The sequence below is a fragment of the Muscardinus avellanarius genome, assembly GCF_963383645.1.
Source record: "Muscardinus avellanarius genome assembly, chromosome: 8".
In the NCBI taxonomy this organism is placed as follows: Eukaryota; Metazoa; Chordata; class Mammalia; order Rodentia; family Gliridae; genus Muscardinus; species Muscardinus avellanarius.
Genome location: NC_137794.1, coordinates 53,300,202 through 53,444,380, shown reverse-complemented (window position 1 = coordinate 53,444,380; position 144,179 = coordinate 53,300,202). Strand labels below are relative to the sequence as shown.

At 38.9% G+C, this 144,179-nt stretch overlaps 1 protein-coding gene across 2 annotated transcripts; it reads left to right on the top strand.

The window, feature by feature from the left end:
• Nucleotides 1–47,505: 47,505 nt before the first annotated feature.
• Nucleotides 47,506–108,950, top strand: FBXL4 (F-box and leucine rich repeat protein 4; the record flags this gene model as incomplete). Of its 2 annotated transcripts, XM_080700380.1 has the most annotated exons (7): nucleotides 47,506–48,017; nucleotides 55,224–55,569; nucleotides 65,654–65,898; nucleotides 73,586–73,799; nucleotides 99,447–99,518; nucleotides 103,025–103,337; nucleotides 108,787–108,950. In XM_080700380.1, the coding sequence occupies 7 exons, from the start codon at nucleotides 47,506–47,508 to the stop codon at nucleotides 108,948–108,950; spliced, it is 1,866 nt and encodes a 621-aa protein (XP_080556506.1). The 2 variants fall into 2 exon arrangements, with proteins under 2 accessions (XP_080556506.1, XP_080556507.1); XM_080700381.1 differs by lacking the exon at nucleotides 99,447–99,518.
• Nucleotides 108,951–144,179: the final 35,229 nt, after the last annotated feature.

The following is a 144,179-nucleotide window of genomic DNA, read 5'->3' as shown; positions in this document are numbered from 1 at the left end:
GGAGCTTTTGGCTTAGGTAGGAGGGCATATGGAAGGCCCAAGTAAAAGCAGTTTGGTTTTTTTTTTTTTTTTTTTTTTTTTTTTTTTTAGTAGATGGCTGCTAATTTCACTTCCCATATGGATTGAAAAGCCAGATTCTTGGTGGAAAACTTCCTGAAGGTATTCTTCAGACCAATGACCTTTGTTTTGGCTTCAGCTATCAAATTTGCAGTCTTTCATTGGCGGGGAGATTCCATGCGCAAATGTGTCTTATCAAACCTGGCCTAGACCAGTCATGTTTCTCATGCCTTCCTTAGTCCAAACCCGACTTTTGGTCTGTGGGTTTAGCTGGTCCTTGAAGAAATAACCATCTTTGACAAAAGGTATTCGCTGAAGAAACTGCTTCTTCTCAAATGGTAATGTCTGTCTATTGCCACTGATGAAGTATGATCTGATATCACTCTTCTACTTTGTTCCCCACAAGTACTCGTCACGTCCAGCTATGAGCATGTCTTCATGCAGTTGACTGTGCGTGATGGAATTCTTCCCTCTGAAAGCTTCATCATCTTTGGAGAGGATTATGGGCAGTGGAATAATTTGCTTTTTTTAGACTTGCTTATATTGCCTCCATGCCTTGCCATATTAGTTTCACATTTAGGAAAGGACTATAAAGCTGTAAATGAAGAACACTCAGATTTGAAGGATGCCATCCATTGCTGTCTGAGTTCTCTCTTCCCTGCCGGTCTATGCTTCACCATTAATCTTATTCTCAGCCTTGCACATCTTTTGTGGTTGCAAAATGGCTGCTAACTGCTTTTGAGGTTACGGTCTTCCTGACTCAGGCACAGAAAAAAAATAAGAGAGTATTTATTCCAGCATTCTCATTGAAAGCCCTGAAATTTACTTCCATTGGACCAATATAAGTCATAAGTCCGGTTGAACCAATTATTGTGGTCTTGAAATTTGATGTATCGATTGGCTTAGGTTTCATTCTACTGCTGTGAGTAGCCTTGTCTCACCCCAGATAGTGAGAACTGAGAGTGGGGGAGCCATGCATCACTAATTAGAAATTGTCCAGGCGAGGAGGCAACAAATTTCTTTACTGTCTTTCTGGGCACGTCATGTGAAGTGACCGAGAGAACACAAGATAGATAGTGGGCCTATGATGCTCTTAGCACATACCTGAGTCACCTTTTGTGTGTATTGACTGCTATGATTTTTGTTGTAGAGAATTTTAAGAGTAAGTTCATTATCCAGGAATTTCACATTGTTTTATTCATAGCATAATAAGTTCCAGGTACAGATTTTTTATTTAATTTTTTTTAATTGAAGAATTTGAACATAAGCTAGGTATGATGATATTGGCGTGGAGTCCTAGCTACTCTGGAGGCTAGGATGGAAAGATGACTTGAATTCATAAGTTTGAAACCAACAGAGCAAACCCCCATATTATAAATAAATTAATAAGCAAATGCATAAATGTCAGTCTAACTTTTTTGAGGAGTAATTAACAATGTCAATAAACTCTTTGGAATCCAACAATGATTTTTCTACTGTGTGTACAGCACCCAGTGATTCAAGATGGAAATTTTAGGTCATATTTGGAATACTGAGCTAAAAGTTTGACAAGAGAAAGAACTCAAATTATTAGTATGTCATATTTGTGGGGGGAGTACTAGGGATTGAACCAGGGACATTCTGTCTCCAAGCTACACTTCCAGCCCTTTTTATTTTGAAACAGAGTCTCTCTAAGTTTAAAACTGGCCTCGAGCCTATCTCAGCATTTCAAGCATTGGGATTACAGGCATGTGACACCATACCTGGCAGTCTGTCAGTTCTAATGAGGTGAATGCTTAGAAAAAACTGGCACATAGAGTCTAGATAATTCTGAAGTTAAATTTAAAAGATAAATATTCATTATAGCCACATGTAAAGCTCTGTAAAACAGAGAGATCTTGTCATTGAACTGTTGATAGATATACACTGAGAGACTGAAAGTACAAATGAGCAATGGCCACACAATAAATAAAAAATCGAACTCTGATTCACAGCAACACTCAAGCCAGGAAATCAACCCAATATCTTTAGCAACTAGCCCAGGAAGCCAGCCTCCTATAATTCAAACCACAAGGGAAAGAAGTTAGACCAGGGTCTTCATATTGGTATCTCTGTTTTATAAATGAAACAACTGAAAACACACAAAACTGAGTAACTTATAATGAATGATTGTATGAATGGATGAATGAATGAACGATTAGAATTAAAGCTTGACATTTTTGTTTCACAACTAATCTTTAAACAAATGTATAATGAGAACTGTAAGAAAAATAGGGCTGCAGCTGTATTTCATTTTTTAAAATCGAAGTCTTACAAGAGACAAGATTCAAGTTTATAAATGAAGAAAAAGTAGCTTTACTAGGGATATCCTTTGATATTTGAAAAGCAACATAAAGACAAATGAGAGAAACCACTATTTTGTTTAGCTATCCTAAGACATATTTCTTAGTTGTTGTGTTCTTTGGACTGATAAAGGGTCATAGGAAGGTAAGAGCATTGTGTAGTTAAATGAACATTAAAGGCCTTGTTCCTGTCTGAGGACTGAGCATGTTCACCTGAGTAACCAGGGTCAATTGAGTTACCTATATGGACTCCAATTTCCTCATCTTCTAAAATGAGGTTTACAACTTCTATCTGCCAGAGTATTGTAGAGATTAACTGAAATGATATCTGTGAATATACCATAATTGGCATCTAACATGTATGGGTTCCTTTTTTCCTCTCTGTTCAGGGTGCTGTGACTTTCAGAATCATAGCTGTACATTGATCGCACAGAATCATTATTATTGATTTGTCAATCATTTTCCCCTAGATTGAACTTCTCCAGGATAAAATCTTACTCATATCTGCATAACAGGAGCCTGATAGGACATAAACACTGCAAGTGTTGGTCAATACAGATGGAGCAGGAAATGTGAGTTTAACATCAGGAAGCACATGTTCTAAAATTAAAAAAAAAATAGCGTGTGTGATATAAGAAAGAAATGATGCAAGACAGAAATCCTTCAGTGAGAACAATAAAGGTACTGAGTAAATGAAAATATTGGATGAAGTTGGGGAAAATACCTTGAGGGCAGATGTGCCTAGAGATGGACTTCAGCAAAGGAGAGGGTGTTGTGCAAGAGGAATGTGCAAAGCAAAGAGGTAGGAATAGGCATGAATGTCTCGAAGAGATGGTAAAACAAGCTTCACTAGCAGAAAACTCATTTGAGGATAAAAAAAAGAAGATTGTGTAGCTATGGTCATATTGAAAAGGGCCTTGATTTGTATGTGTGAGTATCTACAAATGCCTGTTCTTGCAATAGCCTACTTCCTCTTCCAACCAGCCAGCCAGCCCACCAAACACCACATTAACAACAACAACAACAACAACAACAACAACAACAACAACAACAACAACAAAAGAGTGAAGCTGAAGTCCTTACAATGGTTTACAAACTCCTGCCCATCTCCACCTTTCATGGGACTGCCATGACCTCCTCTCTTGTCACTGGTCTTCTGGCCTTCTCCCCTCTACTCACACTACTTTTCCCCTCTACTCCTTACTATTTCTGGAACATTCTAGGTATCAACCCGCCACAAAATCTTTGTCCTTCCTGTTTCATCTGCTTAGAATGCTCTTTCCCTGGATATCTTTCTGGTGATAGAAACGTTCAAGCTTATGCTCCTGCTCTCCTGCATGAAACCTACTTGGTCTCCACATTTAATATAGCCGCTTCTCTATAGCCTGATCAACATTTTCTCTTTTTCTTAGAACAACAATCCTTTTCACGTATAGTGGATTTAACTTTTTATTATGTCTATTATGTCTCTAGTGTGAGCTTTCTGAGTGAAAAGTCTAAGTTTTGTTCACCAAAGTATCCCAAGAACCTGGCTCATAGTATACCTCAATAAGTAGTCATTCAACAAATAGGCGAATAAATGGAAAATTTTCTATAATGAAAACAAAAGTGAGTTTTCAAATTTCTAGAAAACACTGTCTCATCTAGTGTCAGGATTACTGATGTCTTAGTTTCCCAACTTAAGATCCTAACCATTTTGGTAATATACTTAAATGTATACAAAATCTGGATTTGTATTTTTTATTCATTTATTCTACTGAAAGTCACTTGAACTTTCCAGAGGTTAGAGGAAAGAGAAGGTAATGGATAGACAGCACCAGATTTCACATGATGTTGGTCCAAGCAGAGAGGAACACAGAACAGAAGGTCCTCAATCAAGGAATTTGGTTTAAAATGTGTATTAAGAAAGCCTTAAGTCTTAATTCCTTTTCTCAGAACTGTGGAAAGGTCAGGAACCTTGGTGACAGGATTTTGTTTGATCTTTCAGCTGAGGTTTCCAAGAGTTTTTGCAGATATTTAAATGTGGATAAAAGGTCAAACATCTTGAACTAAAAGTTAAATCGGACTTTAAATCTCCGCGTCTTGAAGAATTACACAAACTGAATCACCATAAGGGAGCAAGAATAACTTAGAAACAAAAGCTGTGGAACTTAAACGTTGACAGAGCACATGGTAATTTGGCGATCAGATGGATTCTTGGCATGAAAACTTCTTTTCCCACTGGGGATAGTGGTTCTAAGTATAATGAGACTTCTGTGCCAAATGGAGATAATTTAGCCATACACTAAAAATTCGAGTAGAAGTTTCTTATTGGAATTAATAATATTATTTATCTATGGAACTTCACTCATTGGACTTTATAGCACCAGGTAAAATTTGGAAGATGGAAGTAATCTTTAACTCATTTTTCCCTACTTAATAATTGAAGTCTATTAATCAATCATCAGAGTTTATGATTTTTTCTTTTTAAAATTAACTAGTGTTTATACATTTTCTATTTTCACTATCATATCCCCAGTGAAGTCTCTTTGGTTTTTGTTCTTCTCTTATTCAAGACCCATGACTTACTGCCTCCAGAATCATTATTCTAAAATTCTTCCAACACTTAAAAAAGATACATTAACCCCTTGTGTGTGTAGTCAACCGTGCTAGGAATTACTCCTTCCCCACTGTTCCCTGCTGGAGGCCTTGACAATGGATTCTCTGTCCTTCTCTCGTCTAACCCAAGAAAGTGGATGTCATGCTAGATTCTTTCCAGCAAAAGTCAGGTTTTTTGGATATTTTTAACCTACATTCCTTTCCATTTCTACTCATACTTAATTCAGTCAGGTTTTCCTTAATGAATGCAGTATTCTCTTAAAGACATCTATTCTTGTTCCCTTCCATCCTCAATGTATTCTAGCATACTTTTAAAATATAAACCTGAATTTTCCTGGGTCCATTAAATTCTCCCAGTAGCTTCGCATTACTTCCAGGAAAAAGCTCAACTTCTTTAACATGGCATGCAACTAATCTTAATTAATATGGAGAGGTCTTTGAATGTCATTAGAAATGGCATCATTGTCACTTCTGCTCTCTGTGCTCCAGACTCAAGCATTCTGGTGATGAGAGAGACAGCATTGAGATCCAGAGCAAGTGCCTCATTTTGTAGGGTAGTGTCCCAGCCTTGCAAAGAGTTGTCTTCAAAGTAAAGTCCCAAATAAAGAACTTAGCAGGTTATTTAGCCAAACGAACCCTTCTACAAGACCTCAGGCTCACCAATTTCAGATCAAATATAAGCAGGATTTAATGCTTCCCACCAGTCTTCACTGGACCAGATGTGTGAGGAGAGGTTGCATTTCTAACCCAAAGAACAGAAAAGGGCTTTATTTTTCATCTCTCTAGGTAGAGCACTGTGCAGTGTAGGCAAGAATTAGGGTTTGTAGTACTATGACCCCAGAGATGACTCAAAGCACCTAGCTGGAGCACAAGACGATCTGCATTGAAGCCACTGGATATTTCAAGTTACCTCACGAACTTTGGGTCATTTTTCTTAAACAAAACAAAACAAAAAAAAAAAAAAAAAAAAAAAAAGGAGATTGGAGCCCGGCATGGTGATGCACGCTTGTAATCCCAGTACTTGCAGAGGTAAGACAGGAAAGATCACAGGTTTGTGGCCAGCCTCAGCTACTTAGTGAGGCCCTTCACAATGTAAGGAGGCCCTGCTTCAAAATAAAGAACAAAATATAGGGTTGGGGGTGTAGCTCGGAGTTAGAATGCCCCTGGGTTCAATCACCAGTACTATAAATAATAAATAAATAAATAAATAAATAAATAAATAAATAAATAAATAAAAAGAGACTGGAGTTAGTAAAGAAAGTAGAGGGAGCAGCAAAGTGGGAGTGTGTGGAGACATATACCTGTGAAGGTGTATGGCAGTAATACTCAAGGGTATATCTGTATGTTTCAAATCTGACCCTACTTTGTCCATAAACAGAACTGCAGCTCTCCCTTGCTCAGGACAACGCCTTTGCTATGTGTGGGTTTGCCACCAGTCCATAGGAATGCCCCATTCAAATAGGGTTTGGCTCCACCTTGGGGCTTTTGCTTCATATACCAATCACTTTCATCAGCAGGGGCTAAAGTGCTTTCACTTGGAGGTGAAGCCATATCTTTTATGAGCTTTTCAAAGGGAAAGAGGTACAGTGTGGCTGACAGTGGCTATGATCCTGTCTATAGGCCCTTAAGTTTTCGTGGACTAATGTATATTTCTCCTTTGCCTTACAGTTTGCACCATAAACTTAACTAGAAATAAATACCCCAAACTCCAGTGTGTACCCAGTGTGTATCCTAGCCACATATGGCTAAGGTAACAATTTCTGTTCTGTAACAGTTGGTTGCTCTTCTTGTATTCAACTGGATTGATGGTTTATTTTCTTTGTCCCACCAAGTTCAGATTCCTTATTGCCTATATTTCATGATCACCTCCTCACACCAGAGCTATTGATGTCAGTGCCAGAGCACAGGCAGCCTTACCATCAGCATTTGCTTCTTATCAGTGGGATTTCTCCCTGACACTGCGTTGAGCAAAATGCCTGCTGTGGATGAGGTTTTCCATCTGTGCAGTGCTCTCTGCTCTGCGCTTTGCCTTAGTCCTCTATCTGTAACTTCTATGCTCCACAGCAGTACTGTGGAAAGCATTGCGTATCTCACTCTGCATTTCTGGGAGGAGAAAGTGGATAGAAATAAACTGAAATGGGCTCCTCCACTATATAGAATATATGGAGTCTTGATACCTTGTGGTATCTCAGCATTTTATTGTTTAACCATCTTATACCCATTCTAGCTTCGCTAAACATGCAGTATGTATACCTTTTACTAGTTCAAGTTTATAAAAATAAATGCTTTTTCACATTATATATTTTTCAATAATATTTTTTTCTCTTGTGGTTTTCCTCTTCAGATTTATTAGTAAGTTTTCTACTATAGAACTATCTTTGCATTTCTGAAACTAACCTATCAGATTTTTTCAACATTTAAAAGTATTTAAAGTGATTGAATTTGTCTTTTCTCTGAGAGTTTTGTGTCAGTTCTTTTAAGGATGATCTAAGGTTTGTGCTCACTTTGCTAGATGACTACTGACTTCATATAAGAAATACAGACAGCTTCTTTCTTTATCTATGTTCCAAATTAGTTTATATAACATAGAAACAATTTGTTCCTGGAAAGTTTGAAATAATTCATTTGCAGAACCATCTGGATCCTGCACATTTTTTCAGGAGTAATTCTATGACAACTTTATTTTTTTCCATGAAAATTGATTTATTTAGGTTTTCTACCTCTTCAAGGGCCAATTTTGGTAATTTATATTTTCTTAGACTACTGTTCATTTTTTTAGATTTTATTAATATAGAGCTATGCTAAGTATTTTCTTGGAGTTCTTTTAATATCCTCTCTGTTCCCTTTTCTAGCTTTGTGTGTAGGGCATCTAATGACAGAATAGTTTATTCTTATATGACACTTAGAAGTCAGGTCATGCTTAGGCAAATTCTTGTTATCTTATAGATATGATGTTACAAATTAGAGGTTTAGTCCTATCTATATTATAGTAATACTTATAATAATCATAGAACTACGTTTAAGGAAAAATACAAAATATCTTATTAATTAGAAGCCAATATTTATAAATGCATAAAAATATTCAGAATAAAATATGGATACTAACCATTCCCTTTGAAGGATTTTTTTCGGTAGGATTATACTAAGTAAGCTTTTTCCCAAAGTCACTTGCTTTTTTTTTTTTTTTTAAAGATTCCTTGAAGGAAATAGAGGTGTTTTTTTATTGATTCAGTAAGGATTTTCCACCTTGAGAAATTTCATTGTGCAAAGGTATTGAATGATAAGTCTTGGATGGTTATTTTTATACTAATTTCATGTGGTTGATCACAGAGTGTAAGGGGTAGAGATAAACCTGGAAACAGAAGCAGATGACACAACACAATTAGTCACAAAAAATTTTGTCCCATCTATAGAATTTGGGGCAAGAACCTAGAGATTTTAAGAAGCTATTAAGGGTTTTAATCATTGTATAAAGCCGAGCGTGGTGGCGCACGCTTGTAATCCCAGCATTCGGAAGGCTGAGACCTGGAGGATCGCGGTTCGCGGACAGCCTCAGCTACTTAGTGAGGCCTTCTGCAACTCAGTGAGACCCGGTTTCAAAATAAAGAATAAAAAATAGGGCAGCGGGTGTAGCTTGGAGGTCAAATGCCCCTGGGTTCCATCCCCAGACCCCCCCCCACACACACACAAAAAAATCATTGTATAGTAAGCTCATATTGGACTTTATAAATACAACTGTGGCAGCAAAATGAGGCATGGATTAGAAGGGGGAAAAAAAGAAACATGAGGCAAAGATGCCAGTTATAACCACAGGGAAATAAGTTAGGCAGCCCAAATGGTCAGATCTAAATAGTACTCAAAAGGCAGAATGGTAAGTTTCAGAGAACAGTTGAGTGCGAGAAATAAAGTTTGGGGAGACATTCAGATTGATTTCTAGATCACCTGCGGCCAGAGTGTTTGGGTGAATGGCGGCATCATTAATTAAGATAATATGGAGAAGGAACAGGTGTTGTCTGGAAGATGATAAATAGCTCTGCACATATTGAATTTTGCATTCAATGAATATTCTATGGAACACTCAGGAAGAGCTGAGTTTGAGAGCCAGCTGTATATCCTAAAGTTCAGTGGACGACTTTGAGCCGGGTTAGGCACTTTGACATGATTAGAATATGGCAGTCATATTCTCACTCATGAAATGAACTTGCTTAGAGAGAATGTTTTGGACAAGACAGGAAAAATTTCCAGGACCAACGAGTGAGAAGATTAAAGTTTAAAAATGTTTATACTTAAGTAAAGGTGGTTTCCTCATTCCCTTTCCAAACTGGGTCCTCTCTTCTGATGAGAATTAAGGCTCAAGCCTTGGGATCAATTCAAATCTTTGTCCTCCTTTAATCCTTACTTTTTGTGTGTATGTGTGTGTGCTTCTGGGGATTGAAGCCAGGGTTGTTCTACCTCAGAACTACATCCTCAGACCTATTTTAATTTTTGTTGGAAAATAGGGTCTTGCTAAATTTCTTCCAACCTGCAATCTTCCTGTTTCAGCCTCCCAAGTACTGGGGTTATATGCTGCCACCACACCTGATTTATGTGCATGCATTTTTAAAGTGCTGTTGAGTTTTTCTCCAATAAATCATTTATCTCTATCCCATGCTTTTTTTTTTTTTTTTTTTGGTGGTACTAGGGTTTGGAACCCAGAGGCTTTCTACCTCCGGCTATACTCCCAGACCTATTTTATATTTTATTTGGAAACAAGGTCTCACTAAGTTGCTGAGAGCCTCACTAAGAAGCTGAGGCTGGCTTCGAACCTGCGCGATCCTCCTGTCTCAGCCTTCCAAGCGCGGGGATTACAAGTGTGTGCCACCACGCCCGGCTACTCCATGCTTTCTATTCTCTCTGTCTCTGTCACAGACCCCCAAAATTACCCACCTGGCAAATGCTCTCTTATTTGAGAACATCAGGACCAATAGCTTTCCCATTTTGTTTTGAAGTCCACTTAAGCAGGGAATTATAAAAATAATGACACATATATACCTTGCAAACATAGCTGTGCATTCATTCTGCTTTGTTCTTCTTTTAAATACTTTATCCATAGTGAATAATAATAATAGTAATAATAGATAGCCTTTAAAAATAATTTCTCTGTAGCAGATACTCTTTTATGTACTTAAAAATTGTTAACGTTATTAATCTTGATTGTTAGAGTATGACTTACTGTCTTAGTGCCCAGAAAGCTCATGCACCAGTGTGTGAATTTTAGAGATGATGCTGAGTGCAGGGGTCAATAAGACAATTTCAGTTGAGAGGAGGTCAGTTAAGAGAAGTGTCCATGTTTTCTATATTTCCAAACTTGCTACTCTGATTCATTTTGCCCAGGGCTTTGAGAATGAGGCATTTTCCTAAATGATTATGTCATTCACTGATCAAAGACATCCAGCCATTTCTCCACTGCCAACAAAACAAAGTCCCGAGGCCAGCACAGACTTAAATTCTCAGCATGGCACTTAAAGCCCTCAGTGATTTATCACAAACCACCTCTCCAAAGACATTTGTCACTTATCCTTTCCATGCTCCAGGAATATTAATCTATATTGAATTTGAATTTTGAGAACCCATAATAAACTTTATTAATACTTTCCCTAAGCGGAGATCAGACTTCTTAAATCCTCTGCTTCCCCCTTTATTCAAGGGGGGAGCTACAACAGGTAGAGAAGAAGAGGGAAAAGACAGAGTCACACAGTGCTGTCCTTGGAGGCCTCTAGAGCCCTGTGGCACATTGAATTTTCCAAATGTGGCTTTGATAATATTTCTGGTTCCACATACTCTTCAGAATCTTGCTGCTTTTGGTGAGGTAGACCTTTCTCCCCTTAAATCTGAAACCATAAAGACGTTCGTGTGTGTGTGTGTGTGTGTGTGTGTGTGTGTGTGTGTTACTGGGAATTGAACCCAGGGGCATTCTACCTCTGAGCTACTCCCCCAGTCCTATTTTATTTTGCATTTTAAAACAAAGTCTCACTAAGTTGTAAAGGCCCTAAGTTTCTGAGGCTGCCCACGAACCTGTGATCCTCCTGTCTCAGCCTGCCTTCCAAGTACTGGGATTACATGCATGAGCCACCACGCCTGGCACGACTTTCAAAGGAAGAATATAAGACAAGTAGCGCTGTCTAGGTCATAGAAAAGATTTAGCCTGCATTTTTCTCTCTCCTTCAGAATGCTTGCCCTTCAAACTCTGCACTATATTGTAATAAAGTCAAACTAAATTTTTTGTAAGGAGGCCTCATGAAGAAGCCTAAGTACAGAGGAACTGAGTGTCCCAGCTGATAATATCCAGCTGCAAGACATGTGAGTGAATGGGCCTGCAGATGAGTTCAGCCATCAGCCTTCAAGTCCTTCAATAGAGACCTAGACAGTGTAGGGCAGAGGCAAGATGACTCCATTATGCTCTGTCCCAAATCCTGAACCACAGTCTTGAGTACAATAAATTGCTCTACTCCACTAAGTTTTAAGATGATTTATTATTTAGCTATAGTGAATAGAATAGGTCCTTTGGTCAAAGAAGCAGATAAATATATGTTCAAGCATCTCTCATCTCAAAATTTTGGGTTAGAGATCATTAAGAAGCTCCTCTGTTCTAGGATCATTTGCTCAATGTCTTTGTGTGTATGTGTATGTGTGTGTGTGGGGGGGTGCTGGGGATTGAGCATTGTACTTCCGAGCTCCACCCCTAGCCCTATTTTTTTTTTTTTAGTCTTTATTTTTTGAAGCAGGAGCTCACTGAGTAGTGAAGGGTCTCGCTAAGCAGTTGAGGCTGTCCGCTAACCATGATCCTCTGGTCTCCACCTCCTGAATGCTGTGATTACCAGTGTGTGCCACCATAACCAGCCACTGCTCAATGTCTTTATCTGAAACTCCCACTCCTTCTTACTCTTGGTTTCCCACTGGAGGAAGAAGTGATACCTGGTGCCTAGACTTACAGTCTCAGCTGACAGACTCTCACTCTCAAGGCTTTTTGTGCCTCTTTAGCCATCTTCTCTGTACCCTGGGCTTGCTAGATGGTTGCCAATGTAGTAGTACCAGAAGGTTCTGTTACAGTGAAATATGTTCGGTGTGTGAGGGGAGAAATAACTCCCCCAACACAACCACACAAACAGAAAAACCGCGGGTTCTTCTCCTGAGTTAAGGATAAATATACATAGCTTGGACAGTTGCTGAAGATTTAAAGAAGTTTATTAAAAAGATAGAAATACAGAAGACAGTTACAGCCCCATGCCAAAATGGCATGGGCAGGGGCAATTCAAGTGAACTCACCCAAAGACCCCTGCATGCTGAGTGTTCTTATCTCGACCAAGTCTGCGGCAGGTCCTTTGATATGTAGATATGCTGCCCTATCTTTAGCCCAGTTTTCTGCTGTCTCCATCCCAGCCAATCTGCCCCTCGGAGGCAGGGGCGGGGGCAGCCCTGTCTTGGGGTACAAACCTCCACACCTTTTGTTACCCTCCCAAGATGTGTTAAGTTGCTTCTCCAGGATCTGGGATTTCCTCCCATCCTTGAGGCAGTGTGTCTCTCTTTAGAAATGTAAAGAGGCCCTTTTCCCTGGCTCCTGGCTTTTTTTTACTTCTCTTTAGCAATGTAAAAAGGCCCTTCTTCCTGACAGTCCTGGCTTTCTTTAGTACAAAAGATATATTTTCAAAATTGGAAATCTTTCCCAATACTGGTACATTAATACATTTTAAAACCTCTTCCCAATACTAGTATGGTTCCATTTGTGCAACCTAACACCCCTGTTGTAAAAGGTGAATCTTTACATTAGTGAGCACAATCCTCAGTTGTCTTGAGCCATTTGAAAAAGTGAAATTTTCATGTATGTGCTCTCTAGAAAATCACTTTCTGCTATAGAATTTCTTCACATTTCAATCTATTCTCAGAAACAATATTTTTATAGCATTAATGAAAGGTTAGGAAAATTGTCACCACAAAGTGCTACAGGTAGAAAAGAGGTAATAGATACTCTATTTTTTCTACATTCCTTTTCTCATCAGTAGTCCCTAAATATTTATTGCCCTCCTTTTCCTCCCATATTCTTTGTGTTCATGCTGTTGCCTTTGCCTGTAAAGCCTCAAAATTTTACCTACAGTTTTGGCCTAGCTCAATGTACCAGCTCCTTTAATTAGTCATACTTAGCAATAATTTCATCCAATTTTATACTTCCTTAGAAATTTTGTTGATAATGTTTTTAAATCTTCTTCATTTGGTTAAGTTATTTGTATAGGTGGATTATGCCTACTTAGAGAATGAAGTCCTTGTTAGAGTTTATTACCTCACAATATACATCCTGGTGCCTTTCATATAATAAATATTCAATACAAGTTTGTTGAGTAAAATTTATAGATAAAAAAGGAATAGTGGTTGGGCATGGTGGTGCATGCCTGTAATTCCCCGTGCTTGGGAGGCAGAGACAGGAGGATCATGCAGGTTTGAAGCCAGCCTCGCTGGCTTAAGAGACCCTGTTTCCAAATAAAAGTATAAAATAGATCTGGGAGTGTAGCCCGGAGGTAGAAGGGTTTCCAGGAACCCCAGAACCACCAAAAAAAAAAAAAAAAAGGAATGGTGAAACATAAGATTATAATATTCATAATATTTAAGGTTTATTTGTAACAATCAAATGTTGTGATAAATTTCATAAATTTAAATTTTAGAGATCTCACCTTGAGTCTAGGTGTGCATGTACATATATAAACTTACAAATAATGTAAGTTGTTATCTCAGTTTTTTCAGTATTTCCATAAATTACTGTTCCCAGTATTTGAAGTTAACCTTCATATAAACTCAGAAAAGTCTTTCAGGTCCTGCCTAGGAGAACCAAAGAAATATTATAACACACACCTACTGTTTAATCCAGATAGTTGGTAAAGGTTACACTACTTATTCAAGTATGATTAAGAATTAACAAACCTTTATAATACCTGAATATGAAAAGTTGAACATCAAATGTGATAGAGATTATAAGAGCCAGAAAGAAATTTTAATGTTTTAGCAAAGCTTTTACTTAATTATAAAATTATGTTCGCATTTTGCTATTTCAAACTGCTAGATATATAGAATAGCTTCTATTTTGGGGGGTGAAATAAGCTACATAAAATAATTATTTAGAACAGGTAAGCATGAATGAATTATATCTTACTAACAATATGATATATAGCTTCCATTAAAAGACATTAATATCAATCTTTTTGTTATGCAAGATATTTTCTGTCTATAGCATTCCAATTAACACAACCATCTATTTTTACATGAACAGGGGTATGTGCTAATTTTATACTAATTTCCAAAATGAATTACTGAGATATTGGATGCAATGTCTCAAAAAAAAGTGAATCTTGTTTGGTGTTTAAAGTAACAAGTCCTGAGCTATGAGTTAATCAAGAAAACTATACATAGGTCTTCATTAACATACCAAGAATCAGCCCACCAATGACAGAATCACTGAACATGTACATTTAAGGTTCGAAATTCAATCACATGTAACTCAGTCTGAAAATAGCAGTATCTTAATAATTACTTGTGTTTATATAGACTAAAACCTTGCCTGTTGAGAGAACACTGTTCTTTTGCATATTTTCTTTGATTAACTGCATTTTAAGAGCAGATGCCACTATCCACACTTGACAAAATATGAAAAAACAATGAAGTAACTCATTCAAGGGCACACTGTCAGAGAGATCTCAATCAACTCTGGAAGTCCTAGCTGCAGTGAGCACTCTCTAGAATCCAGAGTTACAAAGGCAAAATATATTTCTGTAGTTGGACACTTCCAGATTGTTGTAAGATCCCAGTAATGCTGTCACCAACCTCTGCTTCCCTCCTAGTGCTAAATGTAATGTATGAGAAAGGATGGAAAGTGAAGGAGGAGGTGGAGTCTGAGAGCCCCAATTATGTCAGAGGATATCTAGATGGAAACATGTCTCTGTGTCCAACAATATTGTGATTGGTGGACTGGCCATACATGTTCTATAGTATGGTTTAAGAGTTACTGGAACATGGTAATTCATGATTGTGGAATCGGGAGCAAAACACCTACTGATAATGTAGGACCCTCTGGAAATACTAGAGGGCAAAAGTTGTCATGCATGTAGTTCTGGGAAGCTCCAGGTGCTGAATAATAGTGAAAGAAGGGGTAGAGGGAGTCCAAAGGTTAAGTGAAATTGGTAGAGTTGTCCTAGGTTCTAGGCATGGCCCTAATTTTTTCTCAGACAGAAATTTGGTGCCTGGCTAGTATTTGAATCTACGTATGGGGTTCCAGGTAATGAAAAGGAAAGAAAAGAAAGCCATGGACCAGAAGTTAGGTTTGGAATTAAGTCTGGATTAGAAAATAAAAGTTGGTGAATTCGTTCAAACCACTCCCCCATGCCACTCTCGAATGGCACGGGGCTGTAACTGTCTTCTGTATTTCTATCTTTTTAATAAACTTCTTTAAATCTCAGCAAGAGTCCGGGCTAATGTGTATTTATCCTTAGCTCAGGACAAGAACCCATGCCTTTTTATCTTTTTCTATTTTTGTGGGTTTTGGGGGAAATTATTCCCAGAGGTCTAACAAAGATCCCTGGGGGACAGTCACCTCCAAACAGTAACCCTCACCCCCAAACAGTAACATAATTGGCACCCAACATTTTGGGGCAATGTGGGGGCACATGGCTCAGTAATTTTCACGGGACTTTTTGGCCAGTGGGTCAGTAGGCAGCAGCAGCTTTAGCTCCAGCTGTAGAACTGTTAAGCTTTAAAACAACTACAGAGCAGCCTTTGCATCACTGCATCTCTGAAAGTGAATTCTAGGGCATCTTGCCGGTGGTCCTGGTACCACTGCACCCCAAAAGGTATTTACCTTCTTGGAGTGATAAGGAGTTTCCCTAGAATGACTGTTGATCTTCCGGCATCTGGAAGGCAATTCTGGTTTGTGGGGACCCCCCAGCCAAGGAACTAGCCTGCGGTCAAATCCCCTCCAGGAATAAAACCCTTTAAATAGCATAGGCTTGATAGGCCAAATGAGTGCCTGTCCATTCTGCCCACATCGAAGATGGGATACTTTCTTAAATCCCTATACAAAGTTAAATCTAAAAAGAAAGGCCCATGGCCCACCTTCAGTTCCCCAAACAGGTGATGCCAGCCAGCACCCATTTCTAAAATGGTAGTGAGTTTTTTTTTCAGTAGTTGAAAACAGGTTCTAGGGAGATAAGCTAGCTTGCTTTTAGCAGCAGCATCTAGGAAGTGTTGCCCTTAGCAACTGCGGCCACATGCACCCTGTGGGTCTGTAAACTATGGCAGTTCGCAGGTCCCAGCAGACCTGGAACTCCCAGCAGCTATTGGAAGCCTGTATGAGTAAGCTTCTCAGAGAGCTCAAGAAAAAAGCAAAAAAACAAACTTAGTCAAAAGTTTCAGCCAGACAACTAACTGCCAGGCAGGTCTGCTAGGTGAATGGCCACACCCAGGAGACATTGTCTAGCATTCAGCAGGCAGTTACAGCTCCATTTGCATAAGAAAGCCCTCAGGGAAGGAAGCTCAGGAGGGAGCCACACCCACTGTGTGGCAGCTAAGGATTCTTAGGCCCATCAAAATTGGAGAATATTTTCAGAGAACCAAATTAATAAGATTTTTTTTTGAAAACAGCAATATTTTCATCTAGAAAACCTCACTGAGAGAAGGGACAGGTAGGAGGGGGCAGATGCAGGGCAAAGGGAGGGTAGCTAAACTTCAAGCCTGCACTGCCCTTCTGGTGGATTGTAAGGCCACTCTCACTGCTCCATGCACACAGGCATCCCAGCTGGATGCCCTCAGCTGGGCCACTAGCTTTTGGGGATGCAAGGAACCTCATCCGGACAGAGAAAGGCCACGCAAACCTCTCTCTGTCTTGGGATTCCAGCAATATCCTAAATGCTAGGTGTTAAGTTGGGTCCTGCACTCATGTGACTTTGTGTCACATGACCTCTGCAGGGCAAGGGAGGGGCTGAAACCCCCGCGAGAATTGGGCATTCCCGCGAGTAAACCCCCATCTCGCGAGATGCATGCCTTTAAAAGGAGAGCCCGCGTCCTCTAGCTTCGGACAGGCGCGCGGGCCCCACGGTGCCTCGCCCTGATCCCCGGGAGAGCCGTGCCATTAAAACTTTACATGCCACGTGTACCGGACCTCTCTCGTGTTTTTCACACTCCGCCGTATGCACATTATTTTTATTTTACTCGCATTTAATTTTTTATTTTACTTATCATTTGGTGCCGAACCGGGAGAACTCTTGGGTCCCTCCCCATTTTTTTCCTTTTTTTTTCTGTTTTCTCTTTTTATTTTTACTCTCTTTTTGAGCCCCGGACTCTCCGACCCGCCAGCAGCTCGACTGTGAGGTCCCACACCAGCGCTCCGCTTGCAGGCGTTGCTCCCACTACTGCCGCCGCGGCCGCCTCGTGCCTGCCCGGACCGTAAGCCTTCTTCCCCAGCCCCGCGCTCTCCGGGAGAGCCGGCGGCCTTCTTCCCGCCCCGGGCTCTGCTGAGAGTCCGCGGCCATCTTTCCAGCCCCGAGCTCCGCTGAGAGCCGGTGGCCATCTTTCCAGCTCTGAGCTCTGCTGAGAGCTCGCGGCCATCTTTTCGGCCCCGCACTCTGCTGAGAGTCTGCGGCCATCATTCCAGCCCTGCGCTCTGCTGAGAGCCAGTGGCCATCTTTTCCTGCCCACGTGCTCTCTTCTGGAGCGCCGATGGCAATCTTCCACTGCCACTGCGGCCGCAGCCACCACTGCCGGGGCGTGCAGGCTCCGCCAGCCGCCAGGCTGCCAGTTCCACCCGCCCGGAGCCAGGCTCCTTGGGTGATGCTGGCACCTGCTCTGCTCCTGCCTGCCGCTTGGACCTCCTAAAACCGCCGTTCCCGCCTGCCCACGCTGCCCGCCGCTGGAATGGGACTGCGCCACACCGCGCGCCTATGTCTTCTCCGCGCCTGGCGTTGCTTAGACCCGCCTGCCGGGGCCGCCTGCCTCCTCCATCTAGGTGGCCGCCACTCTGCTAAACAGCCCCCAGCCCGCCAAGTCCAGCCCGCGCTCCAGCTGGTTCCTCCACTCGGACTCGTGCCCTGGCGCCCTTCACCCTGTGCCTGCCCACCCCTGCTGCCTGGGCCTGGCCATTCCGGTAAGCAGCCACATGGAATTACTGGGGGGGGGGGGTCGCCAGCTTTGGCCCGCCATCTTGGACACGTGGAATCACTGGGGGGGGGCCGCCATCTTGGCCCCACCATCTTTAACCCCTCCCACCTCATGGCCTCACTGGAGGCCTCGCCATCCTTAACCCCTCCCACCTCATGGCCTCACTGGAGGCCTCACCATCTTTAACCCCTCCCACCTCATGGCCTCACTGGAGGCCTTGCCATCCTTAACCCCTCCCACCTCATGGCCTCACTGGAGGCCTCGCCATCTTTAACCCCTCCCACCTCATGGCCTCACTGGAGGCCTCGCCATCCTTAACCCCTCCCACCTCATGGCCTCACTGGAGGCCTCACCATCTTTAACCCCTCCCACCTCATGGCCTCACTGGAGGCCTCGCCATCCTTAACCCCTCCCACCTCATGGCCTCACTGGAGGCCTTGCCATCCTTAACCCCTCCCACCTCATGGCCTCACTGGAGGCCTCACCATCCTTAACCCCTCCCACCTCATGGCCTCACTGGAGGCCTTGCCATCCTTAACCCCTCCCACCTCATGGCCTCACTGGAGGCCTCGCCATCTTTAACCCCTCCCACCTCATGGCCTCACTGGAGGCCTCACAATCTTTAATCCCTCCCACTTTCCACTCCTAACCAATCCTAGGAGTCGGCGGCCATCTTTCCGGCCCGAGCCAGGCAGCTTGGCACTTGCTCTACCTGCCAACCGCCTGCGCGGGCCAGGACCTCTGCCTGCCGCTTGGACCTCCTAAAGCACCGTTCCAGCTTGGTTCTCCGGTCACCGCCGGGACCTCTGGCCGGTTTGCCCCACCCGCCCCGAGCCAGGCTCACTGGCGGTGCTCCTTGGGGCCCAGCCTCAGCGTCTGGCGCGTGCCTGGAAGCCATTTTGTCTCCACGCCGCGGGCCCGGCAAGCCATGCCGCCTGCGCACCCCCACTGATCCCACCTGCGCCAGCCGCCAGTGCCGTCCACACCAGCCACCGGCATCCGCGCGCCCTGGCTCCACCGCGCCCCCAGCAGCTTCTCAGCGCTTCTGTCACAGCCAGCGCTGGCCGACATCACTATACTCCGGTAAACTGCCTCCTTCCCTTGGTTAGCGGGTTCCGGACTTGGGTCTTCCGGTCCACTGGGACCTTAAAATCCAAGCGCTTGGTGACCCATTGTCCCATGGTCCACTGGGACCACGCTGCGGATGACCAGGTCATCCTCCGGTTTTGAGAAGGAATGAAGACGTTCTTCCCTATCTCTTAACCTCCGTTTCCGAACGATTGAGCAGGGAAATCGGGGACGCCCATTTCCTGTTCTTCGTTTCCGCCCGCGAACCAATTATGGGGAGTCGAACCTTTATACTAGCAGATGCCCTGAGAGCCTGTCTGCCTTGATACGAGTTGGGAAATAGGTTGCGGTGGCCCAGAAACAGTTAGGAACTTTTCTAAGTGGTCTGGTATCCCTCCAAATGCTCTCCCCCATCAGCTTCCATTTATTTTCCCGCCAGCTGCCATTTTGTGATGGCTCATAGTCGCTGCCTGGTGATGTCACAGTCGCCATCTTGGCCCGCGCCAGACTGCAATTTTGCTGGGCGGCCCGCGTGGGCGCGCCCTAGGTGCTGTGGGAAACGCCGGGGCTGGGGCGACACCCTCTGCCCGTGGGGAGTCTGCGTTGCCATTCTTGCCAGACACCAGCCCCGGGACGCGCTCTTTGTGAGTATAGGTCCGTCACAGCTGACAGAACCTTAACATAGCATCTAAGTTTTAATTCCAGAGAGAAACAGGCGGAGATGGAGCGTACACTCTTGACTTTGCCAAAAAGCAGATCCCTGGTAGCTGCCCTTTGGCTGGCGGTGGCGGCTCAGCCCCCTGGAGCGCCACCTAGGTGTGGAGGACTGCAACAACAACTACCTCCAGGAGCCTGCCTGAAGTGGGGCAAAGCCACGCCTACCAATCAGACTGCTCGGAGTGTGGCCAGGAGGGCCACTGGAACAGTGCCCTTGGAAAAGGGTGAGCCCCAGGTGCCTCAACACAGGGGGAGCACCTTTCCAGACCAGGCCCCGCCACTGGCCCTACTCAGCCTGGCTGAAGACTGATGGCTCCTGGATCCCTCAACCTCCATCCTCTTTGCCAGCTCAGGGTAGCTCTCCAGGTACTGAGTAAGCCAGTCTCCTTTTTGGTCGCCTGCTCAATCTCATGATTTGTTTTTTTCTTTAATAGCCCTTGCCTGTTCAAGCCTCCTCAAGCGCACATCACTAAGCTGTCCAGGGTAACCTCCAATTCGCACTGCAGCTATGCACCCACCTGCACCCCCTTCTGGGGGACTGGACTCCCGACTCCTCCCGGCCTGGGGCCCCTGACGACGCCCCTTGACAGCAGGAAGAAGCTAGAGGGTCCAACGTCATCCATTATCCCTACCATCAAAAGGCCGGGATGTTAAGTTGGGTCCTGCACTCATGTGACTTTGTGTCACATGACCTCTGCAGGGCAAGGGAGGGGCTGAAACCCCCGCGAGAATTGGGCATTCCCGCGAGTAAACCCCCATCTCGCGAGATGCATGCCTTTAAAAGGAGAGCCCGCGTCCTCTAGCTTCGGACAGGCGCGCGGGCCCCACGGTGCCTCGCCCTGATCCCCGGGAGAGCCGTGCCATTAAAACTTTACATGCCACGTGTACCGGACCTCTCTCGTGTTTTTCACACTCCGCCGTACTCACTTATTTTTATTTTACTCGCATTTAATTTTTTATTTTACTTATCACTAGGGTAATTGGTTTTGGATTGGGAAGCTATGCCCAGACAGGCCACTAAAACCCCATCCTTTCTCTCTCAGATGGGATCCCAGCAATCCAATGTGAATGCCGGATCTCCACTTGCATGTGTTCTCCAAAACTGGGAAACGTTTGATCCCAATACGCTAAAAAAAAAGCTCTCATTTTTTTTCTGCACCCAAGTATGGCCACAGTATGCCCTGGGGGATGGAGACACGTGGCCCCATCAGGGAGGTTTAAATTACAACACTGTTTGGCAACAAGATCTATTTTGTAAAAAAGGAGGAAAGATGGATTGAAGTATCTTATCTTCAGCTGTTCTTTAACCTCCAAGACCACTCATATTAGCCTCCAATGGGGAGAAGGGAGTTTAAAGTTGGATTTATCCATAAGCAGCTTTTACAGGCTGAGTTTAAAGCTATATTACCAACTCAAACAATAAGTGCTGGCATTCTTAGTTAATTCTTTACCCAGTAGAAGGGGAAGCCATCCTCAGACAAAGTCTACTACTGAAGACTGCCTATTCAGTTTAATAGGGTCTTGAAAAGGGAAAGACAGACGGGTAAAAGCCATGGAAGAATTCTGTCTGAGTACAGAAGCCTAGGCTCAAGTCTGTTTTAGGGGTGGACAGCAAGGGCATCTCTGGTGTAAATGTCAACCACAAGGCCAAAAAAAGGCCTCCCAAGGCCTGACTCACCGTGCAGAGACCATTAAAGGGCTGAGCACCCTCCGGAACTGGGGTCCCCAGACTTAGGTTCCTAGTGATTCCTCCCAACTCCCACCACCTGAGTTAAGGCTAAAGAGCCTCAGGTGATGACAGTGAGAGCTCAGACAAGGCCAAATTTAAGGTGTTACCCTCCTTCCCTGGCCCAAGGTCCAAAAGCTTAGATATTTTACATATCAGGCCAGCCCCCAAACTATTTTTTTACCCAATACTCAGCCTGCAGCTTCCAGGACAACCTCCAATTCTCCCATTCTCTGTTAAACTAGAGATTTCGGCTCCTCTCAGGAAACTAACTTTTTTTTCTTTTTGCTGGCATCACTAGTTACTGCTCAGTTGTTGTTTTTTTTTATTTCAACCAGTCTTAGTTAAAATGGTAACTTCAGAAAAGGTGTCCAAATTAGACCTCCGTGAGAGGTGATTAAATAGAGTTATTTTCTCTTTGACAAAATTAATGTTTTAAAACACTAGTGAATTTTTGTTTAATGTCGTGGATTTCTGTGGTAATCTAACAAAATTAAGGCTTTAAGGTGCTAGTGATATTTACCTAGTGTCTTATAATTCAATTATTAAAGTGGGGAAATGCAAAATGCAATGCTTTAAAATGCTCTTAACTTCATAAGGTTTAAAGTAACACTTAAGTCTTTTAAATGGGTTTTTAAATTGCTGGTATCTAAACAACATTATTGTAAGGTTGGGGCAGGGCCGAGAGCTAGGAGGTGGAGCCTGCGATTCCGGGGACCAGGCCTCCCGCCCCGGAAGAAGGGGAGCAGAGTTCAGAGAGGACCCGGAGAGGGAGGGAGGCATTCTCCCGCCGGCCACCGGCCCCCGCGGCCACGCGGGGGCTGGAGGCCGATCCCCCACGAATAAAGATAACCATAAGACCGATTATAGATCTCGGCGTGTTTCTATGCTAATGGGGCACACCGCGTTCTACAATCTTACAATTATTATATGGTATGTTTTGTTTGTTTGTTTGTTTGTTTGTTTGCTTGCTTATATGTAACAAAAAAGACAGATGTAGAGAGGCTATAGATGTATTTCTTTATATTTTGGTAAATACAGAGAAAGGAAATTTTGTGGGACAAAGAAAGCATGTTGTAAGGTTTATCCTAGGATTGTCCCAAATGGGAAAGGAAGGACCAGGATAAAAAAAATCAGAGGGTTAAAGCAAGTGTAAAGGGTTTGTGGAATGTTTGTTTGCATATGTGATAAAGATGGGTTATTAGTTAAAAGGAAGTAGGTTTCTAGTAAGCCTACCTCTGTAGGCCATTTTATTGAAACTTATGTTTGTCCCATAGTTTCTAAATTATGTGGTTAGGTTTGTCTTCAACGGAGTTAAAACCATTAAGTTCCAGGAGTATACAGGCACTTAAATTTGTGTCTTTTCACTTATCCTAATTATACTAATTTTTCTGGATTAATTAAATAATAAAGTGGTTCATTTTTGGTCTTTTTCCAATTGTTATGTGTTCAGTTGCTAAAGGATGCTATCTTGCAGCCTCTAGCTACATCAATGACACAGTGGCAATGGGAAATTCCTTAATATTACAATGCTGGGCAAATCATAGTTCTCCCATAGGACTGGTAATATGGGTAAAAGATTCAAAAACAATATTTTCTCATATAGCTCAACAGTCAAGATTTGAAAATTTAACGGATCAGTCAAAGCCTTCTAAGACCAATTTTTCTATTATTCAGCCTCAAGCCACTCTATTTGATACTGGCACCTATAAGTGCATTAAAATTCAAAAACAGTACCTAATGATATACCATACAAGAAATCTTCTAAAATCCTTATTCAAAGTACCCCAAATCTTATTTCAGGTATTCACATGGCACAAAATTTTTGTTTTGTCCAGGTGACATGGTACTGATCAAATCATCTGAAATCTTTATTCAAATTACCCCAAAGCCTATTTCAAGTCTCCACAGTACTAATTTCTGGATTCACATGGCGCAAAATAACTAAATACATCCCACTTTTGTGTGTTTCAGCTTAATTCAGCAAAACAGGTTTTAACTTCTCATTTAAGTGCTATATTTAGGTTTTCATGGTCAACCTGTGCTGTGAGTGTTGTCTCATAGGCTCAAAGCTTTCAGACATCAGATGGTGGTATGAGCGCACCCAAGAGGAACATCTATTGAAGCCCTTTGTATGGTCATAGAGGCACATGGCACAGACCCATCTGATTCCCCCATGCCAACTACATGCATGAATGTTACCTTAAAGCTGGGGCCCCCAACTTCATCCCTGTTCAGCTAGAAGCAGTTAATGACCAACTCAGAATCGTTATTCCTTTGCTAAGGAGTACATTCATGTGGTAAAAATAGGAAAAATAATGGAAAGTGACCTCATGTTAACTGTTAATAAGAATTGTAAAAGTCAAAAAAAAAAAAAGAAAAAGAAAAGAAAAGTCACATCTGCCTTCATTTTCCTATGACACAGGAAGTGAAGCTTCTTTGTCATCCTGGACTAAATGCTCTTTAGTAATCCTTCTAGTTTTATCATAACCTCTCCCCACTTAGGCAAAGAGCTTTTGAAAATTATTGAACAATACAATTTCTTTCCCAGATGCTATTTTCTGTTAGTTGTCCTCCTGGGATGCATAGAGGTGTGGCTGTTGTTGTTCCTGTTGTTAAAGTAGTACAAGGTCATCTCAACAGCAACAAGAGAAGATGCTCTCTACTTAGATATGTAAACAGCAAATCTTATAGACATGAACTGACTGAGTCAACGTGTTTCCAGAAGGTGAAAGTATAGTTCCTAAAGTAAACAAGGATGGGAAAACTTTGTCCATAAATCAGCAATTACTGGTAGTTAGTCAGTATCACAGGTTTGATAAAGTGCCAGGGCCCACTAATGGTATGAGAACATTAAGTCTCTGGTTACAAAGTCACAGCAAGTTCTTGCTCAAATGTACTTCGGAGCTGTCTGGACTCAGAGTTGTTGCTGTGAATAGCAAATCTGTTTTCCTTATGCCCTCATTTCCAAGGTATTGTACTATCTTCTCTCTTGGCAAAAACAAAGACAGGCCAGAATGGAATAGCAGCTGGAGATGCAACATTACTTGTTTAGAACTTTGACATATAGAAAGTTAAACTGAGCTGGGCATGGTAGCACATGCCTGTAATCCCAGGACTTGGGAGGCTGAGACAGGAGGCTCAGATTCCATGCAAGACTCAGCAAATTAGTGTTGCTCTCAGAAACAAGTGAGACTGTTCCAAAACAAAAAAAAAATTAAAATGACTGGAGAGTGTGGCTCAGAGGTATAATGCTCTAAGGTTCAATCTCCAGTACTAACAAAACAAAACAAAACAAAACAAAACAAAACAGGAAAGTTAAATGGGTCAGTCGCATGTATTTATGGCACATGCCAAAATTCTATACCCCGAATTCTTGTGTTGACTCCTAGATTGCTCAATTACTTGCAATATGGGCCATCTGTAGTCTTTAGAGACTAAAGGGACATCTACTTGGACCACCACCTCATAGGTTTTTATCTTGTACTTACATTATAGTAAAATGGAAATAGAATATGGATGACATCTTCCCATTCCCAAGGACATCTAAAACTTTTTAAGCGGATCAACATAAATGTTTAACAAGAGTCTTTCCATTTGCCTTGCTTGGGTCTCTGGTTGAAGGTTAGGTACTGCTTTATAATATTAGTACCTGTTCATGAAAAGTCTCTATAGTTCAGATACAAGATTTCATAAGTGACATGGTTTTAAGCTTTCCACTCAGGATGTCATTCAGGATTTGGTTGTATTCATGTCACCTGGGAGTTTGTTAAGAGATTATAACTTGAAGCCGGGCATGGTGGTGCACAATTATAATCCCAGCATTTGGGAGGCTGAGACCAGAGGATTGCAATTCATGGACAGCCTCAGCTACTTAGTGAGGCCCTCTGCAACTCACTGAGACCCGGTTTCAAAATAAAGAATAAAAAATAGGGCAGGGGGTATAGCTCAGAGGTCGAATGGCCCTGGGTTCCACCCCAGACCCGCAAAAAAAACAAACAAACAAAAGAACTTGAGCCTTACCCACATTCAGAATCTACATTTTTTAACATGATCCCCGGAAGACTCATAAGAACATTTAAGTTCAAGAAGTGCTGGGCGTGGTGGCACATGCTTTAATTCTAGTACTTGGGAGGATGAGACAGAAGGCCAGTCTCAGCTACTTAGTGAAACCCTCAGCAACTTAGTGAGATCCTGTTTCAAAATAAAGAATAAAAAAATAGGGCTGGGGGTGTAGGTTGGGGGTAGAATGCCACAGTGAACAATTCCCAGCATAATAAATAAATAAATAAATAAATAAATAAATAATAAATAAAGTGCTGGCTGATAGGCCTTTTACTATTTATACCAAACATGGAACTTGTCAGGAATTTCATGTAAAAAAATAAAAGAATGACTGCTTGGATTTCTATCTGTAGTGGGAGGCACAGATAAAATTGTCATCTTTTTGTCGCTGTGGCAAATACCTGAGAAAAACAACTTAAAGGATTATTTTGGTGCATAGTTTCAGAGGTTTCAGTCCATGGTCAACTGACTCCATTGCTCTGGGCCTGAGGCAAGACAAGAGCATCATAGTGAGAAGGCATGGCGGAGGAGAGCTGCTCAGCTAATGGCAGCTGGGAAGCAGAGAGAAACAGAGACAGAGAGAAAGAAGGTAGGGGACAGCAATAAAATATAATTCCTAAGGGCACAACCCAGTGACCTCCTTCCTCCAATCATGCCGACCTGCTGAAAGTTTTCATCATCTCCCAGTGGTCCATTCAGCTCTCAATGGGTTACTTGACTGCTGAAGTCAGCTCCTCCATGATCCAAGCATTTCCCCAAAGCTCCACCACTAAACATCAGTGCACTGGGAACTAGGCTTTCAACACAAGACTCTTTGGGGGATATGTCACATCCAAGCCATAAAAAGAATATACTACAAACAGTTTTATGTGAGATCTAACACTAAGTGAACATAAATTTTTATTAGTAGTGGAATAAACTACTGATAAATTATAAGTACCCAAAGTGCTCCCTCCCATCATCAAAATGGGACCTTCAATGAAAGTAGCTGGAAAAAAAATCCATTATTCTGAATTTTAAATACTTGCATTGGTTCCCTAAGGAGGCACTTTTGAATGATTACATTAAGATTGCCTTCAAGCTACACTAAAGACTATGAAAACATATTTGTTATTAGGGAAATAGGACATATATATAGGAAATTAGCTTAAGACCTCTCATCCTATAAAATGGTCCAACACTATATGAATGGCAATCTACTTAGTAAATAGTAAATAAAGTGCTTGGTTCCATAACAGATCGATTCCAACTGACCATCATGTTAAATCATGTCTGGCTCACCTCCAAGTTGTCTGTGGTGTTGTGGCAGCCAGAGGCATTCTGGGGCAGGAGGCCAAGAGGCAGACGGAAGTAGGAATGTGGCCTGCAGCCCATCCTGGCCTCACACCCTCTTCTCTTAGTGGCCTACTTTGTAAGTCATTTGATTTGGAGAAAGTGACTCCTACTTAAAGCAATGAATTCTCTCATCATTAAAAATGAAAGCAAGAAAAAACAGTAAAAGAACAGTGAATGGTGAAATGATAAGCAAGAAATAATAGCAAAAGAGTACTGTATCATAAGAAAGTTTATTCCTGGTTACTTTTGGTAAGCCCATTAAAAAGGCAAAGTCAATTTCACCCCCAAATTCTAAAAACCTTCTACCAATTTATAACCAGGGGTAAAACAAAGAAAGTTTATGTTAAAAATTATTTTATATTGGAGAAACTGGGCCCAGTACCCTGGGTCCTGGGCGGGGGTCGTGCAGGGCATGCCAGCTGGGGCCCGGGTCGCGGGACTCTGGGCCCCGGGCCGGACTGTGCGTAGCATGCCAGACCCCTGGAGAAACCGGGCCTAGTACCCTGGGTCCCAGGCAGGGGTCGCGCGGGGCATGCCAGCTGGGGCCCGGGTCGTGGGACTCTGGGCCCTGGGCCGGAGCGTGCATAGCACGCCAGACCCCTGGAGAAACCGGGCCCAGTGGAGTACGCTAGACCCATGCAGAAACCGACCGGCTCACAGTGCTACTGAGTGCCTGATCCCACTACCTCCTCAAATCACATATACTGTCTTCTCTTATTAAAAAACAAAAAAGGAAAATAAAGAGAAAAAGGAAAAATATCTGAGAGGAGTTAAGAAAGCCATTACGGATGCCAGGACACTGGAGATGCAGACAAAATTTATCCAAATGCACTGGAACTTATGGAAAAATTCACCATGAAGGAAGACTGCTGTTTCTCTATATTGTTAAGAATCGTGGACGTCACCTGTAAGGAAAGAGTTTAGCGGAGACCAAGGAGAAAGGCAGTGTTGAAAGCAGTCTCCACGATGGCGGTGGAGACTTGTATTCAGGAGAAGCAGAAATCGGATCCTACCAACTTTATTTTTTTGGAGAAATTACACCAAATGTTGAATGCTACCGTCACGCATGCTTAGGAACACTGGACAACATTCAGAGTGGAAAAAGAGCTTGGGAAGGATTTGAAATGGTGGAGGCAGTGGCAATAGCAGTGACCAGTACTCAGGGGAGGCAGAGATCTGATGCATTACACCTGGAACCTTTCAAGTCATGACCCCAGAGGCAGAATGCTATCACCACACACCCTCGAGAACGTGGGACAATTGGTTGTGCAAAGAGGGTGCTCGGATTGGAGCCTGCCGAGGGGTGAGGCTGGCAACGGACACAGCAAAGCTGGGATTGGAGCCTGCTGTGAGGCAAGGCCAGTGCTGGAGCCTCCGAGGCTGGGATCAGAGCCTGCCAAGGGGTTAGGCCGGTGCTGGGGCCAGTGAAGCCAGGATCGGAGCCTGCCATGAGGCAAGGCCAGTGCTGGGGCCTTCGAGGCCAGGATTGGAGCCTGCCGAGGGGTTAGGCTGGTGCCAGGGCCAGCAAGGCTAGGTTCGGAGCCTGCCGTGAGGCAAGGCTGGTGCTGGAGCTTCGAGACAGTGATTGGAGCCTGCTGAGGGGTTAGGCCGGTACCGGGGTCAGCGGCCAGCATCGAACCTTCCGTGAGGCAAGGCCACTACTGAGGCCTCCGAGGCCAGGATCGGAGCCTGCCGAGGGGTTAGGCCGGTGCTGGGTCCAGCGAGGCCAGCCTTGGAGTTTGCCATGAGGCAAGGCAGGTGATGGGGCCTCTGAGGCCAGGATAAGAGCCTGTTGAAGGGTTGAGCCGGTGCCGGGGCCAATGGCCGGCATCAGAATCTGCCGTGAGGCAAGGCCACTACTGGGGCCTCTGAGGCCGAGAACGGAGCCTGCCAAGGGGTTAGGCCAATGCCAGGGCCAGTGGGCAGCAGCGGAGCCTGCCATGAGGCAAGGCTGATGCTGGGGCCTCCGAGGCTGGGATAAGAGCCTACCGAGGGGTTAGGCCGGTGCCAGGGCCAATGGCCAGCATCGGAGCCTTCCATGAGGCAAGGCTGCTACTGAGGTCTCTGAGGTTGGGATTGGAGCCTGCCAAGGGGTTAGGCTGGTGCTGGGGCCAGCGAGGCCAGCATCGGAGCCTGCTGTGAGGCAAGGCCACTATTGGGGCCTCCGAGGCTGGGATCAGAGCCTGCTGAGGGTTTAGGCCGGTGCTGGGACCAGCGAGACCAGAATAGGGGCCTCCCATGAGGCAAGGCCGCTGCTTGAGCCAGCAAGGTCTGGATCAATCCACCGGGTAGCAGGCCACTACTGGGGCCGTCAAGAGTGGGATCGGTACTTGCAACGCAGCATGCACAGAGAAATATCGCCGAAAATAAAAATCAGATGCTTCCCCTAATCAGGAATAACTAGGAGGAAAGGGGCAACAGGAAGAGCTATAGAAAGGGCCCTATAGTGAAGCAACTAAGGTGACCAATCAGAGGGTATGGAATAGGGGAGGATGGAGCCTTTTTAAAACGCAGGAGGTACATAAACAAATGTATCAAAGTTAATCACCAAACAAGCATGTGATCGAGGGAGGGGGAGGGAATGGGATGGGGGCTGGATGAGGACCAATTGGATGATGTGTGCTTGTATATCCTCTCAAGTCTTGTACTCCAATGTGATATATGACTACAATGCACCAATTAAAAAATATATTAAAAAAACAGACTCTGCACCCTCAAAAAAAAAATCATTTTCTATGACTTTGAAATAGAGATTTTCTTCAAACATGACACTGAAGAATCTAATCAAGAGATTTCAAACCATTACAGTATCACAAGAAACTTTCAATGTGTACATATATATGTATTTATACATACACTATACTTGAACAATTTTATTTTGAATTATACAATAAATTGTTCTTGGGCCATTTGTATTTACCATTGAAGCTATTTTACTTATATTAAGTATATGAGGGGAATATTTATGGTTCACTTACAAAAACAAGATACACACATGTTTCAAAAGAGATGGGTGAGCCAGGTGTGGTGGCGCACGCTTGTAATCCCAGCATTCCGGAAGCTGGGATTGGAGGATTATGGTTTGCGGAAAGCCTCAGCTACTTAGTGAGGCCCTCTGCAACTTAGTGAGACCCTGTTTCAAAATAAAGAATGAAAAAATAGGGCTAGGGATGTAGCTTGAATGTAGAATGCCTTTGGGTTCAATCCCCAGTACTAAAAAAAAAAAAAAAAAAAAAAAAAAAAAGGAAAAGAAAAGAGAAAAAAAGAGGTCGAAACCTTGAGTTATGTGGAGCATTCATACTGAAACTATGATAATCACTTATCACTTTTGCTTTACTGGTTTGGACAGGAAATCTTTGTTTTACTATTGATTACCATGTCACTCTGTGACTATATCCCAGGGACTTACTTAATGCAGATACACAAGAACTCTTTCAAAAGCATCTAAGCTGGGCGTGGTGGCGCATGCTTGTAATCCCAGCATTGGGAGGCTGAGACCAGAGGATCACGGTTTGCAGACAGCCTCAGCTACTTAGTGAGGCCCTCTGCAATTTAGTGAGATCCTGTTTCAAAATAAAGAATAAAAAATAGGGCAGGGGTGTAGCTCCGAGGTCGAATTCCCCTGGGTTTCATCGCCAGACCTCCCCCCCCCCAAAAGCATCTTTATTAAAGAAAGAAAAAAGTAGGAAGGACAATATGTATAACTTCAACAGGGGTTTATTTGAGTTCCTGGTCCTGTGGTTCATTTTCCTGGCTGTGGATTCAATTTATTCTAGTACTAAAGGAGTAAATTATCTCAGAGAAAGTGATCTAATTAGCTGGGCACAGTGGACCACATTTGTAATCCCAGCAGCTCTGGAAGCTGAGGCAGGAGGATCATAATTCAAGGCTAGTATAGGCAAGTTAGTTGATCTTATCTCACAATAAAAAAAATAAAAAGGGCTGGGTATGTAGCTCAGTGGTAAACCACTCCTGGGGTCAGTTCCCAGTACCTCTAAAGAGGGAAGGGAGAGCAGGGTGTGGTGGTACAAGCCATTATGTAATCCTAGTACTTGAAAGGTTGAGATTGGAGGATTATAGGTCGAGGCAGCATCAGGAAGTAAGCAAGGCCCTTGGCAACTTAGACTCTGTTTCAAAATAAAAAAGAAAATGGTGCTAGGAGTCTAGCTCAGCTCTAGAATGCCCCCGAGTTCAATCCCCAGTACCACTACCACCATTGTCCCCCCGCAAAAAAAGAGAGAGAAGAATGAGGTTTAGTCTGTTCTCTATCTCCAAGTAGTATTTCTCCCATATTACTCCCAACCACTGACAAGCTGTATTAATGCTAAATTGTAAGTATGTGATACAAGCTACAGAAAAAGAAAGTACAAGCTTCTTTCTTTTTTTATTTTTATGTGGAACATATTGAAAATTACATACATTCAGACCGTGCTTGGTGTCCTCACAACAATGAGTGTCCAGGTCAGTCATGCTATATTTATATTTTTACACAAATTCGGATGTAGTTCCTTCATTAATCAAGAAAGTACAAGTTTAAACTGCACAAGCAGAATAGATTTTTACTTATTTAATATATATCAAGATATTCATTGTAGGTCTGGGTAAATTATTTCAAATTATTTGAAATAATCTTAACGACTTTAATCAGACTGTAGGGGTGCTGGAAAGCAGGCTGGAAGAAGCGCTTCCCCCCCACCCCCCCAGCATGAGAAGTTAACTAGAGAAGTCTTCTCCCATATTAGGATTAGAAATAAGATATTAGAATATAGAGTTAAGATATAGAAGTAAGGTAGGATTAGAAACAGAATGAAGATCCATAAGCCCAGCTGCCCAGGTTGCAGGATTCAAGGACCAGGGCAGGGGACCCACCAGGTCAAAGCCTCTAATCTCCAGCTTGCCGGCCAAGGTCTTTGAACATGGGCCCCATCCCCATATCTCTGAGCCAGTTCAGCAAACAAGGCCATGTTAATCTGCTTTCCAGGCAGAGTCCTCAGCGCAGAGATAAGCCTGGCCCAGCCAAGGTGGGTGGGAAAGGCAGCCCTAGGGAACGAACACATACCATAAGGGAGATAAGCAGTCTTTAGCAGACTCTGACATGTGTGGATGCATGTTTTAAAATGATTGGTTGTACTTGTTTGTCCTTGTATCTGATTGGTTGTATTCTAAGGTTGGTGGGCTCGAGCTTTTGGCGGGCTCTGACATTGTAACCACTCCCTCCTGGGGCTATAAATCCAGACTGTGGAGTGAGCCCTGGGTCGAAATTCGACCCCTGGCTAGCCGGGACAGAGCTGCAGCACAATAAACCTTGCTTGCATTTTTACATCTCTTGTGAGTCCTTTGATATTTGGGTTGGTGGGCGATTCTCGGACCCTTCAAGACTCACTTATTAAATATATTACAAATTATTTACTTTAAGCCACAAGTTAGGAGGCCTACATTCAAGGCTTGGCTTTGTAAGCAACAGGCTATAAACCTCTGGGCCTATCACCCTGTCTTTTTTGGCTTTTCTTTAATATAGTGACAAAGGATTAGACCTTTATGAAATGGAAGTTTCTATTCTGACATTTTGCACTAGAAAGCCTCAATTACTGCTCTTCAACATACTTTAATAAGTAATAATATTCATACATTTGCATACTATTTTATCACTCACAATGTGCTTTCATATGTATGATCTTTTCAAATCTCTCCAATGTCTGTGAGTTAGGCACATTTCACAGAAGTGCAAACAAGCTGAGAGAAGTTGTTACTTATCCAAGATCACAGGGTTACTAACATGGCAGAGCCAGATAGACAGGACTTCCTACTCCCAACTTCAATTTTTCCATCTACTATATTCAGTTACTTCAAGGTTATGGTAATATAGGAACATGATTACTTAAGTATTGAATTATTAAGTCATGAGTTATCATAAAGCAAAACTCTGACTTAAAGTTGGGAGAACTAGGTTTCATTGACAGCTCTGAGATTGATTTAAGAAATTTGTTTAATCTCTCTGAGCCTTAATTCCCTCATTTGTTAAAAAAAAAAAAAAAGGAGGCCTGGGCTTCATGAGGTTTGGGATTTCTTCTTGCTTAAAATTCTGATTTTTCTTCTTAATGAATGTGACTACTTTTAAATTAATGTTGTGACTGATTAGTACTAAAATATAAGAGGTTTAAAAAGTAGGCTAAAAGATTACTTCCATTGTCTATTATTCATATTCTTTGTCCCCTGGCATATTTAAAACCTGGAACTAATATTACTGACTGAACACCTTCTAACAAAATAGCTAATTTAAGATTTGTTGGAAGAGTATATTATTTTGGCTGAGTTGTCTTGAAATGTATGGAAATGTATGCCTTTTCTGAAAGGTCCATTTAGAGAGAACTTACTTGGGTCCTAACAGCAGAAAACCAAAGGGTTACAGAGGGGATGTTTTCAGCCCTCTGCAGTACTCTGAGAGATCTCTCTACCTCCGTGATATTGTATTTTCTTGTCATGCATGCTTCTCATCCTGAAATTTTGTAGTTGATAAACATTTCATTTTAAAGATAAAGAAAAATCACTTGAAAATAGTGAGGGTATGGTGGTGAGTATTTCAAGAGTTTGGGACAAAGAAGAGTTTTGAACCTGCTGCTTCTTAGCCCGCCTCCCACTTGAGTAGAACATTGTAACTTTTGAAGCTAACATAGAATAGATCATAACCAGCTTGCTGAGCTGGTAACTTTATGCACAATTAAGCCTTGTTGGGACTTTTTAAAATTTATAATAGTGCTGTTACAGCGTGGGATGCTATTCAGCTCCAAACAACATTCCATTTAATAACTAGGCATTAGTTCACCCATTAAAGCAAGGCCATCACTAACTGATAAGCATCTCCCCTTTCTTTGGCCTTACTTGGCTTTCCTGCCAGCAAACCACACATGGCTGCAGCACTGGCCCTTGAGATGAGAAAGTCAGAGGAAGGGCTGATTGAGCAGTGATGACCAAATTTCCATCTAGTCACAGAAACTTCCTATGTTGATATTTTCTTTAAATATGAACTTATCTACTTCTCAAGCAGTACATTTTTTGTGTGGTACTAGTGATTGAACCCAGGGTCATTCTATCTCCATTCTATATTCCCAGCCCAATTTTATTTTTTTTATTTTGAAACAGGGTCTAAGTTATGGAGGGCCTCACTATGTAGCTGACTGGTGAACCAGCAATCCTCCTGTGAAGAGCAGTATGTTTGTAATAATTGAAAATAAAAACAGCCAAGTGTCTATCAAGAGTAGATCAATAAACTATGGTAGGGTTATTTAGTAGAAACTCAAATGACCACAACACTGAGCAATATGAATAACTCACAAACCTAATGGTGAGAGAAATAAGCCAGACCCAAGAGAAAGGATAATGTATGATTCCATCTATCTAAACTTAACAAAGTTGGTTTCTGGGTTTAAAAGCCAGGATAATGGTTACCTTCGGGGAGGAGTAATGGGAAGAGTTAAGGGAACATTGTAGGGCTTTCAGGTTCTAGTAACTATACGCCTTCTGATGTGAGTAGTGAATGCATGACTGTTCACTTCTCATAAAACTCTATACTCATATTTGTGTCATTTTCTGAAAATATTTTATACTTCAGTGAAAAGTTTATTTAGAAATTATGGTATGCATGAAAACCCATTATAGTTAAACATGGGTTGAATGCCCTACAGGCATCAATTCAAGTCTCATTAGCAAATTAAGAGGGTCAGTTTTATTTACTTATTAATTTATTATTAATAGTTTTATTGCAAAATAGATTCATATTTAGAAAAAAGTTGCACTGAATACACTAAAATTTACAGAAAGTTTCAGTGACAATACAAAGAATTCTCTTATACTCTTCATCCAATTTCTCCTTGCTGTTTATAAGATAGAATGTCCTCATTACATCCTATTGCATGCATGCTGTGGACTCACCACTACTGGTCTTGTATTATTTTTATTGTTTTGTGCTGGGGCTAGAACCGAGGGGCGTTTTGCCTCTGAGCTAGACTCCCAGCCTTATTTATTTTGAAAGAGGCCTCTTTAAGTTGCTGAAGTTCTGGCTAAGTTGAGGCTGGCTTCAAATTCATGATCGTTCTGTCTCAGACTCCCATATACTGGGATTACAGGCATGAGCCACCACATCCGGTTTATCACTACTGGGTCTTAAACTTTGTCTGGCCAAGGTAATGCTTACCAGGTCCCTCAGATAAAATTGCCTTTTTCTCCTTTCCAATACTCTATTCTTAGGAAGTCATTAAACCTGTCTACTTCAGGGTTTGGGGTATGGATTAAAGTTCAATTCTTTTTTAAAATTTCCATTTTTGCCTACAATTTACTGTACGTCACATATATGGGCTGAGCTCATTAAAAAAACTTCCAAATAAATATCTTGACTATTTTGTCTCGTTATGAGCAACTTAATAACAATGTGTGATTAAACATCATATTAAAAGTTTTATATTTTAATGAAACTTTGTAACAAGATAAATATGATGCAATCTAAAGAAAGGGCCCATACTGTAGATACCCAAAACAAATGAAGATGTCGGAGGGTGACAGTGAAAGCATCTTCTTTATCAGGGGGTAATGAACTACTGACTGTTTAGATGGAAAAAAGGCCTGCAGGAAGGATTTGTCTCTGAAATTGAAGAGGTTTGCAAACTTGGTGTATTATGCCTTCTGAGCACTAAAAACATATATTCTACTTTTTCTCTGCGGATGCGTCTCACGCCTAATACCGATATATCACTTGAGCCATCAACACTGGACTGAGGACTATATTGCAGATGGTGAGCTGGTACTTGAAGAAACCTTTCCACCACAAGAATCGCAGCTTCCGCCAGCTGCAGAGGAACCCTACCACTTCAACAGCACCGCGGGGTCTGCTGGGAAGCCAGGGGAAGCTCCTCCCACCGGCTTAAGGAGGGCGGTGCCAAGGCTGGCGAGCACCACCCTCGGGAGCAGGCCCCGCCCCTGCCCCGCCCCTCCGGTGCCTCCGCGTCTTCCTTCCGGGTCGCGCTGGGCCGGGCTCGCCGCCGAGGTGCCGCCGCGCAGCAGCCTGGGAGCCGCCCCCGCGCCCGGCCTTCCCGCGCCGTGGGGTCGGGGTGAAGGCCTCGGCGCGCGCGTCTCCCGGACCCTGCAGGGTACGGCCCTCCTTTTGCTTCTTCCCCGCGCCGTCTCCGTCTGGCTCCTCCGTCGCCGGGGCGGGGCGGCGCGCTGCGGTCGGCGGCCGTGGGCGCGGGGCAGAGGCCCCGCCACTCGCGCCTCCCCGCTGCCGCCGCGCCGCGCTGGCGGGACCTGGAGCCTCCCGGGCGCCGGGGGCGCAGCCGCTTAGTCCTGGGGCGGGAGGCGGCGCCCCGAGCTCCGGGCTCGGGCTCGGGCTCTGGCTCGGGGTTGTTGACACCGCCGAAAGCGCGCGCAGCCTGGCGGGAGCCGCTGCCCGCTGGCGCGCTCCTGGTCCCCGCGCCAGCTTCTCGGATTTCCCTCTAACACCTGATGGTTCCACCGCCCGGCCCAGGCCTCCTTTCTCTAGGACGGCCGCAAGATGCCAGGGGTGCTCCTAGGATGTGATGACGACCCGTCCACTTGTTCTCTTAACACGTTTGCAGTGGGGGTGGTTTGGGATAAGCTCATTGCCACAAAGCTTCGGGGTCCGTTCACTAGTTGAAATATACAAATCATTAGAAAGTTAAGATGATATAAACTTGTAGTCAGGTAGCTGCTTTGATAGGATATTGTGCCTGGGTTTGTGCCATGGAGGGCTCACTACCACCAGGTGCGGGCATTTCTGCTTTCTTTTGGTTCAGGTCTGTTGGAAAACACAAGCTGTCCTTTCCGCTTCCCGAGGTGCACTCTTCGGTCTCTTTTTCCCTCCCTCCCTTCCTCCCTGAGGATGGAACCCAGGGGCATTCGATCTCCTTGCTACGCCCCCAGCCCTATTTTTTATTTATTTATTTATTTATTTTTTTGAAACAGGGACTCACTAAGTTGTGGAGGGCCACGCTAAGTAGCTGAGGCTGTCCGCAAACCGAGATCCTCCTGTCTCAGCCTCCCGAATGCTGGGATTGCAAGCATGCGCTACCACGCCTGGCTGCACTCTTCAGTTTTTAAAGTTCAGAATATGGGTATAATTTCCCCTTCCAACTCACCTGATGCTGGTCACCTGGGGGATTTAGCAGTGTTCCCATAGCCTTTGATCAGATATTAAATTCTGGGGGGGAAGGGGTAGCGTAGTTGACTTTTTAGTGGCAATGTGCATCATCTCACAATAGACACCGAGTGTTTATTGGGTTGGATTTTCTTTACGCTTTTGAGTACGAACTTCATTTTTAACTGCTGTCCGAAATGTTGGCTTTTTGGAGCCTTGAATTTTCATATCCTTCCCTTCTTTTGCTCATGCCATGATGCAGTAAAAATGTTATTATCAGTTTATCTTTTACTTCCACATATGGTCAGCGGGAAAAAATTGCCCCTTTTCTGTTAGTCTCATTGCCTCATCCTTTTAATTTTGGTATAGCAGGACATTTGCCATCATAACTTCATGGATCCAACTTTGGTATCCTCTTAGAAAGGACACTCATCGCCAGAATTGTACATCAACATTCAAGATGTATCGTGTTTTTTTTTTTTTTTTTTCCTTGCAGTGCTGAGGATGGAACCCAGGAGCCATCTGAACTATATTCCCACCCCCTTTAAAAATTATATTTTGAGACAGTGTCTCCTAAGTTGTCCAGGCAGGCCTCAAACTTGAGATCCTGCCTTAGCTTCCCAAGTTGCTGGGGTTACAGCATGTGCCACCACACCCAGCTCAACATTTTCTTGTCTTTTAACAAGTCTTTCCGGCATTTCATCCTAGGAATAACCCAATATCAACCAATCTTCTATAGATATTTACGCTATTCCAAATTTATTTCTATTATAAATGAAATCACAGGTCTGCAATAGTCTCTGTGTGTGTGTGTGTGTGTGTGTGTGTGTGTGTGTGTGTGTGTATGTGTGTGTAAAGGGAATTGAACCCACAGGTGTTCCACCTCTGAGCTACACCCAGCCCTTTTTTATTTTATTTTTTGAAATAGTGTCTTGCTAAGTTGCTAAGTGTCTCACTAAGTTGCTGAGGCTGACCTCAAACCTGCAAGCCTCTTGTACTAGCATCCCAAGTACTGGGATCATGAGTGTGTAGTACTATACCCTTTTAAACTGATTATTAACTGTTGTTAAAAAGTCTTAAGTTTTGTTAAAGCTATACTCTTTTTTTTTTTTTTTTTGGCAGTATTGGGGGTAGAACCCAGGGGCATTCTACCTCCAAGCAACACCCCAGCCCTATTTTTTATTCTTTATTTTGAAACAGGTTCTCACTGAGTTGCAAAGGACCTCACTAAGTAGCTGAGGCTGTCCTCAAACTGTGATCCTCCTGTCTCAGCCTCCCAAATGTGGGGATTACAAGTGTGCACCACCACGCCTGGCCAAAACTGTACTCTTAAACGGGGTACATTTTTTGAAATACAAATTATACTCCAAAGTTAGTTCAAGAGTATTATACCATTTTAGTTAATTATCCTTTTACTTATAATGGCTAACCGTGACAGACCTATAATATTGTACTTGGAATTTTGTTAGGCAGGGAAACTGTATATCTATTATATTTTTATTAAGTAATGTGTCCTCTATTTCATCATACAAAAATATATAGCTAGTATTTGACTAAGTTCACATTGTATGGTTTTAATAGTTGGAAGATACCATTTTTTCTCTTCAAGCAGATGTGCCTAATTTTAAATATTTTATTTTATTATTTATTTATTCATTTTTGCGGGTCTGGGGATGGAACCCAGGGGCATTTTACCTCCGAGCTACAGCCCCTGCCCTATTTTTTATTCTTTATTTTGAAACCGGGTCTCACTGAGTTGCAGAGGGCCTCAGTAAGTAGCTGAGGCTGTCTGTGGACCGCGATCCTCTGGTCTCAGCCTCCCGAATGCTGGGATTACAAGTGTGTGCCAGCACGCCCGGCTAAATATTTTAGATTATTCATGTTATGTGTCTGAAAAGTTTAAGATTCTATATTAATAGTTCTTCCCATTCCCATGGTTTATTCCAACACATCATAAAATAATGAAGAAAAAAGTAAAATGTAGACGATATAGCATAGTGACATATGTATCTAAGATACCTCATACTTAGGAATACATCGTTTTTGTCACTGTGTGAGATAGTACCTTGGATAGGAAGAGGATTTCTACTTCACTGTGTCAGAAAATCACTATTCCATTCACCCTACAGCCGTGCTTTATTTCTTTAATCACTGATTTCTCTAATTCTTTTTTTTTCTGATTTTCTTGAGACTAAAGATTGATGGGGAAATATTTTAGAGGTTTAGATACGCTTTTTAAAGAAACTCTGGGAAAGAAAGAAGAGAGAATAGTTTCTGCTGAACTAACCATACCAATTTCTAGTTTAAAATGATTCTAAATCCTAGGCCTTGTTTCTGAAAAATCATTTCTAGTTCGACTTGTAGATACTTCTTACTTAATTCCTGCCATTGCTTATTGATACAACAGAAGTGCTGAAGAGCATGCTGTCTTCCAGACAAGGTATCACCTTTTTGCATTTCTGAGGACTACCTTGATTCCTGAGAAGAGAGAGGTATTGTTTGCCTGAGGTTTTTCAAGATATTTTTCTCTCTGCCTTTAGGTTTTTAGTCCTAGTTGTTTCACCTGCCTTCTCCCTCTGCCTCCACTTGCCTGGAATATCAAGAAGTTTTGAAGCTGGATAGAAGTATTTATTCTCCATGTTAATCTGATTAATTCACTTAAGAATTCCACCTGTTTGTTCTGTTTTGGGGCCTGTGTCATTCAGCTTTCCAACACTAACTAATTACTCCATAATCAATTGAAATGAGGAAGGATTTATGTTGGCTCGTGGTTTCAGAGGCTCCAGTCCACGGTCATTTGGACTGTTGCTTTGGGCCTGTGATAGCACAGTCCATCATGACAGAAGTGTGTGGCAGAGGAGCCTGTTCACAACATAGCAGCCAGGAAGGAAAAGAAAGAGAGAGGGGCTGTGGTCCCAGTATTATCTTCAAAGACACGCCTGCCAGTAATATAACTTTCTCCCACTAGTTCCCACTTCTTAAAGGTTCTACCACCTTCCAATAGCACCATAGGCTGTGATCAAGATTTTCACACCTGGGCCCTTGGGGGATACTTATCCAAACCATACCAAGCTTTTTTGGTTAAAAAAAAAAAGTTTTAACTGGAGAAGATTTTACTTATTTACTTAGAGGAAAAGAGAGGTACATAAAATTTTAAGGTATCAACTCTAATAGTCTCTGTGCTGCATTTTAAGTTTTTTAAATGTGTTACTTTTAAGCATAGAATACAAGTGAAATTAAATAATGGCAGTGACGGAAAAGTGATGCTTTTCTAACACTCAGCTGTTGCTCCCCATAGCATGTCTACTACCAGAACAATATTAGCCCCTCTTTTGCCCTTGCTCTTGTATTCTCACCTCTCTTGGTCAGTCTTTTTTCTTAGCTCTTAGGTTATCCTGATTCTTAAAAACTTTTTCATCTATAGTTTTTCCAGTTCTTCATAATCAACCTATGGTCTTAACATAGATTTGGAATGTTAAAAAATTTATTGTACTTGAGAAAATGGCATTCTTTTACCTCTCCAATCATCTCTTTTATGAATTTTTAATTTCAGTCAGCATTTCTTTGTGGCCAGAGTTGGTCTCTTTTATGTATTCGAAGTCCCTTTTGTACTAGCAGAAGCCACTGCTCTTTTACACCCTCTTTGAACAGTAAAATTTCAATATGTAAACTATTCCTTCTTGGATGCCTTCAAAGAAGTTCACACATTTGATTCTACCGACTGTGTCTTGGTTTTTATTATACATTTTCTTCTTCTTTTTCTTTGTATCAAGATATGAAACTTTTTTCATATGTATCTTATCTTAAAGAGTCATTGGTTTCATTTCTGTGTGTGTGTGTGTGGGGGGGGGTACTGGGGATGGAACCCAGGGGCATTCTACTTCTAAGCTACAAACATAACCCTAATTTATTATTATTTTTTTTTAATTTGGAAACGGGGTCTCATTAAGTTGCTAAGGTCCTCACTAAGGGGTGGAAGCTGGTTTTGAACCTGCAGTCCTTCTGTCTCAGTCTCCTTAGTACTGGGATGACAAGTGTGCGCTACCACACCCAGCTTCTGTGTTTATTTTAAATATACTTATTTTAATTCTTTTGTGAATTAAAATAAGCAATTTCCACTCTAGCAATTTCCACAGAATAAGAAATGTTTGTTGAGCATACAGTGGCATACTTTAGGCCTTTAGAATACAGTTATAATTAAGATACATTCTCTGAATTTGAGGAAACCATAGTCTGTTGGAGGAGAAAGATACCTCAGCAGGTAAGACATATAGATAATATATACGTGTAATGGGAAGATAAGTGGTGGCTAAATTCTAAACTACCTTGAAGGATGGTTGAGAGGGTGCCAAATCAGAGGAGGAGGAAGGGCATCCTACCTCCCCTTGGGGGAAGCATTACAGATGTGGAGCATGAAAACATGGGCTGTTGAGGATATGGGGAGCCTCTGGGGGGTCTACGGTCAGGGCAGTCAGTATGTGAAGTGAAAGGGAGAAGGGCAAGACAGGTGCAAAGAGAGGTAAAACTTTCTTGAATATCATGTTATCAAAGAAACAGTCTTCCTTGAATGCTATCTCTACATCTTGGAGAAGAATGAGGAGGAGAAAGACCCAGGGAAGAAGCTGTAAAGAAATTACCAGATAGGCAAGGGATTATCATGGCACCTGGAGGAGGCAGGCCCGGAAGAGCAGTGATGGTGAGGGCTGGATCAAATTCACATGTAGTTTGGTTAGTACTCCCCCAAGAGCAAATATAATGCCACTATTGGTTGATATTTGCCTTCACTCACTCACCGATTTTGATTGCTATGATCAAACAGAAAATCTCTTCCATAAAATAATATTTCTTGGCCGGTTTCAGTAGGATTCCAAAATTAAACATTAAGGTTTGGACTTTGGTACATTTTATTGTCAAAGTTGTTTAATTCCACTTTTTTCTCTCACTTTATCTCTACATGTCTGACATGTCTCTAAGGGGTATTTTTCTAGTCAGTTTTGTGTTGTGATGGCCTTCAGTTCATGCTTGTGCTATATTGCCTTACATTTTCGCCTTTTCCCCTATCTTTTCACTTTAATAAAGTTGGCAATTTTCTTTTGAGTTTTAAACTTGTTTTCCAGCTCCTTCCTTTATACTGTCAACCTAGCATTTCTATTGTTCTAGCTCTAGATCATTCTATTGCCTTTTTTTGTTTATTTCATGAAAAGTCCTCTTTCTTCCTCTTTTTCCCTCTGCTGAAACACAATCCAGTCTTCTCGGCAGTTCCTGCCATCCTGCTTTTCTCCGCCTCATCGACTCCCCATCTCACTTCAAATCTCAGTAGTAAACATATGTTCTCCCTTGTCTATACCTCTTAATTTCTCTTTTCCACTGTTATTGCTTTCTCTGTAATTGTATTATTTAACTTTGTTAAGCATTTTATAATTTGGAAGATGTGGTTGAAAATAAAGTTGTATTATAATAAAATCATGTTGTATAATGCAGGTTGTTTCCCAAGGAGGATGAAAGTCTCAAGATACAAGTTAAAATGGCTGCTTTGTATTCCTTAATTGTGCTAGTATAATACTTTGGTGTGTCGTGGAGAATTTCTTTACCTCTTAACTCCTCGTTGATAAGTGATTGAATTAAGCAATAAATAAAATGAAGACCACTTTTTTAAAATTCTTCTTAAAAACTGGAAAATAATATTTTTATATGTTGTGAGAGGCTTTAAAGTTAAAGTAGACTTTTAATGGAGCTAGAAAAGATAATGTCTCCCAAAAGGAGCATTTATAATTACTCTTTTGGAAAATTTAGTGTTCCATACTAATATTTATTTATTTGCCCCAGATGGGAAAAATCATTTTGTCTTTGAATTCCATTCTCCTCATAAAGTAGAATTATTGTATCTTTTGCACTTGGTTCATTGCCCATTGGGATATTCATTGGTTATCACAAATTGTCTGTATGCGTTGGCAAAAGTCCAGACAGTACACGGACAATTTGGACTTCTGCACTGGTCGTTGTTACCCACATGTCCCGAGACAATGACTCTATTCCCTTTTTCAGCTTCATTTCACAGGGAAAAGTAGCGGGAGCTCTCCTTTCTTCTCCATATGTTCCTCACTACCCTGAAAATACTTTTATGTGTCATCTTACTAGACTGAAAAGGAGTTTAGAATCAGTGAAGGGTGTTAGCAATGGGTTTGCACATTTCTATTTTAGTTTCTATGCATGTTTATTTTCAAAAACAGGTTTTAACTTCTGTAATGTTATCTGAATTGCACTGATGGAAAAAAAATGAAAGAATACGTTTTTAGTTTAGCTTTATTTAATAAAAAATTAACTGAAGATTATTTTTATCCAGAATTGAGGGGAAAAAAAACAAAGCATCCATTTCATATTTCTATACTGAAGAAGCTTGACCATATAACACACGCAGTTTGTAAGTCAGGTTTTTCATATTTTACTTCAATACAAATTTTACTTTAACACAGCTTAAAAAATAATATTACCAGGAGTGGAATGTTGCCCAGTTGTAGAGTACTTGCCTAGAATGCATGAGGCTCTAGATGTGATTCCCTAGCACCACAAAAAGCCTTTTAAAAATAAAAATAAATGATAATGTTGCTTACATGACAATCTTGCTGACTTTGATATTATCCTATAATATGCAATGTTGAAAGCAATCCAAGAAACCATTATAAAGTTTGTGACTTAGTATATTGAACAAAGTTTTACTTTCACAATTTGTCTCAATCTTTTTACTAACAATAATTGTGCAATTTCATGAGAATTTTATCTTATTTTGCCAATGTTTCTTTGGTTTTATAAAACCTTTTACTTTTTGATAAACAGAATTTCTTGAAAGAAAGTGGAAGGAGCTTAGTTGTGGACTGAAGTGTCCAAAGATCGTACAGTTAATTCTTCCATCCCTCCATATTGATGAAAAAATCATTATGTGGCATATGACTTTATTTTCTTCAGAAAAAAGTCTTGTTTCAGTTGTCCTAGTATTTCTTGTTCTTGTAGTGTCAAGAACAAGAATTTCTCCCTTTGCAGAGTTTACTGATTGACTCTCATTAGTGTGTACTTTTATAGTGGTCTATAATCTTACTCTGATACATCTTTGGTAAGGATTCAATTTATTCTGTGCAGAAGCATCCCTGCAAAGAGGTTTCATATTTGTACCATCAGGTCCTAATGTTTTACCAATATGGAACTTTTTCTTATGGGGGGGGGGTGCGGTAGGATTCTCAACCCTGAGGGTAATATGAATTTAGGCCCACACTTTGTATGGCACATGCCTAGTAGTCTTCTGATTTCCCTTGGTGACATTTCGCCCATGCCCCAATTACTATACCTCCTTGGGCTTCCTGCCTAGTAAGCTAAGTTTTCATAATCTTGGTTTCAGGGTGATCCTTTCTGAGTTTGGGTTTTGTGCAAATCCTTCTAAATTTTACCTATGTTATGAAATAACTTCCCTGCATGGGTATTAGAAAGTTTCTTTATAACTATTATGGTAAGTAACCAATTCTATGAGTCTTTAGCTATTTGATTTCCTCTTTATTTCTCACAATTATGGATTTGCTGTACTTGTTTAAGCTCAACCCTTTACTTACTGTTTCACTGATTATATTTTATTAAGTATCTCAGTGTGTTGTGACCTGGCTGGAATGGAGAGGTAGAGGGATGCTGTTGTATAATTTAAAATTATTTTGGACTTTTCTAAGTTTTTTTTTTGTTTGCTCATCACCATTCTATTAACATACAAGTACATTGTGGCTCCTACATACCAAATACCTGAAGAAATAGAGATCTTTGGCTAGATCTTCTTCAAGAAATTTACTCCTAATATAATCCTTGGTGGAGCTAGGTCAGGTACAAATGCAATGCTATTCAGCACCAGCAAGTAAGCTTACTAATGTGGAACCAAATGGTTGAAAAAGAAATAAGAGCAGTTGAGACTTAAAGTATAATGTGAAGGATGGTTAGAAGTTGACTGAGTTTCTATGTTAGATAAGAAGAGATCTGTCCAGCCTTGAAACACTAAAAAAGGAAGATTATCTTGTGTATGCCAGAAAAGGTGACTGGAGGTTTTTTGAATGATAGAGACCTTTAATGAAAGTAATATTTTCTATTCTTAGTGCTAAAATTTGGAAAACTAGCACATTGCTCCACTAAAGAAAGTTTGGTATATTCACCTTCTTTTACTTAGAGAAGTTAAACTCAAGATTCTACAGGTACCAAAATGAATGTTTGATTTCCTTGTTTATATCAACAAGAGTTGGCCTACTTAGGACATGCAAAAGGCCTGTATTATAAATGAGTGGCACTGGCTGGGAATAAGAGTGACCTCTGGGCCAGCTCAGGCCTCTTGGAGGCCTTCTCCATTGTTAAAAGTTACAAACTAAACAAATTTATTTATTTATTTACATATTTATTTTTTGTTTTTGGTACTGGGTGTTGAATCTAGGGACATTTTACCTCTGAGCTATTCTTCCATCCCTGTTTTATTTTTTATTTGGAAACAGAGTCTTGTTAAGTTGTTAAGAGCCTCGCTAAGTTGCTGAGGCTAGCTTCAAACCTGTGATCCTCCTGTCTTAGCCTCCCAAGTACTGAGATTACAGGCATGCACTACCACACATGGCTACATGACTAATTTTTTTTTTTTTTTTTTTTTTTTTTTGCGGGTCTGGGGATGGAACTCAGAGGCATTTGACCTCCAAGCTACACCCTCTGCCCAATTTTTTTTTTTATGTTTTTTTTTTTTTTTGTGTGTGTGTGTGTGTGGTACTGGGGTTCCTGGAAGCCCTTCTATCTCCGGGCTATACTCCCAGACCTATTTTATATTTTTATTTGGAAACAGGGTCTCTTAAGCCAGCGCGGCTGGCTTCGAACCTGTGTGATCCTCCTGTCTCTGCCTCCCAGGCGCGGGGATTACAAGCGTGCGCCACCACTCCCAGCTACACATGGTTAAATTTTAAAAAACACTTTTTGGCCTCAGTAAAATTTGTCTGCGGTATAGTTTGAAACAAAAATATGAGCTTGCAACCTGTATTTAAATAGGGCTTATTGTTTTTTATTATGCTTTGTCTTAAAGTTAAAAAATACGCTGGGCATGGTGGTGCACACTTGTAATCCCAGCATTTGGGAGGCTAAGACTGGAGGATCACGGTTCGCAGACAGACTCAGCTGCTTAGTGAGGCCCTCTGCAACTCAGTGAGACCCGGTTTCAAAATAAAGAATAAAAAATAGGGCAGGGGCTGTAGTTCAGAGATCGAATGCCCCTGGGTTCCATCCCCAGACTCGCAAAAAAAAAAAAAAAAGTTTAAAAATACTAATTTAAAGTTGCCCATAAAATTACAGAAAAAGATAAGTTCTTTGATTGAAAGTCCTGTGTTTAATAAATGGCTATTTGTTTATAGTAGTAATTATTTTTTTGAATATTTGGCTTCCTGATTTGGAAATAAAAATGTTTTCCAAAATTCTTACCTTACAGGTAAAAGAATGTCACATTTCAGCATTCGTACCTGAAAGCAGCATGCAAATTTCAGACCACATGGATGAATGCCAACTTCTGCATTTCCCGTGTGTATACTGTGACCATTCTATCTGGGGTGAGTGATTTCCAAGAGTAGCTGGCAACAAACCAGATGCCAACCAGCCAAGGACTGCCCCAACCAATAGTGCTGAGAGTTATAAATTAAACACTGTCTGGTGATCTGTGATGTGTACGGCAGTTAATTTAGTTGGTCTGAATTAACTGTCAGCTCCAAAAACTATATTCCCATAATATGAAATCTGTACTTAGCACGTTGAAAAGAGAATAATAATTAGTAATAGGGAATTAGTTGTTAAAATGTGAGTTATGGCAATACCTGAAATTGTTTTGGATTTACAGGATTATTTTTGTGGCTTACTACAGAACGAATTTTAATTTTAAAGGTTTAAGGACTTGATATTGCTTGGATGGTGGTTTAATTTTATATAAAATTTGGCTTTTGGAATCATACATCTTCATTGCCTTATAATATTGGTTTTGCTTTTTTTAGCATAAAATTATATATTTACACTATTTAAGTTTCTTACAAATATATTAGATTATTTATGCCAGAAATGTACATTTATAGTTTAAAACTTATTTTTTCAAAATGTTCTGGGTAACTACATTGAGGGTGAAGCCTGTTAACTTATCCATTCATTTTTCTGCTTGTTTAAATTATTTTACTTCACCAAGCCATTCATTTTTTTAGAACATCCTTCAAAGAGTTCTCGCGTCTTACTGAGGACACCTGACCTTTTGAAGCTTCATAATTCACATCTAGATGTCACCAGTCTTTCCCATGTTAACAGTTCTGACTATGTTTTATTATATGTGCCTTCGGCGCCGAGCCAGGACAGCTACAAGAGGAGAAATGATGAACAGCCATAGAACTATTGAATCAAATAGCCGGACTTCCCCTCTCAATGCAGAGGTGGTCCAGTATGCCAAAGAAGTAGTGGATTTCAGTTCCCATTATGGAAGTGAGAACAGCATGTCCTATACCATGTGGAATTTGGCGGGTGAACCAAATGTATTCCCAAGTTCTGGTGACTTTACTCAGACAGCTGTGTTTCGAACTTATGGAACATGGTGGGATCAGTGTCCCAGTGCTTCCTTGCCATTCAAGAGGACGCCACCTAATTTTCAGAGCCAGGACTACGTGGAACTCACTTTTGAACAACAGGTGTATCCCACAGCCGTTCATGTTCTGGAAACCTATCATCCTGGAGCAGTCATCAGAATTCTGGCTTGTTCGGCAAATCCGTATTCTCCAAGTCCCCCAGCTGAAGTAAGGTAAGACTCATTTTTAATGACCTCAGTTATATGGCGAAAAGGTTTTTGCTTTTCTCACATTAGAGGTCTTTTTTTTTTGAAGCATTATCTTAAGTGATTTAAACAAATCTGATGTTGAAAGAGCAGTCACACATGAAAATTTAATACATGCCTTTTACATTTATAATATTCATAGATTGTGGTATTTGCTTATCACAGAATTTACTGCAAATGAAAAGCACAATGTAAACTAATAGGGACATGAAGCAGTCTGAAAAGTTGGTAGGAAATACAATTTCTAAAATATTTTCAAACTGGTATCATGTTATTGCTTTTTCATACTTTCAGTAACTCAAAATAGGCCTCTAGAGTGATACTTTTGAGAAGGCCCTTAGGAGGAGATTAGCTTTAATATTAGATGAGTGCTTTTATAACAAGCATATCATTTAAAAATTTGTCGCCTTAAGTAATTCATACATTTTCCCTACAACCTATCTGTATCATAAGTTTGTGTAGTAGCTCCTCTTTCCTTTTTTCTTGTTGTAATTCACCTTCTTGATTTTTAAAAATATAGATATTTGACCTGGTCATATAATCACATAGGTCATTAATCTAAAAAGTACATAATGTAGCTTTGTACATACCATGTTCTCCATGTGCCTAGGATCCATTTCTTTCCTTAAATAGCACTTTTATCAGTTTTCTTGGTATCTTTTCAGAGTTACTTTGTACAGATACGAGTGAATACAAATACATTTTTATTTTCCGTATTCACATAAACAAGCATACCACTCACTTTATTTTATGCCTTGTTTCACCAAGTGGTATATATTGAATCTGTTCATGTTAGTATGAAGAGAGCTTTTTCCTTCTTTCCTACAAATAACTACAGTGTGTAGGTACCCCAGTTTATTAACCAGTTCGCAATTGATGGCCATTAGTTGTAAACATCAATATGGAGAATAATCTTATCATGAGTATTTCACCAGTGTGTAAGTATACCTGTGGGATAAGCCTCCCAAAATAGTTGCTGCCCTGGGATAGAGGAGCTTGTAATTTTGATATGGTGCCAGTTTCCCTCCAAAGCATTTGGATCCACTTATATTATATGCAGTGTATGTATGTGTGTGTGTTGCCAAACTTCACCCACAGGATGTCTTAATAAATTTCATTATTTTTGCTATTAGGTGAAATATTATTTCATGTTAATTTTGTTAAAATTCTTATATCTGAGGTTGGATATTTTTCATATGTTTAAGAGCCATTATATTACTTTTTTTTTGTAAACTCTGATCATATTATTTGTCTATTTGTCTTTTACTTGTTGATCTTAGTTTTTAGATCTTAATATCACTACCAGTTCACTCATTCATTAAACATTTTAGTGTCTACCATGTACCAGACACTGTTCTGGCTCTTGAGGCTACATCATTGAACAGCTAGAAAACAAAGAATAACCACTGCTCTTCTGAGCATATTGTAGCCTGAGTGTAGTTCATAGGCATCTGTTAAAGTGTGGGACCCCCACTGCCAGCATAGGAAGAGTGGGGTGGAGCCAGGTGCTACCCTGTGACAAACTGCTCCTTTGGTGTCCGGTCCTCCATTCTAAGGTAGCATCTTCCAGCCTGTCAGGAAACAAGCAGAGTACAGCCCAGCTAGAGTGAAGATTGCTAGAATAATCTTCTTTTCAAAACTACTTTGATAATTCATTGTGTACAGTGTAAGTTATCAGTCATTAAAAAAGAAGCACAGGCTGGTACAGTGGTGCACACCTGTAATCCCAGCTACTTGGGAGGCTGAGGCAGGAGGATTACAAATTCAAGGCTACTCTGGGCAATTTAACAAGAACCTGTCTCAAACAGATTAAAAAGGCTGGGATGAAGCTTAGTGGTAGAGTGCCTCTGAGTTCCATCCCCAGTACCACATAGACATACACACAGCAGAGAGAGAAAGAGACAGGTAGGTAGGTAGGGGAGAGAGTGCATCTTCTGAAATGCATATATTTTATCTCCTGAAAGAAAAAAAACCCAGAAATTTGAACCAAATCTTTTGTTATGTGAGAATTGTTTTACTAGACTCATTCCTTGCCTTTTTTACTACAAAGTCATTCACATTTTTTCTAAAAATCCGACAGATTTGGGGATTAAATCTGTGTGTGAAACATGTAATAATGTGTTTTCTACAATCTAAAACTTAATGACTGCATAGCTGATTTTGAGTACAAATCACATTCTTGGATTACTGAAAGTTAGAGCATATGGATTGTGGTTAAAGTTAAGACTTTATTTACAGATGTGTTTCTAATCTGTTTTCTTTGTATCTAGCTTTATTCCCTCAGAAAAATACCATTAAATTTTAAGAGAAATAATCTGACTAAACATATTACTATGGTATAATAAAAGGCATTTTTAAATTTTACTGATTATGAAATCAAAATATATTATATGGTAAAATAAAAAGTGTTAGAAAATACAAAAAAGGGAAATATACATGAAAAATAACTACAATTCTTTTGCCCAGATTCAGTAACTCTATTTTGGTGAATTTCTTTAGACAGTGAAAAACATTCATTGAACACCCTTTCTGCCAGTTCACTTCTGAGAACAAAACAGCCAAACAAAGGTGGTTCTTGTTCTCTGAGCTAGAGGCCAGCCTTCAGAGGGAAGAACCTAATCTAGGCGGCCCAGGGAAAGCATCCCCGAGGAAGAGAATCACTAAGAATGAGGGTTGAGGGGAGCTGTAGTGTGGGTAGAAGTGGAGAAGAAAAGCACATTCAAAGGTGTAATCAAAGCCGGGCTTGGTGGCGCACGCTTGTAATCCCCGCGCTTGGGAGGCAGAGACAGGATCGCGCAGGTTCGAAGCCAGCCGTGCTGGCGTAAGAGACCTTGTTTCAAAAATATAAAATAGGTCTGGGAGTGTAGCCCGGAGGAAGGAGGGCTTCCAGGAACCCCAGTACCACCAAAAAAAATAAAAAATAAAAAAGTAAAAATAGATCTGGGAGTGTAGCCTGGAGGTAGAAGGGCTTCCAGGAACCCCAGTACCACCAAAAATAAAAAAGTGTAATCAAGGTGTATGAAGAAGTGAGAAACATGAGGATAGAGAACGAACTACTGTGGGCTGCAAGCGTGGAAGAACATAAGATCTGAATAGTGGTTCCTAGACTTTGGGATTTCACAGCTCTCTTGAATCTAGCTTTCCAAAAACAGACTTTGAGATGACTATTCCTATGCAGTTATTTATTATTAGAAGTGCTTGAGGAGGAAAGGGGTGAAACACTCAACAGAAAAGGAGAGGAAATCAAGCAAGAATGCAGGTTCATGTGGATATTCATTCTCTTGTACCAGGTTTCCCGCACTAGTCTTTGGGTTGGGGCTGGAGAGGTGAGCAGGGAAACTGAAATCTTTCTGCACATGCCTCTCTCTGGGTAGAGAGGCTGTCGGAGTCCTAGGCAGTTCTGTGAATAGGCTTCAAGGGAGAAGCAAGGCCATCTTGGGCAGAAGAACTGAGCAGGGAATCTAAATGGACCTTGAGTTGGAGGAATCAGATGCATTAAATTTATAAACATAATAACGGTTACAAAAATTAGGGAATGTTTTTTACAGTTCTCAGATGATTTACTTTGCTAAATAAGCAGCCTTTAAAAAGACAAATGAAGGCCAGGCAGAGTGGTGCATGCCTGTAATCCTGGTACTTGGAAGGCTATCACAGGTTCGAAAACAACCTCAGCAACTTAGCAGAACTCTCAGTAATTTATTGAGTCCCTGTTTCAAATTTTAAAAAATATGACTGGTTTAGCTTGGAGGTAGAATGCCTCTGAGTTCAATCCCCAGTGCTCCCCCATGAAAAACCAACATCATTTATCATCACAATCATTTTATAAAAGAAACTTCAACTTCATAGATAAGAAATTAGCATTATTAATCTTGAATAAAGAACAGTTGTCATTTTACAAGGATATGTGCATATGTGTGTTTGTGTATATCAGCATACATTCCCGTTTTGCATGTAATCATGGAAAACTTCCATCATGCCGTGGATTTGGATAGTACTGCTTGTTTTATTTGAGCATGTGGTTTTATGCCCATCACAGAAGTTAGCAAAGGAGTGTGTTGGAGCAGCTCAGAAATTTGTTTACAGGAAATGGACCTCTTAAAGTAGTCTTTAACCTTAATCCAATGGTATTCCTTTATTCAGCCAATGAAACAGAAATAGAAAAGTTATAGATAGCCCTAATAGACCTCAATCTTTTTTGACTTCTTGCTTAGTTCTCTTATTAAGAGAAAAGGAAAAGTCGTATTGAGCGGCTTGATGTTGAAAATATGATCTTAATGAATGCTGTGTAAGAAGAGTCTGAAGATAGACTACCTCAGGGTTATAATTTGCAAGAAAGAGATGGGAAAAAAATGATGAAGAAAATGACAAATTGAAGTGATATTAAAGAAACTGATTAGAATTATATATTTGGGGATGAAATTTAGTGATGTGGGTTTATTAAGTTTTAAAAGCTCTTTATCTAGTGAAGTTAAAAGAGCAGGGAGAGCCATAAGAAATGGCTCACACCTGTAATCACAGCTGCTTTGGAGGCTAAGGGAGGAAGATTGCGAGTTCCAGGGCAGCCTGGGAAACTTAATGAGAGCCTACCTCAAAGTAAAAACAAACAAACAAAACAACAAAAACAGGGAGAATGAAAGAGGCTGTCACAGAGATAATTGCTGCCAATGATTATTGCTTAAGAAACAGTTTCACAAATTTATTATACACTAGTCACCTTAACACTGTAAGAAACATGATTTTGTCATTTAAGTCAGAATTGAGTAGGCCCTTCACACAGAATAACAGTTAGTTTTCAGTTAGAGATGGGCTGGGATATTGTCTCTAAATATAAAGAAAGGTCTTTTATCTCCAGTGGGTTTATTTCTAGTTTTCAGAAAAGACTGCAAAACTAACAAATATGGAGTGATTATAAAGGTACTGGAAACTCTGAAAGTTCCTACTGTTACAGTTACCCATTCTGTGGTTCCTGATTCTCTTGATGATGTATTTACTAAATTTCCCATTGAGTTTTCCATTTCTGGGAGCATATCCAAAGGAAATGAGGTCAGCATGCCAAAGAGACACCTACATACATGTCATTGCGGGCTTATTCACAGTAGCTAAGGTATGAATCAGCCTGCGTGCCCAGTCAACAGATGAATGAAGAAAGAAAATTTGGTATACATACCTCAAGGAATATTATTCAGCCGTAACAAAAAAAATGGAATCCTGTTTCATTTGCAGCAAAATGAATAGAACTAGAAGACATTAAGTGAAATAAGCTAGACACAAAAAGAGAAGTACCACATTTTGTCTCCTATGTGGAAGCTAAAATATGTTAACCTGGAAGTAGAAGACTGAAGAAAGGGTATGGGGGGAGAGAGTGGGAAAGGGAAGCTAGATTTATTCAGTGAAAGCTGTGTGTATATTTGGAAATATTACACGGAACTCCATTAATATGTACAATTAATATAGGTTAATAAAATGAAAAAAGTTTTTAAAATTACAAATTTTTAAGAGAAAATAATTACCATTGTGCATCTGTCTTATACTATTCCTGAAAGTAGAAATTGCCTTTTATAATCTTCTAAGATTAGGGGTATATGCCTTTCTTTACCCCTTCTTGGCCTAAACACTATAAGGTACCTATATGTCAATGGTTTTTGTCTGCTTCTGTTTTCTGTATGCTTCTCTTTAGTTAATCAATTTTTACTTAGATTTTAGTAGGGCATTGGGGGTAATTACACTTTATTGAGAGTAAAAGCCCCATGATAAATACATTAAAATATTTAGGTGTTATAATAATCAGCAAATTATAAATTATATTATAAGGAGACATGACTCATGAAATTAGAGATTATTTTAAAAATAATGCATTTTTATGTACTATCACCATCAGCTTTTTGGAAAGCAGTTTGTAGTATGTACTGAGAAACTTAAAGTATTCTTTGATATAAAATTAAAAATCCTGCTAGCCAAAGAAAATAAAGAGAAAATGTATACTGAAGACGCTGTTTCAAAATAAAGAATAAAAAAATAGGGCTGGAGGTATAGCTTGGAGGTGGATTGCCCCTAAGTTAAATCCCCAGTACTGCAAAAAATAAATAAATAAATAAATATTCTAATAATTTTGAAAAATAATTTTATAAGAAGACTTATATGGAAGACGAATTAAGCCTTGAAAATAGTTCGACAAATAATAGTGGTCAGTTGAAAATTTCACTGGACAAAGACAACATAACATAAGCAAAGAAACAAAGTAGAAATATATTTACTGTATAGAAAGTAATAACTGATTTGGCTAGAGAGTGGGAGTTCATTTGGAGGGATAGGAGAGAATGCTATCACCTGTTACATGTAAAAGACTTGCTGGGTACTAGGTATAAAAGAGTGAGTAAAAGATGACATGAAAACTTAGGAGAAGGGCATATATGAGATAATTTTCTGGAAAAATATGATAAAACTTAATGATTATATTAAAAAGAAGAAAAATCAAAAGATAACATGGAAATTTTGAATTGGTATGAAACCAATTCAGGAATGGAAAGCTAAAGAAGGAGACCTTTGTGAGCCAAGATGATTGGTTCAGTTTTTGTAATTGGTTTAGGATGTGTGCACAGGATATTTTCCTGCTTTATTCTTACTTAGGGAGGGCTTACTTATTCTGTAAAGCTGAATACTATTCTTCAGATACCTTTAACTATTTATTACTATGCTTTAAATTGACCAATGTGAAATCTGCAAAAAAAAATTTTAAAAGGTTGTATTTTTCTCTTATATGTGGAAGCTGTAGAGAAAAAGAGTGAAAAAGGGTTCTCATGAAAATAGTAGAGAAACCAGTAGAGGATGGGGATTGAGGGAGAGGTACAGGGAAATGACAGATGAAATTATGCTGTGTGCAGGTATGAATATATCACAATAAGCCTATGATTATATATAATTATAATTCACCATTTTTTTAAAAAGGGACTTTTATAAAAGGACTTGTAAAAATAATTTAAGTAATATCTATGACATTTAGTTTTTAAGGTTTTTTTTTTTTATGTCCTGGAAACAGTTCTTGTGTTTGAATCTATTTGCCTTATGTGTCTCTTTTGTTTCACAGTATAATATACTCGGCATGGGGCCATAACCTTAAGGTACGTGTAAATCTCATTCTAAACTGTATTATATGTAAGTTTCTTTCTTTGGCAGATGGGAGATTCTTTGGTCAGAGAGACCTACGAAGGTGAATGCTTCCCAGGCTCGCCAGTTTAAACCTTGTATTAAGCAAATAAATTTTCCTACAAATCTTATACGACTGGAAGTAAATAGTTCTCTTCTGGATTATTACACTGAATTAGATGCAGTTGTGCTACATGGTATGAAGGACAAACCAGTGCTTTCTCTCAAGACTTCACTTATTGACATGAATGATCTAGAAGATGATGACTATGAAGAAAAGGATGGCTGTGGAATGGACAGTCTTAACAAAAAATTTAGCAGTGCTTCCCTCAGAGAAGGGCCAAATAATGGATATTTTGATAAACTACCATATGAGGTATGCCAAAAATATTCAGTAGCAATATCAGATATAGCAGTATAGATCTTTAAATATTTAGAAATTTTGCTTCTTTTGCTAAATATCAGAGGAATAGAAGGATTACTAAGCTGTATTATAATGTGTTTGGGGTGTGTGTGTGTGTGTGTGTGTGTGTGTGTATGTGTGTTACTGGGGATGGAGTGAGTCCAGGGGTTTTCTACCTCTACCTCTTGAGTTACACACCCAGCCATAATTTATTTTTTATTTGGAAGCAAGGTTTTGCTAAGTTGCTGAGAGCCTTGCTAAATTGCTGAGATTGGCTTCAAACCTACGGTCCTCCTGTCTCAGCCTCCCAAGTACTAGGAATATAAGTATGTGCCACCTTGACCTGCATGTTGCATTCTTTGATTTTAGAAAAACTAAGCAAAATTATAAAGAATCTCATTGTGTTTGTTTGGATTGACTTTAGTGGTTCTTGATAAATTATTAGATATGTTATAGCACTAATAAGCAATAGCCAAAAACAAACTTGTCATTATATTTCACTTTAATTTGTAATTATACAATGTAAGTATGAGCAGTATGTGCTCAACCTTATACCAGTTGTGTTAAAATTATTTGCTATCAAAAATAATAGAAACAATAATTTGTGAGGTGAATGTTTACTCCATTTAATAGTGCATAGCTTTCCTAAGTGGCACTTGTTCTTCTCTATTAACTCTAATCTATAATCTTCTAATGATAATGTTTGATCTAGGTAGGTACAGAGTACCTTTTCCCGGAAGTGCCTTTTTTGTATCTAGTTTGAAGTCTTTTTTCGTGTGCCTCCGTAGAAGCACTTCTGTAGTATATATAGCATCCTTGGCTCTAGGACATCAAATGCCAGAAACATTCCATAGCCATGTGACATGCCACCTGTTTTCAAATATCCAGGGGGTGGGGTGGGGTGGGGGAAGTAGGTCCAGACATTTAGAGCTTCTGCTTAGAACTACTTTGTATAGATAAAATATTACTGATTTTCTTTTTAAGAAAAAAAATTATAGATTCATATTTTAGCCAACCTAGGTATCTCCCTTCCAAATTGGTGGGTATTTAGATTTCGGTGTAATAACACAAAAGCTTAACTTACATGGAATGATAGGCAGCCTTTTGAAAGCCTAGCAATAATAGTAACTGTAATGTCAGTACACCATTTTTCAGTTAAAGTGCAATGATACATATGTCATAGGTACTAAAGTTGCTAGACAGAGATTAATTTAAGGGTAGAAGTAGTTCAGTCAGTAAGCACGGGACCATGGTCACACCTAGGCCTTTTTAAGTCAAGTCTTCTGTTATAGAAAGAAGCTTCACAGATTGGACACCACCATTTGGCCCTTAATGGGAGAAGGGGTGGGGGGGCGATGAAGCAAGAGTTGAGCTGGGGGAGAGCGGAGCATGAGATATCAGTAGTGGTGTTTCTCAGGCCTCTGTGGAGATCCATTTTGGCAGCAGTGGGACCTGTTCATCTGAGGAGAGGGAATCACTTCTTTGATGGCAGACAAGCAGTAGGTGAAGTTAGGAAGGGGACATTGACTTCCAGGTGCCTTTGATTCATCAAAGCACACTGTCTGGTTGAGGACAGTGGGCAGTTGCTGTTTGAGTTTGAAATTCAGCCAGGGCTGACTTTACATTTGAGTAAATGTACTATAACTATGGGCTGTAATGTGGATAAGACTGTCCACCACTAATGAATGACAGTTGGCATCCTGGCTAATATACTACCACTTTTGTCACTCTCAAGAGAAAGCATATCAATGAGGGAGTGTATAAAACTGTTATAGGTATAATCTGCTCTAACTCACCATTTGAAGATTACCCTTTGAGAGGGTAAGTGGTGGAGGGTGCAGCAGAGTGTGAAGGCTTCTGTTTGTGATGGAGGTTGGCAGAGATTTCAGCATGTTTATAGGCTGAAGGGAAGAGAGAAAAAGAGCTTCAAATACATGCAAAGGGCTTAATCAATAAAATAAACTCCTATGGAAGAAACCAGAAGAGAGAATCAGTACTCCTGGAGGGACATTAATTAGCTATGATGAAAGAAGAGTACCATGTAAAGAGCGAATGCTGCAGAATATACTGAATGATCTCACAGAGTAATTGAGTTTTGAGGATAGATAGATCAACTGTGTTTTGGGAGTTGTGCCCAACACATCACATCCTATATTCATTGTGCTATCCAAAGGTACTTTGGGCTTGGATTCCTCAGATAAAAATACATTTTGGAAGACACTAGATACTAGATGCGTAATGATTAATGGGTAGTGTCTTAAACCTGTCATCTTTAATCAAAATTCAAAAGTCCTCTTCACATGTCAATGCCATGGTTTTAGTGATGTTTCAGTCTTTTTATATTTTCTTAATCTAAATAAATTATTTATTTTCTGATACAGGATGCCTCTTTACATTAATTGCTTAAAAATTCCACTTCAATAACTGAGTATTATAGTTAGAAAAGCAAAATTTTAGTTAATTCTACAAATTTTAAGGGACTACTACTATTGGCAAGCTCACATGAGTCATAGTTTCCTTCAAAAGTTTAAGAAACAGTTTCTGTATTATTAAATTTGTTCATTGCATAAAAAATTTTAACTATTTTTAATTTGATACTAGGGATTTAACCTAGGGACATTCTATCTCTGAGATACAACCTCAACCCTTTTTATTTTTTTATTTTTCAACAGGATCTCCTTAAGTTGCTGAGGCTGAACTAGAACCTGTGATCTTCCTGTCTCAGCCTCCCAAGTACTAAAACTATAGACATTTGTCAGTCTGCCTGGCAAGTTTTCAACTTTATTAGGAAGCCAGGGTAACAGTGATTAAGCACATATAAAAAGAAAACTATAGACCAGTTTTACTTATGTAAGCAACATATATAGGCAAATAAAATTATTTTAAAAGGCCAATAGAGTAAAGTCATTTAGAATTTAATGAATATTTTCATGTAGAGAACCTATATAATAATACCATAGTACTAAGTTAAAAGGAAGAGAATCCTAGTACCATTTTACAAACTGGTAAACAAGTAATAGCTGGGTAGATATTCATATTTTTACCCATTTCTTTAAAAGCAAATAATTTGGTGGGGTACTGGGGTTAAAACCAGGGGCAATCTTAGCCGGGCATGGTGGCACACGCTTGTAATCCCTGCATTTCGGAGGCTGAAGCAGGAGGATCACACAGGTTCAAAGCCAGCCTCAGCTACTTAGTGAGGCTCTCAGCAACTTAGCGAAACCCTGTTTCCAAATAAAATATAAAATAGGACTGGGAGTATAGCCTGGAGATAGAAAGTTTCTGGGTTCTACCCCCAGTACCACCAATAAAATAAATAAATAAAAATAAATAAATAAATAAAACTAGGGGCATTTTACCTCTGACCTATACACCCAGCCCTTTTTACATTTTTTATTTTGAAATAGAGTTTCACTAAGTTGCTGAGGCTGGCCTTGAACTTGTGATTCTCTTGTCTCAGCCTCCCAAGTTCTGAGGCTACAGATATGCAGCCACTATATCCAGCTTGAGGAAACATTTGAAAAGAAAGCCTAGCACGAAAAGATTGTCCAAGGACTGTAGAACATAATTCTCTTCACCACTAATGAATGACAGTTGGCATCCTGGCTAATATGCCACTCCTTTGTGTCACACTCAAAAAAGAGCATGTCAGAATGAGGGAGAGTATAAAACTGTTATAGGTATGATCTTCTCTAACTTACTTTTTTTTTTTTTTTTGGTACTGAAGGTTGAACCCCAGAGGCATTCTATACCTCTGTGCTATACCCTTAAACTATGTGTTAAATATCTACTACTATATACATCATAAACCAGAAGCTTATATCATACTTAGTTATCAAACACCAGAAATTCATTGTCTAGTATGGTAGTCACTAGGCATATGTACTGTTGAACACTTGAAATGTTGCTAGTCTGAATTGAGATGTGTATAAAATACAGACAGGATTTCAAAGACTTAGTGTGAAAAAAAGAATGTAAAATATCTCAATGAAAATTTTTATGTTGATTACATGGTGAAATAACTGTGTGTGTGTGTGTGTGTGTGTGTGTGTGTGTGTGTGTGTGTGTAACTAGGGATTGAACCCAGGGGCATTCTACCACTGAGCTACACTCCCAGCCCTATTGCTTTTTTTTTTTGGTACTGGGGATGGAACTCAGGGGCATTTTACCTCCAAGCTATATCCCCAGCTGTATGTTTTTAGTCTTTTTATTTTTGCAACAGGGTCTCACTAAAGTTTTTGAGGGTATTACTAAGTTACTGAGGCTGTTCTTGAACTTGTGATCCTCCTGTCTCAGCTCTCAGCCTCCCAAGTGCTAGGATTACAAGTAGGCACCAAAATGTTTGGCCATTTTTAATATATTGCATAAACTAAAATCTAACTTTGCCTGTTTCTTTTTACTTTTTAAAATGTAGTTACTAAAAATTTTGAAATTATATACGTGCCTTACTTTCATGGCTCACATTTCAATTAAAGCCAATATGAAAGCAACATTACATAAAATTATTCTGGAAGTACTGTCCAGTACTCATAGACATGAGAAAGAAATAAAAGGCATAGTTTTTATAAAGGAGGCTATACAATCATCATTTGCAGACAGAATAATTACATATTAAAATACTCAGAAAAACAGACCAAAAACTATAAGAAAAAAAATAAATTGGCAGAATACAGAGTTAAAAAACCATAGTTTTTGGAACTTCAGGAACGTAAATGACCATTTAAGGATAAGTAATACCACACCCTGAAATAGGAAGACATAGTAAAGCAAAAGTGTCAGTTTTCCTTAAAGTAATTGTATTCAGTAAAAGCTCCAATTCAAATTAAATAGAATTTTTTAAATTGGAAAGTTTACCTAAGAAAAATAAAAATAATCAGCAAAATCCAGGAATAGAAAAGGGATGGAGGGCACATGAATCCTGATTCTGATTTGTGACCATACAATCCAAAGCATTAAATACACACACTTCTAAAAGTTTAGAAGAAAACTTATTTTACCTAGAGGGTTATTGAAATGAGAAAAATAATGGATATATTTATGAGACAAAACAGAGTCCAAGAGTTGATCAAGAGGAAAGAGGTAAACATTAGCAAATCTTCTCAAAGGTTTGAATGTCTGTAATTATCCAAAAAAGAAAAGAAAAAAATAACCACAAAAGCAGTTCAAAATTTTCATCTTTCTTTCTTTTTGCCTTTCAGAGTCATAAAGGTTATATAAATTGGTATGAGCATTCAGAAGGGCAATTTTGTGCTTACATTAAAACTTTTAAGTGCTTGTAATTTGTCCTAGAGACTTATTTGCAAAGTTTGCCAAGATGAACATACATATGTAATACATACACATAATGATACTGCAGTATTATTTGCAATTGGAAAAAATCAGGAAATACATCAATAAAAAAGTAGTTGAATTATTATGTCACATCTATAAAATGGAATGAGGTGAGTCTGTTTGTTCAGGTAAAGATCTACTATATGTATCATTAAATGAGAAAAGCAAGGTGCTGAACAATATATAGTGTCATTCTTTTAGTGCATATCCAAGAATAGAATTTCATGTACATTTATTTAGAAGTTATCAGAGTAATTGTTAACAGTACTTATCTCTGGGGAGAGAGTCTATTAGAATTTGGGATAGAGGGGGAGAAATTTCTCATTTTCTATCTTTCCTCAATGTTTGGTGTCCTAATTTTTTTTTTTACCAGAATTTTGTTTGTATAATATTTTACATGTCAACAGAGTTATTCAGATGATTACATTTGTTAAAGAAAATATTCAGTTATAATAGGGACAGGGACTTTTGCAGTAGAATTTTACAGTTGGAGAGAGATTGGGCTAACAGCAAATACATCATGGGCAAGTGGGAATTTATAGGCTCCAAGCAGGTTGGAGGTCAGTGGATAGAATAAACATCAGGAATAAGATGGGCTAAACTGATCTAACAGGATACTTAAACAGAGAAGAGGCATTAATTCGGGGGAGGGTAGAGGATTTGTTTTTTTTTTAAATTTTTATTGGTGCATTATATTCATACATCATATTGGGGTAAAAAACTTGTGTGTACAGACATGCACACATCACTGATTTAACCCCTACCCAATTTCCACCCCATTCCCTCCCCTTCTCTCCCTCCCTTGCTTAGCTTAGTGGTTGACTTCGATATGTTTAAGTACATTGTGTGTTGTAGAGATTTTCCTCTTCCCCCCTCCTTTCTCCTCCTTTAGGTTGTCTTGTTTGTTCCTCCATAGGATTTTCTTTTTCATCTAGAGTTCCTCATATGACCCACTTCTCCCTACCTCTCACATATTAGGGAAAGCATCTGATTTCTTATTTTTTGTGACTGACTAATCTCACTTAGCATAATGTCCTCCAGTTCCGTCCATTTCCCTGAAAATGATGTAATTGAGTTTTTTTTTTTTTTTGATGGCTGAGTAAAATTCCATTGTGTACATATTCCACAGTTTTGTAATCCATTCATCTCTTGATGGACATCTTGGCTGGTTCCATAGTTTGGCTATGTGAATTGTGCAGCTATGAACATAGATACACATGCATTAGTTTGGTAGTTTGGCTTCCTATCTTTTTGGTAGATACCCAGAAGTGGTATTGCTGGATCAAATGGTAGATTTGTTCCCATTCTTCTGAGGATTCTCCATACTGTTTTCCAAAGTGGTTGCACTAATTTGCAATCCCACTAACAATGTCTTAGAGTTCCCACTTCTCCACATCCTCACCAGCATTTGTTGTTTGTGTTTTAAATGATTGCCATTCTAGTAGGAGTTAGGTGAAATCTCAGGGTAGTTTTGATTTGCATCTCTCTGATTGCCAGTGATGTTGAGCATTTTTTCATGCATTTATTGGCCATATGAATTTCTTCTTTTGTGAAGTGTCTATTTAGTTCGTTTGCCCATTTTGTTATTGGATGCTTTATTTTCTTAGTGTTGAGTTTCTTCAGTTCTCTGGATTTGGTTCTTGATAAGCTAACTGAGCAGGGCTTTTTGCTAAAACTGGATTTGACAAGTGCATAGATGTACTTAGAAGATCTAAAAGCCTGACTTAAGTTTTGATCAAGCAGACAATCTTTGTCAGCTTTTAGATGAATAATTTTCATATATTTCCATGTTTTCATAATAAACACACATGCACATACATAGATACACACCCTAGTGCTATTTTTAAAGCCTAGTTCAAAGGTAAAAAGTAAATAGCAAGAATACTCCAAACTTTATACACTATATTTATTAATCAGCTGATGCTCATATTTTATAAGCAATCTCTTAAACTTAAAGATGACACTCTGTATTTTGTAGTTATATTTTTCCCCAAACAGTGAAATTCTAATCTGAAATTAGTATTGAGACTCAATAGTAAATTGAAGATTGTTTGTTAAGGGCATAATTTTAAAACAGACTTCGGCTAAATACCCTACAGAAAATAAAAAACTCAATCTTTTCATCTAAGTAAGATTTTTAACATTTAGAAGGTAATTGATTTTCTTTTACTTGTGATCATTAGTTCAGTATAGACTAAGTAATTCTTTAAAATCTAGTTTAGGAGCCCTCAGCTTTTCATCATTAGAAAAAAAAACAAATCTTGGACTAGTTCAAGAAGATAATTTTAAAAGAGATAAAATCATTTTGGTTCTACCTTAATTTTTTTTACATTTTAGAAATTTTATTTTTAACAGCATATTTGGAGTTCTGGACTATAGCTCAGTCTCCTAAATTGCTATTAATATAACTGTCTCCAAGAGACAGAATACCCCTAAGAAACTGATACATCATATTTTAAAACTTACAAGGCAGAGATGTTTTAGAACCATACTAGGTGCCACCTTGAGAGGACTTATTTGGGAATCTTCTTGCCTCTCTTGGTAGTTCTCTATTGGATTATTCTTTTTTAAATTATTTTTTATTGGTGCATTGTATTATATGCATATACATATACATAAGAGGTGTATATACATCTTAATGGGGTACAAGGTGGTAGAGGCATATATGTACACATCACTCATTTGACCCTTCCTACTTCACCTCCTCCCCCTCCTTCTCATGTTTGGCTTAGTGATTAACTTTGATACTTATATGAATGTACATCATGTACATTACTGATTTTCCCTCTTCTCCCCCACCATCCCCCTCAGCTAGGTCACCTTATTTGCTCATCTATGGTTTCTCCTTCATCTAGAGTTTCTCCTATGACCTTTTTTTCTCCCTAGCTTCCATATAATAGGGAGAGTATCTGACTTTTTATTTTTTGTGACTGACTAATCTCACTCAGCATAATGTTCTCCAGTGCCATCCATTTCCCTGCAAATGATGTAATTTTATTCTTTTTATGATTGAGTAAAATTCCATTGTGTATATATCTTATAGTTTTGTAATCCGTTCATCTGTCCATGGATACCTTGGTTGGTTCCATAGTTTGGCAATTGTGGGTTGTGCAGCCATAAACATAGATACGCATACATTAGTTTGGTAACTTTATTTCTATTCTTTTGGGTAGAGGCACAAAAAATTAGAAGGAGAATCAATACATGGGATTACATTAAACTGAAGAGCTTCTGTACAGCAAAGGAAACTATGAAGAACCTCAACAGAGAGCTGACAAAATGGGAGGAAATTTTTGTTAACTATTCTTCTGATAGAGGACTCATATCTAGAATATACAGAGAACTCAAGAAACTTACCACTAAGAAAACAACCCAATCAAAAAATGGGCGAGCTGGGCGTGGTGACGCATGTTTGTAATCCCTGAATTTGGGAGGCTGAGACAGGAGGATCACGGTTCACGGACAGCCTTACCTACTTAGTGAGGCCCTTTATAACTTAGACCCTCTTTCAAAATAAAGAATAAAAAATAGGGCTGGGGGTGTCACTCGGAGGTAGAATGCCCCTGGTTCCATCCCCAGTACTGCAGGGGGAAAAAATGGGCAAGTGAACTAAATAGACACTTCACAAAAGAAGAAATTCAGATGGCCAATAAATGTATGAAAAAATATTCAATATCATTAGTAGTCAGAGAGATGCAAATCAACACTACCCTCAGATTTCACCTAACTGCAACTAGAATGGCAATCATTCAAAACACAACAATAAATGCTGGCAAGGATGTGGAAAAATGGGAACTCTAATACATTGTTGGTGAGATTGCAAATTAGTGCAACCACTTTGGAAAACAGTATGGAGGACCCTCAGAAGAATGGGAACGAATCTACCATTTGATCCAGCAATACCACTTCTAGGTATCTACCCAAAATAATGGAAACCAAACTACCCACCTTAATAACTTTTAAATCTCTTTGCTACTCCAGCATTACTGCCAACTCTCTTAATTGGCTCCCTTTTTTCTTTTACCTTGAATTCTCTATTAGCTCCCTGGTTGATTTTCCTCTGTACCTCCTGAGGGACTCCCAGCTATGATCTTTTTAAAACAAAAATCTGATCATATCACTTTTCAGTTTAAATATCTTCTACACTCAATGCTGCTAGAATAAAACCCAAACTCCTCTGTGAGACTGTATAATCCTATCTCTACAACTAGACTCTCTTTTCACCTAGTTTGCCTCATTCTAAACTGAACCTTTCTTGCACAAGTAAGCTTGTACTTTGGAGTCAGGCCTGTGTCTTGTGTTGGGCGCTAGTAGCATTCTATGCTTCTTTCAGTGTTCTAATATATTCTTGTACTTATTAGCCTCTCTGGACTAAATACTCTGAGAGTGGGAACTCTTTCTTTTCTATCACTAGTATCTGGCATGTAATAACTATTCAATCCATGAAAAATGTATTATTCAACAGATTACCAAAATACATCTTTGTATTTTGAGAAAAGGAGTTGTCAACATGAGCTGAGTGTTTGAACAATTTTCAAATACAATATAGTCTTATGTATGTGTGCTTTCTTCCCATTTGAATAATTCTGTCAAATGCTAATTTATTTACTGTGTGAAAATATCATTACAAATATGATAGTGTTCTTTGTTAGATGGTATTATATGTTTAATAAAATAATCTTATTGTTTTTTTTACTCCTGTTATTGGTTTCTCTGGTTTGAATAGCTCATTCAACTGATTCTGAATCATCTTACACTACCAGACCTGTGTAGATTAGCACAGACTTGCAAACTGCTGAACCAACACTGCTGTGATCCTCTACAGTACATACATCTCAATCTGCAGCCATATTGGGCAAAGCTGAATGACACTTCTTTGGAGTTTCTACAGGCTCGATGCACTCTTGTCCAGTGGCTTAATTTATCTTGGACTGGCAATCGGGGCTTCATCTCTGTTCCAGGATTTAGCAGGTTAGTGCAAAGCCTTGTTGAGGTTTTTGTCATCACCAGGATAACCTTTTTATATAATAGTTTTCATAGTAAAAGTTTATGTACTATGCATCTTTAGAAAGATTGTGTTATAAAATTAATTTTATCATCTTCAGCTAAACTTTGATATGAAGGGAAACTATATTCTTTAATCCCGAGTGACTTGAAACAGGACTCTTTTTCTTTTCTCATATTTTCTGCACAGATGATTAACACATTTTAAAAAACTATTTCCAAATCAAAATCTACCTCTCTAATGTGATTTGTCAGAAATGGAAAACAATTTATTACAGAACATTTTTAATTAAATCTTAATTACATGTGCAATACATCACCCAAATTTAGAAGCTCATTTAAACTAATTATGTTGAAAATGCAATTGCATGCTAAATAGACGACCATGCTTGTAGACCTGCCCAGGTGTTTCTGCTCCTTTCTATTTAAGCATTTAGTTTCTTTACTATTAAATGTCACCTGTTAAACATTTGAAAGCTCACACAAATGCATATTCATTTAGTTATGCCATAGTAATTTTTCTTATGATACAAACAGGTGTATTTCGTTTAACCTTGATCAAATTTGTTCTTATTGTATATTATGTATGATCCCATTATTTGCATGAAATTAAATAATGGAATAGAAACTTTGGAGAAATGCCTATTATTTTTAATTATTGGACTTTCTTTTATTCTATTTTTACAAACTAAAAATGAACTGTAGCTATTCCTATACATACCTGTGTGAATACATTCTTATAGAGCAGTTTGTGAATAAGAAATCTATGGAGCCTTGTTTCCTCTTGACTTAGGCTATAAAAATAAAGATTCAGTTCTAGAAAGAAATATTTCATATTATTAGATTTAAATGAAGTCAATGTTTAAATAGTAACTTATGTGTTCAAATGCTATCAATTATTTATGCATCAAATTAAAAAATAAAGAAAAGGCATTCAGTACATGTTGAAACCATAGATGCATTGGGTCTATTTCTTTTCTGCAGACATAGGGGAAAGGATTCATTGCTAGGCATGTAACAATTATGCAGTGAAACATAGGGGCAGAAACAGGATGACCATTTCCTCCCCATCATAAAAATCACAGCTGATACACCTCAATTAAAAGACAGGTTAACAAGAAGAAAGCTTAACATTGTTATTTATTTACAATTTTGCTTAACAGTGTTATTTAATAATAGTTTTATATGGTGCAGGAACCTTCAGAATGAAGATCTGAAGATACAGGAGAAACTGTCTGATGTCATGCCTAGACTTAATGAAGTAGAAACAGGCATATAGAAATGTGATTAGATAAAAATTGTTATGAACTAAAAGTCGTAGACTGAGTGGGGAACCCTATCAAGGTTTGCCTATTCAGATTCTTTTTGACCTCCCTGTTGTAGCTGTTCTTCATGAGTATAGGATAAGACTAACCTGGAATTGAGGGTCTTAAGACCTACTCCTGAACAAGGGTAGGTCAGAGAGTTTTTTAACATCCAGTTCCTCGACAGAAAAGCAGAAAGAAGGTTAGAATAATATTTTTAGGCTTTATGGCTTGCTTTGGGGGAAAAGCTCTAGTTTTTATACCCCATCATAGGGAAGAGAATTTCTGGTTTCTGTGACTTGCTTCAGGAGAGTGTGGTAGGAAAGAGGCAGGAGAGAAGGTCAGAGAGACTGTGTTATGAGGCTGCTTCTGGGACCTACCAGTGTCCTTTATTCACAGTACTCACCATACGTAACAAGTCTCCGTACTCTGGGGTATTGTTTTTTTAATTCTCTCTGCCCCAAACACACATGACATCTAAGAATGGCCTTGGTGGTATAGCGGTGAGCATAGCTGCTTTCCAGACACACATGACGTCTACAAATTTTCCTTCCTGCTAATTGTACTAAGAACCGAAGCTTACAATGATGGAATATTTTGAGCATATACTCTCAGTCATAAACTGAAACCAGCTGAATATGAGACAGAATAAGTAGTGTCAGTAAACATTATTTTGCATTATAAAATCCTAAGGGCATTATAATTGTTCTCCAAGCTCTTTCCCCAGTGTTTTCCACTATTAGTAATTTGTTTTTATCCTTTGTGTTCAAGACATGGTAGTAGATATTGTTGACTATGTAAAGAGATATATGAGATATATAATACAGTTCTTTCCTTCTACAAAGTAGATATAAGCATAACTATATAAACATATCTCCTACATATTTTTATAAATAAAAACCAAGGTAGCAACTAAAGTCCAGCTTTGGCAGAATACTGCATATGATCATGATAATATTGAGTAAAATGTATAAAGATAATATTAAATCAGTTTTTTAAAACTTTATATAGCTTATTTGGATACATAAAAAGAAACATGTGAAAAGAAAACTAAGCAGTACTATGAGCTTCTAAATTTTAGACTGGTAATAGATAAAGATCTTCTTTTGCAAAGTTAAAGCTCTAACTATTCTCTCACCAGCAGTTCTCTTCCATTTTTTTCATCCACACAGGTTACTTGCTGTGGGGCTATTTAAAGAATCACAAAAATGCATACATAAATTTAAATTCTCCATATTTTAATGTAATATTTCAGCCAGCAATACCATAAATTTTGCTAGTATTCCAGAAAGCCTGGTCAGTGTTACTATTAAGAAAAGAAAGTTTAAATAACAGAGAGAGAAAACTCTCGGGGAGTGGGAGCTTACTGAGTTTTGTCTACTGATTGCTGTTGGCACCCTTGCCTTGACGACTGAATTGACAGTCATTATGGCTTGTAGGCAGCATTCCCAGAATAAACAATAAATATTCATGGCTTGATTATTAATGAATAATCTATGAATAAGTATGTTCTATTTGTGTTCATTACTGTGAAGAAGACTTATAATACTTTAAAGAAAAAAACATACATTTTAAAACTAAAGACCAACAATGATGATCAGCTGTTTTTTAAGCAAGTCTTTGGGGGAAAATTTGATGTAATTTATTTTTGTTGCCTAAAAACCTTATCCTCCCAAGTTAGACTATTTAACTGGATTTAAAAAAAACATTTTAGGAGCTTGAATTATTAAATAGGTTAAATTGGAATAAAGAGAATATAAAACTTTTAATGTTTTTAATCAATCCAAGTCTAATCCAGGTTGTAACTTTCCATACTACTTATCAAATCACATCTATTGTAATTGCCTGCCTCCTTCCTTCCTTCCTTCCTTGGTATTGGAAATTGAATGCAGGGGCATTCTACCTCTAAGCTACATCCCCCAGCCCTATTATTTGTTCTTTATTTTGAAACAGGGTCTCACTAAATTGTAGAGGGCCTCATTAAGTAGCTGAGGCTGGCCACAAACCTGTGATCCTCCTGTCTCAGCCTTCCAAGTAATGGGATTATAGCTATATTAAATAATATTCCAAGTTAGATATATTATTTCATCAAACTCAGTGAGGGTCAGGTAAGAAAGCATAAGATTAGGAATCAGAAGGCATAGATATTTATATCTAATTCTTTCCTTACCTCTATACTTCAGGCATGTTGTGAGGATTAGTGTCTTTTGTGATGAGTAAGCTTAGATTAATTCGTTCATTCATGTGATGTTAATTCTTTTAGGGTGCAAGTTATCATTTAGTAAGTTACTTCTTATGTATTTGTATTCTTCTGGACAAATTAATTCACCTGATAAGGATAAGCAATCTATTTCTCTCCCCAGAGACTCCTTTTCTCATAGCAGGAGACCTAGTTCAGGATTGTTTATCTGAACTTAGGTCTCCTCATAAAGCCTTCAATATCAAGAAATATTTTATGAGAATTCATGATGTAGAATGAAAAGGCTGCAGGAAGAAGCTGTGGCTCTTTTTTTTTTAAGTGAGTTGACTAAACAGGTAACCAAGATAAAAGTAGATATGTAATTATGCATTAAAATGAAATTTCTATGAGGAAAATTAAAGAAATTTGTTTTCAGCTAATTGAGTTTGCTGCTCTTCTGTATTCTCGGGTTGGAGATATAAAAGGAACAATAAATAGTACAGGTCTTATAAAGTTATAAAGAGAGAATATGGGTATATTGACCAAATAATCTGCTCAGAGTAAAAATATGCAATATAAGAATTCTGAGAGAGAAGAAAAATTAGAGTAATATAGATATGGTTATTGTTCTTGCTGTGCATTCTAATTTTATCAGTCATTAAATCAACTTGGCGGGGATTCTAATGTCTGTAAAGAGTTGGCTTTCTGGTGATTGGCTTGATAGCACTCTTAAGTTCTTTGGAAGGGGAAGGTTCAATAATGAGAGCAAAAAGAAAAAAAAAGGAGTGTCAAGTTATTCTAAGTCAAATATGAAAGAGAAATATAGATCAAAGTGCTTTGCCAATAGTTAAGACCATAAAGAGATGAGATACCTAGAGCTTTTAATTCTAAGAGAGTTTATAGACTTATTTAACTTTTAGTTTGCAAATAATTTGGAATTACCAAATAAAAATAAGATATCCTTAATTCTCTGAAATTCTATATCCATTTTTAGACTGCCAACCTATAAGTAATGAATGACTCATAATTACTTGTACTCAAAGTAAGGTAAAAATGTTAATTTCATCATATTTCTTGGGGATAAATTGACCCTATTTAGGGAAAAATACTTTTAATCACTAAAACTTAAGTTTGTTCAAGAATAGAGAAAGATTATATTTAGGAAGTGAATTTTCATAATTGGAAGATTTACTCAATTAACTCTCATCAAATGTTTTTCATGTGCTCAATGTTGTGCTAAGTACTGGGTGAATCATGGTTTTGTTACAATTGCCAAAGGATTTGAGGCTGCTTATAGAATTTAAGATTAGAAAAATGTTAGTAAATAAGGAAATTATAGTTATGGGGAAAATAATGGGAAATCGATGATGCTAGAGTTAGATACAGTGTGTTGGAGGTATGTCATAAGTTAGCATTTATTGTCTACCTTTGAAATAGATCCAGAATCTGAGTATTTAGTCACTAGCGTGCAAGTCCTCTCTTGCCTGAATATTGGAGTCATGTTCTAATGGTCTCACTGTTTTTGCCTCATTTTCTCTCAGTCTCTTAACACAAAAATCAGAGGTGTCCTGGTAAAACAAAAGGAGGTGGTTTCACTCCTGTTCTCAAAACCTCGAATGATTAGGAATCCTATCCATCTCAATATAGAAGCCAGAGTCTGTGGTGACACACCATCTGATCTGTACCTCCCCTCACTGATGTACTCATTTCCCCTCACTTTGCATGTCCCACGCCAGCTTCCTTGCTCTTCCCCTGAGCAAGTGTGCTTGCCCTTCCCTTTACCTAACGGGCTTCTCTTCCAGACTTCTGTTTTGCTCACGTTTCGTACTTCCTTCAGGTCCTCCTCACTCTCTCAGTGAAGCTTTTCTAACTGAACTTCCTGTTCCCTTCCCTGCTATTATTTCTTCCTCCGCATTTTTCACTCTTAATTTACTATTATTTTACTGATTTACTGGTATCTTCTCTCTCTTCCTCACTGAAATGTAAGTAACCTTCATGAGTAGGGACTTGGTTTGTCTTCTGTAGTCTCCCAGTGTCAAACTACAGCCAGGGTCATAGTGAAAGCTCAGTAGATATTTGCTGGATTAATGAGTGTGCTTTCTGCAGACCTATTGGAGGAGTTCCAGGAAAGGGATTCACAAGAAGAGCATCAGAGGTTTAAGGGTGAGAAATGATTTAAGGTTTACGCTATGTGAAATGTCACAAATAAATCACATAATATAAGTACTGAGAAGGGAGCCCATTGAACTTGGCAATTGCAAGGACAGAGTGAATTTAGGGACAATATAACACAAACTACAGTGAATTAAGAATAAGTAGGTGTTCAAATGTGGGCTACTGGGTTACTTACAATATTTAAAATAAATCTGTAGCCGGGCGTGGTAGCGCATGCTTGTAATCCCCACGCTTGGGAGGCCGAGACAGGAGGATCGCACAGGTTCGAAGCCAGCCACACTGGCTTAGGAGACCCTGTTTTCAAATAAAAAATATAGAATAGGTCTGGAGGTAGAATAGCCCAGAGGTAGAAGGGTTTCCAGGAACCCCAGTACCACCAAAATAATAAATAAATAAATAAATAAATAAATAAATCTGTAGCAACTAAATTTTTGTTGTTTGTGAGCTAACCAAGATTTAACTTATATTTTAACGTTTGTGAAATTCTTACGATCTGCCTTCACATATTATTTAACATTTAAAACCATGAGGCAGTGTGGTGTGTGTTCAAGTCTGCTTTCTAAACAGGGGAAATGTTGAGACAAGTAAATGCCTTTTCCCAGGTCCCTGATAAGAAGTACTACAACAGCACAAAACCCCATCGTTTGACTTCGAATCCAGTGTTACTGCCTTTAGTTACACAAGTGATCTGATTTAGTTCAATTTTATTTCATATGTTTATTAGCTTCTTTAATAAAGAAGATATGGCCTAAATTAATGTTGCTAGTAATACTGATGGGCAAGATTGTGTCAAAAGAATTAGACGAGAATAGTTGGTTCAATTTGATAAAGTTTCTTAGATTCAAATACTCCTAGATTCATGTTTACTTTTAGATCGTTTTCAGGTAATAGTTGTGGACAAGAATGTTTTTTCTCCAAGTGTACTGTAAGACAAATACTGTGATTTCTTCTCTGATAAACCATTTTGTGTCTTTCACCCTGGATTTTTCACATACCAAGGAACATATCTCAAGAGTGCAGTTTAATCATCCTAGAAATTTGAGTTGAGAACAGACTAGTAGGATTTGTTTTGCGGATATTTAATTAACACTCTCATTTTATGTGCAGTGTTCAAAATATATTACCCAGTTAAAGGGGGAAATGTCTTTCAAGAGTTCTGAGTTTTACATTGTGGGTTTTGACTTTAAAAACTCATATGTGAGCCAGGCATGGTGGCTCATGCTTGTAATCTCCTTGCTTGGGAGGATGAGACAGGAGGATTGTGCAGGTTTGAAGCCAGCCTCAGCTACTGAGTGAGGCTCTCAGCAACTTAGTGTTTCCAAATAAAATATAAAGTAGGTCTGGGAGTGTAGCTTGGAGGTAGTAAAGCCCCTGGGTTCCATCTCCAGGAACACACACACACACACACACACACACACACACACACATACACACATACACACCCCATATGTGAATTATAGGTAAGTAGGAAGAAATATGCTTTCTACTTTCTTCCACTTAGCATTAGTTGACTGTGTGCGTGCGTGCATATGTGTGAGTGTGTGTGTGTGTGTGTGTGTGTGTGTGTGTGTGTGTGTGTTTTAGTGGGGATTGAATCCAGAGTCATTCTCCCTCTGAGCTACACCTGTAGCCTTTTTTAGTTTTTATTTTGAAACAGGGTCTTGCTAAATTGCTGAGAGTCTTACTAAGTTTCTGAGGCTGACCTTGAACTTCTGATCCTCCTGTCTCAGTCTCCCAAGTACTGGGATTACCAGTGTATACCACTGCTCCCAGTTTAGCTGACTTTATATGATAAAGATCCATTCGATCTTCTCAGTTTAACCACGCATATTTTAGCATGAGGGGGGAATGAGAATGTCAGTGAAGAAAGTTTTTATTTTCCCTAATAAAAATCAGTTTTTCTAATTTTATCTGCTTAGAGTTGATATACTTTCAAAATCCTTGTTAAAATATCTTTTAATTTTATATAATTCATATGGAGCATTGTTTTTTACAGGTTTCTGAAGGTTTGCGGATCTGAATTAGTACGCCTTGAATTATCTTGTAGTCACTTCCTTAATGAAACTTGCTTGGAGGTTATTTCTGAGATGTGTCCAGATCTACAAGACTTAAATCTCTCATCCTGTGATAAACTACCACCTCAAGCTTTCAACCATATCGCCAAATTATGCAGCCTTAAACGACTTGTTCTTTATCGGACAAAAGTAGAGGTAAGAATAATTCATTTACACCTTTCCCAATGTAATAGCCAACTGAACATCTGTTTGTCTTTAGTTGTTCATAAGAGTGTGTTGTTTATTATTTATTTATTTATTTATTTATTTATTGCAGTATTGGGAATTGAACCCAGGGGCATTCGACCTCAAGCTACACCCCCAGACCTATTTTTTACTCTTTTTTTTTTTTTTTTTTTTGGTGGTACAGGGGTTTCTGGAAATTCTTCTACCGCCGGGCTACACTCCCAGACCTATTTTATAGTTTTTTTTTAAATTTGGAAACAGGGTCTCTTAAGCCAGCAAGGCTGGCTTCGAACCAGCATGATCCTCCTGTCTCCACCTCCCAAGCGCAGGGATTACAAGCGTGCGTCACCACGCCCGGCTTTTACTCTTTATTTTGAAACAGGGTTTAACTGAATTGTGAAGGGCCTCACTAAATAACGGAGACTGAGGCTCTCTGTGAAGTACGATTCTTCTGTCTCAGCCTCCAATGTTTTTTATTTTTAAATAAAAGTTATTATACCATTTGACTACTCTAAACTCATTAGAGAAAATTCAGTTATGAGAAAATTCAGTTATTTCAAAGTTAGTCTACTATGTTTTTAAATTATAAGTCAGTGTTCTTCTGTGTACTCTTGGAATGTTTGTGATGTTTTGCTATTCATGTTCCCATGTAAAGACATGTGAGCTGAAGTGCTATAATGGAATGAGTTAGAGAGAGAGGTGAGAGGATAGGACACAGGAGGGGGAGGAAGCAAAGTGGAATTTTTCTAGGACCAAACAGGGCTTTAAATTCCTGATACCATAGTTCATGGTTCTTTAAAAAAAAAAAAAAGAAAGAAAGAAAAGAAATCATATCATATATTGTAGTCTGCTTGATTTTTTCACATAATCTCCCTAAAACATTTTTCCAGGTCAGTGCAGGTATTATCCAATTCTTTTCATTAACTGTATACTGGGTGTTATACTATAATCTAGTGAGTATTCTCCAAATTAACCACATTTAGTTTTTCTAAGTGGATGGAACTAGAGAACATTATGTTAGGTGAAATCAGACATTCTTAGAAAATCAAAGGGTTATATGTTTACTGTCATATTTGGAAGCCAGAGAGAAAATAAGAAATAAAAGAAACTTCACAATAATAGGAGATCAGGAGAAGAAAAGGAGCATTAAGGAAAGAAACAGACCAAATAATATTATTTTATATATGAAGTTACCATTGCCAACTGTACTAGTATATACTGTGAGGAAGGAGAGGTATATCAGGATGAGGTTAGGAAGGAAACATACCAAGAGACATTGTATGCATATATGAATGTACCAGCTTAAATCTCACTACAATATATAATTATGTTGCACCAATAAAACTCTAAAAGTAAAAATAAAGGTATAGTGGCCCCAAAATAAAAACAAAATCATATATACAAAAAATTCATTTTCCCAGTCATTTTCCTTTTACAGACTATCTGGCAGTAATGTTCTTATGCACATATTTTACATATATATGTGTGTATATAATGTGTATATATATATATATATGTGTGTATATATAATGTTGGACATAATTCCTTCATTTATATATATGGTATATATATTACATATATACATATATACATATATACATATATACATATACATACATACATACACACACACACACACACACACACACACACACACACATATATATACTGTAATTGCTGTAGGATAGAGTTCTAGAAGTGGTATCGCTGGGTTAAAGAATATGTGTGTAGGTGCCTATAGTAAACACTCACATTTCTGTTTCTTCTACTCCAGGCATGTGGACCTGCTTTCTAGTCCTTAAATGTTCTTATATGGTCAGAGATAAGGGCTTTTGCTCTTCTACTTGTCTGGAGGAGTGCTTTTCAGCATATCCAGTACTTTTCTAGCTCATATTTTTTTAAAGATGGCTTCTTGAAACTGATAAAAAGTAACCTCCCTTTCATTCTGTTCCTTTTTTTAATGCTCTCTTTTTTATATTGTATTGGTGCTTTATAATCTCACATCATAATGTAGTTCATAGTGATGTTGACATACATGCACACAGCATTTGGTGGCTTCCCCCAGCTCCCTCCCTTCCCATCCTTCCCCATGCAGATGAGATTGACATTGCTATTCTAACATATTTTCATAATATCGATGGAAGTAATTCCTTCATAGATCCTCCATTTCCCTCTCCCCCTAGACTACCTCCCTTGCTCCACTGGAGTTTCTCTTCCATTATCTGAAGTCCCTCTGATACCTCAGTTACTCCCTAGCTTCTACATAGGAGAGAAAACCCTTTACTTTCTGTGACTGGCTAATCTCACTTTACATAATGTTCTCCAGGTACATATATTTTCTGAAAAGTGAAATAATTTTGTTCTTTATTGCTGAGTAGAATTCCATTGTATGTATATACCATAATTTTGTAATCCATTTATTAATGGACAGCAGTCTGTTAACATCAAATCACTATTTTATTTCCTTTTAAGCACCCCTGTCATTCTCTGAAATGATACTTGGTTTCTTGTTCATCGTCTGTTCCTCACCTTAGGAAATATAATGGTAGGATCCTTGTAATTCTTTTTCAGTGCCATGTTTCTAGCATCTAGAATTGGATTTGGCAAAGACTTAACAAATAAGAATTTGTTAAGTGAATGAATAAAGATAACCAATTTACTTTCCCAAAACGGTACACCAATGACTTTCCTCCTATAGTAGACCCTTGCTTATTTTGAATATTACTTTGGTCAAAGTATTCAACCTTTCAGTATTTTTGTTTCATCTCTAAGATGGGAATAATAAAAATACAGGTGTTATTGGGTCATTGTGAGGATTGAATTATATGAGAAATAGGTAGGCAGTATATGGAATGTAGTAAATTTATTATATGTTAGCTACCAATAAAGATAGTAGTAGTAATATCATGGCAGTTTGTTTTACTATCTACAGGAGAAGACTGTCCTTACCATTCTTTTTAAATGCTTTTAATTTTGAAATCCTTATATATTTATCTGTTCAGATGTATCTTTTAGCAGTGATTTTATTAGAAGTGTACTCATTATATTTTATTTTGCTAAGGCTTCCCATCTGTTCATGTAGGTCTTGTTTTACATCTCAGGACATGTTATAGTTTCCTTCACTTAGGTCCTAAATTTTTCTGGTTAAATTTGTCCATTTCATGTTAAACTTCCAGGTGCTATTTTCCCTTCCATTTAATTTTAACTGGCTATTGTTAGTACAAAGGAAAATTTGTGCTTTAAAAATATCTATCTTATATCTATCCAACCTTAGTGAATGCTTATAATTATTATAATAGTTTTTAACTTTATCTTTCATATTTTCTAATCATACATTTATATAATCTGGTCATTAAAATACTTTTTTATTTCTCTTCAAATATTTGAAGTACTGATGCATTAGATAAAACTTTATAAATAATGTGGAATGATAAAGTTATAGCAGTTTTTTAGTTGTTATTCTTAGTGTAGTAGGAATGTTTCTAATTTTCCTTTTCATATTCATACAACAAATATCTGAGTGCCTATTAAGTACCTGGCACTATTCTGGATACTTGGACTTCAGCAGTGAACTAAATAGACAATTTCTCATGCAGTTTACTATCTTTACCTGTTATTTGATGTTACTTTCTGATTAGTACTGCTACACTCCCAGCCCTATTTTTTATTTTTTATTTTGAAACAGGGTCTCACTGAGTTGCAAAGGGCCTCACTAAGTAGCTGATGCTGTCCGCAAACTGCGAACCTCCTGTCTCAGCACAAGCGTGCACCACCACGCCCATCTCCTTCCTTCCTTCCTTCCTTCCTTCCTTCCTTCCTTCCTTCCTTCCTTCCTTCCTTCCTTCCTTCCTTCCTTCCTTCTTTTGGTGGTACTGGGTTTCCTGGAAACCCTTCTACCTCCAGGCTACACTCCCAGACCTATTTTATATTTTTATTTGGAAACAGGGTCTCTAAAGCCAGCGAGGCTGGCTTCGAACCAGCACGATCCTCCCTGTTTCCGCCTCCCAAGAGTGGGGATTACAAACGTGCACCACTACGCCTGGCTTATTCTTTATTTTTGAAACAGGGTCACACTTAGTTGTGGAGGGCCTCATCAAGTAGCTGAGGCTGGCCACAAACCTGTGATCCTCCTGTCCCAGCCTCCCAAGTACTGGAATTACAAGTGTGTACCACCATGCCTGGCTAATAAGTAGTTTTTAACATCCTTATTTGATTACGAATACTTTATAAAAACCATTAAGTTTTTAAGCCTTTATTAGCACAATCCTTGCAATGACGCATAATCGTTATACAGTTTTATTTTGTTGGTGCTGGGAATCAAACCCGGAGCCTTGATCATACAGAACACATGTTTTTCCACTAAACTATCACCTTTCACCCAGTCCCTGTGTATTTTTAATTTAATGCATAGCTAGGTTGATTTTCTGTTATTTTTGAACCAAATTGCTTAGATGTAGATGCTAATTTATCACTTACTAATTGTGGTACTTTGAAGTTTTTCAGCTTCCTGTTCTTTTTCATTTATAGAGACAATTATAGTGTTAACATCTTAAAGGGTTGTTATGAGGATTAAATGATTTAATATATGTAAAGTGTCTTAAAATACTTGGCTCATAATAAGTTCTGAATAAGTATATACACTTATCAATATTTTTTACACTTGCTATCTTAAGTGAGATTGAGCTGTGGTGTTCCTTTTTGTTTGTTTTATCACGTTTAGGACTAGGATTATGGTATTTTAGCAAAGTAAGTAAGAAAACTCCGTCTCTTTTTTAAATTGAAATAATTTGAATAAAAGGGAATTATATGTTAGGTATAATTTACTTATAAAAGTACCTGGGCATAGAGCTTGTTTAGTGGTAAATCAGAGTAAATAACCTTTTTTATATTTAGCACATAGCTGCTTCTCTAATCTATGGGAATTTAGAAGGATGTGAATATGGGCGCTTCTATCAAATGCAGTAGTCTCAATTTAAGGCAAAGTGTTTAGCTAGAGTTTAACAGGTGAACTAGTATGCTGGCAAGAAAACCTTGATTCTAGTTATGGCTCTGCCAATGAAAAGTGACAGAGTTTCAGATTCCTACTTTCTAATTTGTGAAATGATAGAACTATTATCTCTGAGTGCCAGTTTAAAGATGGTTTTAAGCCCATGTTGTCATTTGTCTGTGGTGAAATGATTCACCATTTGTATGGATATAAAATTGTCAACCATCTTTTCTTGGGTGGACTATCCATTTTGAAATTATACCACTCTTGTTTTTACTGGTACCTTTACTATTTTATTAGTCTTTACACTAAATAAACTGAGAGCCTTTTAGTGAGATAATTCCTCATTTTAAAATTTTCTGAGTATTTGACTTTAAGAAGAAATACTTCTTTTTTTTTTTTTTCTGTACTGGAGATGGAACCCAGGAACATTCTACCTCTGAGCTACAACCCCAGCCCTATTTATTATCTTTTATTTTGAAACTGGGTCTCACTGAGTTTCAAAGGGCCTCACTATGTAGTAGCTGAGGCTGTCCACGAACTTGGAATCCTCCTGTCTCAGCCTCCCAAATGCTGGTATTACAAGCGTGTGCCACCATGTCCAGCTTAAGAAGAAATACATTTAATTATTTAAATGAGCTTTTGAGAAGAAAAACAAAACTTTCTAGACATTTTATATTTGTGATTATGTGTGAAATATATTCCTTGAGATAATTTTGAAATGTTATATAGTAACATGATCTAATTGTCAGAGAATAATTAGTCTGTATTTTTCTTAAATTTGCCTTAGAAGACTGGTAGAATATAACCATTTTGGTTTGTTTGTTTGTTTGTTTGTTTGTTTTGTTATGTTTTTGTGGAGCTGGGATTGAAACCCAGGGCCCAATCATGCTAGGCAAGTACACAAGCACTCTACACCAAGCTGCACCCTCAGCCCTATGAATGAATAATACATATGTATGGGTGTGTTGGGGAGGGTACTGGAGATCAAATCCAGAGGCATTTTATCTTTGAGCTATACCCGAGATTTTTTGTTTTTAAACAAGATCTCGCTGAGTTGCTGAGAGATTCACTAAGCTTCTGAGGCTAGTCTCAAACCTGTCTCAGCCTTTCAAGTACTGGGATTACAGTTGTGTGCCCATACCCGCCCATGACAATATGTGTGTGTGTGTGGGGGGGTACTGGGTATGGAACCCAGGGGCGGTCTACCTCTGAGCTACACCCCCAGTCCTATTTTTGATTTTTTATTTTGAAACAGGGTCTCACTGAGTTGCAAAGGGCCTCCCTAAGTAGCTGAGGCTGTCTGTGAACTGCGATCCTCCTGTCTCAGCCTACCAAATGCTGGGATTACAAGCATGCTCCACTACGCCCAGCATGACTATATATTTTTAAAATGTGATTTATGAGGATTGAGAGGATTTTTCATCTCAAGTGGAAATTTATAAATGTACCTAAGTCTAGATACCATCAGCTCTAGCTTCTCTTACTTATTTAAATATGGATAGAATATTATTATATGAATGCATTAGATAAAATTTAGGTTGTACCCTTTGTTACTTCTTGTTAGAATTTTTAAATATACTTTTATTGGTACATCGAAATGTAGTTCAGAATAATAGGGACATACGTACACTCAGCACTTGGTGATCTTCCTGGCTCCCTTCCTATTTCCTCCTTTTCCCCATATATGATCTTGACATTGGCACTGATAATTTTACATATGTACATAATGCCAGTGGAAGTATTTCCTTCATAACTCTACCTCTCTCCCCCAACCAGCCTCCCTAGACTTCCCCCGCATCACTCCTCTACGGTTACTCCTCTACCTAAAGTCCCTCAGGTCTACCAATCACTTCCTAGCTTTCACATATTAGAGAAATCATATGACTCTTCACTTTCTGTGACTGGCTAATCTCATTTAATCTGACATTCTCCAGGTTTATCCATTTTCCTGAAAATGACATATTTTTCTTTATTGTTGAGTAGAATTTCAATGTGTTTATATTCCATAATTTTATAATTTATTGATTTATTGATAGACACCTAGGTTGGTTCCATTATATGGCTATTGTGAATTGCTGTAAACATGCTGCTATAAACATTTAGCAGCACGTTTCATAATATTCTGATTTCAGTGCCTTTGGAAAGATACCCAGGAGTGGAATAGACAGATCATATGGTGGATCCATTCTCAGTTTTCTGAGGATTCTCCACACTAATCTCCATAGAGGCTGCATTATTTATAATCCCACCAACTTTGTAGAAGAATTCCTGTTTTCTCACATCCTCACCAATATTTATTGTTGTTTGACTTCATGACTTCCTTTCTAATTGGGGTCAGATGGAATCTCAGTGTAGTTTTGATTTGCATCTCTCTGGTCACTAATGATGTTGAACATTTTTTCATATATTTAATGGCCATATGTATTTCTTTTTTTGGTGTGAAGTGTTATTTAGTTCAATTGCCCATTTCTTTCTTTCCTTTTTTTTTTTTTTTTTGGTATGTGTGTGGTACTTGGGATTGAACCCAGGGGCATTTTACCTCCGAGCTATACCCCCCAGCCCTATTTTTAGCTTTTATTTTGAAATGGGTTCTCACTAAGTAGCTGAGGCTCGCCACAAACCTATGATCTTCCTGTCTCCACTACCCAAGTACTGGAATTATAAGCATGCACCACCATTCCTGGCTTCAATGGCCCATTTCTTGATTGAATTGCTTGGTTTTTTAGTGTTGTCCTTTTAATAATTTGCATATTCTCTATATCTATGTCTATTTAGTTCACCTGCCCATTTCTTGTTTGGGTTATTTGATTCTTTAGTGTTAAGTTTTTTACATTCTTTGTATATTCTAAATATTAGTCTTCTAGCCGGGTATGGTGGCGCACGCTTGTAATCCCAGCATTTGGGAGGCTGAGACCGGAGGATCGCGGTTCGCAAACAGCCTCGGCTACTTAGTGAGGCCCTCTGCAACTCAGTGAGACCCTGTTTCAAAATAAAGAACAAAAAACTGGGCAGGGGGTGTAGCTCAGAAGTCAAATGCCTCTAGACCCTTCCATCCCTAGACCCGCTAAATAAATTAAATAAATAAATAAATAAATAAATAAATATTAGTCTTCTATCAGAGGAGTAGGTGGCAAAAATCTTCTCTCATTCTATAGGCTCTTTCTTTAGATTCTTCATGATTTCTGTTGCTGCACAGAAACTTTTTAATTCCATGCACTTACTAATTTTTGTTTTAATACTGAGTCATATTGAGGAAGTTTCTACTTGTGCCTCCATGTTAGAATGTTGGTCCTATGCCCTCCTCTATTGATTTCAAAGTCACTGATCTAATTTTCAGGTCTTTGATCCATCTTGAGTTGACTCTTGTGCAGGATGAGAGGTTAGGGTTTAAGTCCATTTTCCTACAGGTGGATCACAAGTTTTCCCAACACTATTTGTTGAAAGGCTGCTTTTTTATATTTAAGCCATCTGCTAAAATACCCTAAAAATCACTTTTACTCCACACCTTACTGATACTGGGTATGTAGAAATACATATAAAATTGATTTTCATTGTTCTACTATTGACTTATATAAGAGAAAATGATTCTAATTTGTTGATACAAGTGACAAATTCAAAATTGAGAAAAATGTACTTACACTGGTATACTTTTAAAGCTTTGCAACTTGGCACAATGCTTTCTCCTATACTTATTCACTTATGTTATCTCCTCATCTTGGGGATCCACATAGAGTCACACATGGACACGTAAGGAACTCACAGGGAAAAGGAGGAAAGACAGTGCAATCAGCTGGTTTGTTTCAAAACAAGCAGAGGCCAACCACAGTTATTTCTGCCAGTTGTAAACACCTGTCTCACTTAAGCAAGGCATCATGGCACCTTCTTCTTCCTCTTATACCCTTATGTCTTGAACACTGAGCACAATAATTTTGGTTGATGGGAACAGAGATCGAGAAGGCAAAAATTGGGAGTCTTTTCTCTAAACCTTCTACATAATTCGTGGCAGTATTTTCATGTTACAGGCTTTATTTTGAAAAGATGGAGCAGTATTTGAGTTTAGATGTCTCTCCTTGCTCTAAGGAAATATATGAGAAGAAAAAGAAGATAGGAATTTTAACTTTCTGTGAGAGGTTATTTTGTTTAAAAGGGAATAAAAATGACCCAGTGCTACTTTTTCAAGTTCTATAAAAATATAAACTTAGAAAAAATTGTATTATAAAATATTAACCCTATTATAGAATATCAACCTCAGAGGTCATATTTATGCTATAATATAATTATACTTTATTTACCTATATAATTCATATTAATAAACAGTACATCTATTTCATTTTACAAAATTTAAACAGGTCTATGTGTCTAATGAGTGAAGCTTAGAAGGATTAGGACACCTGGGTTTTAGTCCCAAAGTTTGGGAGAACTTACCAAATATATTCTGTTTGCTGTCCCCAATGGTTTGCTTTCTTTGTTTAATTCTTTACATGGTCCAGTGAAAATAGGTGTTATTTCTATCTTACAATGATGAAATTAATGTTCTCAAAAGTTGATACATTGTCCAAAGTATAGAACAAGTATTTACAATCCAGATTTGTACCCAGGTGCTGTGGCCTTGATGCTGCAGTTAAAATTGTAAACTGTGAAAAGTCAAAGAAAAATAGCTATTCTAATAGCCTGGTTGCTTCTATCTAAAACAGTGGTTTTTCTTTACCAATTTTTCCTTTTCTAATTTGCAATTGATAAAAGTTTAACAATGTATCTAACACATGACATTAAAATCCAGTATAAAATATATACTATTAAATTATATTCTATAAATATCTTCTACTATTTAATATCTTTTACAGGAAAATTGAATTTTTATCTCTTATTTTTATTAGTAAAAAATCTAGCTTGAAGTCTTAGTAGTTATGAATGCATAAATCACAATCTGTTATCAAATTACATTAATAAACATTTAAGTAAGAGTTTATATAATAAGTACAGAATGAACTACTTCATACAATTTTATTCCATAGTAGAGAGCACCACTAAGAAAGATAATCTTCGGAATAATTTAGGCACATAAAATGATGTGTTGTTGATCCCTGAATGGTGAGTTCATAAGTGGTGAGCAATAGCCATGCCATGTGTACTGCAGCCTGACTGCTCATTGAGACCTCAGGAGAATCAAACTGCAGCACAGTCAGAAAAGCTGGTCCATGGATCCTGGGATGATGATGCGGCTCCTCCCTGCACCAAGGATTGTCTCTAACATGAAGAATTACAGTTCAGTTTGTTTTCTTTTTTCTTTCTTTCTTTCTTTTCTTCTTTCTTTCTTTCTTTCTTTCTTTCTTTCTTTCTTTCTTTCTTTCTTTTTTTTTTTTTGGTGGTACTGAGGTTCCTGGAAACCCTCCTACCTCTGGGCTACACTCCCAGAACTATTTATATTTTTATTTGGAAACAGGGTCTCTTAAGCCAGTGAGGCTGGCTTCAAACCTGCGTGCTTCTCCTGTCTCTTCCTCCAAAGCAGGGGAGCTACAAGCATGCGCCACCATGCCCGGCTCAGTTTGTTTTCTTAATGAATTTCATGAGAGATTTTTCTTTCTTGGACTCCAATGAAAAAAATGCTTCATCAAAGAAATAAACGTCTTCTTCAAACATCAGCAAACGAAAAAAATCACAAAATAAGCTATAAGCTACTGGAGAAATCAGTGAGCATATATAAATATGTATGTATATATAATTTTTAATTTTAGTATATGCAGAGCAGTAAATATATGCTCAGTTAAGAACAAAATACTAGTACACTAACGAGACACAAAGTGGACTGGTATATGATAAGCCCAAATGCATGTTAGTGGTTCCTTCAGTTTGTGCATGATTGGAAGATACCCTGTGTTGGAAAAACATTTTAGATGAAATGATTCTCTAATTGAGTGATCCCAGAATAACTAAAAGTAGACTGATAGGATAATTTCTCTAACTAAATTTGGTGGAGTTTTTAGAATTGAATAGATAAAACTTTAGGCAGAAGATGGGAACTTAGAATAACAAGGAAAGAAAGTGCTTTATTCTGTTCATAGCAGGAAATAAGTATTTTAAGGTTAGATACTGTATTGATTGGAAAGACTTTGGTTCAATCCCTTTGGCCCTTCTCTACTTATAATGTTCTTATGTATGATAAACACTGATTGTAAGTACTCAATTTAGCCATTTATAATGGTATATTTTCATGAGAGTATGGCTATAAAAACCCAACTCATTAAGTAGGTTTTTTAAATACTTGAAAAAATGTTTTATTTCAGACTTTCAAAAAAGTTAGCATAATACTTAAGAGGAAAAAAAAATCCTCTCATATACTTTTCATCCAGATTTCCTCACCATATGCATAATTGTTTTTTGGAATCAGTTGAAAATGTAATGAACCTTTACTTATACAGGAGCATTATAAGTGGAGACATAATTTAACCTGAAATGAACATGTATCTGCAATGTATTCTTAACTACTGTGTAATGGGCTGAATTTTATCTTTCCCCGAATTCATATGTTAAAGTTTTGACCCACTGGTTTCTCAAAATGTGACTGGAGACAGGATCTTTTAAGGGGTAATTAAGGTAAAATTAGGTTTTTAGGGTGGGTACTAATCTAATCTCACTAGTGTTCATATCAGGAGAGGAGATTAGAATACTGACACATACACAGGGAAGACCACAAGAAGACACTAGCAAAAGATGATATCTACAAACCAAAAGCAAAGATCTTAGAAGAAACTAACTCTATTGACACCTTGGTCTCAGAATTGTGAGAAAAAAACTTCTGCTGGTTAAGCTACCTAGTCTCTGGTACTTTATTAATGACAGCTCTAGCAGAGTAATACAATTTGTAAAGGAGTAACTTTTTAACATAGTGCATAAGAAGTACCTGTAAGCTAGGTCCCATCTATTTCTTTGACAGTCTGTGTTAGTGTTAGAAGTTTGAGCTTGTTTACCTTTTCTTTGTTTGGAGTGGGGAGTAAGAGTGGAGTATGACAGGTAGTTCAGTCAGAATGTCATTCTGTTGCTTAGCAGCAGATAAGAAAACCAAGAGTGATTTTAAAAGTTAGAGTTATAAATGGAACACCTGCATCCAATTTTGATTGCCTCACTTCAAGAATGATAGAGCATAAATTGAAAGAATTTGAAGAAGTGAAAAAACTGATTATCAGTATTGTGGGGGACTAGTATATGACAGTAATCCATAAGTATGGTTCAGTAACTGTTTACTTGGACCTCTCAGCTGTGTTGACAGTTTCAAGACCCCCCTTTGCCTTCATCTTCATGAAATAGAAGGCATGAATAGTTGTTTTTTATTTCTGTTGGATGTCAATACTTGTATTTTCTTTCTGTGTTAGTTTATTCAGCAGAGTGTATATATAAAAAACATACCACTCTGACTGTTTAAAGTTCCTGAACTTTTCCACCACTGTATATAAACTGTTTTTTGACAGGAGTATGATTTGACTTAGTGCCATGAATTTGCTTCCTGGTGTGTAGATATGGTGATCTTCTTTCCATATTCTTTATTTGATTTAAAGGACACATTATGGTACAATGGCAGGAATGGCCTTTTCTTTAATAGAGTCAGTGAAACTAGCAAACTCACTATTCAGACCAAACCATATGAAGCGATTGGAGCCAATGATGATAACCAAGACTAAGAGGAGAAATTAAAAGACAAAGAACCTACTTGGGTATTTGCATTGACTAATGCAGGCTGTCATTAGTTATCATGTAAAATATTCTATTGCAAACAGATTTAAATTGCTAGATAAAGTATAAAACAGGAGGATATGAGTAATTACTTTGTTCTTAAACAGAATCAAGATATTAATCACTTATAAAGTTTAATTTATTAACTATCATGATTAAACTAACAGACTTTCTTAGAGGCTTCAATATATGTCATCAGGCAAGAATGTATCTCTACTCCCCTGATTGGCTTTATAAGAGTTCCAAAGGAGATAATTGTAAGGCTTCTTTTGGTAGTGGTGATGTGTAAACTTAGTGAATGTGTTGTGGTTCAGTTGAGATGACAAGAGGCGGACTTGTCAGTACAGTGAGGGAATGATCACCTGTTGGGGGGTGGGGATCAGGCTCAGTATCAACCACAGTGATGACAGTGACCAATAAGCCAGCTGCAGAAATTTATCTGCACAGGACACCATTCGTTAGAAATGGCTACTTAGCCCATTCTCTCATGGTTGTCCTGTCCAAAGAGCACCCAAATTCAAGTTATAAGACTTGTTTGGTGAACATTGAATGAGAACATCAAGAATTAGTTATGTGATTTAAATGCTTAAAGGTATCAGTACAGAGCAGATTGTCACCTTTATCTTAACAGGAGGAGCAAAGTACTTTGGAATAAAGTAGTCTTTGAACTAGAGCACTCTCATAGCTGGGTGTGATTTAGATGAACAGTATTGAGCAACCTGTGCCTCAGACTCTTCAAGCTTCTATGGCAGCCCAACCCTTATGCCTAATGGAAGCGTTCTTTCTTTATATATCCAGTAAAGATACTGACAGTCCAGCAGAAGTGTAAAATACCATGTCTTTTATGGATTGTTATGGAAATTGATCATTTAGTCATTTTTGAGGAAAGATGTATTTAACTATAGTATTGTAGGAGAGATTACTACAATGGTAAAAATAAATTCTGAAATGAGACTTCAGGGAAAGGCAAATGTGTGTGAACATTTAGTCTTAGATTTTGTTCCATTACTATACATGCGTTATTGGAATTTGACAAATTATCTAAACCTTATACTAAAACTGGCATTTCAAAGGTAAAATTCTGAGTCTGTGCCCTAAGATATCTATAAGCACAGAAAGAGAAGGGACATAATGTTTCCTCTAATATGCCCAGACTAGGGAGCATTGGGGATACCAGAGGGACTCTAGCTAATGGAAGGGAAATCTCAGCAAAGTTTGAATGGAAGGATAGGAGAGGAAAAAGGCTGAATTTGATTAATGAGGGGCTACATCCGAATATGTGTAAAAGTATGAATATAGCGTGGTTACCCTGGACACTCATTGTTGGGAAGGAGGAAGGGAAGATGGGGTTGGGAGGGGAGGGGGCACCAAGTACAGTTTAAATGTATACCATTTATTTTCAATTAAAAAAATTAGATATGCAAAAAAATCTGTAGTTAGGTTTAGAGAGCTTTCCTTTTTTACCCCTCAAATGCTTTATTAATTTATAAAGTATAAAAACTTTTCTTTAACCTTTTCTTTTTAAACATTAGTCAGAATTTTAATTTTATATACCACAATGTTTCTCTTATAATTTGACTTATTCTGTATTAGTACATAGTTCATACCATATTATATTAAAACTATATAAATAGATAATTTGTTTTAAATGGTTTATATTAAAATGTAAAATAATTGAATTTGTATTCTGGAATGATAATTTGACCTATGGTTAATTTAAGTACTTTAAGTAGTTCTCAAAACACATAAGCTTTTATTCTATATTCTCCTCCAAATTTACTGAAGTTGGGATACTGGGGCAAAAAATTAGATTAGAGATTTATAAGCACATATGTATTTTAAATTCCAATAATTAAACTGGATGCAGTGGGGCACAGTTTCCCAGTACTTGTATACCCAGGACTTGGGAGACTGAGGCAGGAAGATCACAAGTTTTAGACCAGCTTCAGCAAGTGTAGCCAGACCCTAAGAAAACTTAGAATCTGTTTTAATAAAAAATAAAAAAAGATGAATGGATTACAAAATTATAGGAAATATAGACAATGGAATTGTACTCAGTAAAGAAGAAAATTACATCATTTGCAAGAAGATGGAAAGACCTGGAGAACATTATGTTAAGTGATAATAGCCAATCAGAAAGTGACTGGTTATATTTTTTCTCTAATATGTGCAGGATAGGGTGTAATTGGGATACAAGAGGGACTCCCAATATTGGAGAAGAAACCTCATTGGAGCCAGGAAGGAGATCTAAGGATAGGGGAGGAGGAAAATTGAGGTTCACTAATGGAACTGCTACCATCAACTTTTTGTGTACATGTGAATATACCAATGTCAATCTGGGTACTCTATATTGAGAGAGAGGGAAATTAGGAGGTGGGGAGAACCAGGTATTGTGTGCATGTATGTCATTGTCAACATAATATATATGATGATGTGAGACTATAATGTACTGATAAAAGCACAAAAAATAAAATGGCCATCCCATATTAAAAAATAAAATAAAATAAATGAAAAAAGACTTGGAGTAGAATGCCCTGGGTTCAGTCCTCAGTAAGAAAAAGAAAAAAGAAAAATTCTAGTAATTAAGTAACTATTTCTTAGGATTTCTTTGGAGATGTTTTATTCAAATTTATAAGTTTTCATTTAGTAGATATATGCTTATAAAGATTCAAGTTATTCTTGAAGATTTTTCTAATGTGTTTAAAATGTATTATGATTAGTGAAATTATGTTTGTGATTATGTAATGTCACTAGTCTAGCTACCCTTTGTCACATGTAAACTTTTTATATATTATTTTATCAATATAGTTTCTATGAACCCTATTTTAGGGTAGAGAATACTAATTTGGAAGCCTACCTTCCTATATTGAGTATGTAATTAAGGGTTCATTAAAGATAAGCAACGGTTTTTAACCTTGAGCAAAGAAAAGGCTGTAATCTAGTCAGTATAACTATAAGCCTGTGTCAGTGTAAAATAGAGAACAAAGTATCACATTCATTGATAATGCAAAGTCTTGATATATTATAAAAATGTGCATAGTATGCATAAATATAATTCTAAGGTTTTAATCTGGGCTATCTAAAAGTTATATGTGAGTATAACTGAAAATCATTTTTATTATTAAGTATATTTGCCTAGCATGTTAGAAGTCTAGAGGATGAGAAGTTATAAAGTTTATGGGCAGCATTTTTTTAAAAAACATGTCAGTGAACTTTTAAATTCATGCCTTCTTTTACCTATTAATAAATTCCTTATAACAAGCAGAGATATTAATAATAATTCTTTACAGCTGCATGGCACTTCATATATTTTTACATCAAACTTTAGCATCTATTATCTATCATTTTACTAACTAAAACTGTTTTTGAAATTGAAATCATTAATTTTAGAAGTGGTCATTATAGCATCTTAATGTTTGGAGGCTTCACTGAGGACAGTATGAAGAATAAAATAGCAAAGAAACAAATAGGATGGCAGCTATGAAAGGAAGGAGAACGTCTTCCTGTCATAATAATTGCAATAAATTTATAGACTAATTTTTGTACAATTCTTTTCTGAGTGTTAATGAATTGTCAGAAGCCTCAATCCTATTAGCATGCTTACAGTTGTTTTTGTTTAATTGCATTAAGTAAAACTGTTTACACTGAGCCTGTCTCTTGCTTCCCTCTCCATTCATAACCTGTATTACAGTGTTTTGCCATTTACTCCTTGCTTTGGTATCTCACCACTGGAAATGGCTGATTGTATATAACATACTCAAACATCCAATTATGTGTTTATTCTTACATTGTGGTACTAGATTAAGAAGCTGTATATGCTCCTTCACCTGGATGTGGGGAGTTATTCATTTATTACTGTTTTCCATTGGGTTTTGAAGCTGTCATATAGTGTTGATAGGTATATTATAGGTGGAAGATAAAAGTATTTTTTCTTTATGAACAATATATTATGCCAATTGACAGTATTCACCAAGTATGTTTTGATAATTCTGTAGAATAAATTATCATAGATCAAGTCACTACTTAGTGCATTTCTTTTCAAAATGATTTAAATAAGATTAGTTTGTTCGAAAATTCCAAATTCATTTTAAAATGAGTATACTGCCTTGCATTATTAAAGCTGCTAACTATTTAAATTATATTTTAATCTTATATAATTACTCTCGTGCTTCTATTGAATGAGTTTTGCAAAACTCTCCAGTAGAATTTGTGGATTTGGGAATGTAAAAGATACTTTTAAGTCTTAAATCAGAGTCTTATAAAATATTTCACCTCTTGTTTCTGAATGCTTTTTTCTTAATATATTTAATAATACAGTTTAATTCATCCATTTGTGTGCTCTAGATGTATAAAAATTTTACAGATACTCATTAGGGTAGGATTATTTTTTTCTCAGTATGAGTATACCTTCTACTCGTTCTGTGAATGGCCAGATGGTAAATATTTTGCACTTTGCAGGCCATATGGTCTTTGTCACAAATACTCAGCTTTACTATAGTGGTTTGAAATGAGCCACAGGCAATACATTAATGAATCGATGTTTCTGTGTTCTGATAAAACTTTATTTACAAAAACATAGAGTAAACTAGATTTGGCATGTGGGTAGAAGTTGGCAAAATTATTGAGTCTGTGATCTCTACAAAATCAGCTACTTTATATCTGGAAATGAATTAGATTCTTCATGGTTTCTCCTCATTGATCAGCATCAATAGCAATATTTTAATTCTGAATATTAATAGCATAGGAAAAGAATATTCTGATGGTTTAACTGAATGGAGAGATTGCAAACTGATTCTATAACTGTGTTCTTTTAACTTGGGTACTCCTAAAGCCTCTGGTTTATCAGTGATAAACTCTACTTTAGAAAGACATGGAACTGTGGTGATTTGTGTTTGCTTGTGTTAATAGTACCTGTAACTTTTTTTTTTTTTTTTGGTGGTACTGGGGTTCCTGGAAGCCCTTCTACCTCCGGGCTACACTCCCAGACCTATTTTTTTGTTTTTTTTTTACATTTTTATTTGGAAACAGGGTCTCCTAAGCCAGCGCGCAGCTGGCTTCGAACCTGCGCGATCCTCCTGTCTCTGCCTCCCAAGTGCGAGGATTACAAGCGTGCGCCACCACGCCCAGCTTACCTGTAACCTTTTTTATCGTCATTGAATCCTTGATAAATTCCTCACAGCTCTCTTTGGTCATCACCTCCATATTTGGTATCTCAGTCTCAGCAGAGATAAGAGATATCATTCAACATGAATGTTCTTTTGTTCTGTATTCCTTGTTAAGATGAGGATAAAAAGTTATAGTTCTTATTTGAAATGATTTTCTCATCCCCAGTTTAATGTGCAGACTGGTTATTTTAACTTATTTGCCAGGATAAATCAGCCATGAATTTATTTTCTGTTACTTAAAATTTTATCAGAGAAAAGAATGCTTCTACTATTCTACAAGTTTTCTAAATACATTTGAATACTTTTAGTTCAAAAGTGACTTAGTAGGATATGGTGTTAATTCTGTGGCTCTAAGTTACAATCTTGAAGATTGACAATAAATCATAGATCTGGTTTCTATAAAGATATGGTTTCTATAAAGAATAGTCCAGACAAATTAATAATGGCATTCTGGACAATGGATATTTTTATCTTACTCTTCTTTTTAATTAGAAAAACTAATATGCCAGGGAATTCACCAAAAATTATATCAAGAGAACCTTAATATCCAGCCTGAGGATGGATAATCTGTTAGGGCAGGGTGACAGTATTACATGGTTCTCTCCAGGCTACTCTAGAGATTTAGATAGAAGTCTTAGACAAAGGAGGAATTCAAGGATAGGCAAATGTACCACAAGTACAGAGTGACCTGGCATTGGCTATGACTCAGGGTCAGATCTGAGCTAAGCCTCCTACTACTTTAATGGTATCTCCAGTGCTTCAGCAGAGCAGGATCTGTACATCTTCAGTAGAAGTCCTGGTTCGAGAAGGGAACAATCTACAAGACCCTTAGAAAGGAAGGACTAAATGTCTGGGGTTGGAAGGTGAGGGTTCAGAGAAGTAAGTGAAAAACATCTTTTTTAAAAGAACTGGAAGTTATAGAACATAAGGAGGCTAAACAACAAAAACAAGTTGTTGTGAAAGAGAACTGATTAGAAATCTAGGATTAAATTATACTCATTGGAATTTTAAAAGTCAACAGATGAGATAAATTCTAAATTGGACTCAAAGAAAAAAATTTCTAAATTATAATAAAAGTTTGAGGAGTGTACTCAAGTTAGTAAAAGCTGTGAATGTCGGTTTTAAACTATAAGTTTTTTAATATATATAAATTATAATATTTTAATTTTTATATTTTAATATATGAGTTATATAATTTAATATATATGAATTATAGATTCTTATATAAATTTATATAAATATATATGGACACACTCATAATCCTTAAAGCAACCATATTAATCAACTTAATATTTATTATATTTACCATAGAACAGTCACTATTATTTATCTCATATTATACATATTTCATATGTATTTATATCTTATTACATATCAATTACTCCAAAACTTACTGGTTTAAAGGAACCTGCAAGCCGGGCATGGTGGCGCACGCTTGTAATCCCCACGCTTGAGAGGCTGAGACAGGAAGATCGCACAGGTTCGAAGCCAGCCTCGGCTACTTAGGCTCTCAGCAACTTAGTGAGACCCTGTTTCCAAATAAAATATAAAATAGGTCTGGGAGTATAGCCCGGAGGTAGAAAGCCTCTGGGTTCCACCTCCAGTACCACAAAAAAAAAAAAACCCTAAAGAAACCTACAGTAATTATTGCACATAGTTTCTGTAGGTTAGAAATCTTGGGAGTGTTTTAGCTGGGTAGTTTTGGCTCTAAGGAAGCCATAGAAGGGCCTCTAAGGTGGTTGCAACCATCCTGTTCACTAGAGGCTGCCGTCATCTCAGAGCTTGACTATGGCTGGAGGATGGGCAGAGCTCTTGAGCTCTTGGCCAGAGGGCTCTATTTTTCTCCACATGGGGTCTCTCTAGACTGCCCCAGTGTTTTCAAGACAAGGTAGCTCACTACCCCCAAGTGAACAGTGGGGAAAGAAGGGAAGCCAAAACAGGAGCCATAGCTCTTATGACTAATTAGTTAGGGTGGTTCTCCAGAGAAACAAAAGTAGCTGGACCATGGTAGGAGGTTTGTTAAAAGGAATTGGCTCATGCAATTATGGGGCTGACAACTCTTGAGCTCTTTAGGTGAGTCAGCAAGTTGGGAGACCCAGAGAGCTAATAGTATAGTTCCAGCCTGAAAACCAGCAGACCTAAGTTCTAGGAAGAGCTAATATTCAGTTCATTCCAAAGTCAGTGTAAAGCATTGTACCCATTGGAGAGCCATCAGGCTGGAAGAATTCTTCCTTACTTGATGAAGGGCTGGGCTCTTTGTTCTATTCAAGTCTTTCACTGATGGGATAAGGCTCAACCACATCAGGAACAATTTTTACTCAGACTACTGACTTAAATATTAACCTTAGCCAGGCATGGTGGCGCATGCTTGTAATCCCAGCATTCAGGAGGCAGAGACCGGAGGATCTCGGACAGCCTCAGCTACTTAGCAAGGCTCTTCACAACTCTCAAAAATAAAAAGACTAAAAACTAGGGTTGGGGGTGTAGCTCATAGGTACAGTGCCCCTGGGTTCCATCTCCAGGACCATTAAAAAAAAAAAAAAACTATCTATCTATCTATCTATCTATCTATCCCTTATCCCAAAACAAAAGTGGCATATCGTTACATCTGCTGTGTACTGTTGGTTAAAAGGAAGTCACTAAGCCCAACCACACCCTCAAAGGGACAGGAATTAAGGTCCACCTCTGAAAGGAGGGAGCTCGGAATAATATATGGACTATTTTCAAGCCACTCTAAGCACTGGCACATGGGAGGTTCCAACGTTCATTGAATAGAAATTCCAGAAGAAAATAAAATAATATTAGAGAAATAATATTGTCAAAAATTGGTAGGAATTTTTCCTTTCATGAAGAAAGATATGAGTCTTAAATCAAATGTACATTTAGTATCAAGTAAAAAATGAAAATAAATCTTTATTTGGACACATCGTAACAAAATGTGATCTTTAAAATAAAGAGACAAGAGCTAACAGAGAAAAAAGGCACTGCCCACAAAGACACAATTAAATTGGCAGTGGACTTAGCAAATAACATAGGAACATTGGCTAATGGTCAGTGAAGAAGTATTTTCTAAGTCTTGAAGAAAGATTACAGTTATTTTAAAATCTTGAGCCTGGCAAAATGTTCACTTATGATCAGTGATAAATATAAAGACCACATGTTATTTAACTTTGTGGCTCAGATTCTAATCTATGAGTGGCAATAATGGTGTTTCCCTCCTAGGTTATTATCTGTTCTGTTCACTGATGTATCCCAAGTGCCTTACACATAGTAGGCATTCAGTAACTAGTCATTGAATGGATAGTGTTGTGAGAGTTAAACATGTAACCAGTGAGGTTATTGTGAGGATTAATATTTGTAAAGAATTTACAGCAATGCCTGACATGCTAGTATATACTTGGTGAATTATTGTTAAGATTTCACTACCCACAAATACTCACTAAAAGAACTATAAAAACATTTCTCATCAAAAAATTTAATTATTAGATATCAAATATAATAAATAATTTATAGAAAATGATTAAAATGCCAGTATATTAACTGATGTTCATGGGGGAGAAAAATAAAAACTAATTTTTGTATTATTTTTTAGAAGGTAAAACCAACCTTTTTAAGGTGATTATAAAATTCATGTGAAAGAGCAAAGGGCCAAGACTAGCTAAGAGAGTGTTGAAGAATGAGAGTAGGGTGTTTACTAGATTTTTCTTTTTCAGTACTGGGGATGGAACCCAGGGGCATTCTACCTCTGAGCTATACCCCTAGCCCTGTTTTTTATTCTTCATTTTGAAACAGGCTCTCACTAAGTTGCAGAGGGCCTCACAAGTTTCTGAGGCTGACTGCAAACCTTCAATCTTCCTGTCTAGCCTCCCAAGTACTGGAATTAAAAGCATGTGCCACCATGCCAAACTTGTTTACTAGATTTTAAGACTTACTGTAAACTAAGAAAAACTAAAGGATTGGTGCAGGGGAAAGACAAATATATCAATGAAACAAAGTGATTCAGAAGTGTATACACACACACACACACACACACACACACACACACACACACACACTCGCCGTATGACAGAAAGCATCATAGACCAGTGAATGTGGTATTCTTCAAGAAGTAGATCTAGAAGAAAGGGCTGACATATGATATCTATATATTAAAAACTCAATTCATTGGATTACTAAGCCAGCCACAGTAGCACTCACCTCTAATCCCAGTAATTTAGGAGGCTGAGACAGGAGAATCACAGGTTCGAGGCCAACCTCAGCAACTTAGCAAGACAGTGTTTCAAAATAAAAAATAAAAAAATAATAAGGGTTTGGGGAGCTGGGCATGGTAGTGCACATTTATAATCCCGGTACTTGGGAGGCTGAAATAGGAGGATCTCAGGTTTATGGCCAGCCTCAGCAACTTAATGAGACCCTGTTTCAAAACAAAAAAAGAATAAAATCTGGCTGGGGATGTAGCTCAGAGGTAGAATGCTTCTGGGTTCTATTCCTAGTACCACAAAGATGGGGGGGGGCGGAGGGAAAGAGAATGAAGGAAGAGGAGGAGAGGGAGGGAGAAAGGGAGAGATGGATTTTAAAGGTACATTTAATATGTTTGGTGTTATAACTCAGAGGTAGAACACTCCTGGAGTTAATTCCTAGTACCACAATAATGAATGAATGAATGAATGAATGAATGAATGAATGAATATGGAGGAGGAACAGGAGAATCTTTTTTACATAAAGACTTTAAAGAAAAAATACAGACATGAAGAAAAAAGATTAATGTGAGTATATTAAATTTTAGAATACATCTCTGAAGACCCTATATACCCATTGAAGAGACAATTCTCAGATTTAGAGTAGATATTTGTAATGGTTCTAACAAAAATTGGCATCCAGCATACATAAAGAAATCCTACAAGTCAAGAAGGAAAAACAGGCCAATGGAAAAAAATCATCCAATGATATGATTAAGCAGTTTACAGAGCAGGAAATAGGAAGTCAACAAACATGAAAAGATCCTCACATTCACTAGTATTTATATTACTGCAAATTCTACCATTCCATATTCATCTGGAGGATAGACATTAGGATGAAAAGGTAGTATACAGCAAAGGCAAAGATATAGCAAACTAATAAGAGGCTTTGGGGAGAATAAAGTGACTCAAGCACCAGTTGAACAATTTCCAAAATCTAATATAATCAAAGCATACCCAAATACCTGGAAAATTTTCCTCTGCATGTGCGCTAGAGAAATAGCCTATGGAGCAAAAGAAAGCACATATAAAGATGTTCATTACAACACATTTGTAATGGTGAGAACTGTAAGCAACTAAATACCCATCAAATGAGAGTATATGCTATAATATATATCCACAATGGAATATTATCCAACAGTTAAATATAGTGAACTATATATGTATCAGCATGGATAAATAAAACTGACAAAGATTCAGAAATACACATGCATATTGTAATAGCTTATATATAAAAACTTTGTAGAATAATATTAAATTCTACCAATGGATATATAGCACCCAGTAAAATTATATCATGTGTGTGTGTATGTGTGTGTGTAAGAGAGAGAGAAAGGTAGACAGAGAAACAGAGAGAGACTGAAATTGAACCCAGGGCCTTGTGCATGCTAAGAAAGAGTCTAACACCACATTACATTCCCAGCTCTTTTTCTTTTCTTTTCTTTTGAGACAGGGTCATATTAAGTTGCCTGGACTAGCCTTGAACTTGTGATTCTCTTGCTTAGCCTCCCAAATCTCTAGCATTATAGGTATGCATCACTGTGTCCAGATTTAAGCATATATTTAAACACCAAGTCATAGTAAAGTTACCTTTGAGAAATTATATGAATAGATGATAGGATACAAAAAAAAGGTAAAATGTGAAGAGTTAATGATGGTGAGTATTGACTACATGGGTGTTACCTTAGACCTTATACTTGTTTATATATTTCAGATTCTCCATAGTAAATAACTTAAAAATAAACCCTATGAACTATTTGTGTGCGTATTGTATGTATATGTATATATTTTAAATTAAAATTATTTGCCCACAAAGATATATGAGATTCTCTTTAAAAACTTGTCTTATATGTTCTAGATCTTGCTCACGAAGTAATGTTATAAAGTAATTTTGTTATAAGGGTCTAATACTGTAATAAAATGATGTTGTGTCCATATCTGTAAGTCAGAATGGCTAAGTATCATGGCGAACTGAAGAATTAATATACTTATTCTGAGGTTAGCATTCTGAGAGCTACATGGAATTATCTTGTGTTATGTTGAAAGAAGTATAAAATCAAAGTAAACATTTTTTCCCCTTAATTTTTTTTTTTTTGGTAGTACTGGGGGTGAACCCAGGGGCTTTTACTTCTGGGCTATACTCCCAGACCTATTTTATATTTTATTTGGAAACAGGGTCTCACTAAGTTGCTGAGAGCCTCACTAAGTAGCTGAGGCTGGCTTTGAACCTGCGCAATCCTCCTGTCTCAGCCTCCCAAGCGCTGGGATTACAAGCGTGCGCCACCACGCCCGGCTTTTTCCTTAAATGTAAAGAAATGCTCAACAGGGAAATAGCTGAAATCCAGTATCCTTCTAAGGATATTATAACCATTATTGTTTGAACTTTGCTTTATGTGATCTTATTTTATATAAAAATAGTTTATTGGTTTATTTTCTTAATGAGATTCTTATCTGGGATTTGACCAAAAGTGTCATTTATACATTCTTTACCTCTTCCTCAGTTGATACTTTCAGCTTCTGATTACATGTAACATCTAACAGTTGTATAGTATCTTAATTTTGAACTTAATGATTTAGTTCAGATGTTTAGAAAGAAATTTTGCCATGCAAGTTAGTTTTTCCACAATTTACAATAGAAAAACTAGAAATTTAAACATTTTGCTTCCTTTTTTTACAATTTTTTATGGTAAGCATGTATGAACTGAAATTAGGACTTTTAAAAGTGTCTTAGGTGCCATGATTATGTAGCAGTCTCACAATGTTTGGGTTTCTTTAGTGGTGAGACCGTTTGCATTGGACAAGATAGATGGCCTTAAATGGCAGGAACATGACTGGAAAGTACATGTTAAATATGTTTCAGTCAGCGTGTTACTACTGACAGATGCTCAATGGTTGTTGGTATCCTTGTCAGCAAAGAGAATCCTTTGACATTAAAGTCACTGGCATAGTCCTGATTTGGCGTGACTCTATTGGCAGTTCCATCAGGCTGCAGCTGATCAGTGAATGTCAGAGCTGCTGCTGTTTTTCAAGAGTGTCACTAGTCCCCTGTGGCTGGCTGGCGTGCAAGTCTCTCTGTCTGTCTCTCTCTCTCTCTCTCTCTCTCTCTCTCTCTCTCTCTCTCTTTCTCTCTCTCTCTCTCTCCCACCCACCCACCCACCCACCCACCTACCTACCCACCTACCTACCCACCCAAGTGTTGGGTTAGATTTTCTTATAACCATACTTTCATAGGGAATGTACTATCATTAGGGCATGCAAACACCATATACAAAGTGATGACTTACATGGAGACTAGTAATGATTACCTTGACTCCAAGCCAATCAATGGTAGGTGCATCTGGGGACTCATTAAATGGCATTTGTGGAATCTGTAACCTGGATTTTGAGCTGTATTTCAGGAAAAGCAGTGACAGCCTTTAATGTCTAATTGACCTCTTCTCTTTGTTTCACTTTCTTCATTTTCTGTATTTGCCTCTGATGTGGTCCCTGATGGCAGCAAACAGCACTGCTCAGCATTTTGAACTTCTGCTCAGAGCTTCAGCACCTCAGTTTGGGCAGCTGTGTAATGGCAAGTATTTGGAAAATCTGTATACTCAATTGTGTATTCTCTTTTTAAACTCATTAGTGAATTTTATCCTGACCCACCTCACCCCATCCCAACTTGCAGTTTGTCAGATTTATGCTTTACTTCGTACCCTACTTTTAAACATTTCTTAAATTGGAGAGTATATCTTTGAAATATTGACATTTATCTATGAGAGCAAGGGCAGTATAGTAAGGTGGAAAGAGTTCACTTCTGCCCCAGCCAGATGTTATCTTAGATGAGCCATTTACCCCCGCCCCCCAAAAGTTTTTTTTTTTTACAAAATAAAATGTCAGTCATATCCTCATGTCAGTAGTTAAGTAAGTTTTTTACAAATTTGATTTTAGTTTTTAAATTCTGAGAATATTGCTTGGGAATGTTGATGGAAGTAGATAGGCTTTTTGTTTTGTGGGGTTTTATTACTGTCCTTACTAAGCAGAATAAAAAGATTGACAATCCTAGGTTGGAACTCAATTTTCTTTTAATTTTATTCTCCTATGAAATGAAGCCCAGGGACCCGTAGACTAGAAAATCTCTAAAGTCCCTCAAGATTTAAAGTTATGATTTTATATGCTCCTGAAAGAGGTCATGAGGAAATTTAAAATTTTTTATCTAAACTATATAATTATTTGACTTATAAATAATACTGAGACTTAAGAAACGATTGAAATTTTGGGGGTATGTATGTATATGCATACAAGATTTGAGATGTAGGCTAGACAGACGCCTCTTATAGTGACATATTTATTTCCCAAGTCCCCCATGGTCTTTAACTCTCACAGTTAGGTCTTATCAAACTACAAGTATGGGCTCAGGCCACCCAAGTGTCTTGAAACAATCTTAGGAAATCATCAGGTTCTCCTTACAAAAGTCAAATTCTTACCTCGTAAACCATTTCATAGATTTCTTTGTATCCCTTTAATGGCTTTTCTAGATGAGCCCATTGACAATTGATAGCAGTTTCTCTGGCAACAAACCAGACACTTGAATCTTTGCCTATTGCTAGCCTGCCCTTGTTAGACTTTAAAAAAAAAAAAAAAAACAGGTAGCTTATTCTGCTTATTACTTATCTCCTTAAATTGGAGCAATACTTGCAGGAAAAACATGCCTTTGGCCCCAGAAACTTTAGAGTTGGAATTATATACATATTTATGAATGCAATTACATGGATTTCAAGTCAGCATTTTCTAAACTTGATCCATAGAAAAGTATTGCTGAAGGATATTCAATTATAAAAAAAAGGTGTATATGAGAGGACACAGTGGAGATTTCTAATCAAATTAGGAAGTGATGAGATTGTGCCCTCCTCTTGGAGCTTTATCTTGGTGGCTGATAGCCACACATAGTTATTGGGCACTTTAAATATACTAGTCCAAATTGAGATGTGATGTAAATATAAAATATATAAAATATAAAAAATGAAACATTTTTGTATTTTTAGTATTTATAATATGTTGAAATGAAAAGTTGTATTTAGTAAGGGAAGGAAAGATAGGTTGTCTTTAATCTAGTAAAAGTATATGATTAGGTTCTTACTTTCCTAGCCCTGAGTTTCTTTGTGTTTAATAATGTGAAAATTTTACAACAAAAACTCTTGAAGGAATTTGTGCCATTGAAATTTCCCTGGTACAAAGCCAGCCTAGGTACAACCAGAATCATAAGTTTCAGAAAGTTTAATGGACACTTTTTAAAGGTGCTCATTGCCTGTATTAATTAATAAAGCTACAGTTTTTTGTTATTTCAGTACATTCACAGAGACAGTTATGTTCCCCTAAATCTGCTTCTCATGAATTTCTTCATGATTCCATCACATACTTGCTGAACCTTAGAAATCCTCACTACTGCTGGGCGTGGTGGCGCACGCGTGTAATCCCTGTGCTTGGGAGGTGGAGACAGGAGGATCGCGCAGGTTCAAAGACAACCTCGCTGGCTTAAGAGACCCTGTTTCCACATAAAAGTATAAAAAATTAGGTGTCTGGGAGTGTAGCCCAGAGGTAGAAGGGTTTCCAGGAACCCCAGTACCACCAAAAACAAAACAAAACAAAAAAAGAAATCCTCACTACTACATTCAGTCTATTAGCCTTTGATTACATCTCAAAATTTCAGCCCCAAATCTGTTCACATTTACCGGTTTCACTGTTACCATCTTAATCTGAATCCATTATTTCTCCTGTAAATGAATAAGTCCTCTTTAGTTGGCTTCCTACTCTTCTACTCTGTTGTCAACTACAATAGGTCATCCTCTAGACGTTTAAGTCAGAGGGATGTTTGTTTTAGTGTAATTCATATTACATCTCTACTTTGCTTAAAACTCTGCAACGACTTTCCTAGTACTGAAATAATAATCCAGCCCCTTCAGGATGGAATTGCCTGGCTCCTACATAACTCTGCTCCTGTGTCTACACTTTCTTTACCACTACTGGGCCATACTGATCTCACTGCTATTTTCTGAATGTGCCAAGCTCATTCCTGGAGACCTTAGCACCCATCAGTCCTTCCCTCAATTCTTGGCACTGATCCTCTCACATCATGTGTTTTATTATTTTCATAATATTTATTATTCTCTGGGTTGATTTTGTTCATTTTTTGTCTCTGTATCTTTCCAAAATAATGTGAACAAAATGTGTTATTTACTTCTCTTCCTAGCAATAGGAACTGGCATGTAATAAGTACATAAATATGTGTTGAAATAGAATAAACAAATGAACAAAAGGAGATAATATTGCAAATGTGCACTTTTTTCCCCTTTTTCTTCTGGTGATAACTTTGATACTGATTATAACAAAATCAACTGAAATTCTTAAAAGAATCTATTTATAGAAAGATTATTAAAGCATATAAAGCCCAAGAACTAAAATGCTTTTAATCCTTGATTAGTAGGTTCTTAATCTATAATCATTAGATAAGTGTTGGATACCTCAAGTAATGGACAGTGATTAACATAGTATCATCGAAATGATTTTTGTGTTGTATGTTCAGTCCATAAATGCCTCATTTAACCCAGTGATACCATCCTAATTCATACTATCAGCATTTCCACATAGTTTTTGGAGCCGACCAAGGTGCATGCTTTTATCAGAGAAATAGTATATACATAGCTAAGTATATTAATCTTATGTAAAATAGGAGATACTTGGCCCTGTGAACAGTAGTAGTAGCAGCAAGGTCAAAATGGTAGGCATAGAAGAATAGCGTATAATCCTTAAATTCTTAATGAGAGACTGAGAACTTAAGACTACTTTGGGATTTAATTCATTAATGTCTTCTATCAGGAGTTATGTTAATGGAGCTTTAAGTAAATGATTACCCTTGCTATTTTATGGAACAACAGCAGATTTGTGAGATGAGTGGGTAGATTTGTATTAACAAGGATATGGGTATATTTACATGGAAGCAAGAAGTAAGAGTTGAGTAAGAATGTTTTTATGAGCTCTAAACAGTTTGCACTTTTGACCACAACATATAAAAGATTGGAACTGTTTGATTTCCAGATTGAAGACTATGATGTGATAGCTAGCATGATAGGAGCCAAGTGCAAAAGACTCCGGACCCTGGACCTATGGAGATGTAAGAATATTACCGAGAATGGAATAGCAGAACTGGCTTCTGGATGCCCACTTCTGGAGGAGCTCGACCTTGGCTGGTGCCCCACTCTACAAAGCAGCACGGGGTGTTTTGCCAGACTAGCACGCCAGCTCCCAAACTTGCAAAAACTCTTTCTTACTGCTAATAGGTCTGTATGTGACACAGACATAGAAGAACTTGCATGTAATTGTACCAGATTACGGCAACTGGACATACTAGGTAAGGATATGATTATATAAATTTGTTTTATTTATTTATTTATATTTGTTTTATTTTTTGTTTATTTTTGAAGTACTAGGGATGGAACCCAAGGATGTTCTACCTCCGAGCTACACCCCTAGACTTGTTTTTTATTCTTTCTTTCTTTCTTTCTTTCTTTCTTTCTTTCTTTCTTTTTTCTTTCTTTCTGCGGGTCTGGGGATGGAACCCAGGGGGATTTGACCTCCAAGCTACACCCTCTGCCCTATTTTTTATTCTTTATTTTAAAACCGGGTCTCACTGAGTTGCAAAGAGCCTCACTAGTAGCTGAGGCTGTCCACGAACCGTGATCCTCTGGTCTCAGCCTCCCAAATGCTAGGATTACAAGCGGGCACCACCATGCCCGGCTTTTTATTCTTTATTTTAAAACAAGCTCTCACTAAATTGTAGAGGACCTCAATAGGTAGCTGTGGCTGGCCACAAACCTGAGATCCTCCTGTCTCGGCCCCCAAAGTACTGGGATTACAAGCGTACACCACTACGCCTGGCATAAATTTGTTTTAAAGCCTGTTTTCTGGACACTAATCTTAGTCTTGGACTTTTTGCAAGGAAACCACAAAGAAACATTAAATAAAAATTTTTTCCTAATAAGACTGCTTGGTTTGATAGATAGTGCAAGATAGAACAGTTAGTATAGGGGATAATTATATATGTATATTAGTAAAATGGACAGTAACATAATTTTATAGTTGAGCCTTCCAAAAGCTCTAAATAACCATTAATTCTTAGTAGAGCTGTATTTACATGTGCTGTATTCTCCATTTTCATTAAGGACAGAAAATAGATAAATCCATTTGTATAATGAATTCATTAGATTTCCTTTTTTTAGTGTGTATTTATATAAAGAAACTATTTTGTGGGTAACCAAGATCACATAATCTAAGAATTGATTTTTATTTTCTAATATACACTTATTGGTGCGTTGTCTCTCCTAATGTAGCTGAGAGTGAAGGAACATACAGCACTGGTGAGCTTTCCCCACTCCGAGTGCCTTTCTCTTCCCTCCGCTTCTCCTTACATGATATTGAGGTTGGCACTGATAATTTTACATATGTGCATAACTTTAGTGGAAGTGTTTTCTTCTTTGGTTTTCCCTTCTGCCATCCAGTGTCCTCTCCTAGACCCCCTCCATCACTCCACTGGTGTTGTTTCTCTTCCATGATCTAGAGTCTCTCTTGTATCCCAGTTACTCCCTAGCTAAGCTTCTTAATGTTAAAGCTCTTGATAAAGGAATGTTGTAAAATCTCCATCCCTGATTATTCTAGTTTTTAGGAATAGTTCTATCTGAAAGCAGATCAGTAACAAATTCTTTCCAGCTGTGGGATTCCTCAAATCCTTGCTACATCACCAACAAGGAGCCCTCTGAGATCCCTTACTTCTTACCTTAGCCAGCGGTGCTGGCAGTGCTGCCATAGTTGTCCTTGCCCACATTGTTGGCACTTTGTAAACTTTCATATCACTCAAACTGTTTTCTGGCAACGTATTAATACTAGTAAGTCATAAGTACCTATATATCCTTTCCTGGCTATTAAACATTCAACAAAAGGAAAATCTGAAGATTTTCAGCACCTGTGTTTGTGGTGTCAGTTAAAAAATCTCTTCACATCCAGGTTTATGATACAGTTATTGGCTATGTAGTTGCATGTTACTTATTCAGGTCATTTGTAGGTCTACATCTGTGTTATATTTTACTTGGTTTTTACAGCTCAGGCATTGTATATCACTTTCCTTTCATCAATGAGGGTACTGGTAGCCAGCAGTTAATAAATGTTAGAGCAAGGTAGCACATGCTAGCATTGTTTGGGTGGTTTATTGCCACACCACAAGCACTTATGTTGTTGTTCTTTTCCTTTCTACCTGTCCTCCCTCTTGAATTATCCTAAACCTTGTATAAGAGAAATTTTTGGAAGATTAAGAAAAAGAATTCACAAGGAAAACAAGGAAAGGCAAGCCCAGACTTTTTTAAATGAATGCACACCTCACTTTTGAGAAGAGTGTTATTGTTGGTTAAAATTTATTTTACCATTCCCTCATCAAAAAGAAAAAAAAATCATATATGAGTAGTAGCCAGCATCTGGAGGAGATACTGCAGAACCACAGAGGAGTTAGAAACGTTGATTCTAAGCCATGCACCTTGTGATGAGCAGTGGGGCTGGTTGTCAAGTTACCTAACTTTGGCCTATTAAATGTATAAATGACTTTATAGAGTCAAAAAAGAAAAAGGAAAAGTATAATGACTCTTTTTACAACATCTGTAACTTTCATGAGCACAAAAGCAAGGAAGTGTAATTAATTATCTGTTAATGCCATTAATAATTATTGATAAAGACAACTGTCATGGAAATATGTTTGAATATCTTAATCAAATATAAAAAGCATCGTGAATAATAATATTATAAAGAGCATAGTAAATAATAATATTAATCAATAATTAATAATAACATTAATGCTATAAACTGTTCCAATCATATATTAACTGATTTAATCCTCACAGCTTTATGTTAGGTAGTTACTGTTAACCACAGATGAGAAAACAGGCTCAAATAGATTAATTGATTTGCCCAGGATCTTATAACTCATAATGGTGCAATCTAGACTCTAGTCTCCTAACACTGCATTATATTTTCTTTATTTGTTGTTTGGTTTTCTTTTATCTGTAAATGTTAGAATCCTTTTTTTAATTTTTCAAAAAAAGGATTTTCAGTTTAATCAAATCAATAGTCATTATTTTGTCATTGTTCAACAAAATATGTGTTACACTGAAAATACTGCTCATCAGTACAAAGCTGAGTAAGATATGCTATGTTCCTACCTCCAGAGATTATTATCTAGCAAGGAGAAAAACAAATATATAAATAACTGTAGCGCAAGCCAGAGACAAGTCCATTTTGATGAGGCTCAGAAAAAAGGATTATTTGTGTTTAGAGAAATAAGTAACAGCTTTATTTAAGAGGTTAATAGATATTTTAAAAATATCCTTGAAAAGTGAATAGAAAACGGGAAGGCAGGTCATTCTAAATAGAAGGAATAGCATGAAGCAAAAGTATACAGTTGAAAATACAGAGTATTTTCACAGGAAAAAAAGTATCAAGTTTGACTTACCATGTCAGAATAAGGAGGCTTTAATGAAGACTTTGGAACATTCTGATGAGGAACGTGCACATAATTAAACTAGGAATAGCTATTAACAGGATTTTAATTAGGGTGCGAGAGACATATTTGGTGTCCTGTTTTAGGAACATTAAACTGGGAACAAGTAGCAGGTAGACTGGAGAAGGAAGAGATCAAACTCGGAGATTTGCTGCAATCATCCATTTAATGGAGGTCCAGACCAGGGGTGGAATTGGTAAATTAACCAATCCCTCTTTATTCTTTCATCCACTATACATTTATTGAGATGTCCTCTATCAGGCAGTGTTTTAGCACTGGGGATCTGATGGGTATGGCCCTGCCTGATGGAGTAAGCCGACTGAAACATGACTGCGTCATAAGTGGTAATGAAACAAAAGTGCACAGTCGTTTGGAAACATAGGACAGAGGACCCTAGTCTAGTTATATTTTAAATCTTTTCCTATACAGGCATTCTCTTAAGCTTTATGAAACTCATAGTTTATTGAGAAACTCAGATTCTAATGGGCAAGACTAGCACATAGAAAAGAGTCACAACCCTGGGTAAAGGGAGAAAAAAAAAAAAAAGACCACATTGCTAAGTGCTTAGGTTCTCTGATTTCACAAAACAAAAGCCCACTTGAAATAAAATTAAGCATATGCAAAAGAAAATTATTATGAAGCTACAGTTGTATCTCTCAGATCCTGTGAATAGAAGCTCTGGCTGGACCACAGAAGGGACTAGAAAGCCATCAGAAAAGTCAAAGACACTTTTCTCTCCCGCCCTCACTGCCCCTCTCCTTTTCCCATACTGTGTGCTCCAGCACCTGTCTCCTGCTCCACCCTCTGCCACTCTGTTCACAAAGACTTTTATGTGTGCTTCTTGCCCTTAATTTTGTCTTGTTCTTCTCTTATAGTACTAATCATCTCTGCTTTTCTATAACAGCCAACTATAACAGCTGTAGCCCAGGTTTATGTCTTTAGAAATAGAGATCTATGGACATTGAAGACTTTTCTGAAACACAACTTAAAATTTACAGGGAAGCCCAGTCATGCTGTCACACTTATGCAACCCCGGTACTTGGGAGGCTGAGACAGGAAGGATTTGAGGGCAGTCTCAGCAATGTAGTAAGACCCTGTTTCAAAAACAACAATATAAAGGGGTGAAGTATAGCTTGGAGGTAGAGTGTCCCTGGATTCAATTTCTAGTATCACAAAAAATAATAATACTTAAAATGTTTACAGTAAATTTCCAGAGAAATGTGGATTGGTTTAGCTTAAGACCAGTCACGGACTGAGTGACAGAATGGTTACAGCTCCGAGTAGAAGCTCTGCTGGACCTCAGAAGGGACTGGAAAACCATCAGAAGGTCAAGGACACTTCTCTCCCACAACAGGGAGGGGAGCAGGAAGAAATTGGCAAAGAATGAGGCTTAGAGTAACATTTCAGATAATCTTAATGCCTCCTGTATGTGTGTGCGTGTGTGTGTGCGTGTGTGTGTGTGTGTGTGTGTGTGTGTGTGTGTGTGTGAGAGAGAGAGAGAGAGAGAGAGAGAAAGAGAGAGAGGATTGTGATAGGTTTCTTTCCAAAAAGACTATAATTAAAGCAAGGTATGTTTTATAACAGATAATCTTTTAGAATCAGGTGATATTTAGTATCTATTAAATGCTTGCCATGGGTCCTATGTTTTGCATAACTTATTTAATTTAGCTAACAAATATTCCATAATCTGTTCAAATTTAACATGAGCTAAAATAACTCATTACCCATCATCTCTCTTTGGCTAATACCATTTCATACCCGCCACTCACTGTAAAACTTATCAAATCATTCTGTATTTATTTGCTCTAAACCCTGGTTGGTAAGTTCCTGAAAGCAGACACGTGTCTTACGAGTAAGACAGATGCTCAGACAGTTCACAGAGTACTTGCTTGGTAATTATACTGCATGGAATTAGAGATAGAAGTATTATAGGTATCATTGACTGAATAGACATGGGGGTTATGGAAAATGAGATGTGATGAATGTTTTGTACTGGGGTGACAGAATTTGGGAAATCTGGAGGAGTTGATGGAAGAGTTCAGAGGTAGGATGAAGACGGGGCAGAAGTTTGGTGGTATTCAGGTCCTAGATGTCACCTTGCCTGGAAACACTCAGTTCCTTTTTAAATGGAATCATTTCACTATGAAGTCTTTTATCATAAAAATTACTTTTAATTTTAAAAGGTCATGTATTTTAAGTGTATTTCAAATAATAAAGGAACTCATTTTACTTAAGGTGTTTATTTTGTTTTTTCAAACAGGAACAAGAATGGTAAGTCCAGCATCCTTAAGAAAACTCCTGGAGTCTTGTAAAGAACTCTCCTTGCTTGATGTGTCCTTCTGTTCACAGATTGATAATAGAGCTGTGCTAGAACTGAATGCCAGCTTTCCAAAAGTGTTCATAAAAAAGAGCTTTACTCAGTGACTTTGTACATATTCTGTCATTAAAATCAGTGTGCTTTTTCTAGGGTTATATTTTAGGGTTGGTTTCATTATATTTTTATTTAATTTTTATAATGATAAAAATTAAAACACTTGTAGATTTTAATGGAAAATGTGAAACTACCCATTGAATCAAGTAAAAATGTAAAGATATATTACAACAAAATATTGCAAGCAATTTTCATCAAGAATATGTGAGTGGCTGAATATTTTACCTTATGTAATCAGAGATATTATGCTTTAATCAACAATCATGTTAATAAAAGAATAATATGGAAACATTTTTAACTTATTTTAAAGGGATACTTAAGCAAATATCATGATATTTATGCAAAAATAAAGCTGAGTCTCTTCACACCTCCATGTAAGGATGCCTCATTAAGCCTTATGACTTGCAAGTATTTTGTGTTATATGTACAAAATTGTCAGAGCTAGTTGAAGGAGACATTTTTCCATCTAAGATTTTTTTAAACTGACACATCAGCTGTTCAACTGGAAAATTAGTAGTTTTTTTACTTGATGTATTTATCTGTTTCACTACTATGTAATGCCAATATCTAAAAATGAGGTATGATCAAGAATGAGAGGTAATGGATCAAACTGGAGAACATTAGGTTAAGCAAAATAAGCCAGACTCAGGAAGTCAAGAATTATATGTTTTCTCTCATATGTGGATGCTAGAGAGAAAAGGGGGAAGAAAGGAAGAATGGGTCTCATGAAAATCAAAGAGAGACCAGTAGAGTCAAGGAAAGTGACTGGTGGAGGAAGAAGGGGAGACAAAGAGAGGGGGAGACAAAGAGAAGGGGAGACAAAAAGAGTGAAATTGACCGAATTATGTCAGGTGAATGTACAAATGTATCACTAAATTCCACAGTATTATGTATAACTGTAATGCATCAATAAAGGTGTGTGTGTGTGTGTGTGTGTGTGTGTGTGTGTGTGTGTGTGTTTTGTAGTACCAGGGATGGAACCCAGGAGCATTCTACCTCTGAGCTACACCCCAGCCCTATTTTTTATTTATTTTGAAACAGGGCCTCCCTGAGTTGCAAAGGACCTCAATAAGTAGCTGAGGCTGTCCACGAACTGCGATTTTCCTCTCAGCTTCCTAAATGCTGGGATTACAAGCATGCGTTACCATGCCCGGCTCAATAATTATTTTTAATTAAAAAAATCTAAGAAAAAAAAAACAAGAAGTAAATTACTAATGGATCTAGATTTTTCAACTATAAGCAGATACCTTAAAAATTTGCCAGAGGTAAAGGTTTAAGGCTTCAGAATTACACGTGTGTTTTATTTATATTTATTTTATTTATATGTAAAAATTCATCTATATGCTTTTTCCTTATGCTCTGACACCTTAAGTGATTAGAATTCAGCTACAATTCAGAAGAGGTAAGAGGAGAGGGACAAAACAAACATTATTTTTTAAATAATTAATTGATTTAATTCTACTATAAGTAGACAGAAAAGCCAACCATGTTGACATATGTTTGTAATACTTGTAATTCCAGTACTTGGGAAGCTGAGACAGAAGGATTGTGGCCAGCCCCGGCAACTTAGTGAGACTCTGTTTAAAAATAAAGAATAAAATAAGGCCTGGAGGTGTATCTCAGAGGTAGAATGTCTCTGGGTTCAATCCCCAGAACCACACACACACTAGAAAATATTTTGTGGCATGCAAAGGCAGAGCTGTTTTAATTAGGGAACTATTATTAACTGTGTAGTGCAAAAAATTTGTTTTTCAGCTAGGCATGGTGGCTCATGTTTGTAACTTAGGAGGCTGAGACAGGAGGATCTCAGGTTCCAGAACAGCTTCAGCAAGTAGTAAGACTCTCAGCAACCTAGCCTGACTTTGCTTCAAAACAAAAGATGAAAAGGGCTTTGAGGTAGAATGCCCTTGGATTCAATCCCCAGTAACCCCCCAAAAATTGCAGTTTCTCAGTTTTCACTAACCATATATCAGTTGTTCAGTAGTCATCTGAGGCCAGCTAATAGTTATTATGTTGGACACATTGATGAAGAACATATCCATCACTGCAGAAAGTTTTTTTTTTTTTTGCATAGCAATACTTTAAAATTTCTTGTGTTGTAAGATATACTTATTTAAGAAAAAGCACATTAGCACTTAGTAGGCAGTTGTTGAGGGTACATACATCAAAGCATTTTTCCCTTAAAATCCGGCTTACATACATATTTTTAATGCAGAGGTTATATTAATATTCTAGTATTTTAGATTTTATAATATTACATTTTAGTCTATAAAAGAATAAATAGCCGGGCGTGGTGGCGCACACTTGTAATCCCCGTGCTTGGGAGGCAGAGACAGGAGGATCGCATAGGTTCGAAGCCAGCCATGCTTCCTGTTTCCAAATAAAAAGTATAAAATAGGTCTGGGAGTGTAGCCCAGAGGTAGAAGGGCTTCCAGGAACCCCAGTACCACCAAAAAAAGAAAAAAAATGTATGTAAGAATTGCTGCCTTGGTCATACCCATAGTATGTCCCACTTGGTTTCCTGTTTGATGGAAGTGAGGAACATTTATTCTCCAGTTCATGCACTCAGTTATCTTCTATTGTCATCCACTAAGATTTTTATTTTATTCATGAATGTATATAAACATTTTAAAGTTTGACTCACTGGAGAGGAGATGTAAAATTGACTACCGTTTGAAGTTTACCTTTACTAAGTCTTCATTAGGAAAAACTTTGTTCGAGGTACTATTTTTCAGTACTTTTCATTTACTAACTCAGTCCTCACAAGCAACCCTATAAGATAGATGCTATTACTTGCTTCTACTTACAGATGAGAAAACTGAAGAAAGATTGAAGAATTTGCTCATGATGGTACAGCTGCCAGTGACAGAGCCAGCTTCTAAGCCCAGGCCACTTAGCCTTAGAGACACTGCATTCAACCTGTGCTTTTATTTTTTTTAATTTGCTTTTATTGGTGCATTAGAGTCTCACAATGTCTAGGGTGGCTTCTGGTTCTAGAGCAGATGTTAGGAATTCTTTTCTGTAAAGGGACAGATAATAAATATGAGGCTATGGGCTAGAGGCAAAGTTGAGGTTATTATGTAGCTACTTGAATAACTAAAGAAAAAACTTTTATAAAATTTTATTGGCAAAATTTAAAACCTAATGAGAACTTTTTTCTCTTTTTTTGGTGGGGGTAATATGGTTCTACTGATGAGAAGAATTAAATGCTCTGGGGATTGTGTTTCACTAAATTAAAGTTTAAAATTAGTGTTTCTTGTCATCAAAATTGTCTGCATGAGGCCCTAGGTTCAGTCCTTAGCACTGTCAAAAAATACTTTTGAAGCCGGGCGTGGTGGCGCACGCTTGTAATCCCGGCGCTTGGGAGGCGGAGACAGGAAGATCACACAGGTTCGAAAACCAGCCGCGCTGGCTTAAGAGACCCTGTTTCAAAAATATAAAATAGGTCTGGGAGTGGAGAAGGGCTTCCAGGAATCCCAGTACCACAAAAAAAAAAAAAAAAAAAAAACTTTTGACCATACATATTAATCTACTAATGCTGATCTATTATAATGTCTTACATATTTCATCTTTGAAAGTTTCTTCTTTAAGATAAATATTAAGTAATTTAGTCCATGGAGACAGGCGTGGTGGCTCATGCTTGTAATCTCAGCATTCAGGAGACTGAGACCAGAGGATTGCAGTTTTCGGGCAGCCTCAGCTATTTAACAAGGCCCTTGCAACTCAGACCCTGTTTCAAAATAAAGACTAAAAAAATATATATAGGGCTGGGGGTGTAGCTCAGAGGTAGAATGCCCCTGGGTTCCATCCCCAGTACTGCAAAAATAAATAAGTAAATAAATAAATGAATGAATGAATAAATGAATGAATAAATAAGTAAATAAAATAATTTAGTCCATGAGAATATGATTTTGTTGAGCATATTCATCACTTGGAAGAAAGACATTGATTAAATTGTGTCAGGTTATTTCTTGATATTTTTCTCTCAGGATATTATTACATTATAGTTGATAATTTCTGATTAGAAGTTAGGTAGAAGCTACTCAGTTGCACAGTTAAATGTAGTTTGAAAAGTGGAAGTTTGCCTTGCATGTGTATCAAGGCCTAAAAAACGCTACTGGACCTGAAGGTGGAGCTACAAATGTGGATGAGAGTAGAGATCTTGATGCTTGCTTTGCCTTTTCATAGCACAGGAAGTATATAGAGCAGCTTGATCTTACTTGTGATTCAAATAATGTTAATTGTAATCAAAATAAATGTGTTTCACATATAAGCACATATAGGTTTTGCCTTGTATTTTGGTTGAATTAATTACATAGCACTATTAAGTCTGCAGCAAAAGCTAAATTCCAAGCCATTCATTGTGAGACTTAATCCCACACTTATTTTCATAATGGTTGAGGGCACCTCTTCTTATACAGAATAATTTTAATATCAGCACTGAGCTCAAAAGTTCATCAGAAACTACTACTGAGCCAATTAACTACTTTATGGGAGAAAAGGAACTGTTGCTCTTTCTGTGAGCAAATTAAATTCACTCTTGACATTACTAGTTCAGTTTCAAAAGATTGAGTAAAATACATTCGACATAGTACCTACTGATGAATGATACAGTAAATAATCATAGGTTTTTAATACCTTACATTTCCACAAGCATTGCTTTATAAGTTTAATCAACTAAGTTGGGTGGGTTTTTGTTGGGGTGTGTTTTTTTCTAATTAATTTGCACCATATATTTACTGCTACATTTTAGCAGATCCTACTTCAGGTTGTATAGAATGCATGTCTTCTTAGAAAATATTCTTGCCTGTAACTGTTCCACACAATTCATTGAGACTGACTCTTCGATCACTACAACCTTGGCCTTGACTCATCAAATAAACAATAACTAGACAGTATCAGCAATATCCGTTGACTCATCAAGAGACAAGGAAAACCACTAGGTCAGTTTCCTTGTTTGTTTTTTGTGGACTGGTTATGTTGTTTTCAGTGTTCTCGATTCTTTGAGCAACTTTTCTTGCCAAAAAGCTAATTTAATAGTCTTAAGCAAGTTTACTCTGAACACATTTTTTTCAGCTGATGTAATCAAACAATTTAATTAACTTACCATTGGTAAAAGGCTTTCCTTTCTTGGATAACAATAGAGTCATTTAGTTTGATTGCAGCTTTGCTTTTCTTTTTGTAAATTAATTCTGCTGTGTTGAATTACCTTGCTTTAAATTTTCTAATTGTTCTGGCCATAGCATTCCTATGAACTAAGAATATTGTGATGAATATTTCATCTGGTAATTCTAACATAGGTTTTGTTTTTTGTTTTTTGTTTTTGTTTTTGTGGGTCTGGGGATGGAACCCAGGGGCATTCAACCTCTGAGCTATAGCCCCTGCCCTATCCATCCATATCTCTCTCTCTCTCTCTCTCTCTCTCTCTCTCTCTCTCTCTCTCTCTCTCTCTCTCTCTCTCCTTCTTTCTTTCTTTCTTTCTTTCTTTCTTTCTTTCTTTCTTTCTTTCTTTCTTTCTTTCTTATTTTTTGCAGGTCTGGAGATGGAACCCAGGGGCATTCAACCTTCGAGCTACACCCCCTGCCCTATTTTTTATTTATTTTGAAACCGGGTCTCACTGAGTTGCAGAGGGCCTCAATAAGTAGCTGAGGCTGTCCGCGAACCGCGATCCTCTGGTCTCAGCCTCCCGAATGCTGGGATTACAAGCGTGTGCCACCAAACCCGGCTCTAACATAGATTCTTTAAGAATAACTATTGCATGTTAAACTCCATACTTTGCCATCTAATTTCATAACAAAATAATCCTTACTCTGCTGTGCCTTGAAAATATATCACTTGAAGTTTACTTTTCTCTCTTTCTCTCTTTCCTTGCTTCGACATTATGGGTAGACACTGAAAATAAAAAGAAGAAAATTGTTGCATGATATGTGTGATTCTCAAAATTCTGGTAGTTCAAACTGCATCTTTGCAATTTGTAGTGTGCTCAGCAGCAGTGCAAAATGCTGAGAGCACCACATACAGAAGTCTACTCTGCCATGGTAGTGTGTAAGAAATCAACACTACATCAATGATGAATGTGGCCAGATTCCAATAAAATTGTATTTATGGACATTGAAGGTTGACTTTAGAAAGCTTTTAATGTGTTACAACATGTGTTTTTTCTTTTATTTATTTCAGCCTTTAGTAAGTGGCAGTAAAAGAGCAGACTGGATGTGACTTTTGAACCAAATTTACAACCCTGATCCAATGTATTCTTGAGTCAGTTAATTGCTTTAGGTTTGTCCATTTCTAATTCTATAAACCACATTCAAACCTGTATCCTATGTATGTACACACACACACACACACACACACACACACACACAACTGAACCCAGGGACATTCTCCCTCTGAGCTACGCCTTCAGCCCAACTTTTATTTCTATTTTGAAACAAGATCTCACTAGGTTGATGAGCCTTTCACTACTTGCTGAGGCTGTCCTCAAGTCTGTGATCCTCCTGTCTCAGCCTCCTAAATACTGGGATTACAGCAGTGAACCACTATACCTGGCTCAGGCCTCTATCTCTCATTTTATCACTTAGAGTTTAAAATGAAGAACAATATTTTATTGCCTTAGAGGAAACAAAAATGTTTACCACAGGAAGAATTTATGTAGAGGCTTCATTTACTAAAATTTGAATTCAAATGATTCATTAGCTTTTGCAACTTGCTTAATTTTTTTTAAATAATTCATAGTGTTTTGCTAAGGTAAATTATTTTCAGAGGCTTGTAACAAAGTAATATATGTCCCTGATCTGTTTGAGAGTACAATTAAATGATGCTCCTATATAAATTGCTCTGAAATAAGATCTTAAAAATATGCAATATAGGCAATTTATATTCTTTCCTATGGATTTTTTAGTTTTGAACCAAAATGTAGAAAAGAAAATCTGACCACAATATTTTTATATTTTGATGTTTTCCCAAAGTTAGCTAACACCTAAAGATATTTGCAAGTATAATACTACTAAGCAAGAAGAGTCAGTAAAAATTACCTTTGGCTACCATGTATATTAATATTGTTTGGCTTTTCATTTTTTCCTTGAAGTTATTAAAGGATGCCTGTTACTAAAAGACTAATTTTTGTTTTCAAAGCCATTTATCACACATTATCAGAGTTACATTTAGTTTTCTTGTAGCACATTTGATATTGATATGTCATGGGAGCTTTCCTTTTTAAGCACCCTGAAAATAGTGTAACTGACCCTTAACTGTCAATCATCACCTCATTTGCATGTTGACAGTATACTACTAGAATTCTAGGCAATAAGTATAAAACCAGAGCTGTTTGAATAGGTTGTTTGGGGCAATAGCTGACATTCTGTTAAGGGTCTACTTACTTCATTCAAAGATCATGATATATTGCATTATTCCCAAGATTGGGAATGTCAAATAAGGCTAACCTAGTCATGCTCCTTTGGACCATGAAGATGAAGGACAGGAGTTTTAAATACACATTTAAAAAATAAGTTTAAAGACAGGGAGGAAAACAAATTTTTCAATAGACTTACCAAAGTCGATGCCATTCAAGTCCCTTCGTGGTTGCCAAGAAATGTCATGGTAGAAGGGTTGATGTCCAGAGCAGTTCACAGAGGGAGAGAGAACATAACCCAGGCCTGGCAGCGTCCTGGGCTTATGTAACAGAAAAGGATTTCATCATGGGCCAGTCAGAGACATAGAGATTTATTTAGGAAAGTTTGAAATACATTCAAGGGAGAATATGGGCTATATCCAAAGTGTGAGGGAGGCTATGTGGGGGTCCATGACTCCTTTAATAAGGGGCCTTCATGTGGGGTGGGCAGGGCGGAGTGTGTGAGGAGGACAGTGGGCAGTCACACATGATGTAGGCTCTTCTGGTCATCTTTCAGGTCCCAAGCTTCACTGTGTCCTCAGTACGTGTCATTTTGTTTAAAATGTTCAAGGATAGTGCTGGGCATGGTGGCACACGCTTGTAATCCCCACGCTTAGGAGACGGAGACAGGAGGATAGCACAGGTTTGAAGCCAGCCACTGGCGTAAGAGACCCTGTTTCCAAATTAAAGTATATAAAATATATATAGATCTGGGAGTGTAGCCCAGAATAGAAGGGTTTCCAGGAACCCCAGTACCACACACACACACACACACAAAAAGTATTCAAGGATAGCCATCAGCGCCCAAGAAGATTGCTTTCCCAAGTAATGCCCAAGGAGGTTCCTCTTTTGTGTGGTGGACAGATAACTTCCCATAATCAACAATGCCTATGGTAATTAGTAAAGGCTTGTCAATTTATCAGAAACTTTTGGGTCCAGCAGGCCTGGCTAGGAAGTAAGAGTATTGGGGAATTTTGCCATGGGCTTCCATATTAAGTTACATTTTCCTTGTTCTCCCTGTGTCTAGTGGGTAGCTGGATAGGAACAAACAGGGCAGAGAAAAGCCTTCCCAAAAGGAAATACAGGAATTGTCTTACCCATCTGTGGTCAGAGACTTCCAGCCTATCACATTGCAGCTTTAGATTTTTTACATGACACAATCCTGCACAGTCGCTCCAAGCCGTGGCGTGAAAGTTAAAGTAATACACATAAAAAAGAGTGGAATTTCTAGGTGTTATAAAAAGCCCAACATGCGGCTAGTGAGCCGCTGTTTTCTTTTAACTCTATCTCTCTTACAAGCTCCTAGACTGACCAGCTCTGTGGGCCTCCTGTGGAATCTACCCAGTAAAGCTTTTTCATGCCTAACCTATCCGCATACTCTGAATGAAATCTTTCTTTCAGGGAGACAAGAACCAAGGAAAACTCGCAGTCCTATAACACTCCTTTCTACTTATTTCTTTCATTTCTTCTCTCCTACCTCAGGTCCACATGAAATCACACACAAAAAAAGACACACTACAAGACTGTTAGAGGACTGTTCCTCCACAGTCTTTCCAATGTCTTCTGCTTTCCAAACTATGTACACTCAGTGCCAAAATTAAGGGTGTTGTTTTCTACTCTAGGTTCTACTTAGTTTTTAGCAGGGCCTAGAGAAAAAGTCAACAGGATGCAATTCCTCAGTGTCCTTGAACCTTCTAAACCTCTAGCAGACCCTGGCTTTTGTCCCAACTCTAGCCTTCAATCTTCCCCCATAAACCTAATTGGGCTATTTAAAAAATATTAAGCATTAAAGTACCAAATAGTAAGGTGAATTCTATAAGCCTGGTGGTACACTGATAAATGTTTGACCAACTCTCTCCATGATAGAAAAAAAAAGCCCTGATTTGTGTTGCTTCTCAGTTTTGTCATGTAAATACTCCCACCAAGACTGACTTCAAGCTGTCAGTGTGAAATCACTTATGCTGAGTTGGGATGAGATTCAACACTTCTGCTGTTTTGAGCTGATAGGAACTGGTGCCAGGTCATCACTGCCAGATGAAGGTGTTAAACATTGATCTTATAATTTCTGAGAAAAAGCATAATAAGACATAGCTAGCTTTCCTCCAGAGGTGAGATTATCAATAGTTGAGTAGACCTTCAAAATTTATGAAATTCTGCTTTTGTCACTGGATACATTGAAAAAATCAAATTAAAATAGAACTTTCTAAACATTCAATAATCTGAAGGAAAGTACAGTATTAAGAAAAAACTTTGAAAAACTTTAAAAGAAAGTGAAAAATATTTTTGCTGATGTAAATCTGACATAAATCATGTAAATTGATGGGGGTGTTGTATGTTTGTAGGCTTATGGTTTTTTAAAAACATTCCCCTATATTTTCATGGACTTTGAAAATTATATCCCTAGATAAATTGTGACATTTTCTTCCTGTATGTTGGTGCAATTTTACATTATAGAATTGTCATGTAGATTCATTACACCTATTTTCCAACACAAATGACCATAATTCAAATATGCACCTATCATATACTAAGCTATAAACTCCATACATACAAACATTCAATCACTAATATACTTGCAGACACATTGATAAGATATTTACACATTTTTGTAAGAAAGATTATTGGTCTGGAAACCTCAGAATTTTTATTTTGTGTGTGTTGGGGGAAGGGTACTGGGATGGAACCCAAGGGCATTCCACCTCTGGACTACACACAAAGAGCTATTTTATTCTATATTTTCTCTCTCTTTTTTTTTTTTTTTTTTTTGGTGGTGGTACTGGGGTTCCTGAAAGCCCTTCTACCTCCGGGCTACACTCCCAGGCCTATTTTTTTTTTTTTTTTTTTTTTTTTTTTGGTGGTTCTGGGGTTCCTGGAAGCCCTTCTACCTCCGGGCTACACTCCCAGACCTATTTTTGCATTTTTATTTGGAAACAGAGTCTCCTAAGCCAGCGCGCGGGGCTAGCTTCGAACCTGCGCGATCCTCCTGTCTCTGCCTCCCAAGCGCGCGGATTACAAGCATGCGCCACCACGCCCGGCCCCAGGCCTATTTTTATATTTTTTATTTGGAAACAGGGTCTCTTAAGCCAGCGTGGCTGGCTTCAAACCTGCGCGATCCTCCTGTTTCCACCTCCCAAGCGTGGGGATTACAAGCGTGCGCCACCATGCCTGGCTATTTTCTCTTATTTTATGTGGAAATATGATCTCACTAAGTTGCTGAGAATCTCACTAAGTTGCCAAGGCCTGCTTTGAACCTGTGATCCTCCTGTCTCAGTCTCCCAAGTACTGGGATTACAGGCATGCACCAATAGAGCCCAACTACAGAATTTTTCCTTTGCTGTCTTTCTGCTTCAGGTACCTGCTCCAGATTTAGGCCCATTTATGTATTAGCTTTTATTAGGTGACAATGAATAACAGTCAACCTCAGGAATGTCAGTGGCCAGTAGCACAAGAGTGAACACAAGGGTGTTCTCAGGAGCACTTTGGCTCCTATGGTTTTCTTGCCCTGGCCGCAGAGTTCAGCTTCCCTCCAGCTGGGCCTCTTCTGAAAGAGAAGACTCAGCTGCATCCAAATGTTTTGAGAACTGATAATTTTAAGAGAATACCTCAGGTCCAACAATGTCCTACAAATATTTGGGCTCACTCTAAGGTACAAAATTTGCCAAAGTAAGATGAAAGGAAATAATATATTAATTTTTAAAAAATAAAATTGTTACTTGATTATTTCATTATAAGTTAGGAGTTTTTAGAAAGATCTTCATTCTTTGAATTGTTTGAAAAAAGAAAAAGAAGGGGGTAAGTAGGAAATTCCCTAATGTAGGAAATTCCCTAATGTACTGAGGTTCATTCATAAACAAATCAAAGTCAATCACTAAGTCAAATGTAAGAAGGAGAAAGGAGGGAGGGCTGGGTGTGGTGGTACATGCTTGTAATCCCAGAATTTAGGAGGCTGAGACCAGAGGACAGCCTCAGCTACTTAGCAAGGCCCTTTGCAACTCAGTGAGTCCCTGTTTCAAAAAAAAGAAAACCAAACTAAAAAATAGGGCTGGGTGTGTAGCTTGGAGGTTGAATGCCTCTGGTTCCATCCCCAATATCGAAAAAAAAAAAAAAAAAAGAAAAGAAAAGAAAAGAAAGAAGAAAGAAAGGGGAAGGGAATGAGGTGGGAATTGGGGAAGGGCTAAATGAGTGGCTTTGTCTATGTATGCCTCTACCATCTTGTACTCCAATAAGATGTAAGACTACAACGCACAATAAAATTGTTTAAAAAAAGAAAAAGATGATGTATGAATACAGTGCATAAATAAAAATAAATTAAAAGAAAAGAAAAAGAAAAAGAAAAAGATTCAGCTGGGCACAATGGTACATACCTATAATCCCAGTACTTGGGAGACTGAGACAAAAGGATTGCAGGTTCCAGGCCAGTGCACACTAACTTGGACCTGTTTCAAAATAAAAATAAAGCCGGACATAGTGGTGCATGCTTATAATCCTAGTACCTGAAAAGCTGAGACAGGAGGATCCGGGTCTGCCGCCAGCCTCAGCAATATAGTGAGGCATTCTGCAATTTAATGAGACCCTGTTTCAAAAATAAAAGAATAAGCCAGGCGTGGTGCACGCTTGTAATCCCTATGCGGAGACAGGAGGATCATGCAGGTTCGAAGCCAGCCGCACTGGCTTAGGAGACCCTGTTTCGAAATAAAAAAGTATAAAATGGGTCTGGGAGTGTAGCCCGGAAGTAGAAGGGTTTCCAAGAACCCCAGTACCACCAAAAAAAAAAAAAAAAAAAAAAAAAGAATAAGCCCAGGTATAGTGACACACGCTTCTAATCCCTGCACTTGGGAGACGGAGACAGGAGGATTGCACAGGTTCGAAGCCAGCCACGCTGGCTTCAGAGACCCTGTTTAAAAAAAAAAAAAAAGTATAAAATAGGTCTGGGAATGTAGCCCGGAGGTAGAAGGGTTTCCAGGAACCCCAGTACCACCAAATAAATCACCAAATAAATAAATAAATCTAAATAAATAAATAAAGAATAAATAAAAGAATAAAAAATAGGGCTGAGGATGAAGCTTTGGGTCCAATCCTCAGTACCACAAAAATAAGTAAATAAATAAATAATAATAAAATAATAAAATAGAGCTGGAGGTATAGCTCTGAGGTAGAATGCCCTTGAATTCAATCCTTGGTACCACTAACATGTAAACAAAAGACTCTCCCAAATACCACTATTGCCTCCTTCTATGGGAAATAAAAAGTAAGTTAAACTATAAAAACTTTCCTTGGTTATTAATGAAGACAAAGAAGGAAACAGAAATCATGAGGACCATCAATCTGAACTGTGCTACTCTCTGACTGTTACTTGGAGTCTCAGTTTCCTCATCTAGAAAATAAACTATTCTAGGGTCATTATTACTATAAAGCTCTTGTTCTAATGATGTTATATTTCATATATTTACAAAATATAGCCACCAATTTGTATTAAGTTTGACTGTTTTTCTTAGAATTGTGTCAGAAAAATAAAATTTTAATTCTTTTTTGACATTGTTTTAAATTTATTTATTGGTACATTGTAATCATATATTGTTAGGAGATACAGGATGGTGAATTTTAATTTTCTTTTACTCATATTTTTACTTACTAAAAATGAACTTGAGATAAAATAATAGACGATGATTCTGTTTTTAATCTTAGCATTCAGCCTGACCATGCTTTAAAACATTCAAATTGACACTGGGCATGGTGGCGCACGCTTGTAATCCCCGCGCTTGGAAGGTGGAGACAGGAGGATCGCACAGGTTCGAAGCCAGCTGCGCTGGCTTAAAAGAACCTGTTTCCAAATTTAAAGAGTATAAAAATAGGTCTAGGAGTGTAGCCGGAGGTAGAAGGGTTTCCAGGAACTCCAGTACCACACACACACAAAACCCAAAACACACACACACACACACACACACACACACACACACACACACATTCAAATCGTCAAAATACTCTTGTCACTCTGAAGTTTGCTTATATCATTATATGTTAAGAATAACCTAGGATATTGTTTAAAGTTTATTTTTCTGTCCCCAAACCCTTGGATAATCTAATACTAGATAGACCCCATGAAATTACATTTTAAACAAGTACCCCAGTTGTTCAAAGTAGTGTAAGCAGTACAAACTGTGTAAGTAACTTTGGTAATAATAAAAAAGCATACTTCACATAATAGTTTAAGCTAGCTTAATATGCTTCCCAATCATATTTTTATTTGGTGTTTGCATTTTCTCTTCATTAATCATTTTTGTCACCATACTTAGTATATTACCTTTGTAAGTGATGAAATAACATTCATATATGCTATGGTTAGGAAAAGTACCCCCCACAGAGCCACAAGTTGTAGGATTGGCCCCCAAGTTTGCACTATTGGGAGGTGGTGGATCTTTATATTTATTAATTAGTGCATTGTTTTTTTTTTTTTTTTTTTTTTGTGTGTGTGTGTGGTACTGGGGTTCCTGGAAGCCCTTCTACCTCCGGGCTACTACATATATATATATATATATATATAATTTTTTTTTTTTAATTTGGAAACAGCGTCTCTTAAGCCAGCGTGGCTGGCTTCGAACCTGGGCGATCCTCCTGTCTCCGCCTCCCAAGCCCAGGGATTACAAGCGTGCGCCACCACGCCCGGCTAGTGCATTGTAATCATACATCTTAATGAGGTACAAGATGGTAGAGGCATACACGCACGCATCACTCCTTTAGTCCGTCCCCACTTCCCATCTGGTTCCTGCCCCCTCCTTCCTTCTCATGTTCGGCTGAGGGATTGACTTTGATATGTTTGTGAATGTCATGTGCATTAAGGAGTTTCCCTCTTTCCCCTCCCATCACCCTCAGAACAATATTTTTAAAGAGCTGGGCATGTAGCTCTGTGGAAGAGCAACCACGATTCAATCCCCAATACCTAAAAACAAAACAGTCTTAGATGCAGTAGATGTTTAGGTCCCTGGCGCATGGTCCTGAAGGGGGTTGTGGGACCCCAGCCCCTTTCTTCTTCCTCTCTTTTGCTTCCTGGCCATGAGGTGAGTGCTTTGCTCCCACCATGATGTGCTGGTGGACCATGACGCCCAAGGGTATTTTGTCGTAGTGATGGAAATTATATATACATATATATACATATATACATATATATATATATATACATATATATGTGTGTGTGTCTGTCTGTGTGTTTCATAAATGTGGAAAACAAAATAGCTTATTACTTTTAGATTATTATATCCAATCTCTCTGCTATCTCTCCTGTTATTTTACAACCTAATCTCTAGTCATAGTGCTTTTTTTTTTGTACTGGATATTGAATCCAAAGCATTTTACTTATGAAGTACACCCCTAACCCTTTCAATTTTTTATTTTGAAAGATGGTCTTTTAAAAGTCACTGATGGTCTTGCTAAGTTACTGAGGCTGGCCTTGAATCTGCAATCCTCCTATCTCAGCCTCCCAAGTACTGGGGCACAGGTGTGCAACATCATGCCCAGCTTATAGTGTTCCTTTTTGAAGTAGTCACATCATGTGATTTTTGTGCTTAAAATTCTTCAAGCTGGCCATGATGGCACTCACCTGTCATCCCACTATTTGGGAAGCTGAGATAGGTGGATCTCAAGTTTGAGGCCAGCCTCGGCAATTTAGGGACACCCTGAGGAACTTGGCAAAACCCTGTTTCAAAATAAAAAATAAAAAGGGTTGGGATTGTGGCTTGGAGGTAGAATGCCCCTGGATTCAATCCCAGTGCCACACACATGCAATTCTTAAGAATAAAATCCAAAGACCTTATCCTGGCTCCCAGTAGGATTTTACCTCCCAAACTCCCTCACAACACGAACACACACACACACACACACACACACACACACACACATCATCATCATCATCATCATCATCATCATCACCATCATCATCACCACCACCAGCTACCTGCACCACCATGTTCTCATCACTTCGGCTCCTACTTTTTTCAAGTTTTTGCTTTAAAATTGCTTGTGCAGAGCCGTGTGTGTGTGTGTGTGTGTGTGTTACTAGGAATTTTATACCTCTGAACTACACTCCCAGCCCTATTTTAATTTTTGTTCTTAAACTGTCTCATTAAGTTGCTGAGGCTGGCTGCGAGTTTATGATCCTCCTGCCTCAGCCTCCCAAGTGCTAGGATTAAAGGCCTCTGCCTCCATGCTCGGCTAATGGAGGGCCCATATTGGCCATCCAAAATAAAATAGCATATTCCCATCTGCCAATCAATCACTATCCCTTATAGACTGATAAATATTTATTTATAGCACTCATAACTGTTTGACGTATTGTGTATTATTTGTATCCACTCCTCTATACTTTTAAGCTATATAAGTACAAACACTTTGTTTTGTACATAGCTATATTGCCAGAGCTTAGAATAGTACCTGGCACATAGTAGATACTCAACAAATATTGGTTGAGAACAAATATTGGAGATTATCCATCCACAGCTTAACTTTGGCCTGTCTCCAGTATAAGGCAAGACTATTAAGACTTAGGTTTTATAAATTAGACAATGTTTTAAAAGGCAGTTTTATTTTCCTCTTAATTTCTCATCTATTTTGAAAGTCATTGTATTACTTTCAGATTTATCGTCCCTTTTGCAAACTCTGTTCTCATCTTTTCCTGGTCTGTTTTTCAATTATGTGTGACACTTTATTTTAAATTATGACAATGTAAAGTTGATATTTCATTTCAACAAGTTTTAAATACTTAATTGAAATACGAAACTCTTACTATAAATTCAATGTGAATGAAAGCCACCAGATTTACATTCCCATTAAACTGGCACTTACCTTCATGGGGTACATGCCTGGATAGGGCTATAAATGGGTAATAGCATTCTGAATTTTGTCTGGAAAAACTAGGAATCTTCTCAATTAAAAAAAATAAAATAGAAGGACAACCAGCATCCTTGGATACATGCCCTTTAAAACCAGCTGTACTGGCAGAGGTTTTTATGCCTGTAAATCTGCCTGCATGGAACAAAACAGAGGTTATTTAGACAATAGATCCAAAGCACTTTGAAGGAAAAAATAGTAGCTGTTGAGATGTTAAAATATTTGTAGTTACATAAGGTTAAGTCACATTAAAAGGGGCCATTGCTGGGACATTTCCCTGTCCCTGGGCTACATTTCCCTCTTGTTACTTACTGTCTTCTTTAGAGTCTAGAAGTGCCCGAGGTGTCAGTACACTACCTAGTGACTGGAAGGTCTGTTCTAAGAACTTGAGTTTGATCCCGAATACTACATAAGGTTGAGTAGTGGGCCCAGAAGTGTCTCCAAACAATATATAACCTATTAAGAGTCAAGTTAGATAAGGCTATGAGCTTGCTTGTGTTTAGTGCATAGGAAAGTCAATCTCCCCAAATATGATTGGTTCTTGTACCAGTATAGCCAGTAGACACACCCTAGTGTATCATATGAGAGCCCACCTGCTGTGAAGCCATACCTGAGGGTGGGCTGATTACATTGCTCCTCTTCTCAGAAGAGGTAGCATTTTGTTATTTCTGGAATAGATACTTAACTCTGGACATGGGTTTGTCTTTCCTGCATGGAATACTTCTGCCAAAACCACCATCTGTAGTTACAGAATTCCTTGTCCTCCATCACAGCATTCCATACAGCACTGTTTCTGAGCAAGAAATTCACTTTCCAGCAAGCAGGGGCAGGGCCATGAAATTTACTAGTCTCGATATGTTGCCCACCATCCTGCAGTAGCTGGCTTGACAAAATGGTGGTGTGGCCTTTTGAAGACCCCCTTCCAGCATTAGCAAGGCAACAAGGCCTTGCGGGACTGGGATGAAGTTCCCTAGCAGGTTGTATGCTCTGGATCAGTTCTCAATGTATGTTGTTGTTTTTCCCCTCACTGGGATTTACAGGTCCACGAACCAAGGGGTTGGGTTGGCACCGTTCATCTCTACCTTTCGTGACCTACTAACAAAATATTTGTTTTTTGTTTTTAGCAACTTAACAACTTAACTTGTGATGCTCAGTTTTCTCAGTTTGGCGGAATGATCTAATGTCCAGATAGTTGGTCAAGCATTGTAAGTGGTTCAGTGTGGGGAGGGAGATGGGAAGGGATTATTTCAATAAGATAAACATTTAAATTGAGCACTAAAAATAGAAGAAGGGGATTGGGGGAGGAGGTGAGGAGAGGAAGAGTGAGGATTTAGGAAGAGAACAGTTCAGTATGGCTGTATTCATGCATACCAATTTCAGTGGCTTGTGTGGGGAGGTGAGAGGTATAGAGAGAAATGCACCAAGTGCTGTGAGCACACGTTTGTATCACTTTGAATCTCACTGTCATGTATGCACCAATAAAAGTATAAAAATGAATAAATAAATAAATCGAGCAGTTCATGACGTGGCAGCCCTGTGATACAGCTACTCAGGAGGCTGAGGGTGGAGCATCACTTAAGCCCAGGAGTTTGCAACCATCCTGGCAACATTGCGAGACCCTGTCTCAAAATTCAACAAACAAACAACAACAACAACAAAAACAAAAAAACCACCCTTTAAATTGGTGGACTTTGAGTGAAGCGGATTGCTTTCTGCAATGTAGGCCAGCCTCGTCCAATCATTTAAAGGCCCACAAAGAAAAAAGACCAGCTTTCTCAGAGCAAGATGGAATTTCTCCAGTGCACTGCCTTTGAACTTCTTTTGAAATACTGACTCTACCTGATTCTGCAGCAGACTGTCTCAGGACTGGAGTTGGGACACTGGCTCTCTGGCCTGCAGGCCTTCAGATGGCAGCCACAGCATTGGCTGTCCTGGGTCTCCAGCCTGCCAGCCTCTTTCCATAGTCATGTGAACTGATTACTAATAACAAGTCTCTCCTCTAATATACATATCTCACTGGTTCTCTCCCCCCCCCCCCCTCTCTCTCTCTCTCTCTCTCTGGGGAACCCTAACTTATACAACTTCCTGGCAAAACAAAAAATGCTTTTGGCCTATAAAGATGTATATATAGAAAAACAAAACATTTTACATGTACTAATGGTTTTACATGACATAGAGCCACTCAATGCTGTCAAACTTTGCGTTATATAACTTCATCTTTGAGATATTAATGATCATTGGACTTTAAGTATGTGTAACTTTTGTCACCATGCTCTTGCCTACCTTAAAAACAACTGATTTTTTAAACGTCATTTGTATAGGGCTTTTGCTTTTTTATTAACCCAGAATATTTCAATTAAATACTTTACCACTGTAGTTATTTTCATTCTATAAGCTAACATAACACTGCCACGCAATAAAATCTATTTTTCAGCTTTTATGTATTACCAACAGTGGAAACTTAATTTTTTTTTAGAAAAAAAGTGTTTTACAATGCTACCTAATATCTGTAGACTGAATATAAACTAGGTAGAAAAATAAAAATCAAATTTAAGTATCCTGGCTACCACATTTATTAAAGCAATCATGTATGAAACTTAGCCACTGGAAAAAAAAAAACGTACAAAATGATTGGATGTGTTTTTAGAATGATTCCTAAAAATTTGTGAGACACTGAGGCTCTATAGAGCAGTTTGCAAAATAAAATAAATTATAATATAACATTAATAGACTTCCTACAAGAAAAAAAAAGCAATTTTTGAAGTTCCGTCAAGGACAAAGATAATGGATGTTTTTATAGTTTGCATCTGGGCTATTAGCATCATTAGAGGTAATGTATTCCAGAAGCCATTTAATGTAATTATGCAGATAATATTTTTTGTGTTAAGAATGTTGCAGAATTTCAAATAAGTACATTTTTTAGATAAATTTTTTTTGTGTGTGTGTGTGTGTGTGGTACTGGGGGTGGAACCCAGGGGCTTTCTACCTCCGGGCTACACTTCCAGACCCATTTTATATTTTATTTGGAAACAGGGTCTCAGTAAGTTGCTGAGAACCTCACTAAGTAGCTGAGGCTGTCTTCGAACCTGTGCGATCCTCCTGTCTCAGCCTCCCAAGCGCTGGGATTACAAGCATGCGCCACCACACCCAGCTTAGATAAAAAAAAATTTAATGTTCTAAGTAGTTTACTAGAAAGGCCTATTACCTCTACAGTAAGGAAAAGAAAATTGTAGGTTAAGAGACTATTAATAATCTTCACTTTTGGGACTCCCATATAGGTACAGCTTGTATCTTTAAATTGCTGCGTAAAGATAGAAGTTTTTCTTTTCCTAGAGATGTTTAAAATATAAGCCTTACTATAATTTGTATTATGATGTGAGACTATAATGAACCAATAAAAATATTAAAAATAAAATAAATACAAGCATTACTATATTAAAATACATTAATCTTAGTAACTATTTTTTCCTATTCGGCCATACTTCAATGCTTCTTGAGCTACCATTCTGATTTGTGGGGGGAAATCACCCTCTTAGGCTCTCAGAACATATGGCTTGGGTGGGGCTGACTCCTTGTTTTGGGGTTGGCAGGTGAACTGACAGGCCAGTCTTGCAACTTCCTATTGCATGCAGTGATTATTTAAAATTATGGGCCAAGCCAAGCATAATAATGGCATAGGCCTGTAATCCCAGTACTAGGGAGGTTGAGACATGACACTCATAGGTTGGAGGCCAGGCTCAGCAACTTAGGCCCTTAGCAACTTACTGAGATGCTGTTTCAAAATAAAATAATAAAAGAAGGCTGGTACTATAACTCAGAGGTAGAATACCCCTGGGTTCAACACTCAATACCTAAATAAATAAATAAATAAATAAATAAATAAATATAGAATAAAAAAGGAATGGACTGAGCCAGACACTATGGCACAGGCCTGCAATACCAGTACTTGGGAGGCTGAGACAGGATGCTTGCAAGTTCAAGGCCAGCCACATCAACTTAGTGAGACCTTGTTTCAAAATTTAAAATTAAAAGGGCTGGAGGTGTAGCTCAGAGGTAGAATGTCCTGGTTTCAATTCCTAGTACCTAAAAAAAATACATAAAAATAAAAAGATGAGAATAAAAGTAATTCTGGGCCTGAGAAGAAGCTCTTTAATCTTGGGCAGCTCATAGCACAGAATTTAAGTCTACTGTACCATCCAGCACTCTGGTCCCCAGCCCAAGTTCACGTACTAAGAGATGAAGAGGCATATACCAAATTCTGATGATTCCTTTGTCCCCTGAGGCTCAGTCATTTCCAGAAATCATGTGTTTTATAATCCAAAGAATTGCTTTTCTTTGTTAAGCCTATTTGATTTGGTTTCAGTTACTTATAAATTAAAGAATCTTAATTGACATATATTACTAAAGAAGAGTATTCTTTAGTAAACAAAATATTTTTAAGTACTCGACTTCCCACCCAGTTCCTATAAAGGGAATACATTCTTGTCTTTTCCAGTTGTTCCTACATAAAGTGTCCTCCTACTTTTTCTTGTAAAATTATACTTTCTCATTTTATTAAATACTACTAAATTGTTTTCTTATTCCTCCTAGCTTTGTCTCTCCAAACCGAGAACTTTAATTGAATTAGCTTGCACATAATATTCATATGTTTCTATTCTTCTGGAAACTGGTGCTCACGGATTATGAACTCCTTGTGGAAATTACAAATAATACTGATATCAGAGTAGTTCAGAGCAGTGTTATTTGGTGTTTGGAATTTTCCAGTGAAAAGTTTTTCCCTCCCACTTAACATGCCTAAGAGAGCGGAATTGGGTGGGAATGGTACTCCAAGAACCTCTGAATGGTGAGTTTTACTATGACAGGGAACTTTTACTGAAAAATTTCTTATGGACCCTGTGGTCCGGGCCTCTGGCCCCAACCCTGGGCGGGTGGGCAGCCGCTGGTGGGGCACCCCTAGGCGACCCCCTTTCCACCCAGAAGGACCCTGTAAAAAAGGAAAAGAAAAAGAAAAAAGGAAAATATCAGACAGGGGTCAAGGAGGCCATGGCCGATGCCAGGATACTGGAGATGCAGACAAAACTTATCCAAATGAACTGGAATTATTGAAAAAATTCCCCGCTAAGGAGGAATGCTTCTTCTCTACATTGTTAAGAATCTTGGACATCACCTGTAAGGAGAGAGACTTTAGTGGAGACCAAGGAGAAAGGCGGTGCTGAAAGCGGTCACTGTGTTGGCGGTAGAGACTTGTATTCAGGAGAAGCAGAAATCAGATCCAGATCCTACCAACCTTTTTTTTTTTTTTTTTTTTTTGGAGAAATTACACCAAAGGTCAAATGCTACCGTCGTGCGTGCTCAGGAACACTGGACAACATTCAGAGTGGAAAAAGAGCTTGGGAAAGATTTGAAATGGTGTAGGCAGTGGCAATGGCAGTGGCCAGTACTCAGGGGAGGCAGAGATCTGATGCATTACACCTGGAACCTTTGAAGTAATGACCCCAGAGGCAGAATGCTACCACCACTCACCCTCGAGAACGTGGGACAAATGGTTGGGCAAAGAGGGTGCTTGGATTAGAGCCTGCTGAGGGGTGAAGCCGGCGACGGACACAGCAAAGCTGGGATTGGAACCTGTCATGAGGCAAGGCCAGTGCTGGAGCCTCCGAGGCCGGGATCGGAGCCTGCCGAGGGGTTAGGCCGGTGCCAGGGCCAATGGCCGGCATCGGAGCCAGCGGGATCAGAGCCTGCCGAGGGGTTAGGCCGGTGCTGGAGCTAGTGAGGTCGACATCGGAGCCTGCTGTGAGATAAGGCTGGTGCTGGGGCCTCCGAGGCCGGGATCGGAGCCAGCTGAGGGGTTAAGCCAGTGTCAGAGCCAGAGAGACCAGAACCCGGGACCACCGGGTAGCCAGGCCACAACTGGGGCCATCAAGAGTGGGATCGGTATTTGCAACGCGGCATGCACAGAGAAATATCACAGAAAATAAAAATCAGATGCTTCCCCTAATCAGCAATAACTAGGAGGAAAGGGCAACAGGAAGTGGTTGAGCTATAGAAAGGGCCCTATATTAAAGCAATTAAGGTGACCAATCAGAGGGTATGGAATAGGGGAGGATGGAGCCTCTTTAAAAAGCAGGAGGTACATAAACATATGTATCAAAGTTAATCACAAAACAAGCATGGGATCGAGGGAGGGGGAGGGAATGGGATGGGGACTGGATGAGGGCTAATTGGATGATGTGTGCTTGTATATCCTCTCAAGTCTTGTATTCCAATGTGATGTATGATTACAATGCACAAATAAAAATAAATTAAAAAAAATAAATAAAATAAAATAACTTTCTAAAGAATTTCTCAAGTCAGGTAATAAAGATAACCATGAACAGTGAAAAAAAAAAAAGAAGCTTAAGAGGGGTATATTCATTTCAAGTCACCCCCCCCACGCCATTTTGGCATGGGGCTGTATTTCTGTTTTCTGTATTTCTATCTTTCTAATAAACTTCTTTAAAAAAAAAGAAAAATTTCTTATGACTTCTCCTAATGATGCAAATATGGCAAACCTATAGCACAAACTCATTCACATAGTACTCTCTAGTACTCTCTTTTTTATTCAGTTGTTTATTGCTGTACTGTAAACACATCAGAACAAGTGATGCTGATTTGTTATTACTCATGATTTTGTGGATTTGGGCAATTCTGTTCTTGCTCATACTCCTATGAGGCTGCAGCAGCTGTTTGGCTGGCTGGGCCTCAATTCAGCGGGTTGTTGACAGACAAGGGTATCTTGTTTCTTTCTTAGTGCTTCCAAGAGGGCAAAATAGAACTTACCAGGTCTCTTAAAATTTAGCCTCACCATTTCATAGAGTCATTTTCAGGGCAGCATTGTCTTGAGCCAAACAAGGATGAGCCAAGCTTAGGTAGGGCTGGTGATGGGGAAAACTCTACCACTTGAAGAGAAAAGAGGGTAGAGAGGTAAACCTCGATGCAGAGAGTGTGCAGGGTGGGGCTGGTTGTAGCGACTATCTTTGGAAATAATCCACTACACTGTAGGAGGAGTTATTTATAATTGAAATAAGAAAGGAATACACCTTTTTATTTCCAAATCCCCTTGATGAGCCATTTTATGCCCACAAAAGTATTCAAAATGAAAAATAATACTTTTTACTGGGAAGTAAATATCTCTGAAGTGGCAACTATTAAAGCATGCAGTTATTTATAAGTATACACATGTGTTAGTCTATTTCCTTCAGCTTATTTATACCATTGAGCTGATAATTTGTAAAAATATATAGGCTTTGCTTTTATTGATAAAGGCAGAACATAGGGCTGGGAGTGGTAAAGCACTTGCTTAGCATGTGTGAGCCTTGAGTTTTAAAAAAAGCAATACATAATTGTTATTATTATCCATCCTGCCTTTTGATCTCATGAGCATTTCAATTTTGAATACATAATTGATTTGAAAGAGCCATCTTGGCCCTTGAACTAAAATATTATAGCAATATATCCCAGGTGTCTGTCTTTGGGATTCTAGATACTTTAAAGTTTTCTACGAAGTGTGGTTTATTAAAAAGCTTTATATCACTTATAAGAAGTTTTAGCATATGTCAGATTCAGGAATACAGATTTATGTGTAAAATGTAAAGGAATGCATGGCAATGACAAATACTAAATTCAGCTGGGTATCTCTTGGTGAAGAAGTAAGAAGATGCCCAGGAGCCATAGCAACCGGAGGCATAATGTGGTTTTTGTTGTTGTTCTTGTTTGCCATGGGCTTGAACCCAAGGGTGCTGCACCACTGAACTACATCTACAGCCCTTCATATCTATTTATTTATTTATTTATTTATTTATTTATTTATTGTGGTACTGGGAGTGGAACTCCGGGGCATTCTACCTCTGAGCCACACCCCCAGCCTTATTTTTTATTCTTTATTTTGCAACAGGTTCTCACTAAGTTGCAGAGGGCCTCACTAAGTAGCTGAGGCTGGCTGAGAAATTATGATCCTCCTGTATCAGCCTCCTAAGTACTGAGATTATAAGTGTGCACCACCACGCCTGGCTCATATCTTTTATTTTAAGAGAGTTTCACTAAAGCTGCTCACCCTGGCCTTGAATATGATCCTCCTGCCTCAGCCTCCAGAGTCACTGGAATTATAGGCATGCACCACCATGCCAGGCAACATGTTTTATTTTTTAATCTTGTGGTAGATATGTAGGTATCTGTCATATTTGTCTGTCTTTCTATGTGAAATACTGCACAATTAAAAAAGAATTTTATATTTTATGTTTATCATCCGATTAAAATCTCATTCAAATCTATGCCACATGAAGCTCCTTCAGAAATAAACTTTTTTACATTGTTTCTAAAATGTTGCCTCCCTATATAGATAATTCAGCCCCATGCAGCACCATCTGATAATACCTTTTTCTCTTCTTTCCAAATGAAGAGATTATGCTAATGACATCAAAGGCGAGCAGCAGCTAGCAGATCTTCCTCTGAATACACACACCTTCTAACTCCCAGCCATTAGAATTTCTAGTCCCTTAGTTGCACCTGAGAGTTTTTTTTTTAAAAATATGGTACATTTTGTAAAATATGCAGGGGGCATGTGTGGGAGTAGTATGTCTTCTTCTGGAAAAAAAAAATGCTTGCATAATGATGCCAGAAAACTTTAATTTCCTTAACAATTTAGAGCTAAATCTTATTCTGACAAATGTTGCAGAAAATAGTTTCTCATTTTCCCCAATACCTTAGAAATATTAATTTCTAATAGACATTTTAAGGTAAAAAGTAATTTCTAATAGACATTTTAAGGTGAAAAGTGTTTTTTTTTTTCTTCCTGAGTACTAGTAGGGATTTTCCAAGGGGGGAAATTAAGATCCTCTGATTAGTTTGATTTTAAATAAGCGGTGAAAATAGAAGCAGCTTTGGTGTGTAAGAGAGGGAGAAATTAGGAGGAAGTCAATTTGTGCTCTATCTCTAACCTCCCCACCCCCATTTATTAAGGTATAATTGTCACGTTAAAAATGTGTGTTTTTAGCAGGGCATGGTGGCGCACGATGTAATCCCTGCACTTGGGAGGCGGAGACGGGAGGATCACGCAGGTTTGAAGCCAGTCTCGCTGGCTTAAGAGACCCTGTTTCCAAAAAAAAAAAAAAAAAAAAAAAAATATATATATATATATATATATATATATATAGATAGATAGATAGATATAGGCCTGGGAGTGTAGCCTGGAGGTAGAAGGGTTTCCAGGAACCCCAGTACAACCAAAAAAAAAAAAAAAGTTTGTTTTACAGTACATAGTATTGTTTTTGATATACATATACATCATGGAATGATTGGGTCAAGCTAATTTATATCTCTATTGTTTTATGTACTTTTTGTGGTCAGACCAAGGTCTAGTCTCTTAGCTATTTTCATACACACAATACATTGTTATTAACTATAGTCACCAAGCTATACAATAGAGCTCCTGATTTATTCATCCTAATTGTAAATTTGTACACTTTAACACCTCCCAATCCTTTCCCCCTGCCCCTTCCGTCTAGCCCCTGGCAACCACCATTATATGCTCTCTTCTAATGAGTTCAACTCTTTCTGACTCCACAAGTGAGATGATGCTATATTTGTCTTTCTGTGCCCGGCTTATTTCACATAGCATAATGTTTTCAGAAAAATGGCACAGGTTATTACAAATGACAAGGGTTCCTTTTTTAAGACAGGATAGTATTCCATTGTGGATGTGTATAATATTTTAAATCCACTCACCCACTGATGGACACTTAATAATGTAGCTATTGGAATAAGGAAGAAAATGTGGAAGTGTAGGTGTCTCTTTGACATTCTGATCATGTTTCCTTTGGACATACTACTCATTAGTGAGATCACTGAATTATACAGTAGTTCTATTCTTTTTTTATATTTTTAGGAACCCACATACTATTTTCCATATTGGCTGTTCTAATTTACATCGCTACCAACAGTGTACAAGGACTCCCTTCTCTTTACATCCTCACTGGCACCTTGCATCTTTTTGATAGTAACTGGTTAGGTAGTATCTCACTGGGGTTTGATTTGCAGTTCTTTGGTGATTAATGACATGGGGAATTTTTTCATATACTTCTTGGTCCTTTGTAGGTTTTCTTTGAGAAATGTTTACTTAGGCCCATCATATCCTCCTCCTTTCATTTTTTAATTGGGCTGTTTCCTCACTGTTTTTGAGTTTCTTATATATTTTTTATATTAACCTCTTTGGGATATATGGCTTGCAAACAGTTCCTTCTATTTAGTAGGCCGTCCCCTCACTCTATTGTTTGTTTCTTTGGCTGTAGAGAAGCTTTTTAGTTTGACATAATCGTAATCTCTTTTGTCTGTTTTTGTCTTTGTTGATTGTGCTTTTGAGATTATACTAAAAAACTGCTCAGACAAATGTCAAGATGTTTTTTTTCCCTATATTTTCTTCTAGTAGCTTGACAGTTTTAGGTTTTGTTTGAGTCTTTAATCCATTTTGAGTTGATTTTGTGTGTGGTACTGATGATGGAACCTACGGGCTTTCTACCTCCAGGCTACACTCCCAGACCTACTTTATATTTGTTTGGAAACAGGGTCTCACTAAGTCGCTAAGAGCCTCACTAAGTAACTGAGGCTAGCTTCCAACCTGCATAATTCTCCTGTCTCAGCCTCCTAAGTACTGGGATTACAAGCATGCACCACCACGCCAGGCCATTGAGTTGAATTTTTAATGTGGTATAAGATAGGGTGTCTTTTGCATGTGAATATGCAATTTTCTCAATACCATTTATTAAAAATATTTCCCTTTCCCAGTTGTGTTGTTGCCAACTTTGTTCAAAATCAATTGACTGTGAATGCATAGATTTATTTCTTGACTCTCTGTTCTGATCTGTTAGTCTATATGACTGTTTTATGTCAGTACCATGGTATTCTGAATAGTATAGTTTTGTAATATGTTTTGAAATCAGGTAGTGTGATGCCTTCAGCTTTTTTCTTTTTTGCTGAGAATTATCTTGTCTATCTAGGGTCTTATGTGGTTTCAAATAAATTTTAATATTTAAAATTTTCTCTATAAAATTTCATTGGAATTTTGTGTGGGTTGCAATGACTGTTGATTGCTTTGTGTAGTATGAGAATTTTAATAATATCAAGTCTTCCAACACATGAACATGGGATATATTTCTTTTTATTTGTGATTTCTTCAATTTCTTTTATTGGTGTTTTATAATCTCACTGTATAGATCTTTTATCTCTTTTGTTAAATTTTCTCATAAGTATTTTTGATGCTACTTAATATAAATGGGATTGTTTCCTTTATTTCTTTTTTGGATAGGTCATTGTTAGTATCTATAAATGCTACAGAGTTTAGTATGGTGACTTTGTATCTTGAAACTTTACTGAATTCAATTATTAGTTCTAACAGCTTTGCAGTGGAGTCTTTAGGATTTTCTACATATAAGATAATAATGCCATTTGCAAGAAAAAAAGACAGTTTAACTTCTTCATTTCCATTTGGATACTTTTTTTTCTCCCTCACCTACTTGTTCTGGCTAGGACTTACAATACTACTTTGAATAGAAGTGGTAAAAATGTACATCCTTATCTTAGTCTTAAGCTTGGAACTTCTAACTCTTCTCGTGCTCTGTATTTAAAAACCAGACAGTTTTTGGTTTTGTTTGTTTGTTTTTACTATAGTTAAGAGAATCCTGTCATACTTGTCTTCGGCTGGGTTTTATTTGAACTGCTTTCCTTCTTCTTAACTCGGGATAATCCAGTATACCATCCCTATCTGTCTCATTTTCATTCTTTTATTGGTGCAGAGTAATTACATCATAATGACGTTCAGAGTGATAAAACATACACAGCATTTGGTATGTTTACTCCATAACATAACAGAGAGAGAGAGAGAGAGAGAGAGAGAGAGAGAGAGAGAGAGAGAGAGAGGGAGGGAGAGAGAGAGAGACTTTTGTGCTTTGATTGAGAAGTCATATAAAAAGGAAACAAATTTATTCTCCTTAAATCTAAACCCCTCATAGTTTTAGTTGGCTGGATGTGGTTTTTAAAAGTTTAATATGTACCTAAATTGCTTCAAAATAGACTCTTCTCAAAGTTGTCTTGGAAAGAAAGAATACGATGAACATAAGTGGCGCAAGACGCATGAAAAGAGACAGAAGCTGTCTGTGGTCCTTCTATAAAGACCATTGATAATGCCTACTGCATGTGGAAAGTGTGTGGCCTCTGATTTATGTTCGTTTTCTCTTTCCTCATATTCTCTGAGTTACAGGAACTGTGCTTAGAAAGGGGCATTGAAATGAAGTTATTTCTATTACCGTCAGAGCTTTGGAGGTGGGTTCAGTGGATAAATATTGCTGAAAACCCTGCTATCCTGGTGTGTGTGTGTGTGGGGGGGGAGAAATTGATACATCTAAAACCAAACCCACAATTTCTCCAATATGTATTTGATCCCCCCAAAATGCCAAAATGTAAGCATGGCCTCACCATTCCTAGGTCTCATTTTTAGCCCCCACAGCCCTTCGGGAGCCAGGATCACCTACCTTTTTCAAACTTCCCAGTTGCCCACCTGGAGCCCAGTGTAAGAGGCAGCCTCCTTCCTAGCTATCTCAGCTGCGTTTGTCCTCACCCCTCTCCAACCAATCTGATACACTATGCCAACTCCTCTCTTCCCAAAGCATTATTTGCATCGAATCTCTCTTCTACAATGATTCTTAATTGCCTTTTGAATCTAATTAAAACTTCTTCTAGACCCTCGACCAATTAACTCCATACACGGTCTCTCTCAGTGGCCTTCTTAGCCAGTTAGTTGGTCGCCAGTTCCTGTTCTCCGGCCCAGGCTGTCCAACCTGCGCACCCTCTGCCTTTTCCTGCTTCTCTGCCTCACACCGGGCCAGCTGTCTCCCACTTAGAATGCCCACTCAACTTCGTTCTGCCAAAGAATTCTTTTTTCCACAGCTAAATTACCTTCCCCTCCTGGCTTTGATTACTCTAAGAATCCCAGTGGATGAAACTCAGGTCTGTCATTTGGGAAATGCACGTGTGTCCATGTACCTGCATCACCAGTACCTGATTTCAGGGGGCAGTGCCCACAGGTCTTGGTTCAGGGACCCCAAGTACCTGGCAGTTAGGCCCTGCTGTCGTTGGACCTAGTGTTTTGGCCTTTTTCATACCGAGTGAAAGTGTTTCTAGTGCTAAGTTCTTGGTCCCTGCCGGGCCTACAGGATCCCAGAATGCCCTGGCCATTGCCTCGACTTCCCTCCTTTTCACCTCCTGTAAAACGCGCTGCTCTTGGGGCCTTGGGCAGCCACTGCCTTCCCTCTCTCCTGTGACCCGGGTGCAGTGAGAGCAGGAAGCCTGAGGGGCCCCCAGGTGTTCAGAAGGAGACCGCCTGGGCTGCAGCGGCGGCGCGGCTGGGGCGGTGCGGGGAGTGCGCACCGTCTGCAGGTCCATTCCCGCCAGGGCTGCTGTGGGTCACCTGGAGCCCGCTTCTCCGGGCCGTGTGTGGGGCTCGGGATGCTGAAGCCCTGATGTTCGACGGGATGTGTCGGCTCCAGTTCCCGACCGCCTCTCCCCGGTCCAGGTGAACGTCCGAGGCGACGACGCGTTTTTGTAAACGTTGACCATAGGGCAGGCCCTGGGAGGCCCACGCGGAGAAGAGCCATCGGCCCCATCCCTGAGCAGCCGGAAGGGACTGCCTTCCTCACCTGCGCTTCTTCGGCAGGTGCGGGGACTCGCCGTGCCACCAGGACCCTGGGCTTCTGCACAGGCAGGAAAAGCCTGGAGCCTCTCGTCAGGCCCTGCGGGGCGCAGGAGCAGGGGGAGACTGGCCTGAGCTACTCCATCTCGGCCCCACGTGTCAGGGCCACCCCCCCACCACCACCACCACCGCCGCAGAGGAGGTGGAAAGGCTTCCCGAGCAGAACACCCTGCAATCCCTCAGGGATGAAGGGCACCCCGAAGGATACAGGCTTCCCCCACAGTGCCCCTCCTGGGGACTCCAAATGTTGAAGAGTGTCCCTGGGAGCCAAACCATCTTAATTCCACAGCCCAGAGACTGGATGTGACGGTGCACAGGTGGAGGGGGGCGTGTGGATTCCCCAGTGGTTAGTGCCCTTGTTGCTGCCAAGTGCGCTCGCTGTGTGGTTGGTTCTGAGCGCCTGACCCTGGCGTTCTCTTCTTGACGCTGTTATAAAGGGCACCCGGAGAAAGATGCTGTGAACATCAAGAGGGTGCAATAGATATTGATGAAATAGAGTGATTTCCAGAGAACTGGGGGAACCCTCACATCTCAGCGGTGCTACAATTGCTGCGATGTCTGGTGTGTGGCTCTGGAGGGTTTTGTGGTGACTTTAGCTAGGAGGGAGGGCTTGCACACCCTAAATACAAAAAGTCCTGTGAGCTGCAGCCCCGATTTGAAGCTCATCGGAATTGGTGGCGCCTTCCTGGATAATGCAATCGAGATGGCTGCCCTTGAATTTCTTTTCCCCTCACACTGGTAGACATAAGGTGGTGCCATTATTTTTAAGTTAAAAACATTTCTTGCTGGACAGTCACAGCAGAGGCCTCCACTAGAGCTGGAGGCAACAGAACTTTACTTTAGATCGACACTTTGTTTAGTACTTTCATGTACATTATGTCATTTGAGCCTTACTTCAACTCGGTTGGAAAGATTAAAAAGTGGCATTATCCACATTCTGCACATGAAGAAACAGATTGGCAGGTATCATCTGATATCCCCAGTGGCTGGCTAGTAAGTGCAGAGCTGGTACACAAAGTCTGGGGTTCCCTCTGCAGATCTATTGCCAGTTCCATTACTCCTGCTGGACACCAACACTGCCTAAAGTTCTCATCCCTTCCCCTGTGACTTGTGACTTGGGATAAAGGGAGAGGAGGGAAACATCAGTCATCCTGGAAATGGCCCATAGTCTAGGGAAAGGACTAATTGGGTGGGCTTTGGAGGGAGTGAAGTTCAGCTCTGCAGACTGAGTGGATTCCTTTGGTAGGGGGGTTTTGGGGGGTGGGGATGATTTTTTTCTATTCTGGGAAAATCTTCCATGAATGTGTCTCTGTTCACACAACTCACTTGAAAAAAAAAAACCTCCTCACTTTTAAACCCTAAAATGGAACAAACCTACTATAGAGTAAAAAGTTTCAGGTGAAACCTGGGTTAAGAACGGCACTTTTTGAGCACCCTTTCTTCTGAATGAAATATTTCTACCTGCTGCTAACCATGACGTCTAATGTGGCATTCTGATCTTGATGTCTGTGAAGAGCTGGGACTTCTCTGAGAAACTAAACTCTTGGTATTACAGTCCCGACATATAGGAAGTAAGCATTCAAGGGTTCGATTCTTTCTTCCTGGGAACTTTTCTGGCATACAACGCATGGTCCTCTTGGTGAAACTCAAGAACGACCTAGGACGCGTGTTTAGAAACCTTCGCAGGAGTCCTATGCATAGAGTCACCTTCATAAGTGTTTGGCTCTAAGGGCTGAGGGAAAGAATGTCGAGATAGGGAAGAGAGAAAGAGAAGGGGGGAAGGAGAATTGGATCTGAAACAAAACATTTGAGCTGATTAGACTACAAAATTAAGAGTAGTTTCAAGATAATGCCACTGTGGGGCGCCAAAGTTCTACTCGGCTAAGGCCTGCAGCCTTGTTGGGTGCGAGGACTTCAGTCCTGGGGAACAGATGCACCGGGAGGGGGGGAGCGTGGGGAGGAAAGAGGGGTGGGGCTAGGGTGTCCTTTATTCTCCAGTTAAACTAGCCTGGGAGACTTTGTTACATAACAAGCCTCCGCGTGGGGGAAGAAGACTTTGTTTGAGGGGAAGAAGGAGGGTGTGAGAGGGGGAAGCTCTTAGAAAAGAAGAAAATCTCGGACTACAGAGCTGACCTGGGAGCACAAACGGTCCTCTCCGCTTCAGAAATTCTTTAGCTTCTTCTCAAACTGGGGCCACGACCTCTTTTAAAGGGGGCGTGCGAGGAGGGGATATACATTTGGACAGGGTCCACTCTCTCCACCCCCATCAGCGACCGTGCCCAACTTCACTCAGCACCCCCCACCCCCCACCACACACACACACACACACACACACACACACACACACACACAATAGCGACCGTGCCCAACTTCACCCTGCACCCCCCCCCCCACACACACACACACTGCCCCGGGCTCCTGCCACCAGGAAGCCAGGCTCTTTCTCCTCGGGGCGCCGTGGGGATGCTCGTCTCCATCTGCAGCCCCCGAGGACTCTCCCGCAGGGATAAAGGGCGGTCTCCACGGCCTGGTAGCGCCCTGGATGCTCAGCCGTCAGCTGCCGGGAGGCGCAGATTTCACTCCCGCGCTGCTGGGCTGCGGGCTGCGGGCGGCGGGGGCGGCGGGGGCTGCGGGGCCCTGGCCAGGCGGGGCGGGGGCGGGAGGCGCTGCGGGACCTGAGAAGGCTGAGCGCCCAGCCTGCCTGGGTTTATTACATCCCAGCCACCCGCAAAGGTTAGGGACGCGTATTTAGAGACGGGATAATCCGAGTTTAAATATTAAAAGTAGAAGCAGGACCGGTGGAATATTTACCTAGAGACTGCACGGATCTCCCTCTGCGAGGGGAGAAGACCGCGCAGGAGGCCCAGCTCCCAGGCCCGCCGCGCTGCGCTCCCCGGCGGCTGCGTCCCGGCGCCCGGCGCCCACCTGGAAGGCCTCCTCCAACTGTGCCCAGGGGGCGGGCCTGGGGCCCCCGCGCGTTCCCGAGTAGATCCGAGTCTTCCGGGCTGAGTCCAAATCTGCTGCTTTTTTTCATATCCTCCTTTTTAAGGGTCTCCCGGACTAACACAAAAGGTGGCGGAAAGTACGTTGGATCAATAGCAAAGATTGTTATTTAGATAACGAATTAATCTCCCTGTTATAATACTTTTTATAGTGAACTTTGTACCCCTTCCATAAGAAAAAGGAATTTAAAGGGAAAAAAAGTCTCAAACAGGATTAAGGTTTTAATTACAATTCCCTATCGAAATAGTATGTTTGATGAGCTGATCTTATCAATTAATAGTAACATTAAAGCTGAAGAAACAGATTCACGGAAAATATGCTTCAGGGAGTGTTTTAAAAGCAACCGCACCAAGAGAACGAGCGAGCGGGGCTGCAGGCCGCGGAGGCCGTGCGGGTCCGAGCGGGTTTCCGATCTACCTCGGCTTGGACTCGGTCAGAGCCCGGGGCGCATCTGGGGCGCAGGATGGGGCAGGGGTGGCAGGCCGCGCGTCGGGAGACCAGGCCCTGCGGGGGGCTGAAATAGTAAATAGCTGGCGCCTCTTCCAAGCCAAGGCCCACATCAAAGTTGGGGCCCCACAAGGGCCGTGCACTTCACTGCGTTTGGGTCAGCGTTATATTCTAGGGGCAAATAAAGTAATTTGAACATGCATCAACAGTTTTCCATAAAATACGAGTTAAAAGAAGTAATAGAACTAATCACTGTCTTCTCAAATCAAGTAGAAAACATTTCAATGCACTAATTAGAGTAATTAGAATAATAAGCCTCTGCCTATATGTGGTAAGACAATGTGTACAAACAACTTTATTTAATGTATACTGGTAATCAGCGATGCGTGCCTGCTTGAATGCTTAGCGCAATAAAACTACCCTCCGTCCGCCCAAACAATCAAATACAAATTAGTTTAATGATTGTGCCTGCTGAATGTCTCAGAAATCCACAGGCGGAGGCGGGTAAATAGAAGCATCCTTGTTTGTGTGCGACCCCGCCCGGGCTGGCCGCGGGGTGCGGTGAGTGGCCGCGCACGGGCGCCGGGCGGAGGCCAGGCCCGGAGCCAGCACCGCCCCGCGCCCCGCGGAGCCCCGGCTCTGCCCGGCCGCCCTCCACCCCTCCCAGCCCGCACCCGTCCCCGCCGCCCGCCGCTCACCCCCGGCTCGTAGAGCCACTGCCTCGTCCGGCCTCGTCTCCTCAGGGAGGCGAAAGGCCGCCTTGGAACTCCCCAGCGCCCTGCTGCGGGGCTTTGGGGTGCTGAGTTTTCTCCCCCAAGGAGCCCACTCTCAGGGGACCCGGGGAGGGGGGTTAATGGCGGCAGGGGAGGGGTCCGCCAGCCGGCTAGCGACCAAGCCCATAGAAAGGGACGCGCCAGACTTCCAAAGGCCAGGACGCGGCCCCTCGCTGCCCGCGGCTCTCAGCCGGCCCGGGATCACCGGGTGCCCAGGGGCGCTCCCGGGTCCCTGTCTCTGGGGAACTGACTTTCCTCTCCTAGGAACAGACTTGCGACTCAGCAGACAGTGCTGGGTTTGGGGGGGGGGTGTTGAACAGTTCCCCAGGCGCCCTCTCTTAGAGGGCAGGCTCCTCTCCTCTGGCAGCAGGGCGCTGAGGTCAGACAGCCTCCGTTCAGAAAGTTTGTTAGGTGGCCGCTGACGGGCACCTGCTTCAGAACTTTACTACCCAGATTTGGACTCACCCCTCCATTCCTTGCCCTCTTTGGCCAAGAAAAGCCCAAAGCACTCTCCTTCCCAGGCAGCTGTCCGGTTTCCTTCCCAGGGTTTCTTGCGGTTGTCTACTCTCTTCTTCTCTCCTGGGGCACCGGCTCGCACAGTTGCCTCTCCCAGGTGGCAGCAATGTCCTGGGCCAACTTTGCAGAGCCAGGCGAGAAAGTTGGGAGATCCACTGTCCTCCGAGCCCTCCATCCCCTGTCACCCGTGAGGCCAGCTGCACCTCCACGATAGCCAGGCCTGCCCCCAGGAGGCCCCACCAACTCCTGCGCCCCCTTCCTGGGGGCACAGCTACACCCAGGCATCGGTACTCTCCTAATTACCTCCTCCAGCCTCAGCCTCCAGCAGGTGAACCCACCAATTGTCCACGCAGGCCCCCACCCACCCCACGGGCTTCCCTAGGAACGGAGATGGGATAGCCCTCAATTTCCGAGCTGCCCGCCCTTCCCACCCAGT